Below are 112714 nucleotides of genomic sequence, written 5' to 3'. Positions count from 1 at the left end.
TGTTTGAGAACAGTCTGTGCATGGTGGAAACGAGCACTGGTTGGGGTGGGGGGCAAGACTTCTATCCTTGTTTATTACATAGAGCTGGAGTACACTGGTGTTTGCACTCTACTGTTGCTGCATTGGCTGTTTTGGCGAAGTTGGTTCACTCTCCCGGGTACAACATGAGACCCACTATTTCACCTGGAATTCTAATCTACGGCTTATGGCCTGGGAAAGTTTGAAGGATTGGGATCATTTTGAAACACCCTCCAAAATAAGGTCCTCCTCATCTGGATCCACCTGAATGATTGTCCCCCTAATGATCACATCTGCATACAATTCTTTATATACTGTAGTCACAAAAGGGCTTTTTCAACTGAGTCCCTGTAGTTTAGCCACCCATGCACCATAGGCTGTAACTAATTAGGCTATTTATGACTGATAAAATTCCACAGGGGATGCAACGATATGACAATGTTCTGAAAGTAGATAGTTGATAGAGCACACACTTAATCAAGTGCAAGGGGAGCCAGTTCTGTGAGAGGGGAAAGTTTCCTCAAAAGCTGGTATGCACTGGACAGGATCTGTGACATAGCCATGTGCAGGACAGGTACAGTACAGTTCTAGCTAGCATAGTAAATAGCACAGTGGCCGAGAGCAGACTGGGGGCGATCGTTGGGTGGCAAACGCATATGTAGACAGCATTCCACAGGTGGCCCTGGGAGTCACCTGCACAGCCATCATGTATGGTGTCTTTCCCTGGTGGCCATGATTCTTAATAGTGGACACAGAATGACTTTTGTGTTGTATAAGGGGCTTTCAAATGAAACTGGGTCACTAGTAATGATTTTATTAACTCAAAAATGTAGTTATACACAGTACACAAACTCAAAAATAGTCGCCAAAACTGTTGGCACATTTATTCCACTGTGACACTAGCCGGTTGATTCCATCCTTGAAGAAGCTAGTAGGCTGCTGTCAGATCCAGACCTGGACCCAGTCACACACTTTGTCGTCCGTTGCATATCGATGTCCGCGATTAGCTTGTTTTAGAGGTCCAAACACATGAAAATCACTCAGTGAAAGGTCAGGACTGTACAATGGATGTTCCAGCATTTCCCACCGAAACTGCTGCAATGTTGTCTTCACTGCAATGTCCATGTGTGGGTGGGCATTATCATGTAGGAGGATAACGCCACTGGACAACACGCATCAGCATTTTGATTTGATGGCTCGTCTAAGGTTCTGTAAAGTTGCTTGATAACACTGGGCATTGAGGGTAGTTCCTTGTTCCAGGAGCTCGACAAGCAGTGTGCCCTTGACATCATGACCTTACCAGATCTGGTGTGCACGGCCTTTGATTTCTTTGGAGGTGGTGAAGTTGCATGTTTCCATGGCTTGCTCTGATGATTGCTCTCTGGTTCAAAATAGTAACACCATGTTCCATCACCTGTGACAATATGCGAGAGAAAGCCATATTCCTCCTCAAAATTGGTGCCATTCGAGTATTGTGCTGTTCAGCAGTCAGTTGGTGGGGAACCCATTGCGCACAGATTTTTCGAAAGTTCAAGTGTTGTTGCATTACGGATACCCATTAACCGATGGATCTCATCCACGGTGATTCTGCAATTGTCCAAGACTAAAGCATTCACTTCTGCAACCATTTGCGATGTGATGACACAATGAGCCTGCCCAGGATGAGCATAGTCTTCCAGTGACTCGTGCCCCCCAAGGAATCATTTGCACCATTCCACAACACTTGAATGACACGGACTGTACTCACCATACATAGCCTTCATTCGTCGATACATTTTACGGCCTCCAACTCCCTCCACCACCAAAAGTTGAATCACTCTTTGTTGTTCCTGCTTACTCGCCTGCTTGTTTGGTAGTGGACGATAACTTGTGTGACCACTTTCTTTATGGCGTGAGACCACATTGGTGCTATGCAACATCAAATGGTGCAAATCATCTCTCTACCAATAGATGGTGCCACCACACTTGCAGTTAAGTGGTGCCATCTTAGATGTAAGGCAAAGGTAGACGCACTGACCAGGTTTCATTTTAATGAACATCATATGTGCTAGTCATGCAACAATGGCTGACTTTAGATGGTGCCTAAGGTGTAGGTGGCAGCCAGTGTGTTAGAACAGTAATTAAACAGTCTGATATAAGGGATATAAACAGATGTTTTCACAGAGTTCGATAACATTTTTGTTGTTTTGTTGCATGTCTTCATTGTGGTATGTATGTACTTTCTCTTTCATGATCTGTTTATGGCATGTACAATGCGGTAAAAGGCAGTACTAGCACATTTGTTTCTCTGCTTCTTGGTGCTATTATCTTTTCTTTATGACGAGAATGGTATTGTATGCTGCTGGCTAGGAAACTGACGGTAGTATTTCTTGGTAGAGACCATATTGAACCATCAGTCTAAGATTTGACACTCAGAGCAATTACTATTTGAAGCAAAAACAAGGTGTGCGCAATTTAAATCTATTTCCGAGAGACTAAAACAATAAAATCGTAATGGACAAAACCAATCAGTATTAGTTTGAAAGGAGACAGATACTGCTGTTTGTAACAATTAGATGTTACTGTTAACATGTTAAGGAAGAATCTTAGATCAGTCACTGCTTCTTTGATGTAGATAGTGCAGTACTGTATTTTGCTGTTCTATGTGAGTCATTTTATGTAATTGTTGTGTGGCTTATCGTAGAGAACTAGATTTCAAGAATTGTTTAGAGGCAAAGAGGCACTGTAATTTATTTTTTACCTGCTAGAACAATTTGGGTTGGACCGACCTTACTAATAGATGTGCCATATTAAACCAAGTTAGGGCTCACCTGAACTAGATTCACGAGCCAAGGGACGTATATTTCCTGTTCCTTTAAGGATGCAATAAGTGTTTGGAATTACACTGCTCACCACTAAAATTGCAACACGACGGAGATGGCAACAAATATCAGATTAGTGTGAAGCATACGATCCAAGGAGTATGAAAGATGCCAGAGTGCATTTGTCACTGTCTTACGAAATCAGTGATGTGATGCTATGGATTCTCGTAGTGTAACAACATGACCACTTGTGGTTTGAATAGCTGGTAATTTGGACAGCAGACATAATATTTTTCTGATGTAATGAGGTGGCTTATTATAGAGGTCACTGTGACATTATTTTTCTACAGGATAATACAAGACTTCACCTTTTCCATTACTGTCCTCACTTACCTTGGTACAGCAAGAATCTGACTGTAAAATAAAACTTAATTAATTAAGAAATAACTTTTATGTAATGTCACTTAATACACAAGTTGAACATTAAAACTGCTAATAGTAGGAAGGATAGAAAATAATTAAATTTTATTTATTGGACATACACAGTATAGTACAAGAAATAGTTGATTAAATTTGGGGGTACGCATGTACAAATTCCGAACACACAGCTGTAACACCTGGCGGCAACAGTGGATCTAATGCTTCTAGGCACGGAGTTGAACGGAGCTTGGATGACAGATACGGGTACATAATTTCAACTCTGTACCAGAATTAATCTATTGTATTGGTGAGCACGTGGTGCCATGCAGTCTCTTGACAAGTCTTGAAAAGATGTTTTCAGTCGTATATGTGCTGGTGTACTGAGTGGCAACATGCACTCCTATTTCATTTTTATTTAATTTTCATTATTATTGTGTTAATTTTTATTATTGTAGTAACCAAGTAATACACAAAACTGATCCACCCTTTATTCATAATCTATTAACTATAATGAAATAGCTTCTCGGGACGCCACAAGACATAGCACACTGATGTGAGATACAAACTAGAATAACTCGGAGATCAGTTGGTGCTTCTCTCCCCCTCCCCCCTCCTCCCCCTCACACACACACACACACACACACACACACACACACACACACACACACACACATACCGGATGATCAAAACGTCAGTATAAATTTGAAAACTTAATAAACCACAGAATAATGTAGATAGAGAGGTAAAAATTGACACACATGCTTGGAATGACATGGGGTTTTATTAGAACAAAAAAAAAAAGTTCACAGAATGTCCGACAGATGCTGCAGGACAGCAAAACGTCAGTGACTGCGCATGACAGTCGTGTATAAAAGGAGCTGTAATGAGAGAGAGAATCAGATGCACCAGCAGTCACAGCATGTTGACGTTACCTGAAAAGGCACTTTTAGTGAAGCTGTATTATCAGAATGGGGAATGTGCTAGTTCAGCGTTATGATCCTATCGCCATAGGAAGGGGATTCGAACGGGTAAAGGTCCGTTGACAAGTGCAGCTGTTGCGAGAATGATTTCGAAGTTCGAAGCCATGGGTTGTTTAGACGATAGACCCCGTAGTGGCCGACCGAGCACAAGGCGTAATGCTGCTGAGACAGTTCAGGAAGAAATGGAGACTGTAGTGGGTTCAACTATGCATGGAAAAGTCAGCGCTCGTGCAGTCGCACCGGCATTCCATACACTACTGTTTGGTTGGCACCGAGGCGTACCCTCCAATGCTATCTGTACAAAATCCATTGGCATCACGAACTGTTACCTGGCGATTTAGTGAAGCGGAGGGCATTTGCGGTGTGGGTGTTTCAAAATATGGCGGAAGATGACGATTGGTTGAGTAACGTCTTATGGACCGACGAAGCTCATTTAATGCTCCGAGGGTCTGTCAATGCCCACAACTGCAGAATTTGGGCTACCGAAAATCCTAGAACTGTCGTGGAAACTCCATTGCACGACAAGAAAGTCACGGTATGGTTGGATTTACCATAACTACCGTTATCGGGCCTTTTTTCTTCGAGGAAATGTGTGGTTTTGTAACTGCTACCGTGATGGGTGAGAGGTACGCCGATATGTTACAGAATCACATCATCCCCAGCCTGGCTGATAAACACCTGCTGGAACGTATGATGTTTATGCAGAATGGCACTCCACCCCATATTACTAGATGCGTGAAAGATCTCTTGCACGCATCGTTTGGTGATGATCGTGTGCTCAGCCGCCACTTTCGTCATGCTTGGCCTCCCAGGTCCCCAGACCTCAGTTCGTGTGATTATTGGCTTTGGGGTTACCTGAAGTCGCAAGTGTATCGTGATTGACCGACATCCTAGGGATGCTGAAAGACAACATCTGATGCCAATGCCTCACCATAACTCCAGACATGATTTACAGTGCTGTTCACAACATTATTGCTCGACTACAACTATTGTTGAGGAATGATGGTAGACATATTGAGCATTTCCTGTAAAGAACATCATTTTTGCTTTGTCTTACTTTGTTATGCTAATTATTGCTACTCTGATCAGATCTGTCAGACATTTTTTGAACTTTTGTATTTGTTTCGTTGTAATAAAACCCCATGTCATTCCAAGCATGTGTGTCAATTTGTACCCCTCTATCTACATTATGCTGTGATTTATTCAGTTTTCAAATTTATACTGTCTTTTTGATCACCCGGTATATAATTATGTGTGAGTTGCTATTAGACGGCTTGGTGGGCACTGTGCCATGTGCACGCCTCCCACAGGTGGCCAGAAGTGTTGATACAATTAGCAGCCGATTGAAGCTCACATGTGCTGTGACACTCATACTCATACACAGCATAATAGCAGGATACAGCACATCTCTCCCTCATGTGAAGTGGGTGCCCAGGCAGTGGAGGAGGTGCTGGTGGCCCTATGAGAAAGACATCCATCGATTCCATAGTGGTGGAACTGGTGCTGATGGTGGGGGGTGGGATGATGTCCTGAGTGGGCACCAAAGTATAGGGCTAGAACGTGCAAGGATGTGGGCTTGCCGTGGGCCTGCACAGTGACCAATGACAGTACTGAAGAGGAGGGTGCCATCACCTCAACATCAGCAGGCAGGTCCCAGTGTGGAGGAGATTGGTCTGGATCCACCAGTGGCGATGGGTGTGACGAAGATGGTTAGGCAGCTGGTGGAGGTGGCCCAGCTGAAACAGCAGGCTGCGGCAGTGGACCAGAGGCCAGAGATGGACCAGTGCATGGTGCTAGGAAGCTGGAAACCTAGGTCACCACCCTTGGAGGAGGTGCCAATTGGATGTGGATGCCTCCAAGGTAGGCAACAATGGGCTCGAGGCGGAGGGCAGTGGGGTGGGCTGCGCCCATGAACTGGTAGCTTCCGGCAGTGACTGGGGGCCCACCCAATCAAAGTGGTGAGCCACCAGTCCACCGGCCATACAAACATCACAGAGATGAAATCCCCGGTGGGAGACAAAAGTCCCTGGTATCCACTTGGGCAAGTGGTCAAATCCACGAACCGACACTGGTGATCCTGGCACAAAGTTGCCAGACAAATCTGCCAATGCCAGGTGTGGCATGGGCCGCAGAAGGTGGAAGAACGTGTGTGGCTGCTGGCTATGAAGCAACTCAGCCGGGCTCCAGTCCCTCATAGGCGTGTAGCGTTAGGTGCTCATGCTCAGAAAATGGAGAAGGGCGTCATCCAGCAGAGAATTCACAACAAACTTTTTCATTTGGGACTTGAATGTACACACTAGTTGTTCCTCCTCACCATTTGATTGAAGGGGCATATCAATTAAATGGTACAAGGCAACTCCTCAAAAAGGAAAAAAAAAATCCTCAAAAGCATGAAAATTGTGACCTCAGCTGATGTCAGCACACACAGGAGAATGTAAAGAAACTGGGAAAATGCACCCACAGCCAAGAGCCAATAGGAATTCAGGAACAGACCTGCAAAGTCTACATGACTGTGTTCCCATGGATGGCTGGGAACAGGCCAGCGGGATGTGGACACCCTGGGACCTCCCTGTTCTTGGGCATGCTGCTCACAAGCCGCAACAGAATGGACAGTTCTGACATCAATGCCTGGCCGAAAAACATGTCTCCTAGCTAACAGTTTAGTGCGTGAAACTCCCCAATGGCCCTGATGGAGAAGGTGTAGAACCTCACACTGTAATGTGGCAGGAATGACTTCTCTGGAAAAGAAGTCTTCGGTGGACAACAGCAAAACACTGTCAAAAACAGAGAGGCCATACAGTGGTTTATTGGGTCAGACCTGTTGAACAAACCGAACCGCCTGGTGGAGAACTGGGTTGACAGCAGCAGCTGCTATGCTTGAGCTCGTAAATGAGAAACCCTTGACAGTGGCCTGTGTTTCAGTATCAAGATGGAAGCAAAGCAATTATTCATGATCAGAGAAGAGATCAGGACCCATAGGAATGAGGGACACTACCTCTGCATTGGCATGTTTAGACACAGGTCAAAAATGGATTTCTTAATTGTAGCAAGACAAGAACTGCATCCAGCATTATAGGCAGTGTGCCGCGTTTTTAGGCAAGGAAGTTAAGCATGGAACAAAGGGTTTATGGTCAGTAATAAGGTGAAACTTGGAGACATAAAAAAAAAAAAAATTATGAAATTTCCTGAGAGAATAGATGACAAGAGCCTCTTTTTCCACCTAGAGTAATGCTGATGGGCCAGATTGAGAGATTTAGAGGCGAAAGCAAACAGTCATTCAGACCTGCCAGCATATTGGTGTGCTAGGACCATGCCAAGCCCATACTGTGAGGAGTCAGCCACCAAAACCATACGCTGGTCCGTAGAGAACGTAGCTAAATACGGGGCCGAGAGGAGTTTGGATTTCAACATTTGAAAAGCATGTTCGCAATCTGGGCTCCATCAGAAAGGTTCATTATTGCCTAACAAGGCATGGAATGGGTGGGCCAATGTGGCCATCCCCTGACAGGAGTTTACGGTAGTAGGCTATCTTCCCTAGGAAGGCCTGAAGCTACTTCATGGACAAGGGGCAAGGCATAGATGAAACAGTGCAGATATGCCCTGGCAGAGAGTGAACATCATCTCATGAGACCTCAATCCTCAAATAAACAGTAGAAGGTTAAAAAAAAAAAAAAAAAAAAAAGAAACTGTGATTTCATGAGGTTATGCTGTAAGCCCGTGGATTGTAAGACAGGAAACAAAGTGCACAAATTTTTCAAGTGACTGGCCACGAAGGAGCTCATGACAACAATATCATCCAGATAATTAGTCCAACCGAGGACAAGCAGTCAATTGCTCTAAAAATCAAGGGAGATGCAAATATTGATAGAGAACAAAATGTGTATCAAATCAATTTGCAACAGTGCTGGCCACCTAATATTTCCGCCAATAGTTGTTCCTGGTGTGGGAAATGATATGTATCCTCAACTGACTGTGCATTGACAGCAGTACTGAAGTCTCCACAAAAGCAAAGTTTCCCCCTTAGCTTCTGAACTACAATCAGCGGAAATGACCATTCACTAGCCACAACAGGTTGTACCACTCCTAGGGACCGAAATCTGTCAAATTCTGCTTTCACTTGATCTTTTGGGGCAAGAGGAATAGGATGCAAGTGACAATAATGAGTTTGAGCTGTGGATTTCAAAGAAACAGGAGCAGAAATATTTGTAGCACATCCTATATCTTCCAAAACAAGTCTGAAAACTTCCCACATGGTGTTCCCAATTGAGAATATGGTACCTGATCAGACAAAAAGTGAACTGCGTTGGTGGTAGTAACTCCAAATGCCTGAACTGCATCCGTCCCGAACAAATTCTCAACACTGATATCAGCTACCACTAAAAATGTAATGGAAGAAACCTATGACTTGTAAGAGGCAGATGCCATAAATTGTTCCAACAGCTAATTGTTATAACTGACCAGCTTCCATGTGACAGCTATCAACGACAGCTAACCTAAACTAACATAGGTTTGAGAAATCAGCGATGTCACTGCAGCACCTGTGTCAAACTGTAGCCAAAACACTTGGCAATAAACACTTAACTCAATAAAGAGCTTGGAAGAAGTCACTATCATTGGAGTGATGCAGTTTACAACCATGTCTATATCCTGAGCAACCTGCAGTGAACAACATATGGCGGCGATGTGGCCTTGCTTCTGGCAAGCACTGCAGGTGGTTCAGTGCTTAGGGCACTCTGAATATTTTTGCTGGACAAACCAGAAAGGACAAGATTGAAACAGAGAACACTGATGCTGGTGCTGCGGTGGTTGCGGCTGTTAAGGCTGGCCTTGGTCAGCTTGGTGATGGGCCCACATGTTTACCGCTGCTACTGATGCTTCCTTGTGTGAGCTGTCCGACATCCTAGTGGGCACATCTTCCATGCTTCAGTTTGGTCACCTGCTGCGCAAGAAACCACAAAAGAGTGTGCTATTTGCAAAACTTCAGCTAGTGGGGAAGGGGGGGGGGGGGGTGATGGTTTCAGTGGTTTCATAGAGTAGAGCCTTCTGGTGCATTTCCTTGTCCATAGGGACCGATGACCATCGCAGTCTGGTCCCTTTACCCCCACAAACCAACCAACCAACCTTGTCCATAGTTAAACAGATAATTCCACCACACACCATAGAGTCTGCATAAGTCATTATGAGCCTCAGTAATTAACTGAGACTTACAGCTAAGATCATGAAGTTCAGCTGCTCAGGCCTGTGTGACAGGTTTGGTTTCTTGCGATATTGGTGGGATTCAACTCGTGCCACTATGACGTGTTCATTTGCAGTGGTAGCTGGACAATAAACTGTACATTTGATCAAAAGTAAGAGCAGCTGGTTACTGAAAAGGGGCAACCTGACACAGTAATTGATACATCTTAGGTGGAATCCACAAGAGGAAGAAAGCTTTGCTCAAATTCGTGTTTGTCACACTGAAAGCCAAAAAATGCTGTCCGAGTCTTTTTCTATAAACTATCCAATCCTTGGGTGAATCATCATACAGAGGAAAAGTGAGTAGATGGACCAGTGGAATGGAAGTCGACAAAGTGGTCACAGTCAAAATATGCTGGTAGCACAGCATCCATGATGAATAAACCCGATGAACCCACACTTAAAGATCGCACATGCAGAAACCATTCCAAACTCGTCACCAGTCGTGTAGTAATCAAGCAATACACAAAACCAATCCAAGTCACACAAATATGGCTTTATTCATAATCTCTGAACCATGACAAAAATATCCTCTTGGGACTTCACAAGACACGGCACACTGACATGAGAGATACAAATTAGAATAACACAGAGAGAGGTCAGTCAGCGCTACTCTGTGCATACATAAGTGCAAGTCACCAGCAGATGGTGCTGCGGAGACCGTGCCGTGCTGCATCCTACTCTCACAGGAGGACTCCAGCGGGTGGCCCATGCTGATACAGTTGGCAGCCGATTCAGTTGCACATGTGCGGTGACACCACACTTGCTGCACTCACATTCACATGCCCAGGTAGCAGGACACAGCAACTATTCCATTTTTGTTGGAACAAACAGCCACCTTTCCATTCAGTTTTACATAAGAAACTTCTTGCAAGCTTAAAACTATGTGCTGGATCAAGAGTTGAACTCAGGACTCCAGGTATTTGATGGAGGTAACCTGGCCTGAATTTCAGAGATGAGATTTTTTAAAATTTCTTTGTGAGGGAAACATTAACACATGATAAAATTTGTTTTATTTTGGCAGGTGTGGTGTGGATGATGGGATTTTTATCAGATATGATCTTTCTGATTTTGCAAAAGTTAAGGCATTTTGAGCATTTTATACAGCTTAATGAATCATTTGCTAAACCTTTCAGACATTAAACAAAACAACACATATTAAAAAAGTAAATAAAATGACATCTCATAAAATTTTAAACTACCTTCCTATTCATTTTAGTCTTTTCTCTGATTTACATAGAAGACGTACTCTGAAGCTGACTGCTGCAGGGAGGTTTATCCTTATACAGGTTTGACAAAGTATTACTATGAAACATATTTATACTGTAGTAAGTGAAACTATAAATGCTGTACTTAGAAATTTGGATGTAGATTTTAGTACAGCTGGCACAAAACAGTGTCATGAGTGAAGGAAATAAGGGTTTCTCATTGCATCAAAAGATTCCATTTCATGATTATCCAAAAGATTTCAAGGCACAAGAGAGAAAACTCGCTGAGCACAATACTTCCTACTATAGTGCACTTCAGGGAATTGTGTACACTGATCATGTTGTGTGATTAAGTGTACAAAACAATTATTTATTCTTTTTGATTTGTTGATCCTAACATAAAAGAGAAAGTTGATTTCTTAAAAATATGTTACTAAGTTTATGACACATAGTAAGACACAGAATATTAGGCAAAGGCCATATGCCTGGATATTTCTCTCTCTCTCTCTCTCTCTCTCTCTCTCTCTCTCTCTCTCTCTGTGTGTGTGTGTGTGTGTGTGTGTGTGTGTTGGGGTTATAGAATCAAAGCCTGTGGTTTTTGTTTTCAGTAAATGAATTCCTAGAGATGGAGTTGGAGTTAAATACTGTTCAGTTTCAAATGAATTTGTGTTAGGAGGTAGAGCAGACAACATGAAATGTTTGTCAAGTTCCTACTGACAGGTTTCTACATGTCTCACCTGCTAGTGTGAGACATGGCTTTGTCTGTGAAAATGGTGCTCACTTCTAAAACCTCATGTTATTACTCAAATCTCACACTGCTTGAACACAGAGAGAATTTTATAAAAACATGCAACACTTAGCAGAAACACTATCACCCCATATTTCAGTTATTTAACAAGACTGAAGATGAGTAAAACAATATATCTCTGCATTTATTACATCAATCTAAAAGGAAACATGGGCTTTTAATGCTCATCTGTAGTCATGAAAGCTGTGCTGTTTTCTACTTTGGCATGCTTCAGGTATGGTACTGAGTCACAGTAAAAAGTTTATGATTAAGTCCAATAAATAAATAAGATTTTCTGTCACACACACACGCGCACAGACACACACACACACACACACACACACACACACACACACACACACACGTGCATGCATGCACACCACACTCTTAACTAGTTTCAGAAACTGAACAATTTAAAAGTCTGTTGCACATCTTATTTACATGACAAAGAGGAATTCACACTACAAATAATCTCCGCTTTTTGTAATCAATTCTTTATTTTCTCATACCACTTGAACTCTCTAAATTTTACATTTTGCATCTGTTAAACACTTTGGCATGTTCTCCTTTATTTGTCTAATTATTGGTGTTTTTTTTTACATTTTTATGTTCAAGCAGCAAACATATGTTTAATGTTTCTGAACTTTTGTATCATCAATTAGCAAAACTCTGTTTGAAGCTACAAAAGACCACAGTACACTGAAAACATCCGTTTTGAAATTAAAGTGAATGTGTAAAACTCTTACATTTGCAATCGAATGCTTATCACATTTTCAGATGAACACATTGTTATTGAAAAGACCATTTGCTGCATAAATATAAAACAGTGTGAATCACAACTTACAGGCTCAATCTTTTGCTAGTAAATGCTTTTAGTGACAAATTTGGCACTAGTAGCTCAAGGGATGGGCGTGGCTTCAAAAGGCAGACTTTCAATGCCGACCTCATTGACACCACGAATGATTCTGAAGTATCCATTTTCACCCCATTCCTCTCCCCAGCTGTTCTTCACTATCCAATACTTCTCATTAGTCTCATCATCTACACCATAGCCCACCAGCAGTACAACATGATTCGTCTCCTAAAAAGCAAGAAGGAATAGATTATGCAAGGATTATGAAATTATTTATGAAATACCAGAGCTCTAACACTATATGATGATAAACTGATTACATTTAACATAATAATTTATTTTTAGCAACTACAGCAGTACGTGATACTTTACTCACACAGGCCTTGTAAACAATAGCACAAAGATTCTTGTAATGTGGTAAGTCTATGCATCTTTATTTGGCATCCAAAACAATCCAGATGAATATGAGAATGGACACTTATAAATCATGAATGGTTGTCAACATGGTTTTGTATTTTGCTCACAAATAGACTTTCACTGTCGTGTTGTTTATTGTTCTCCCAGAAGAGGCAACAATGACTAAATAATACTTAGATTCTATGGTTAAGGACACCAAGGAAGACCAGGTACTTTACTCCAATAGTCATCAAAACATGGACGTTTTCTGTCTTGTCTTTTCATCTCGAATGAGTTAATGTCCTGCTGAGAACAGCCGGGGCCTTCTTCAACAACGAATGAAAATAGTCATGTAAATTTATTTCACAGGCCTTACTAGTAAGCTTACCCTTCAGTGTAACCATAGACCTACTGAAAACAATTATATGAGGCTGGATCAAAAAGTAATAGTTTCGTGTAAAAAAAAATAATAGTGAATATATAACAGTGGAATTAATACAGGTCATATGCTGAACTATCCTCTAAACAAACTACCATTCAACATACTCACCATGCATTTCTACACATTTGTGCCTTTGCTGAACAAAGCATCAAAACCAGTTTGGGAAAATTCATGGTTTTGTTTCTTGACCCATTATTTTAAAAATCCAGGTTTCATTGTTGATTACAAATGCTTAACACATCTGTCTCTTTGAATCACTTCATCAGCATGTCCTCACTTGGCATCTGTGCCAGCCACTGTGCAGTTCATCTGTGATAGACGTTTCTGCATTACCAGATTTCTTCATCCCATGGTGCACATTGCTCACGTACATTACAGTCCCCATATGCTTTCTTCATGGATGAGGTTAAAATCACTTTACAATCTTGGGTGAAGTAGCACAACCCTGAATATTTCCAGACTGCGTTCAATGATGGTGCAACTGTGTACAAATGCATAGTGATTATGTATTATGTTGAACTGTAATGCCGTGTAGAAGTGCACGATCTACCCCTCCAAGAGTGTCAACACAACAGTTATGAGATTGAATAGTTAAAATTTCTACCCGGCTGTACTTGTTTAGATTATTAGTGACTTTGTAAGACACCAAATGCGAATGTCCAGGTGGTTCGTAAAACAAGCACAGATGCTGCATCTCCAATATTAACTGTGTATCACAGTGGGAAGTCAATAAAATGTGTTTTTGCTATTTAGCAGTCTGATCAGTATTCAGTCACCCAACATTCAACTCCTTTGGCCATGAGAAGGACACTGGGATGAAAAGTGTGTGTTGAATTTGATGAAAAACCTAGCATTTTCACCTGTCTTATCATAACAGATTTTTCAAAAGGTTCTACATTAGTCAATAGGAATATATTTTGTAACATATGCTATCATAAATTAATGTACATTCAATATTTGGTATGTTCGACACAACTGAATCTAGTAGGGATTCATAGCCCTTCTACCAAAGAATACCACAATTTTACAGTTTGTGTAGTGCACATCTCTGCATTTCTCTGCATAAGGTAGCTGTCAGTCTTTGTACCAGGGTCATATTTTGTGGTGATCTAACGGGAAATTACTATAATTTTGATACTAAAGTATTTCCTCATAGATAACCCCATCACCTCCAAAGAGCCTGAGTTAGCTGCGCACACTACCTGCTAAAACATTGATGCATAACCTTAACAGTAATGACCCTAGAATGAGATTTTTACTCTGCAGCAGAGTGTGCGATGATATGAAACTTCCTGGCAGATTAAAACTGTGTGCTGGACCGAGACTCGAATTCGGGACCTTTGCCTGCGAAAGGCAAAGGACCCCAATTTGAGTATCGGTCTGGCACACAGTTTTAATCTGCCAGGAAGTTTCATATCAGCACACTCACCACTGCAGAGTGAAAATCTCATTCTGGAAACATCCCCGAGGCTGTGGCTAAGCCATGTCTCGCAATATCCTTTCTTTCAGGAGTGCTAGCTCTGCAAGGTTCGCAGGAGAGCTTCTGTAAAGTTTGGAAGGTAGGAAATGAGATACTGGCAGAAGTAAAGCTGTGAGGACGTGGCGTGAGTTGTGACTGGGTAGCTCAGTTAGTAGAGCACTTGTCCGCGAAAGGCAAAGGTCCCGAATTCGAGTCTCGGTCCGGCACACAGTTTTAATCTCCCAGGAAGTTTCAGTAATGAATCTATTACACCTTCCTGGGGTACATTAGATACTACTTTAGTGTCTGTACACAACTCTCTATTCAGAATAGTGGGCTACATCCTGCCTGTTAGGCAATTTTTGATCCAGATGCAAACCTAGTAAGCTATCCCAACGGTACTGAATCAGATACCCTCCAGAAGTCTAGAGAAAGTGAATCAAATTGATTTCCTCTATGCATGACATATGGAGTGTGCACTGACGAGCCTAAACATAATGATCGCTGCTCATAGTAAGACTAAATGTTGCCTGGTAGCACTGTGGGCACAAAACACAATAAGGAAACTATGTAAGTGGAGTAGACACAAATCAGCCATCATTCTTGTGATGATAAAGGCCACAAATAGGAAAATCCATTGATATAAGTGACTTTGACGAAGACCAGATTGTCATGGCCCAGTCCCTAGGAATGAGCACTTTAGAAATGGTGAAGTTGTTTGGTTGTTTTGGGGATGTGTGGAAACTGGTTGAAGAATGGTCAAACCATGGATAGATGAGAAAGTGTTGGAGATTGGTGCCTCATCACAGAATGTAGAGGTAAGTGGCAAAGTGTGTCAGATTTGATGACAGAGTACAATGGTGGTGCAGGCTCAAGTGTTACAGAGCACTGTGTTGAATGTGGGACTCTGTAGCTGTCACCCCTTAGTTGTCCCTAAGTTGACCTAATGACATGATCAATTGCAACTCCAGCAGACACGAGACCATTGAGATTGGAATGCGGATCAGTTGAAATGTTTCTGCTGGTCAGATGAATTATGATCGTTGTTACACTGGCCTATATCTGCATCTACATCTATACTCTACAAATGACCATGATGTGCATGGCGGAGGGTACATCCCACTGTACCAGTTATTAGGGTTTCTTCCTGTTCCATTCATGTATGGAGTGCAGGAAGAATGATGGCCCGTATGCCTCTGTGCATGCAGTAATTATTCGAATCTTATCTTCATGATCCCTTTGTGAGCGATACATAGGGAGTATTAGTATATTCCTAGAGTAGTCATTTAAAGCTGGTTCTTGAAACTTTGTTAATAGACTTTCTCAGAATTGTTTATATCTATCTTCAAGAGTCTTCCAGTTGAGTTCCTTCAGCAGCTATGTGATACTCTCCCACAGATTAAACAAACCTGTGACTATTTGTGCTGCCCTTATCTGTATATGTTTAATATCCCGTTAGTCCTGTCTGGGATGGGTCCCATACACTTGAGAAATATTCTAGAACTGGCCGCACAAGTGTTTTGTAAGCTATCTCCTTTGTAAATTGACAGTATTCTATCAGTAAACTGAAGTCTACCAACTGCTTCACCCATGACTGAAACTATGTGATCACTCCATTTCAGCTGGCCACTGTGGCCGAGTGGTTCTAGGCACTTCAGTCTGGAACCGCGCGACCGCTACGGTCGCAGGTTCGAATCCTGCTTCGGGCATGGATGTCTGTGACGTGTTTAGATTAGTTAGGTTTAAGTAGTTCTAAGTTCTAGGGTACTGATGACCTCAGATGTTAAGTCCCATAGTGCTCAGAGCCACTTGAACCATTTGAACTCCATTTCATATCCCTACAAAGTGTTGCATCCAGATATTTGTATGAGTTGGCCAATTCCAACAGTGACTCACTGATATTATAGTCATAGGCTGCTGCATTTTTTCTTTTGTGAAGTGCAAAATTTCACATTTCTGAACAGTTAAAGCAATTTACCAATCTCTGCACCACTTTGAAATCTTATTAAGATCTGACTCAATATTTATGCAGTTTCTTTCAGGTCATAACTGCGTCATCTACAAAAAGCCTGATTTTATTATAAATATTGTATGCAAGGCCATTAATATGCAACATGAACAGCAAAGGCCCAATGCACTTCTGTGGGGCATACTTGAAGTTACTTCTACATCTGACTAATACTCTCCATCCAAGATAACATGTTGGATCCACCTCAATCCAGTCACAAATTTCACTTGATACCCCGTATGATTGTGCTTTTGACAGTGAGTGTAGGTTTGGTACTGAGTCAAATGCTTTTTGGAAACCAAGAAATACAGGCTGATGGTTGTGTCTGGGTACATGGTAATCCAGGTACGATGCTACGGGGGACATTCACCAGGCCTTCCATGGGACCTGTGATAGTAACCAAAGGAACCATGACAACTATGGACTACATGAACACGACTATGGACCAACTAATTACCTTCATGTCTGACGTTTTCTTCAAAGGGGAAGGGATCTTTCAGCAGAATAACTATCTGTGTCACAAGACCAGAATTGTGTTATAGTGGTTTGAGGAGCATGATAATGGACTCACATTGATGTCTTAGCCAACAAATTCACCTGATTTGAACCTAGTGGGATACATCTGAGGTGCTACTGGGTGCCATCCCTGAACTAAAAAACCACTGAACAGTAATTTAAGGAAATGTTGTGACCTGTGTGTAGACATTGAGTTCCACATTCTCTGGAAAATACTCACCTTCAGGAGGACAACTATTTAATCGCCATTTGGCCATCCCAATTTAAGTTTCCCATGATTTCCCTAAATTGATCCAAGCAAGTAAATGCTGGAATGGTTTCTGTGAAAAGAGCACAGCTGATATCCTTTCATAAGCTGAGTTTGTGCTTCATTTTTAATAAGTGTGGTGTTAATGAGATGTTAAACCCTAATACTTCGTTTCTTCTCTGGAAAGCAATCCAGAATTTGTCAAACCCATGCTATGCATTATCACTGTTGTATTGTGTTCCAGTGGTGGACCAGTGAATTATTAATCAGATGGTCTAATCATTTGGTTCATGAGTGTATGTAATGATAGAGATGAGTTTTCCATGTTCAGCTGTTTTGGAACACAAGCTGATTCTACTTTAAATAAATGTGAGTGATATATGATGGTAGTTCTGTCAATAACTTCCACTTCCTTTTTTCTAGATGGTTATGATCTGTGCTTGTTTGCAAAAGACATTGGACAAAAATGTGGAAACACCAACGAAAAACACAATAAATTACCATGCCTAATTTGGTGTAGAAAAATGTTGGCATAAAAATAGCTTTCAGTCATCTCAGAATGGATAAATACAAGTCCTGTATGATTTTAAAGGGAATCTTATACCATTCTACCAGCAAAATTGTGTCAAGTTCAGGTAACGGTAGTGGAGGTGTGTAGTGGGAGTGCATCCTTCTCTTCAAATCAGTCCACAAAGACTCAATAATACTGAGGTCTAGTGACTGTGGTGGCCAGGGGAGATGTGACAATTGGTCCTTGTGCTCACAAAAGTAGTCCTGGCTAATGGAAGCTGTGGAACAGTGGCCCTGTTGTCTTGGAACACAGCATTACCATTGTGGAACAAATATCGTACCATGAGATGGACATGACAAGCCAAAGTGATCACATAATCCTTGACAGAGTATCCACGGCACCCGAGGAGTACCAAGGTATTGCTGCACAAATCATAACTGAATCCCAGCCTTATTTTATTCTTGGGACGTAAACTCAGCCTGAAGTTAGAGACAGTGTGCAAGACTCATCCTACTGAATGACTTACTTCCGTAGTTCCATAATTCAAATTTTTTGCCTTTCGCACCGTGTTCTCCTACCATGACATTTGAATCACTGACAAGTGGTTTTGATATTCCAACTCACGTTATGGAGCTCTATTTTGTGTTGTTTTCATGCTGACAAAGTTCGAAGGTGCCACATTCAGCTCAACAGTGACTTTTGTGGCTGTCATCCTCTTATTATTTGTCACAATCCTCATCAATGACCATCTGTCACAATCATTCAACACACACTTTTGGACACATTGTGACATAGTGGATGATTTTTTTCCTCTTTCCCTGTATGTGGTGTAAATTTTCGGTTTTGTGCATCTTGAAACACCAATCACATCAGCTACCTTGGCTATGGAGGCACTTGCCATGCAAGCACTAAGAGCTTGCCTATGTTCCAGTTCATTTAGGTCTAACATAAAGCACCCATAACTACACATAACACTGCTCTGACCATGACTAACACTTGCAACACATTCACAGCTGCTGTTTATGGTCAAATACAGGAGCACAACCAGCAGGCTTTGCTAGCATCTGCATTCATGTTCAAGCATTCATTTCTCTTGCTGTTTATATAATTTTGTCCAACCCTGTATGTATGTACAAGAAATGCACCATAAATTATATAAGTTACCAGCACAGGTGCAGTGCGGAGTTATGAGCTGGGATAAACTGTGATCACATCATTAGGCTAGATCTAATGCTAACCCAACTAACAGGACCAATCTATCTACTTTTTCTCAGAGACCTTCTTCCTACTGTTTTAAATAAGGTACTACTGGGGATTCATTGGTAATGTTGCTGAACATGACATAATTGCAATTCTTTCTGATGTAGAAGCGTGACACCACTGGTCACCACATGCTGAAATAATGTATTGGTAGAAGAGGACATGTTCCGTGACCACTATATCTTATCTGTATTGATTGTTTTCTGTGGGGTGCAATGATTACTGTCAAGGATGCTACTCCTGTAACAACTCTTTTCACACAAAGCTACACTATAATTGAAACACCAAGTGCACAGCCACACTTTTTTCATTTCGTCCTTCAGTATCTACACTGCTTGTTTGCACTCTAAATTAAAACAGATTTCAAAGTTTTCTACTTCTTTTTACAATTACAGCATGAATAGTGCTATAATGGAATTCACTATATCTGAACTTGTGAACCATTCTCAAACATGCAAGTACAACAGTGCCCGTCAAGCAGTTTTCAGACAAGGGTTTTCGTGCAAAGACACTGAGGTTACTGCTCCTCCCAACAAAAGTTTCACAAGTGTAGTCATTGCATCTATTTTATACTGATGGATGAGTTTTAAGAAACCTTGACACCACCAGTCTGAAGCTTCGATGCATATTTGGGCCCAAACTATGTATTTTCGGACAACCCACCTGAATAGCCATGTGTGTTAAAAGTGCTGCTTCCATGACAGGGAGGTTTGATGGCCCTAGATCGAATCTGTCTGGTGGATCAATAATGAGGGTTGATGTACAGCCCAGGCTGGATGTGGTTTTTTTAGACGGTTTCCTACATCCTACTAGGTGAATACTGGGCTGGTATCCAAGTTCTGGCTCAGTTATATGATTTGTAAACATTTAGAAAACTTCAGTCACTACACGCAGACGGTTGGGATGCACATATTCAATCTCAGATTGGGGGGGGGGGGTAATGGGGTGGCAACAAGAAGAGTGGCGGTTGCTTTTGACCATGGTCATGTGTGGACTAACTATACAAGCTAGACAGTGGTCTGCTAATGAAGTTGTTTATATGTGCATCACAGTGTTTGTGTTGTATAGTGTTCATGAATATTGTACCTCATGTTGTACTCTTACCACTGAGTGACACTTAAGTTACATTCCATGACAAAGTTACATGAACATGCACTTATGAAACTGAACAATTAATTCGTGAAGAGCTGCACCTGGTCTCACAAGAAGTGATAGGTATCTACTTCTCTATCACCAGCAGCATCATCTACATTAAAATGACTATGGAGTAAGCATGCACTGATGTAGTTCGAGAGCACTCACACAGACCAAAGTTTAAACATTCTGACAGGCAAATTGGGGAGGTGATGGAAGACCACACTGGTTCTGGTTTTCGAACAATTTGGCTGTTCAAACTCCCTTTTGAGATGGCACAATATGTGATTGTTGAAGCCTTCCAATCCCATGGCAACATAGTGGGCCACATCATGGAAAAATGGCAGATGTTCACAACATACCACATTTTAAATGATGTCTGAGTGATCAGATTGAACTGTCAAAACATGTACCATCCTGTCTGCTGATAGATGGTGCATGAGCCATCATCATGTATCATGTCCAGCAAAGACATATACAGCAAAGACATATATGCGGACAACAGGACAATGTTAGGTCTGATTGTCTCTGTTGTCATTTGTTCCAGATCCCAACTGATGACACAGCTCCCAAACTGATGGTCACTGCTTTACCCAACACCTGCGCATCAGCCATGCACAACATGGATGCGTCACTTCAGGAATCACCTGTTCTTCTGTTGGAACTTCCCCTCAGTAATGATGGAGCAAATGATACCTCACTTGCACCATCTCCTCTGATGGCAATGAGACCAACAACTCTACAGAGGTCAATGAACAGCCTGTCCACTGCAATGGACAGCAAACTAAGTATGGTGCCTACCTCTGCTTTCCTTCAGATGGGCATAAGTTCAGATGACAAATGGCCACATTCCAACAAAGAACAGAACCTCTGAAAGCAGAGGGCGCCCCAAAAACAGAAGAAGCAAAGTCAAAGCCCTCCAACAACACACTTCTTCATGTAGCATCACGGGTAGTCGACCAGATACCAGACACTGATCTCCTTTGAGCACCCTGACAATAGTGGCTGCTCTCAATGTCCCGTCTGGGGAGCATACTTTCCACCGCCCGTGATCCCACCTGATAATGACAGATTACATGGAGGGATGTTCCCCAGATCTAATCATGGTAGTGTCACCATCCTTAGCCCTTGATTGGTGTGGCAGTCACCTGCCACAAGTTTGGATCTCCTCGGCTGACGATGTTGATGATGTAGCAGATTGGGATGCTGGTTCACCTGTCGGGGTGTGCCCCATGTTGATGCCCCACCCAGCTTCCAGCCAGTGATTGCAACCACAGTGGTTGCACTGAATGTTTCAAAACAGCTGGACATCTCCGCAGGACCCTCTGTGTCATTAGGGAGATCCCATCCACTACACTACCACATTATGATGATGAATCTGGCCATCACTCAGGCTCCACATAAACTGGCAATGTTCAGAGACACCATGTACACTGCTGATGTCAACATTGCCCTTCCATGAGAAGTGATCATTACTGATTTCTATGCTCCAACTTGCTATACGGCCCACATCTCCCATGCCCCTGATAACGGTAGTGGAGTCCTGCTCCTCCTTGCATGGCTCCCCACTGAAGATGTAGTGTACCTTTCTGATGCCAGGGGTGTGGCCCTCACGCTGTTTGGTTTCTGGCTCCCAAATGTATATGCACTGTCCAGCTCCAGTCAATGTCAGAATAACACATCTTCTTTGCTGACAAAGTAAGGTCGCTTTTTTAGGGTCGCCTGGATGACATGGTTCTTGGTAGGGACTTCTACACCACACAAGGGCCTACTGATCAACACTCACGACATTTCCTGCATGCAGCCCTCTCTGTCATCATCGACCAACTTCAGTTTATCAACACATAGGTGGAGGTTCATGGCACCCATGCAGGTTTCATATACTATACGGCGCACTTGTCCAGTTGACTGTACATATCTAACACATTCCCTTGCTGGAGACACTCGACATGTCAAAATTTAGCTTCTGGCTTTTTCTGACAATGAGGCCTACATCTGCAATGTCACTCTCACTTATCAACAGGTGTGGCACAGTTGTGGACTGTGGAAATTAAACATTGCCAACCTGACTGTCCATGACTGCTGACAGATTGCTGAGGATGTGCGGGCCCTCTGTCATTGATGCCACCCCGCCTACACATCCACCCTATCCTGGTGGCTATCCTGCATGAAACTCTATGCAGGCATTGATGAGTTATGGCTAACATGTCAAGGCTTGGCGTGTGAGCACTATGGACTTTTACTACAAGATCCTACATGACTGCACTTTGATGACATTTTCTCCTTTCCATCAGGCAATAATGCATCACGCTAAAGTGCGGACCACTTCACTCACATGACATTTGGAAGGGACTCTTGTCCGGTTCTGCTCCCATTACTGTATGACTCACAAAATACTATCAATGTACCACCTCCTCATAGAACACTGGACTTGTCGTAAAGATCTCATATACAAACTCACCAATGCGGAAGGATGACGATATATTATGCAATGCACCACTGATCACGCTTTCCATTCATATTTCACCTGGCTGCTGTACGCTGCCATCCCACATCTCCCAACTTTAATTGAGGAGGCAGAGGCACTCACTGTTAACACTATATACCAGAGGACATGGTTTAAGAACTTCAGGAAGACATTATAACGATACAGCCTTCCCCAAGACTCTAATGAAGAGACTGATACCACCTTAGACACAGACAGACAGACACACACACACACACACACACACACACACACACACACACACACACACACACACACACACACACACAGTTCCTTCTTCCATGCATATATATTTAAAAAGAAAGATGATGAGACTTACCAAACAAAAGCGCTGGCAGGTCGATAGACACACAAACAAACACAAACATACACACAAAAATCTAGCTTTCGCAACCAACGGTTGCCCCGTCAGGAAAGAGGGAAGGAGAAGGGAAGACAAAAGGATATGGGTTTTAAGGGAGAGGGTAAGGAGTCATTCCAATCCCGGGAGCGGAAAGACTTACCTTAGGGGGAAAAAAGGACAGGTATACACTCGCACACACACACATATCCATCCGCATATACACAGACACAAGCAGACATTTGTAAAGGCAAAGAGTTTGGGCAGAGATGTCAGTCGGGACGGAAGTACAGAGGCAAAGATGATGTTGAAAGACAGGTGAGGTATGAGCGGCGGCAGATTGAAATTAGAAATTAGCGGAGATTGAGGCCTGGCGGATAGCGAGAAGAGAGGATATGCTGAAGGGCAAGTTCCCATCTCCGGAGTTCAGACAGGTTGGTGTTAGTGGGAAGTATCCAGATAACCCGGACGGTGTAACACTGTGCCAAGATGTGCTGGCCGTGCACCAAGGCATGTTTAGCCACAGGGTGATCCTCATTGCCAACAAACACAGTCTGCCTGTGTCCATTCATGCGAATGGACAGTTTGTTGCTGGTCATTCCCACATAGAACGCTTCACAGTGTAGGCAGGTCAGTTGGTAAATCACGTGGGTGCTTTCACACGTGGCTCTGCCTTTGATCGTGTACACCTTCCGGGTTACAGGACTGGAATAGGTGGTGGTGGGAGGGTGCATGGGACAGGTTTTACACCGAGGGCGGTTACAGGGGTAGGAGCCAGAGGGTAGGGAAGGTGGTTTGGGGATTTCATAGGGATGAACTAAGAGGTTACGAAGGTTAGGTGGACGGCGGAAAGACACTCTTGGTGGAGTGGGGAGGATTTCATGAAGGATGGATCTCATTTCAGGGCAGGATTTGAGGAAGTCGTATCCCTGCTGGAGAGTCACATTCAGAATCTGATCCAGTCCCGGAAAGTATCCTGTCACAAGTGGGGCACTTTTGGGGTTCTTCTTGTGTCGAAGGTTCTGGGTTTGAGGAGATGAGGAAGTGGCTCTGGTTATTTGCTTCTGTACCAGGTCGGGAGGGTAGTTACGGGATGCAAAAGCTGTTTTCAGGTTGTTGGTGTAATGATTCAAGGATTCCGGACTGGAGCAGATTCGTTTGCCACGAAGACCTAGGCTGTAGGGAAGGGACCGTTTGATGTGGAATGGGTGGCAGCTGTCATAATGGAGGTACTGTTGCTTGTTGGTGGGTTTGATGTGGACGGACGTGTGAAGCTGGCCATTGGACAGGTGGAGGTCAACGTCAAGGAAAGTGGCATGGGATTTAGAGTAGGACCAGGTGAATCTGATGGAACCAAAGGAGTTGAGGTTGGAGAGGAAATTCTGGAGTTCTTCTTCACTGTGAGTCCAGATCATGAAAATGTCATCAATAAATCTGTACCAAACTTTGGGTTGGCAGGCCTGGGTAACCAAGAAGGCTTCCTCTAAGCGACCCATGAATAGGTTGGCGTACGAGGGGGCCATCCTGGTACCCATGGCTGTTCCCTTTAATTGTTGGTATGTCTGGCCTTCAAAAGTGAAGAAGTTGTGGGTCAGGATGAAGCTGGCTAAGGTAATGAGGAAAGAGGTTTTAGGTAGGGCGGCAGGTGATCGGCGTGAAAGGAAGTGCTCCATCGCAGTGAGGCCCTGGACATGCGGAATATTTGTGTATAAGGAAGTGGCATCAATGGTTACAAGGATGGTTTCCGGGGGTAAGAGACTGGGTAGGGATTCCAGGCGTTCGAGAAAGTGGTTGGTGTCTTTGATGAAGGATGGGAGACTGCATGTAATGGGTTGAAGGTGTTGATCTACGTAGGCAGAGATGCGTTCTGTGGGGGCTTGGTAACCAGCTACAATGGGACGGCCGGGATGATTGGGTTTGTGAATTTTGGGAAGAAGGTAGAAGGTAGGGGTGCGGGGTGTTGGTGGGGTCAGGAGGTTGATGGAGTCAGGTGAAAGGTTTTGTAGGGGGCCTAAGGTTCTGAGGATTCCTTGAAGCTCCGCCTGGACATCAGGAATGGGATTACCATGGCAAACTTTGTAAGTAGTGTTGTCTGAAAGCTGACACAGTCCCTCAGCCACGTACTCCCGACGATCAAGTACCACAGTCGTGGAACCCTTGTCCGCCGGAAGAATGACGATGGATTGGTCAGCCTTCAGATCACGGATGGCCTGGGCTTCAGCAGTGGTGATGTTGGGAGTAGGATTAAGGTTTTTTAAGAAGGATTGAGAGGCAAGGCTGGAAGTCAGAAATTCCTGGAAGGTTAGGAGAGGGTGATTTTGAGGAAGAGGAGGTGGGTCCCGCTGTGACGGAGGACGGAACTGTTCCAGGCATGGTTCAATTTGGATAGTATCTTGGGGAGTTGGATCATTAGGAGTAGGATTAGGATCATTTTTCTTCGTGGCAAAGTGATATTTCCAGCAGAGAGTACGGGTGTAGGACAGTAAATCTTTGACAAGGGCTGTTTGGTTAAATCTGGGAGTGGGGCTGAAGGTGAGGCCTTTGGATAGGACAGAGGTTTCGGATTGGGAGAGAGGTTTGGAGGAGAGGTTAACTACTGAATTGGGGTGTTGTGGTTCCAGATTGTGTTGATTGGAATTTTGAGGTTTTGGAGGGAGTGGAGCTGGAAGTGGGAGATTGAGTAGATGGGAGAGACTAGGTTTGTGTGCAATGAGAGGAGGTTGAGGTTTGCTGGAATGGTTGTGAAGGGTGAGTGAGTTGCCTTTCCGGAGGTGGGAAACCAGGAGATTGGATAGTTTTTTAAGGTGGAGGGTGGCATGCTGTTCTAATTTGCGGTTGGCCTGTAGGAGGATGCTCTGAACAACCGGTGTGGATGTGGGAGAGGAAAGATTGAGGACTTTTATTAGGGACAGGAGTTGATGGGTGTGTTGCTTGGCTGAGTGGATGTGTAGGTGAAGGATTAGGTGGGTGAGGGCAATGGATTGTTCGGTTTGGAACTGGTATAGGGACTGATGGAAAGAAGGGTTGCAGCCAGAGATGGGAACTTTAAGTGTGAGGCCTTTGGGGGTGATGCCAAATGTCAGACAAGCCTGAGAAAATAAAATATGGGAGTGTAATCTGGCTAGGGCGAAGGCATGTTTGCGGAGGGAATGTAAATAAAACTTAATGGGGTCGTTGTGGAGGTGTTGTGAGGGTGACATGGTACTAGAAGGTGGAAAGTGGAACATGAGGCTGAAATGAAAATGAAAATAAATATAAAAATATATGGGGAGAGATAAAGGTAAAACTAGAAATCAAATGGAGATCTGGGGTGAAAAAAGGCGAAAAAGGGTTGGTTAGAGCTGGGCTATGTTGATCCTATGGTGAACTTGTGTAGGTAGATAATGATGTGCATAAAGGTTAGGTGGTTGTGTTGCCGCCAAAACACGTTAAAAGGTGGAGAAATACGGGAAAATTTCGAAAAAACTACGTGAGGATGTATTAAAAGGGTGGTTTGGTGGTGGCTGATTATGGAAATGAAGCTAAAAATTGTCTGATGAAGAAATAATGACGTTAAAACCTGTGGGAAGCGGCTAAAAATGATCGATGATGTGAGAAAAACGGAAATGGAAATAAAGCAAAAGATATTAAAACTGGCCGAAAAGGTTGTTTAATAGCTGAAAGGAACTGTTTGTGAACTGGAAACGGCGGATTTTATAGCAGCGGTAGTGTTGAAAGCGGAAAAAAATTTTTGGTTATGGTTTGGAAGTGGGTTACGTATTATTACGTATTATTGAGTATATATCGGCGGGATAAAATTGTATACTGGATTACGGTAAAAAAGGAGAAGGTGAATAGAAAGTAAAACTGATGGCAAAAACAGAAGGAGGAAATAAGAAGACAGAAAAGACTACGAGATGTAACAGTGACAATAACAATAACAAACGTGATTGTTGGGTTCAAATTAATGATATGAATATAATAGAGGGAAACATTCCACGTGGGAAAAATATATTTAAAAAGAAAGATGATGAGACTTACCAAACAAAAGCGCTGGCAGGTCGATAGACACACAAACAAACACAAACATACACACAAAAATCTAGCTTTCACAACCAACGGTTGCCTCGTCAGGAAAGAGGGAAGGAGAAGGGAAGACAAAAGGATATGGGTTTTAAGGGAGAGGGTAAGGAGTCATTCCAATCCCGGGAGCGGAAAGACTTACCTTAGGGGGAAATAAGGACAGGTATACACTCGCACACACACACATATCCATCCGCATATACACAGACACAAGCAGACATTTGTAAAGGCAAAGAGTTTGGGCAGAGATGTCAGTCGGGACGGAAGTACAGAGGCAAAGATGATGTTGAAAGACAGGTGAGGTATGAGCGGCGGCAGATTGAAATTAGAAATTAGCGGAGATTGAGGCCTGGCGGATAGCGAGAAGAGAGGATATGCTGAAGGGCAAGTTCCCATCTCCGGAGTTCAGACAGGTTGGTGTTAGTGGGAAGTATCCAGATAACCCAAAGTTTGGTACAGATTTATTGATGACATTTTCATGATCTGGACTCACAGTGAAGAAGAACTCCAGAATTTCCTCTCCAACCTCAACTCCTTTGGTTCCATCAGATTCACCTGGTCCTACTCTAAATCCCATGCCACTTTCCTTGACGTTGACCTCCACCTGTCCAATGGCCAGCTTCACACGTCTGTCCACATCAAACCCACCAACAAGCAACAGTACCTCCATTATGACAGCTGCCACCCATTCCACATCAAACGGTCCCTTCCCTACAGCCTAGGTCTTCGTGGCAAACGAATCTGCTCCAGTCCGGAATCCTTGAATCATTACACCAACAACCTGAAAACAGCTTTTGCATCCCGTAACTACCCTCCCGACCTGGTACAGAAGCAAATAACCAGAGCCACTTCCTCATCTCCTCAAACCCGGAACCTTCCACAGAAGAACCCCAAAAGTGCCCCACTTGTGACAGGATACTTTCCGGGACTGGATCAGATTCTGAATGTGACTCTCCAGCAGGGATACGACTTCCTCAAATCCTGCCCTGAAATGAGATCCATCCTTCATGAAATCCTCCCCACTCCACCAAGAGTGTCTTTCCGCCGTCCACCTAACCTTCGTAACCTCTTAGTTCATCCCTATGAAATCCCCAAACCACCTTCCCTACCCTCTGGCTCCTACCCCTGTAACCGCCCTCGGTGTAAAACCTGTCCCATGCATCCTCCAACCACCACCTATTCCAGTCCTGTAACCCGGAAGGTGTACACAATCAAAGGCAGAGCCACGTGTGAAAGCACCCACGTGATTTACCAACTGACCTGCCTACACTGTGAAGCGTTCTATGTGGGAATGACCAGCAACAATCTGTCCATTCGCATGAATGGACACAGGCAGACAGTGTTTGTTGGCAATGAGGATCACCCTGTGGCTAAACATGCCTTGGTGCACGGCCAGCACATCTTGGCACAGTGTTACACCGTCCGGGTTATCTGGATACTTCCCACTAACACCAACCTGTCTGAACTCCGGAGATGGGAACTTGCCCTTCAGCATATCCTCTCTTCTCGCTATCCGCCAGGCCTCAATCTCCGCTAATTTCTAATTTCAATCTGCCGCCACTCATACCTCACCTGTCTTTCAACATCATCTTTGCCTCTGTACTTCCGTCCCGACTGACATCTCTGCCCAAACTCTTTGCCTTTACAAATGTCTGCTTGTGTCTGTGTATATGCGGATGGATATGTGTGTGTGTGCGAGTGTATACCTGTCCTTTTTTCCCCCTAAGGTAAGTCTTTCCGCTCCCGGGATTGGAATGACTCCTTACCCTCTCCCTTAAAACCCATATCCTTTTGTCTTCCCTTCTCCTTCCCTCTTTCCTGACGAGGCAACCGTTGGTTGCGAAAGCTAGATTTTTGTGTGTATGTTTGTGTTTGTTTGTGTGTCTATCGACCTGCCAGCGCTTTTGTTTGGTAAGTCTCATCATCTTTCTTTTTAAATATATTTTTCCCACGTGGAATGTTTCCCTCTATTATATTCATATCATTAATTTGAACCCAACAATCACGTTTGTTATTGTTATTGTCACTGTTACATCTCGTAGTTTTTTCTGTCTTCTTATTTCCTCCTTCTGTTTTTGCCATCAGTTTTACTTTCTATTCACCTTCTCCTTTTTTACCGTAATCCAGTATACAATTTTATCCCGCCGATATATACTCAATAATACGTAATAATACGTAACCCACTTCCAAACCATAACCAAAAATTTTTTTCCGCTTTCAACACTACCGCTGCTATAAAATCCGCCGTTTCCAGTTCACAAACAGTTCCTTTCAGCTATTAAACAACCTTTTCGGCCAGTTTTAATATCTTTTGCTTTATTTCCATTTCCGTTTTTCTCACATCATCGATCATTTTTAGCCGCTTCCCACAGGTTTTAACGTCATTATTTCTTCATCAGACAATTTTTAGCTTCATTTCCATAATCTGCCACCACCAAACCACCCTTTTAATACATCCTCACGTAGTTTTTTCGAAATTTTCCCGTATTTCTCCACCCTTTAACGTGTTTTGGCGGCAACACAACCACCTAACCTTTATGCACATCATTATCTACCTACACAAGTTCACCGTAGGATCAACATAGCCCAGCTCTAACCAACCCTTTTTCGCCTTTTTTCACCCCAGATCTCCATTTGATTTCTAGTTTTACCTTTATCTCTCCCCATATATTTTTATATTTATTTTCATTTTCATTTCAGCCTCATGTTCCACTTTCCACCTTCTAGTACCATGTCACCCTCACAACACCTCCACAACGACCCCATTAAGTTTTATTTACATTCCCTCCGCAAACATGCCTTCGCCCTAGCCAGATTACACTCCCATATTTTATTTTCTCAGGCTTGTCTGACATTTGGCATCACCCCCAAAGGCCTCACACTTAAAGTTCCCATCTCTGGCTGCAACCCTTCTTTCCATCAGTCCCTATACCAGTTCCAAACCGAACAATCCATTGCCCTCACCCACCTAATCCTTCACCTACACATCCACTCAGCCAAGCAACACACCCATCAACTCCTGTCCCTAATAAAAGTCCTCAATCTTTCCTCTCCCACATCCACACCGGTTGTTCAGAGCATCCTCCTACAGGCCAACCGCAAATTAGAACAGCATGCCACCCTCCACCTTAAAAAACTATCCAATCTCCTGGTTTCCCACCTCCGGAAAGGCAACTCACTCACCCTTCACAACCATTCCAGCAAACCTCAACCTCCTCTCATTGCACACAAACCTAGTCTCTCCCATCTACTCAATCTCCCACTTCCAGCTCCACTCCCTCCAAAACCTCAAAATTCCAATCAACACAATCTGGAACCACAACACCCCAATTCAGTAGTTAACCTCTCCTCCAAACCTCTCTCCCAATCCGAAACCTCTGTCCTATCCAAAGGCCTCACCTTCAGCCCCACTCCCAGATTTAACCAAACAGCCCTTGTCAAAGATTTACTGTCCTACACCCGTACTCTCTGCTGGAAATATCACTTTGCCACGAAGAAAAATGATCCTAATCCTACTCCTAATGATCCAACTCCCCAAGATACTATCCAAATTGAACCATGCCTGGAACAGTTCCGTCCTCCGTCACAGCGGGACCCACCTCCTCTTCCTCAAAATCACCCTCTCCTAACCTTCCAGGAATTTCTGACTTCCAGCCTTGCCTCTCAATCCTTCTTAAAAAACCTTAATCCTACTCCCAACATCACCACTGCTGAAGCCCAGGCCATCCGTGATCTGAAGGCTGACCAATCCATCGTCATTCTTCCGGCGGACAAGGGTTCCACGACTGTGGTACTTGATCATCGGGAGTACGTGGCTGAGGGACTGTGTCAGCTTTCAGACAACACTACTTACAAAGTTTGCCATGGTAATCCCATTCCTGATGTCCAGGCGGAGCTTCAAGGAATCCTCAGAACCTTAGGCCCCCTACAAAACCTTTCACCTGACTCCATCAACCTCCTGACCCCACCAACACCCCGCACCCCTACCTTCTACCTTCTTCCCAAAATTCACAAACCCAATCATCCCGGCCGTCCCATTGTAGCTGGTTACCAAGCCCCCACAGAACGCATCTCTGCCTACGTAGATCAACACCTTCAACCCATTACATGCAGTCTCCCATCCTTCATCAAAGACACCAACCACTTTCTCGAACGCCTGGAATCCCTACCCAGTCTCTTACCCCCGGAAACCATCCTTGTAACCATTGATGCCACTTCCTTATACACAAATATTCCGCATGTCCAGGGCCTCGCTGCGATGGAGCACTTCCTTTCACGCCGATCACCTGCCGCCCTACCTAAAACCTCTTTCCTCATTACCTTAGCCAGCTTCATCCTGACCCACAACTTCTTCACTTTTGAAGGCCAGACATACCAACAATTAAAGGGAACAGCCATGGGTACCAGGATGGCCCCCTCGTACGCCAACCTATTCATGGGTCGCTTAGAGGAAGCCTTCTTGGTTACCCAGGCCTGCCAACCCAAAGTTTGGTACAGATTTATTGATGACATTTTCATGATCTGGACTCACAGTGAAGAAGAACTCCAGAATTTCCTCTCCAACCTCAACTCCTTTGGTTCCATCAGATTCACCTGGTCCTACTCTAAATCCCATGCCACTTTCCTTGACGTTGACCTCCACCTGTCCAATGGCCAGCTTCACACGTCCGTCCACATCAAACCCACCAACAAGCAACAGTACCTCCATTATGACAGCTGCCACCCATTCCACATCAAACGGTCCCTTCCCTACAGCCTAGGTCTTCGTGGCAAACGAATCTGCTCCAGTCCGGAATCCTTGAATCATTACACCAACAACCTGAAAACAGCTTTTGCATCCCGTAACTACCCTCCCGACCTGGTACAGAAGCAAATAACCAGAGCCACTTCCTCATCTCCTCAAACCCAGAACCTTCGACACAAGAAGAACCCCAAAAGTGCCCCACTTGTGACAGGATACTTTCCGGGACTGGATCAGATTCTGAATGTGACTCTCCAGCAGGGATACGACTTCCTCAAATCCTGCCCTGAAATGAGATCCATCCTTCATGAAATCCTCCCCACTCCACCAAGAGTGTCTTTCCGCCGTCCACCTAACCTTCGTAACCTCTTAGTTCATCCCTATGAAATCCCCAAACCACCTTCCCTACCCTCTGGCTCCTACCCCTGTAACCGCCCTCGGTGTAAAACCTGTCCCATGCACCCTCCCACCACCACCTATTCCAGTCCTGTAACCCGGAAGGTGTACACGATCAAAGGCAGAGCCACGTGTGAAAGCACCCACGTGATTTACCAACTGACCTGCCTACACTGTGAAGCGTTCTATGTGGGAATGACCAGCAACAAACTGTCCATTCGCATGAATGGACACAGGCAGACAGTGTTTGTTGGCAATGAGGATCACCCTGTGGCTAAACATGCCTTGGTGCACGGCCAGCACATCTTGGCACAGTGTTACACCGTCCGGGTTATCTGGATACTTCCCACTAACACCAACCTGTCTGAACTCCGGAGATGGGAACTTGCCCTTCAGCATATCCTCTCTTCTCGCTACCCGCCAGGCCTCAATCTCCGCTAATTTCTAATTTCAATCTGCCGCCGCTCATACCTCACCTGTCTTTCAACATCATCTTTGCCTCTGTACTTCCGTCCCGACTGACATCTCTGCCCAAACTCTTTGCCTTTACAAATGTCTGCTTGTGTCTGTGTATATGCGGATGGATATGTGTGTGTGTGCGAGTGTATACCTGTCCTTTTTTCCCCCTAAGGTAAGTCTTTCCGCTCCCGGGATTGGAATGACTCCTTACCCTCTCCCTTAAAACCCATATCCTTTTGTCTTCCCTTCTCCTTCCCTCTTTCCTGACGAGGCAACCGTTGGTTGCGAAAGCTAGATTTTTGTGTGTATGTTTGTGTTTGTTTGTGTGTCTATCAACCTGCCAGCGCTTTTGTTTGGTAAGTCTCATCATCTTTCTTTTTAAATATACATATTCATACATACATATATATATATATATATATATATATATATATATATATATATATATATATATATATATATATAATAAAGGGAAACATTCCACGTGGGAAAAATATATCTAAAAACAAAGATGATGTAACTTACCAAACGAAAGTGTTGGTATGTTGATAGACACACAAACAAACACAAACACATACACAAAATTCAAGCTTTCACAACCCACAGTTGCTTCATCAGGAAAGAGGGAAGGAGAGAGAAAGACGAAAGGATGTGCGTTTTAAGGGAGAGGGTAAGGAGTCATTCCAATTCCAGGAGCGGAGAGACTTACCTTAGGGGGAAAAAAGGACTCTATGTCTGCTTGTGTCTGTATATGTGCGGATGGATATGTGTATGTGTGAGAGTGTATACCTGTCCTTTTCTCCCCCTAAGGTAAGTCTTTCCGCTCCCAGGATTGGGATGACTCCTTACCCTCTCCCTTAAAACGCACATCCTTTCGTCTTTCCCTCTCCTTCCCTCTCTCCTGATGAAGCAAGCGTGGGTTGCGAAAGCTTGAATTTTGTGTGTGTGTTTGTGTGTCTATCAACATACCAACGCTTTCATATATAGTACAGTTTGCTAAAACATTTGATATTCATTGTGAAAGTACATAGAATGTTCTGGAAGGACGTATGTTATCATGATTGTCAGGGGATTGTTGTCAGCCAGCTGGGGTGGCTACGGTCGCAGGTTCTAATCCTGCCTCGGGCATGATGTGTGTGATGTCCTTAGGTTAGTTTGGTTTAAGTAATTCTAATTTCTAGGGGACTGACGACCTCAGCAGTTAAGTCACATAGTGCTCAGAGCCACTTTTGATTGTTGTCATTAACAAAATTTTGTACAGGTGCTGAGTTACATGTTTAATCAAGAAATGTTGGCATAACTGGTTGGCACCTCTAATTACCTTAACTGCAGTTGATTGGTGGGTTGACACAGAGAACATCATTATCTTGAGAAACAGCTTAAAAGTTATTACCAAGCGATGTATTTTCATTTTTTATCTATTTTATGTCATCCTCTGTAATTAATATCCTTTGCAATTACATTTCTAATTAACACTCCAATTGTTACACCACACAACGTTCCGATTTTCATAATTTAATGCCTTATTTGTAAAATTTACGTATGTAGTCGGATAAAGCACGAGATTTGTACTGCCATTGAATGTTAGTAAGCAAATTCTGACTGTAATTAAAGTTCAGATTGATTTTTAATATTTAAAACTACAGATGATACTAAAAAATTTATGTAATATGATATTGTATTTTATACCTTATTCAGCTGTAACATCAGTTTCTTTACTTTTGTAAATTTTGATTGTAACATGAAAATTGTACAAAATTAATAATGGGTTATTTTGAAATTTATTGTTAAAATTCTATATAAAGCGATTCAGCGAGGCTGCAAGTTAGTTGTTGAGTTGTTGTTTTCAGTCTGTCAAAGAGATCTGTGAAGTAAGTCAGTCAGTGTTTTTGTTAACGTGACCAATTCAGTTGTCAATAAATTTTGTGAAATTGGCAACTGTTATATTCTTTCATCAAAATGAACTCCATGCAATAGAAAGTTAAGTTAAATGTAACGATCCGAACAGAACGTTATAACATGACCACAGATGAACCTAGAAGCTCTCAAGGCGGGAGCTGCCGATAAGTTCGCAGGGTTTGACGGTCTCCTCCTCGAATGTTATGTGTTGGTACCAACTGTAAAGTTGGTACCATCTGTCGTGAACTGATGTCCCTAACAACGACGATCCCAGCCATCTTCCTTGATATTGTCATCATCCTGGTCCCTAAACCGCTTGGAGGGTCATGGATTTGTGATTACTGGCCCTTTACTCTACTCAACAGCGATATATTCATACAGCCCTTTGCTATTACAGGAATGTGATCTCACTCACCAGGTCGTGATGTGTGCCTGGTGCATTGGCATAATTTGACTTCAGTTAGGCATTTGACTGTGTCACTCACATGTTTCTGAAGACAGTCCTCCAGCACAAGGGTTCTCCGGCTCATATAGTAACAGTGGTAATGCACCTCTTCAAGAATACTCTATGGACGCCTCACCTTGTCTCTAGTGATCGAGCGCTCTGTCAAACAGGGTTTTCCATTTCCACGATACTTTACACTCTGGTTTTAGAACACCTTCTCCAGGGACTTCGCCAACATCTGGTGGGCCTATCAATGCATATGTACTACTTCTGTTATATGTTTTATGCTGATGATCTCGTTCTGTACCTACACAGCGAGGATGATGCCCACTTGGCTCTATCATGAATGACAATATATGGGGAGGCATCGGACAGTTCTCTTAACTTTTCCAAATCGCAGATTCTGCTCATTGTTGAAGGCTTACCTGAGAGATGTGTCGCTCCTATAAGTGTGGTCACCACTGTGTGCTACTTAGGTGCTTATTTTATGAACGATCTCCACAGTTTGGAGGTGACAACCAGCAGACTCTCCTCCAAATGATCTGGGTGGCCTTGTTGATCACTGACTTAGATCCCTCAACACTGTACAGCACACATGAAACGTGAGTGTCTACTGTGCTTCTCGCATCCCTCATGTGGCACGAGTGTTCCCGTTCCTGATTACCATTGCCCATTGTATGTTGATTACGATGGGATCCTTTGTCCGTACTTGGATGTTATTCAAAGTTCAATATGCCTCCCTTGCCCTCCCATGGGAGCGTGATGGGGTTGGCTTATTCCACATGCCAGACAGAGTTACATCCCTTCCTGTTAGCTGCCAAATGAAAGTCCGGGCCCATTGCCTGATGAGCCTCGCTGGACTGACTTCACATGAATATGCGTCAGTCTGTCACGTTATCGTACATTCCATTCCCCTTTTATCACTTTCGGTATTTCTTTCTGGAATTAAGTTACATCCTCCACTAATTACCACTTCCACTAATTCTCCAGATACAGATGATCCATTAAAAAAGTACTGGGCCCCTAATCCCACTGAACACAAGTTTCCCCAGATGTATGGAGAGTAGTACATACAGGCTTTCTCAAAACCAGTGTCCAATCAGCCCGTTTGTCACCATCAATGGCAAGCAGGTCAACTAGTTTCGTTTGCACTGCATCCACCTCGCTAACACACCCCTATGTTTTCACTGTGGTGTGGACGACAGAGATACCCAGTGATTCTCATGTGGTCCATCGTCTGACGTCTGGAGGCTTGCAGAGCGTATCTTGGGTTTCCTTATCTGACATACACCTGCTCAGATCACTTTCCAGACGCTTTTGTTCCAAGACGTGATTCATTACCCTGCAACAAAAGCTAACACTGTGAATTGGATACATGACCATACCTTTTTGGCCCCAACAAGAAATTGGAACTGGGTTACTGGACGCACCTTAATGATCAACACTGTAAACTTATTTGCAACCTCAGATACAAGCAGTTCTCTTCAAATTTTCTATGGAGTGCCTTTCATGATCCACCTTCCATCTGGAACGTCCAAGCTGTGAGATGCTAATGCTGACTTTGCCGTCATGATGCTAATGAACTACAAACGGAATTCCCATTAAAATATCGAAAAGACACGTTTGAATGTTCCACCATCCGAAGGTGTGAGCGACTCCTGGAATTGTGGTACATAAAAAACAAAAAAAGCCCTACACAACTCCTTTCACTTTCGTCGCTCCCCCGTGTGTCCTCTGCCTGATTTCTTTCTTTCTTACTCCCCCCCCCCCCCCCCCCCCCACCCAGTAACAGGGTAGTTGTTTTGGGTTAGGCATAGATAGGTGTCAACGCCTGAAGAGGTTCATTTCTTCTTTTTCTAAGGACACAAGTGGCGGTAGCAATTAGACACTCTTTGTGTCGTTACCCTTCTTGTCCAGGGGCGAAAAAAATAAGTATTAGCTGTGCGAGTTAGAATCGCCTCTTCCGCGACAGGGAGGTTTGTTGTCCCCATATCGAATCCGCCTGGCAGATTAACGATTAGCGTTGAACAAGACGTGCGATTATCAGCGCTTTTGATTTCAGCGAAATCGTTTGCGACCTATGTTACACCATCTCCGAAGTCATTAACCAGCTTTACATGTGTACTTGTGTGAACGTGTTACCACGAATGCCTCAGTTTGGGAAAAGAAGGTCAACAGGGTAAACTGCTGTGGAGAAACGAACCGATCGATGTTTTCCATTGACATGGAGCGTCGCATGAAGTGTACTATAAACAAAGTTTGTTTGGAACTGACTCCACCGACACGTTTTAAAAACGAAACTGCAAACATCTGCCAAAACACCAAAGACAATGAGCCTGATGACTCTTAGGACAGACTCCTGGAGCCGGCCGGTGTGGCCGAGCGGTTCTACGCGCTTCTTTCTGGAACCGTGCGACCGCTACGGTCGCAGGTTCGAATCCTGCTTCGGGCATGGATGTCTGTGACGTCCTTAGGTTAGTTACGTTTAAGTAGTTCTAAGTTCTAGGGGACTGATGACCTCGTATGTTAAGTACCATAGTGCTCAGAGCTATTTGAACCATTTGAACAGACTCCTGGTAATATTTATGAGAGAGAATATAAGTCCATCAAGTAGACTACATATTATTGGGAACATATTAATAAACCACAGAAACACAACATCTTTCAGAATCGACAACTTCAACTGAGAAAGCTAGTGGCTGCGTTTCACTTTGTAGTACAGCATCTTAAAAAACGAGTTACCTAAATAGCCATACACTTTCTAAGTTCAGTGAAAAAGTGCACAAAGAACGTGAGCGTTGTTGCCAGGGAGTCAATACATTAGCAAATGTGTCCTGTTTGTTGAAAGAGAAGCATAACAAGTGTGAGAATGCATGTCATTAATTTACAATACCCACTATACAATAATAGCAGGGCACTGAAAAGCTATAGTTAGACTCCAAATCAGGACAACTGAACAGGCTTTTAAACGCTTCGATTTCCATATGTGTTGCAATTATATGTGCTTAAAGTTTCCCTTGGTGAAACAATACGTAATTTTTAAGGCCTAATTGAGGATTGTTATACTGGAACTACACGCTGTATGGAATTAAGCACCAATTCAGTATCTAAGCGACATGAGATGATGATGTTTGGTTTGTGGGGCGCTCAACTGCGTGGTTATCAGCGCCCGTACAATGACCCAATCTTTGCTCAGTCCAATTTCGCCACTTTCCGGGATGATGATGAAATGATGAGGACAACACAAACACCCAGTCATCTCGAGGCAGGTGAAAATCCCTGACCCCGCCGGGAATCGAACCCGGGACCCCGTGCTCGGGAAGCGAGAACGCTACCGCGAGACCACGAGCGGCGGACATCTTAACGACATGCTGAGCGTTTTCGAAAAAAGAGATGAGGCACAGTATTGCAATAATGACTTGTTGGGTACTGTACTATAAAAAGACAAGAGGCACAGTATTGCAATAATGCTTTGATGGGTACTGTACTATAATGGCGCCATGAGATGCCGGCTGTTTCAGAGGCGAAGGTGTCGGCTGTTTCAGAGAAGAGTGGCACGGTAAGTGGGAATTGCCTTACGCGCATACGCAACACGAATAGTGAATTTTTGCGATAAAAAATTTGCCGTCTCAGTGTGATAAGTAGGCCAATGTTGATAGTTCAGGCTGTAGCGTCGGCGGCAACTGCAGTGTCTACAAGCTGCTGCGATTTCTACTGGCGCAAGTGCAGTACTAGTGCGTTGACGCTACAGCTTGAACTACCAACATTATATAGCTGACAGTGAGATGGTTGATGTTTACCTCAAGGACTTTGTTACTTTTGCTGAGCACACGTGTATGTGCACTGGGCACTTTCCTCTTAATGTGCTTCTCACCTCTATAACCAATCGTGGCCATGATACAGTGTAGTCCATACTTACGGCGAAGGGGTTGAATTCCCGTGTCGAGGCTGATGTTTCGACATGCTTGTAGACGCCGCTAGTGTAGGACCGGAAGTCGTCTAACACCATGAAGTCGACAACGAGAGGTCCACGCTGCACAAGTGCTTCTTGCATGAGAACCTCGTTCCCCGCACCGTAGTAGCCTGTGAAAGTAAACCACAGGGTATTGCACTGATTTCTATAATGCATGCCGCAGAAGACTCATAAGATGAAAGATGAAACATTTTACAGACTACTGATGGTGTTATTGCCACAGTATTGTTGCACAAAATGGACCGCATATAAACCAGCGGTGTAGCAATGCACATCCATTTACAGGTTGACTAATCCTCTGGCAGCAGCCATGTTTTTCGTAGATTACATGTGGGACGGACGATTAAACATTGACGCTAAGTGATACCAACATGGATTTGTTCTGTGCACCAGAGCAACTCTTACAACCTAGATCTGATATTAGATTATAGTCTACAGGTTTTGGCTATATACACTGACAGAAATGGAAAGTGTTAGACGTTCGGTGGCTGATATTTATCAAACTTCACTAAGATGTTCATTAAATAATGAGTACTAAATTATCGAACTTTCATTTCATTTAGAACTGGTGTCCATCATCATCAACGTATGAGGTGCGACCTCCATCGGCACGATTATCCTCTTGTATTCATTGCAGCATGGGAGCAAACAGCCTACGAATGTCAGCTTGAGGAATTTCTTGCATGCTTGAAACACCTACTGTGTCGCTTCACGAAGATCCTCGGCTGGCAACTTAGATGAAAGTATACATCCTCCTATCACATCTCAGACTTGTGCCAGGGGTGACGAATCAGGGCAGGCCACTCAGTTATCCATATAATCCTAAGGGCATTGGTGGTGTGCACTTGAGTAAGAGGTCTTCTGTTATCCCACTGGAATATGCAGTTAGGTATTCTGGTCAGTCATTAAGATGCTGTGTCCCTCATGCCAATGATTCGACTTTTTAGAGTTCGAAAGATGGCGATAAGCATCCTTCATCTGTAGTGATGGTTTTCTGAACTAAAACTAAGCCCACATAAGGATGAAAATTTAATCAACATGTGCTGAAGTATAAGTTTGATAGGGTACAGTCGGTGTGTCTTTGTGTAATGCTTCCGTTTTCTTCCGTGTTTTGAAATGAGAGGGTAAATGACACAGCCTATCACGAAGCAATGTATGCGTCTGATGAATGAAAGAATTAGTCACATAATTCGGCGTTTTGGAAATAAAGAGAATCAAACTGAAAAGTAAGTTTATGTTTCCATTTTTAGAGAGAGAGGGGCGATTTCATTTTTTTATGTTGTGCTATTCACCGTTGGAGCTGGTAGCAACAGAGCTTAGAAACCCCATTTTCTGTCTCTGCCCAAAGTATTTTCGATGAATTTTTGTGGCTCTAATAACTTGGTGTTTTGGTTGTGATCTTCAGTCTGAAGACTGGCTTGAAGCAGCTCTTCACACTACTTTATTCCGCACAAGACCTTTCATCTCTGAATAACTACTACAACTTACATCCAGTTGAACCTGCTCATTGATTTAGTCTTCCTCTACAGCTTTTACTCCCAGTGCTTCCCTCCAATACAAAATTGGCGATTCTTTTCATGCATCAGAGTGTCTCCTTTCAACCAATCCCTTCTTTTAGTCAAGCTGTCTCTCATATTTAGTTACTTGATCAACCCATCTAAACTTCAGCATTCTTCAGTCGTAATTGTCTTCTTGCCCGAAATACTTATCGGCGATGTCTCAGTTCCGAAGAAGGCTGCACTCCAGACAAATTGAGTTTTTAAAAACAGTATTTACATATTTGAAAAACGGACAAAATTTTGTATATATACCTTGAACCACGTGCTGTGGATTTCCTGAATTTTATGTAATTCAATGCAGTTGTTTTCTTTCACAGTTTGTCATCTTCAACCACATAGAAGTTAATGTAGAACAGTTATTTAATTCGAAAATTTACGAGTGGGCATGTTTTGGTTACGCTAACCAGTAACTAATAAGGCGGACACTCTCCCAAAACAAATCTATTTATAAGCAAACACGAATAGAAGAGCTTCTAACTTAAGATGATCATCTACTAGTTTTAGTATCTCATTTCCTTATCTGCTTCCTCCTGCATCACATTATTAATTCAACTACTCCATGTCTCAAGTTTTACTTTTGTTGATGTTCACCTTATAACCTCTTTTCAAGACAATATCGAAGCCATTCAGTTGCTCTTCCAAATATATTGTCATAGACAAACCTCAAAGTTTTTATTTCTTCACTCTAAAATTTAATATCCTCTTCAAATATCTCCTCGGTTTCTTTTATTGCTTGCAGTTTGAACAACATGGAGGATAGGCTACAACCTTGTCTCACAACCTTCTCAACCAGTGCTTAATATCTGTCGACTCTTATAACTGCAGCCTGGTTTTTGTACGAGTTGAAAATAACGTTTCACTTTCTGTATTTTATCCTTGCTACCTTCAGAATTTCAAAGAGCGTATTCCAGTCCACATTGCCAAAAGCTTTATCTAAATCTACAAATTCCATAAACGTAGGTTTGTCTGTCTTTAAATTACCTACTAAGATAAATTGTAAGGTCAGTACTGGCTAGTACGTTTCTACATTTCTCTGGAACCTATTCTGATCTTCTGCAAGGTTGGCTTCTATCATTTTTTTCATTGTTCTTTAAATAATTTGTTTCAATATTTTGCAACCATAACTTATTAAACTTTCTTGAGGTCTGCGGTCATGTGGCGTATATCTTCCTGACCAAGTGGAATAGTTTCGTCACGGCTGGCTCCCTAGGAGGTCAATAACACTCAGGGAATATAATCTTTTTCAAGACCTTTGTTTCAACTTTTGGACTTCAGCATTCTGTCAAATTCTTCTTACAGTATCATCTTTATGTTTACTTATATTTCGAGTCACTCAAATATAGAAACCTTGTTGAACATTCGTTATACAGATGTATCGTCAAAAGTGACAAAAAGCAGCTAACGAGAATGTTTAAGAGCCACAAACTGAAGAAAATTTTTTCTGGTCCAATGCTAACACTAAGAAAGTTCGTAGCGTAATTTGATAATACTTTTCAACACAGTATTAGTGACCTGTGAGTTGCAGTTTGTAATGAAGAAAGTGAGAAATTGTTTTAATGACCTATGTACTGTTAAGAGTGCAGTATGACGATTGCTTGATTATAAAATATTGATTTTTTAAATTTTGTCTATTAGTAACACAAAAATTGTACATTGACATTCTGACAAGTTCTTGTATAATGGAGACTATGAATTATAGAATAAAACAATTACTACAGACAGAAATACGTTATTTGTAGTTTCCTACGAGGAGAACAGTCTTCTGTCTTTTACTATTACCTGGAAGTAATTAATACTTCCAAGCATTTAAGATTCATCCTAACAGATAAAGCTTTGCTTGAAGCTGACAGAGGTCATTAAGCGTTGTGAAAGAAGCAAATTTTATAGCTATGCTGGAGAAAAGCGTACGAAGCACTAGATAACTACGAGAACGAATGTTTCTAGTTTCCTTTTGTGGCAACATAATCAGCGCGTTAAGGTACACGATAACTTAAGGTAGTGAAGGTTTGACATACCTCGCAGGACAAGAATTTTGCAAATGATGTGAGAGGGTGAAGTTCCAAGACTGATATTCTGAAGCAAGAACTTATACCTAGCATGCATCACTGGCTGCTTCACCCACAGACGTCGTATACGTACCTCTTCAAGGAGATAGGCATTTTAACTACGCTGTCACAATACATATATTTGTGAATGAAATTTGTCATTAATAATCCATCGAAAAACTGATAAGAGCAGTGTTATACGTATCTACAACACAAGCGAGAAAAACGACCTTTATTGCCCATTGTTAAAGCTGTCAGTGGCTCAGAGAAGAGTTCAATATGCAGCAACAAACATTTTTGATTATTTGCCTAATAACTTAAAATGGCTAACGGGTAGCAAAGCAATTTTTGAATCTAATTTAAAATCTTTCTCCTGGACAGCTCCTTCTATTCTATTGACAAATATCTACTCAAAAACTGGTATCAGAGAAGAAAAGTGGTTGCATAAGTAGGACTAAAATAATAATGTATTCATTAATGTTAACATTAATAATGTATACATATCCTGTAAACTGACTCATTTCACATCATTTCAACGAAAGTATCATTTAAATGATCTATGGAACAAGTAACTAACTAACTAGCTGCCATCTACAGAATTGGTAATAAGATATATCAGACATGGATGTTATGCGGATACCTAAGGCCCTGCTGTACGGAGAACTTCATGAGGGCAGATACCCAGCTGGAAAATCTAATGTAAGAAGGTTTTAAAAGAAATGGCGTCACTTCTTTCCAGTGGAAACTTATTTCAGACGACAGTGACTCCTTGGTGACTGGACGTGCGACACAAAATCCAGGCAGGGGCGGAATGAACTAGCCGCGAAGACAGCTAGTTGTAAAGAGACAGCAATTTTATTTCAAACACTTAGAACTTTAAGCGTGCAATGAATCAGTTCACTAGAGATGGCCGCATTCGTCACGTCCGAAGACGAACGAACTAAACCACTGTCCTTTACGAACCGGTGGAAGTCTACAAATTATTTTCTCCTTTAGTGAAATAACTTAAAAAAGGTCAGTTACTGAAACTGGCCATATATCTTAACAAAAACATTGACTTACGTACAGCATGTAGCAATGGTTTCACCGCCTTACCTCCAATATACGTGTAGTCAGAAACGTAATGCCTGCGGCAGGAGCTGTCAGTAGTACACTGTGCGTCTATTCCCTGATACGGATTACAAGACTCTTCCACGAGGCCATAGTCCTGAAAAAAAAAAAAAGAAAGTAGCGTCAGGAGCTTCATCACATTCCTTTTGTAGTAGGCGGTTCCTGATACGCTGATACGCGAGAACTGCATCAGCAGCAGATCAGAGATGCCAAAGTGTACAATATCATGGTCCTCATTTTACTTAGTTTATAGTTTAATATCGTATGAGATACTGCAGAAAATAAGGCTACAAATAATCTCATGAACAAAATTTATTCGAAGACAGTTGTTTCGGTACACTATTATTTTACTGTCACTTATTCATTCACATTCGCCGGCCGCTGTGGTCTCGCGGTTCTAGGCGCTCAGTCCGGAACCGCGCGACTCCTACGGTCGCAGGTTCGAATCCTGCCTTGGGCATGGATGTGTGCGATGTCCTTAGGTTAGTTAGGTTTAAGTAGTTCTAAGTTCTAGGGGACTGATGTCCACAGATGTTAAGTCCCATAGTGCACAGAGCCATTTGAACCATCACTCACATTCAGCCATGTGTTTTCCAGGTTGTGAGGGAAACAACAGGTGATGCTAGTGCAATAAACAATCAACACTTCGTTGTTTCCTTGCAAAGCAACGCCAATAACATTCCCCATTTCACAAAGCTGGTTGAAGTGTTTCATTTTGATTAAATAAATAACTACACAATGATTACACATCATTTATTAAGTGTTGCGTTTTTCGTGCCGGTCAGTTTAATTGTTAAGCAAAAAAATTCGATATGCTGCGCCGTTTCCGAGTTATTTAGCACTGAAGTTAGCCAGTCAGGTCGTCGTGCGTGCAAATTCAAGCATCCTGCCAGAGGCCAAATGTGTTCTTCGTTTGGTTAGCTGAAACCGAACAAGAGAGCAAATACAGAAACTAAACAGTTGATGGTAGCAGGGATCGAATTCCTGCCAAAGGTCCGAGAATCTCCTGCGTTAACCTCTACGCTAAGAGAACAACTGCCATTACTGGTACCAACGTTTATCTGCTAGTCATTTGATCAAGTTCGGAAATTGTACTGACGTAGTTTATCATTGTCGGAAATGTTTGTTTAGCTATGAATGCACATGGAAAGAGGTGCCATGGGCTCCAGCTGTCGGTTGATACACGTCTACAGAGCGCCAAGTTAAGTGTTTATGTTTTACTGTCTTTTCCTCGAGTATATTTCGAGAATTTCGTGCGTGTTTCAGTTTACGAGGTGCAAGCCCACAGTTTTTAAGTGTAAATTCGGGCAGTCTGTAGCGCAGTTTTCATTCCTTGCTAACAGTCAGCAGCGAACTCGTGGTTCACTGAGGCTTCAGCGTCCACTGGTGACACATCAGCGGAGTAGCAAGTTGCAGACTTAGGATTTATCTGTTTTTACAGTTTACTTTTTTAATTAGTGTTGCTAGGATGGGCAGGATGTGTGCATGCAGTGTGCAGACGCTGGAGGAGCTAGCCGCAGTTCGCGAACAGCTGAATGCGGCTTTGGCTACGGCCACTTACTTTCAAGCTGCTGCCTCGGGTGCTGCGGTGGCAGAAAATCTGGCGCGTCGCATTGAACGCCTCAGGTGTTGCTTGTTTCTCCCACGGGAACTGCTACCGAGGCACCTCTTAATCTACGCGACGCGGTTGATGTGCTCTTACAGGAGAGTGAGTGGCGGGTGGTAACACGTTCGCGACAAAATGGTTCAATTGGCTCTGAGCATTATGGGACTTAACATCTGAGGTCATCAGTCCCCTAGAACTTAGAACTACTTAAACCTAACTAACCTAAGGACATCACACACATCCATGCCCGACGCAGGATTCGAAGCTGCGACCGTAGCAGTCGCGCGGTTCCAGACTGAAGCGCCTAGCACCGCTCGGCCACACTGGCCGGCCACGTTCGCGTCGCTCGAGGCAGAAGGCCCCTTCACCCTGTGAGTGGACAGGTATCCGCTCCTTCAGCGGGGTGCGAGCAGACACACGAGGAGAGGGGTTTAATGGTTATAGAGCTCCAACGGTAGGCGTGTTATGGAGTCCTTTAGGCAGATCAGGGCTGGAAAGAAAGCCAATGTGCACTCACTATGTCTGCTGGAGGGGCCTCGTCTGAGATGTGGAGGTGGTTCGCGGTTGTAGAGCATGCAGAGTGCAGTCTTCTGCAAGTTGCGGCTCATGTCGGCACCAACGACGCCTGTCGCACGGGTTCTGAGGCCATCCTCAGTTCATACAGGCGGCTGGAGGCAGTGGTGATGGCTGCTGGCCTCACTCGTGAGGTGTAAGCAGATCTTGCAAATTGCAGCGTTGCTCCCAAAGTTGATCGGGCTCCTTTGGTTTGGAGCCGAGTAGAGGGTCTCGGCCAGAGGATTCGTCGATTCTGCGAAGGTCTAGACCTACGTTATTGGGTGGGGATTTTTAGGGCTCCCCTTGATAGGTCAGAGGTGCACTACACAAAGGAAGCGGATACTCGTGTAGCAGAGTTCTTGTGGAGTGCACATTAGAATTTTTTAAGCTAGGCGGTAGTTTGAGGTACTCTGGTGAACACGCGCTAGTCAATATGTAGCAAGGGAAGACGGTCTGCTTTCAGAGTAAAGACACTTTTTATCAAAAAATTGTCGAAATATTCTTAACGAAGTTTCCAAATTTATTGTCCTCCAGTAAAGTTCTGGCGCCCAAATTATTCTATGGAAAGAAAGGTGGCTGAAGCCCAAAATGGAAAGCTCTGAGATATTTAGCGAGTCGTAGAACGTATATTGGAAAGACAGATTAGAATCTGTAGGAGGGGAAGTGTTCACTGCAGTTGATAAAGATACTGTCCCTATTGACGTCGAAATTGAGCGTGACAGTGAAGTTATCTGGTCGAGCATAACAGGTCTAGGAGAAACCAATTTAATTTTTGGATGTTTTTACCGGTCACCCGGTTCTGCTGTGACAGTACTAGAGTCATTCAAAGAATGTCTATGGTCACTAGCGCGTAAATACCCAGATCCCGCATTGCTAGTTGGAGGCGACTTTAACCTGCCGATGGGATGTCTATAGATTCATTGCAGGGGTACAGACAGACAGTCATGCAAAGTACGTTTGAACACGTTTTCTGCAAACTGTCTTGAGCAGCTAGTTCGGCAGCCCACAGGCAATGGAAATATCTTAGAATTTGTAATTCTGAATAGGCCGGACCTTATCGATAACATCAATGTGGAAACAAGGATTCGCGATCATGATGTCATTGTAGCAACTACGTTTACGAAAGTTAATAAATCAGTTACGAAGGCTAGGAGAGAATTTCTGCTAGAAAGAGCAGATAAGCAGTCGCTAGCATCTCACTTACACAGTGAACTGACTTCACTTAGTTCCAGTAAGATGTACGAAGAGGAATTATGGTCAACGTTTAAGCAGATTGTAAATCGTGCTCTGGAAAATTATGTGCCTAGTAAGCGGATTAAGGACGGAAATGACCCACCATGTTTTAATAACGAGATTCGGAAACTGCTGAGGAAGCGGAGGCTGTTGCGCTCTCGGTTCAAATGAGAACGCGCAAATGATGACAAGTAAAGGCTAGTGGAGATTCGCGCGTCAGTGAAAAGAGCTTTGCGTGAAGCATACAACTACTACCACCGTCATACCTAAGCAAAAGATTTGGCAGAGAATCCGAGAACATTATGGTCCTATGCAAAATCGCTAAGTGGGTCTAATGTTTCCATCCCGTCACCTGTTGATCAATCCGGTATGACAACTGAAGATAGCAAAACGAAAGTATGAGTTCTAAATTTCACATTTAAGAAATAGTTCACGCGGGGGACTCGTACAAATATACCGTCGTCTGACCATCGAACAGACTCCCTGACGTGGACAAACAACTGAAGGAGTTTAAGACAAATAAGTTACCAGGTCCAGATGGAATACCAATTGGGTTTTTCAGAGAGTACTCTGTGGCATTGACTCCTTATTTAGCTTGTATTAATCACGAATCTCTTTCCCAGCCCAAAGTCCCAAGCGATTGCTGGAAAAAAGCGCAAGTGACTCCTGTGTTTAAGAAGAGCAAAAGAACGGACCTACAAAATTACAGATCAGTATCCTTAACATCGGTTTGTTGCAGAAATCTTGAAATATTCACAGTTCGAATATAATAAATTGTTTTTATACAGAGAAGTTCTGTCCACGAATCGGCATGGTTTTAGAAAGCAACTCTCGTGCGAAACTCAGCTTGCCTTTTTCTCACGCGATATACTCCTAACTATGGGTGAAGGGCAACAGGCAGATTCCATATTTCTCGATTTCCGGAAGCGTTAGACTCAGTGCCCCACTGCAGGCCGTTAAAGGAGGTACGAGCATATGAAACGAATTCACAGACATGTGAGTGACTCGAAGACCTCTTAAGTTATAGAAACCAGTATGTTGTCTTCGACGACGAGTGTTCATCAGAGACAAAGGTATCATCAGGTGTGCCCCGGGGAAGTGTGACATGACCGCTGTTACTCTCGTATATACATAAATGATTTGGCGGGCAGGGTGGGTAGCCATCTGCGATTGTTTGCTGATGATGCTGTGGTATACAGAAAGGTGTCGAACACGAGTGACTATAGGGGGATACAAGATGGCTTAGACAAAATTTCTAGTTGGTGTGATGAATGGCAGCTAGCTCTAAATGTACTAAATGTAAGTTAATGCGGATGAGTAGGAGAAACAAACTCGTAATGTTCGGAAACAGCATTAGTAGTGTCCTGCTTGAGACAGCAAAGCGATATGAAATGGAACGAGCATGTGACGATTGTCGTAGCAAAGGTGAATGGTGGACTTGGATTTATTGGGACAATTCTAGACAAGTATGGTTCATCTGTAAAGGAGACCGCATATAGGACGCTAGTGCGACCTGTTCTGGAGTACTGCTTCTGTGTTTGGCATCCGTAACAGGTCGAATTAGAGGAAGACATCGAAACAGTTCAGAGACGAGCTGCTCGGAATATGAAGCTGGCTGCAGAACGATTCTGTTGGCTCCAACATACATTGCGCGTAAGAACTACGAAGGTAAGATATGAGCAATTAGGGCTCATATGGAGGTATACAGAACAGTCGTTTTCCCTCGTTCTACACTCCTGGAAATTGAAATAAGAACACCGTGAATTCATTGTCCCAGGAAGGGGAAACTTTACTGACACATTCCTGGGGTCAGATACATCACATGATCACACTGACAGAACCACAGGCACATAGACACAGGCAACAGAGCATGCACAATGTCCGCACTAGTACAGTGTATATCCACCTTTCGCAGCAATGCAGGCTGCTATTCTCCCACGGAGACGATCGTAGAGATGCTGGATGTAGTCCTGTGGAACGGCTTGCCATGCCATTTCCACCTGGCGCCTCAGTTGGACCAGCGTTCGTGCTGGACGTGCAGACCGCGTCAGACGACGCTTCATCTAGTCCCAAACATGCTCAATGGGGGACAGATCCGGAGATCTTGCTGGCCAGGGTAGTTGACTTACACCTTCTAGAGCACGTTGGGTGGCACGGGATACATGCGGACGTGCATTGTCCTGTTGGAACAGCAAGTTCCCTTGCCGGTCTAGGAATGGTAGAACAATGGGTTCGATGACGGTTTGGATGTACCGTGCACTATTCAGTGTCCCCTCGACGATCACCAGTGGTGTACGGCCAGTGTAGGAGATCGCTCCCCACACCATGATGCCGGGTGTTGGCCCTGTGTGCCTCGGTCGTATGCAGTCCTGATTGTGGCGCTCACCTGCACGGCGCCAAACACGCATACGACCATCATTGGCACCAAGGCAGAAGCGACTCTCATCGCTGAAGACGACACGTCTCCATTCGTCCCTCCATTCACGCCTGTCGCGACACCACTGGAGGCGGGCTGCACGATGTTGGGGCGTGAGCGGAAGACGGCCTAACGGTGTGCGGGACCGTAGCCCAGCTTCATGGAGACGGTTGCGAATGGTCCTCGCCGATACCCCAGGAGCAACAGTGTCCCTAATTTGCTGGGAAGTGGCGGTGCGGTCCCCTACGGCACTGCGTAGGATCCTACGGTCTTGGCGTGCATCCGTGCGTCGCTGCGGTCCGGTCCCAGGTCGACGGGCACGTGCACCTTCCGCCGACCACTGGCGACAACATCGATGTACTGTGGAGACCTCACGCCCCACGTGTTGAGCAATTCGGCGGTACGTCCACCCGGCCTCCCGCATGCCCACTATACGCCCTCGCTCAAAGTCCGTCAACTGCACGTACGGTTCACGTCCACGCTGTCGCGGCATGCTACCAGTGTTAAAGACTGCGATGGAGCTCCGTATGCCACGGCAAACTGGCTGACACTGACGGCGGCGGTGCACAAATGCTGCGCAGCTAGCGCCATTCGACGGCCAACACCGCGGTTCCTGGTGTGTCCGCTGTGCCGTGCGTGTGATCATTGCTTGTACAGCCCTCTCGCAGTGTCCGGAGCAAGTATGGTGGGTCTGACACACCGGTGTCAATGTGTTCTTTTTTCCATTTCCAGGAGTGTATTTGCGAGTGGAACAGGAAAGGAAATGACTAGTAGTGGTACGGGGTACCCTCCGACAGTCGCCGTAAGATGGACTGCGGGGTATCGATGTAGACGTAGATGTAGATGGGACAATGACAAAGGTAGCCATGACACACATTTCCACAGCTGCGAACGTAATGGTTCCATAGCGCGTTTCTGGTATTCCTTCGACGAATATGCCTATATGCATTTAGAATACGGCGCGCAGGATCAAATGCACTGGAGGCCCGTGCAATTTACAACACAAGATTTCCAAACAAAGTAATTCCAAGTGCGAATACGTTTCAAGCGGTCGTTAGATAGTCAAGGGAGACCGGGAGTTTTGTTGTGAACAAAGGTGACGCTGCACAACACTACGCGTGGATTGTCCAGGTTGAAGAAAACGTTCTTGATATGGTTGTTTCAAATCCTACTACCAACTCGAGCGCCATTGGTAATTCGTCAGGAGTAAGTAAGGTTAATTCGTTGTTCTTACTGTATGTCTGAAAATTAAACATGGTGAAATGTATCCGTTTGTTTTTCGCTACACGTTTCGCACGCTGTAGTATTGGAAGTCCTACGCGACAAATACATATTTCAATAACGCCTACAGGAAGTGCGAGATTTGATGCAAGAGGATTGCCCTTCTAGGAATCAGTGTTCCCTGTGGTTCTTAAATCAATGATCGACGTTCTAAATTTCTAAGGGGAAGTGATTTAGACAGACGAGGCAAGTTTCACCAGAGAAGGGCCATTCAACTCTCAAAACAGCCACATTTGGTATGACGAAAATACGCGTAGAAGTCGTATCAGCATAAGTTTGGAGTGAACATTTGGGCAGGTATTGCAGGCGACTATTTGTTGAGTTCATTTTACTTCCTCAACGTTTAAACGGACGGACTTATTTAGTATTCCATGTAAACATCCTTCCGTTGTTTTAGAAGACGTTCCTTTGGCGGTCCGTCAGGTAATGTAGTACCACATTGACGGCGCACTCCTGAATTTTGCTGTTGCGATACAGGAGCATGGATTAGTCGAGGTGGTCCAGTTCCCTGGCGAGGTCGTTCGCCAGATATTACACCTCTCTAGATTTTTATCTGTGGGGGCATTGAAGAAAATTGTCTACGCGATTCCAGTAGACACCATCGAAGAGATTCTTGCAAGGACAATTTTAGCCTTTGATGAAATCAGGGAAGCTTTTGATTTCGGAAAACTTGCGGTCTCCATGATGCTGCGTTGCAATGCGTGCATTCATGTTGGAGGAGGTATTTATCATGTACGAATATCTATAATATCTTCTTATTTAACGTAACCAAGCATTCTACATGTATTTTACATTGCGTATATTACCGTAAGCATTTTATACTAAATTTAGAAAGTAAAATATACAATAGTAAGATAAAAAATACATACAGTTTATATTCGTACATGATAAATACTACAATAATTAGAGATACGGTAAGGTAGGATTTTAATTATGAGTGCTAGCGTCAATGGACATGGAGAACAGGGTGGAGGAGGGAGGGAAAGAGAAAAGTGATAACAGACAATTAACGAATATAGGAAAAGAGCTGACGGCGTGACTCACAGAGAAAAAAAACTGGAAGAAGATGGAAGCATTGCCTTTACTAATAATGTTTGGACGTTCGGAAGAACCCTGGAGATAGTAAAAGGTAATAGATAGATTATATAATGGTAAGACAGAGATTTAGAAACCAGGTTTTGAATTGTAAGACATTTCCAGGGGCAGATGTGGACTCTGACCACAATCTATTGGTTATGACCTGTAGATTAAAACTGAAGAAACTGCATAAAAGTGGGAATTTAAGGAGATGGGACCTGGATAAACTGAAAGAACCAGAGGTTGTACAGAGTTTCAGGGAGAGCATAAGAGAACAATTGACAGGAATGGGGGAAAGAAATACAGTAGAAGAAGAATGGGTAGCTTTGAGGGATGAAGTAGTGAAGGCAGCAGAGGATCAAGTAGGTACAAAGACGAGGGCTAGTAGAAATCCTTGGGTAGCAGAAGAAATATTGAATTTAATTGATGAAAGGAGAAAATATAAAAATGCAGTAAATGAAGCAGGCAAAAAGGAATACAAACGTCTCAAAAATGAGATCGACAGGAAGTGCAAAATGGCTAAGCAGGGATGGCTAGAGGGCAAATGTAAGGATGTAGAGGCTTATCTCACTAGGGGTAAGATAGATACTGCCTACAGGAAAATTAAAGAGACCTTTGGAGATAAGAGAACCACTTGTATGAACGTCAAGAGCTCAGATGGAAACCCAGTTCTAAGCAAAGAAGTGAAAGCAGAAAGGTGGAAGGAGTATATAGAGGGTCTATACAAGGGCGATGTACTTGAGGACAATATTATGGAAATGGAAGAGGATGTAGATGAAGATGAAATGGGAGATACGATACTGCGTGAAGAGTTTGACAGAGCACTGAAAGACCTGAGTCGAAACAAGGCCCCCGGAGTAGACAACATTCCATTGGAACTACTGACGACCTTGGGAGAGCCAGTCCTGACAAAACTCTACCATCTGGTGAGCAAGATGTATGAAACAGGCGAAATACCCTCAGACTTCAAGAAGAATATAATAATTCCAATCCCAAAGAAAGCAGGTGTTGACAGATGTGAAAATTACCGAACAATCAGTTTAATAAGCCACAGATGCAAAATACTAACACGAATTCTTTACAGACGAATGGAAAAACTAGTAGAAGCCGACCTCGGGGAAGATCAGTTTGGATTCCGTAGAAATACTGGAACACGTGAGGCAATACTGACCTTACGACTTATCTTAGAAGTCCGCCGCTCGTGGTCTCGCGGTAGCGTTCTCGCTTCCCGAGCACGGGGTCCCGGGTTCGATTCCCGGCGGGGTCAGGGATTTTCACCTGCCTCGAGATGACTGGGTGTTTGTGTTGTCTTCATCATTTCATCATCATCCAGGAAAGTGGCGCAATTGGACTGAGCAAAGATTGGGTAATTGTACGGGCGCTGATAACCACGCAGTTGAGCGCCCCACAAACCAAACATCATCATCATCTTATCTTAGAAGAAAGATTAAGGAAAGGCAAACCTACGTTTCTAGCATTTGTAGACTTAGAGAAAGCTTTTGACAATGTTGACTGGAATACTCTTTCAAATTCTAAAGGTGGCAGGGGTAAAATACAGGGAGCGAAAGGCTATTTACAATTTGTAGAGAAACCAGATGGCAGTTATAAGAGTCGAGGGACATGAAAGGGAAGCAGTGGTTGGGAAGGGAGTAAGACAGGGTTGTAGCCTCTCCCAGATGTTATTCAATCTGTATATTGAGCAAGCAGTAAAGGAAACAAAAGAAAAGTTTGGAGTAGGTATTAAAATCCATGAAGAAGAAATTAAAACTTTGAGGTTCGCCGATGACATTGTAATTCTGTCAGAGACAGCAAAGTACTTGGAAGAGCAGTTGAACGGAATGGATGGTGTCTTGAAGGGAGGATATAAGATGAACATCAACAAAAGCAAAACGAGGATAATGGAACGTAGTCGAATTAAGTCGGGTGATGCTGAGGGAATTAGATTAGGAAATGAGAAACTGAAAGTAGTAAAGGAGTTTTGCTATTTGGGGAGCAAAATAACCGATGATGGTCAAAGTAGAGAGGATATAAAATGTAGACTGGCAATGGCAAGGAAAGCGTTTCTGAAGAAGAGAAATTTGTTTACATAGAGTATAGATTTAAGTGTCAGGAAGTCATTTCTGAAAGTATTTGTATGGAGTGTAGCCATGTATGGAAGTGAAACATGGATGGTAAATAGTTTGGACAAGAAGAAAATAGAAGCTTTCGAAATGTGGTGCTACAGAAGAATGCTGAAGATTAGATGGGTAGATCACATAACTAATGAGGAAATATTGAATAGGATTGGGGAGAAGAGAAGTTTGTGGCACAACTTGACCAGAAGAAGGGATCGGTTGGTAGGACATGTTCTGAGGCATCAAGGGATCACCAATTTAGTATTGGAGGGCAGCGTGGAGGGTAAAAATCGTAGGGGGAGACCAAAAGATGAATACACTAAACAGATTCAGAAGGATGTAGGTTGCAGTAGGTACTGGGAGATGAAGAAGCTTGCACAGGATAGAGTAGCATGGAGAGCTGCATCAAACCAGTCTCAGGACTGAAGACAACAACAACAATGAGGCTAGCTTTTGCAAGGAGGACCAAGGGGTACAGAGCAGTTTAATGTTCATTTAGAGGGACAGTTCTGACAACCTTCCAACAAACGTCATGGTGACAAAGTCGAACTGGAATTAAAGTTAGAAAAAAGAGGTGTAGCTTGTGTCTTGTTTTTTTGTGTTGTTCAGTGCGTCCCTTTCTCCTTTAAGGTTCTCATATGATGTTCGTTTCTTTTCCTTAGCCACGAAAGATGTCAGAGTTCTCGAAACTAGTTGGAGTTAACTAAAAGAAAGGAAGGAAGATACAGAAACGAGACTGCACTCATAAGAACCTAAGGATATGAAAGGGAGGCAGTAGTTGAGAAGGGGAGAGATAAGATTATAGCCTATCGCCCATGTTATTCAGTCTGTACACTACAGGAAGCCAAGAAGAAATTTGGAGAGAGAAGTTCAGGGAGAAGAAATCAAAACTTTAAGACTTGCCAATGACATTGTTATTTTGTCAGGGACGACCAAGGGTTTGGAAGATTACTTGAATGGAATAGATATTGTCTTGATAAGGGGTTATATACTAATGTAACAAAAGTCATGGGATTGCGACATGCACATATACAGATGGCGGTAGTATTGCGTACACAAGCTATAATAGGGCAGCGCAGCTCTCATTTGTACTCAGGTGATTCAGGTGGAAAGGCTTCCAACGTGATTATGACCGCACGACGAGAATTAACGGACTGTGAAAGCAGAATGGTAGTTGGAGCTAGATGCATGGGATATTCCATTTCGAAAATCGTTAGGAACTTCAATATTCTGAGATTCGGAGTGACAAGAGTGTGCCGAGAATATAAAATTTTAGGCATTACCTCTCACGACGGACAACACACTGAGTGAAATACCCGCAAAAATCAATGTGGGACGTACGAAGAACGTATCCGTTAGGATACTGTGGCGAAATTTGGCGTTAGTGGCCTATGTCAGCAGACAACGAATGAGAATTATTTTGCTAACAGCAGGACATTCCCTGCAGCGCATCTCATTGGCTCGTGACCATATCAGTTGGACCCCAGATGACTGGAAAACCGTGACCTGGTCAGGTGAGTCGCGATTTCAGCTGATAAGAGGTGATGGAGGGTTCGAGTGTGGCGCAGACCCCACGAAGCCTTGGAGCCAAGATGTCAGTAAGGTACTGTGCAAGCTGGCGGTGGCTCCATAGTGATATGGGCTGTGTTTACATGGAATGCGGGTCCTCCGGTCTAACTGAAACGATCGTCGACTCGGCTACTTATAGACCATTTGCAGCCATTTATGGACTTCTCCCAAACAATGATGGAAGTTTTATGAATGACAATGAGCCTTGTCATTGCGCCATAATTGTTCGCGATTGCTTTGAACTTTTATGGGACACAATCGAGCAGTCAGTTCGTGTACAAAATCATCCACCGACTACACCTTCGCAATTTTGGACGGCTATAAACACAGCATGGCTCAATACCTCCGCAGGGGTCTTCTAATGGCCGGCCGGAGTGGCCGGCTGTTCTAGGCGCTACATTCTGGAACCGAGTGACCGCTACGGTCGCAGGTTCGAATCCTGCCTCGGGCATGGATGTGTGTGATGTCCTTAGGTTAGTTAGGTTTAATTAGTTCTAAGTTCTAGGCGACTGATGACCTCAGAAGTTAAGACGCAAAGTGCTCATAGCCATTTGAATCATTTTTTTTTTTTTGGTCTTCTAATGACTTGCTGAGTCCACGTCACGCCGGGCAAGAGAGGTTTGGGGGGGGGGGGGGGGTATGCCATGACTTTTGCCACCTGAGCGTATGGTAAATATCAACAAAAGTGAAACAAAGGTGATGGGGCGTAGTCGAATTAAATCATATGAAAGCGAGGTAATTAGTCTAGGAGATGAGACACTGAACTCAGTGGATGAGATTCACTAATTGGACAGCAACATTACTCACAATGGTGGTGGTATATGGTTATAATATAAAGACTTGCAATAGCAAGGAAAGCTTTTCTGAAAAAGATGAATATGTTAACATCGAATATAAATATAATGTTAGGAAATTGTTTCTGAAAGTATTTGTATACCGTGTTGCCTTATATGGAAATGGAATATACGGACAAGAACAACATAGCTTTTGAACTGTGGTGTTACACAAGAACGGTGAAGGAAAGATGGCTAGCTAATGTAAAGGTATCGACTGGAGAGGAAACATGACGATGCACCAAGGACTCGTTAATTTCGTAACGGAGGTGTGAGGGCAAAAATTGTAGAGGGAGTAAGAGGCTAGACCACAATAAGCGGGTTCAGATGAATGTAGGCCGCAGTAGTTAAAGAGAGGAAGAGGCTGGTGCAGGACACACTTGCATGAAGAGCTGCACCGAACCAGTCTTTGCACTGACTACCACAACAACAACGAGAACATGATTCCTTTGCTATTTCTTCATGGTGAAATTTGGATTACATTTTTTATTTCTTTGTAAACTCCGAAAAGTCAGAAGGTATTTGTAGCTTGTTTCAGATTGAAATATTGTCATTCACCTACCTTGCCGTAACGTCCTGCTATTAAGTAGCCGAATCCACCTGAGCAACCCTGGGCCAACTGTGAGCAGCTGACCGCGTCCTGCGTGGAGAAGACCGTCTGGACGGTGTTGTTGGTCTGTATACGGAGTCGAGCCTCGATCATGCCAGCCGATGCGAAGGCGTAGCAACTGCCACAACTTGCCTGGTCCCTGAGAAACGCAACGTGTACCTCACTTAGGCCAGCTGGCGTATGACATGGCAGCAGTATGCTATTTGGTTGTAGGTAGAAACCTTCCTGAGAAAGAATGTTGTAGCTATTTATGTAGAATAATAACTGGGATACATAGTGCACGAATAACGATTTAGGAATCAAATTTTAGACTACAAAGAATGTTCTTGAATGGACCTGGGCTCACGCCATATCCTACAGCATGATGAAATGAGTGTATGACGAAATGAAATGTAGAAAAGCACGACAGAAGGAGACAAAGTGAACAACGGCCTGAGCAAAAGAGTCGAGAATAGTTAAGTTGAAGAAGAGTGAAATATAAGAAGGAAATAAATAAGCCCGCATCTCGTGGTCGTGCGGTAGCGTTCTCGCTTCCCACGCCCGGATTCCCGGGTTCGATTCCCGGCGGGGTCAGGGATTTTCTCTGCCTCGTGATGGCTGGGTGTTGTGTGCTGTCTTTAGGTTAGTTAGGTTTAAGTAGTTCTAAGTTCTAGGGGACTGATGACCATAGATATTAAGTCCCATAGTGCTCAGAGCCATTTGAACTATTTTTTTTTTTGAAATAAATAATTAGGACAGCAAGATACGTTAGGTACAGCGAAAGCAGAAGAAGACACTAATGTGTTGCTTAAGGCTTTCCCGGGAAGAAAACCACAGGTGACTTAGTAAATATTTGAGCTTGTGGATGGAAGAAGAAAGTATAAGAATCTAAAGAACGAGGAATGCAGCCGCATGTGTTGATTACGAATGAAATTAAAATGAAATGCAAACCGGATAACATATAAAGAGAAAAACATGTAAAGATATTGAGAAACGTATGAAAAATCGAAGCAACACACGGGAAGATTAAACGTGAAAATGATAAGTAAAATTTATATGTATTAACCTACGTGACGCAATGGACAACAACTCTCAAATGTAGAAGAAAGAACAGACAAATGGCAGGAGTATATCAAAGACCTGTACGACGGGCAGAAACTGCCTCAAAGTTTGATAGAAGACGAGGAGGTAGTCATTAGGGAAGAAATTGGTGATCCGGTAATCTGACAGGGCACCGAGTGTTCTGACAAGTCAACAGGAGTCGATGATAAACCTTTAGAACTATTGAAATCTGCGGGCGATGTAGGAACCAAAGAGGCTATTTCAGTGAATAGCACAAATCAATCAAACGTGAGATTGACAGTCAGAAATCCGGATAAACATTGCTACAGTAGCAAATAAGGCAAGTGCGGATAAACGCGAAAGCGTCAGACGCTTAGCATGGCAAATATCACGTTTATGAACTGCTGGCCAGAATAAGTTAGGGAGGCTGATTTAGGGTTTAATATCCGGTCAACAAAGAGGTATTAGAGACAGAGCACAGGCTCGGATTGAAGAAGGAATCGACCGTGTTCTTTGAAAAGAACCATCCAAGTCTTTATCTTAGTCCATCAACAAAGGAGGTGGCTTACAAAACACTCGTTCGACCTATACTTGAGTATTGCTCATCAGTGTGGGATCCATACCAGATCGGGTTGACGGAGGAGATGGAGAAGATCCAAAGAAGAGCGGCGCGTTTCGTTACAGGGTTATTTGGTAAGCGTGATAGCGTTACGGAGATGTTTAGCAAACTCAAGTGGCAGACTCTGCAAGAGAGGAGGCGCTCTGCATCGCGGTGTAGCTTGCTGTCCAGGTTTCGAGAGGGTGCGTTTCTGGATGAGGTACCGAATATATTGCTTCCCCCTACTTATACCTCCCGAAGAGATCACGAATGTAAAATTAGAGAGATTCGAGCGCGCACGGAGGCTTTCCGGCAGTCGTTCTTCCCGCGAACCATACGTGACTGGAACAGGAAAGGGAGGTAATGAGAGTGGCACGTAAAGTGCCCTCCGCCACACACCGTTTGGTGGCTTGCGGAGTATAACTGTAGATGTAGATGTAGATGTTAAGCGGCTTAGGGAAATTACGGGTAACCCAAATCTCGATGGCCAGACGGGGAGTTTAACAGTCGACCTCCCGAATGTGAGTCCAGTGTGGTAACCACTGTGCCTTCTATTTCGGTAGGTGGCACAATAATATTCAGAAGAATAAAAAGAAAAATGGATGGCGTATTGCGCAAAAATTAGAGTTTTGGAAGGAAATTTGTAGCAGAGAATGTAATTGTATATTTAAGAGAAATCAAGATACCAGGTGGTTTATAACTGAAGTGCAGGTACTCACGGAGGTCCAGTGTCGGATATAATAATCGTATGACAGCGAAACTTAGTAGATAATCTAATGCGTTAATACAGAACAGATTTACGCTGGAAAAAAATTAGTTCGAATTTTGGTCATTACGTACAAATCTAGCGCTGTGCACTGTTCGCATGACGATAAGACATTCACGCTGTCATTCGACAAACCCTAACGTGAGTGGACTGTATGACTACTGAGAAGGGAGACAGTATGCTGCTAGTGAAACTGTTCTATGTGAACGGCAGTAATTGCAGTGCTGCTTTGAGAGAGTGTCGTCAACTGAGAGGTCCGAGGAGAGGCCCGATGCCTTTAAGTGGTTTAAAGAAGATATAATGAAATTAGAAAACATGAGTGAGCTTGGCGTGGCACCTGGAAGAGGAAGGCGTCCTGTCTCGCTGGAAGTTATTGACGAGGTTACTCGTACTGTAACTGACCATGCAGCACGTCCCCCAGGCAGTGCTAGTGCTCGTGCAGTGTCACGAGAATTATGCATCCCGTGGTCTATCATGCCATAGGCAAAATGAAGAATAGATTCCAACCAAAAACAATGGCCTGTTCCAGTAAAGATGGAAAATGATAAGAGAGGAAGAACAGATAGCGAGAAGATGGGCAGAGTATTTCAAAGATACACTAAGCACCAGCCTAGAAGATGAAGAGACAGCCGCACAGGAGGGAAGAGTGGAGCTGGAAGTAGACAATGAAACCAATGAGGCAAGAAAGCCAACACTACAAGAGGTCTCCCAGGTCGTGCACAAGTCAAAAAACAATCGAGCCGCTGGGGAAGACAGCATAATTGCTGAATTAATAAAAACTGGTGGTGAGGCTGTAATAAAGGAACTGCACACATTAATATCAGATATATGGGAAACAGAAACTATGCCAGATAATTGGAAAATTGGAATAATAGTCCCCATTTATAAGAAAGGGGACAGAACAGCATGTGAGAACTATAGAGGTGTAACACTCCTAAGTACAGCTTATAACCCACTCCTAAGTACAACTTATAAGATCTTCACAAGTATATTAAACGAAAGGATACAGAAGTGTGCAGAAGGCATTCTAGGGGAATATCAGTGTTGCTTTCGACCAGGCAGACGAACAACTGATCAAATATTTGTGATAAGACAAATGATGGAAAAGTTCTATGAATATGATATAGATCTGCATTTCCCATTCATCGATTTCAAACAAGCCTTTGACAGCATAAATCGGCAAGAACTATACAGAGTACTGAAAGAAGTTGGTATATGTGCGAAATTAATAAGACTAATCGGAATGACAATGACAGAGACAAGAGCAAAAGTAAAGGTCCTTAACAGAACAAGTGAAAGCTGTGACTTTAATAAAAGTGTGAAGTAAGGGGATAGTCTCTCCACTGTCCTATTCAATATAGCCCTGCATAGTGTAGTAAATAAAATCAACAAAAGAGACACCATATTTATGAATACTAGCCAGATATGTGCATACGCTGATGACATTGCTATAGTAGGCAAAAATACCAATACACTCCTAGAAACATACCGGGCAATGGAAACAGAAGCCTTAAAAATTGGCCTCATAGTAAATGAAAACAAAACAAAGTATATGGTAATGTCACAATCTGAGGCCAGAAGAACCCCTAAAAACCTAAACATCAATGGGAAATGCTTCAATGGAGTGTCCTCTTTTAACTACTTGGGAGCCCTAATAACAAATGATAACAGTATTGGAAAGGCTAAAGGGGAAAGAATACAAGCAGGAAAGCTGCAAATATGCAGCTTTTCAAAAATAGCCTTGTTACAAGAAAAACTAAACTGCTAATATATAATTCTCTAGTCCGCCCAGTTATCACATACGGCTCAGAGGTATGGACGTTGACAGAACACGATAAAAATGCACTAAGAAGCATTGAGCGGATAACACTACGCAAAATCTATGGGCCAATAAGGGAGGAAGAAGGCTGGAGAATAGGCTACAATGCCGAATTACAAGAGTTAATACAAGGCAGGGACATAGTAAAATTTGTGAAATCACAGCGAATACGATGGCTAGGACACTTGGAGAGAATGGCAGAGAATAGAATTCCAAAGAAAATGATGAAAGGTATGATCCATTCAGTTAGGCGAAAAGGGAGACCCAGAAGAAGATGGATCGACGAGGTAATAATGGATATCACCAAAATGCGAGTCCGGGGGTGGAAAAGAGCAGAGAAGTGTGGAGGTAGACTGTTGAAGAAGCCAAGGTTCACCAAGGGCTGTAGCGCTACTGAAGAAGAAGAATGGTCAACAGTACGGAAAGTTTTGCAGTCTATTTTACACTGGCACCTGTACAAGATCCAGACGGTGTAATAACTGAAAGCTCATGATCCTCAACAACGTTCTGAATTTTCTCTGGTTCTTGGCACCGATCGAAGTTGATGTCATATGACTGGGCAATATTCTGTGGAGTGGCGAAGCACATTTTACACTACAGGGTGAAGTGAACACACAGAACTGCCGAATTTGGGGTACTGCTTCGTCGCGCGTTGTGCACTGGGAGCCACTGCACACACCCTATGGGACTGTGTGGGGTGGACTCATAAGCGCCTTTATTCTAGGTCCGTTCTTCTCTGAAGAGAATACACCAAGAGGTGCACCGTGACCATTGCACATATCGAGACTTTGTACAGCACGTGATTCCTGCTGTGGAAGAGGGCAACTGTGTGGAAACCACTGTTTTCACGCAAGACGGGGTAACACCCAGTAAAAGATCTACCTAAGCAACATTCCACAAATGTGTTATCTCCAGAGGTTTTTCCAGATGCGTGGCCTGCAAGATCACCTCATCTGAATCGTTGTGTGTGTGTGTGTGTGTGTGTGTGTGTGTGTGTGTGTGTGAATTCCTAAGGGGCCAAACTGCCGAGGTCATCGGTCTCTAGACTTACACACTACTTAAACTAACTTATGATAAGAACAACACAAACACCCATGCCCGAGGGAGGACTCGAGTCTCCGGCGGAAGCGACCCCACAGTCCGTGACGCGGCGCTTCAAACAGCGCGGCCACTCCGCATGGCGAATAGTTGTGACTTTTGGCTCTCGTGATATCGAAAAGAACGTGTTTACCGTGGATACGCTCAGTTTCTACCTGATTGGAAGGCCAGTACTCAGGATTACATTGCTCAGATTCCACCGGAACTGCTTCGAGCAACTGTTGATCATATTGTTTAAAGGATGCAACATCTCGTCGATGTCTCCTGTGCTCATATTGAACAAACTGTGTAAGTAGCGGTTCGTATTAAAGTCAACGTTATGTCTATCTCACTTGTTTACCTTTTCTGCCCGCGACCCGTTCCTAATCCATTACATGTAGAAACGTTTCTCTAGTTCCTTTCATTCGCTGCACCAGACTTGCAGCTGATGGCGAAAACTGGAACTACTTTTTCCGATGTAAATCGGTTCCGCATTAACGCATTAGAATATCCACCAAGTTTCGCTGCCATACGACATTTGCAGCCCACACTGGACCTCCGTGAGTAGCTATACTTTAATTATAACCTTTGCGTCATTTATGGACCCAGAGAAAGCATTCGACGATGTGAACCACAATAAGCTGTTCAAAATCCTTTGAAGACTGGGGCTAAAGTATAAAGGTAGAGGAATAATCTACGATATTCATAAAAGCCCAGTGAGAGTAAAAAAAACTGGAAGGCCGAGGAAGAGAAACTTTTTTAAAGAAGGATGTAAGGAAAGGTTTCAGGTTATCGCCAGTGTTATTCAACTTGTATATCGAAGAAGTAGTAGAGGAAGAGAAAGAAATTAACGGAGAAGAAATGAAAGTTCTAAGAGAACTAGGTACCAGTGCTAAGGTTCGGAGACGGGGTAGCTGACTACGTCTGATCTAAGGAACACTTAGAAGACCAGTTGAAAGAGGTGGGCAGCCTATTTAGCGTGCATAATAACTACCTGCCTGGTTGTGACACACGAACTCACCTTACTGGAGACACGTAGTTGACGCCATCGACGTCCCTCCAGTCCCAGTGCTTGGGCAGGTAGGAGGCGCGCCGCCGCTGCTCCGCCGTCACTGGGGCAGGCTCCGGCCAGTGGCGTGCTGAGGGGCTGTGCACGAAAACGGAAGCACGTCTCACAAACTGATTCTGGTGGCAGGGAGACAAGACTGGAGAGGAATTTTCGTCTCTTAATTTATTGTTGACGTACACGACATTATGGGTATGTTTGTGTTACCAAGTTTGTTGGGGATATAATGGTAAAGTATGCAGTGTTATTCAAGTACGTCATAACAAAATCGCTTGCGGATTTGTGAACGCAATGATATGTGTGATTTGGATAGGTGATACTGTGATTACTCGAGTAAATAAAATTACATTTCATAGACTGCAGCTGGCCACATGGTTTTAAAAATCAAAACCAATAAAATAATATAAGGAAAAGGAACTTGGTACATCTCGGTCTGTTATAGGAATAAGTTAATCTAATAATTACGAGTACACATTACTACATTCCATTTACAACCAGGTAAACAGATTCCAGAAAGTTATTAATACACTCTAAGACAGAGAAAACAACACCGCACCATGAAGAAATTATCTGACTCGGAAGGAAATCGGCAAATGAGACGTCCAAGTATATACAAACAAATGATTACAGCTGCAGAAAAATTGGATGATTTATTCAAGAGAAACGGCTTAAAAATTGAGGAAGTCAATAACATGGTTACCCACCTCCAGCCCTCATGCAACCAGTTATTCGGCTGAATACTAATTGATAGAGTTGTTGGATGCCTCTTGAGGGAAATCGTGCCAAATTATGTCCAACTGCCACATTAGATCGTCAAAATTGCGAGCTGGATGGAGGGCTCCGCCCATAATGCTCCAAACGTTCTCACCTGGGGAGAGATACGGCGACCTTGCTGGCCAAGATAGGGTTTGAAAAACACGAAGACAAGCGGTAGAAACTCTTGATGTGTGCAGGCAGGGACACTCTTGCTGAAATTTAAGCTGAGGACTGTTTTCCATGACCTCTGTGCTATAAAGATTGCACAGGCGATAACGAAATGGATCTTGCTATGAAATGGAATGGCATCCGAGACCATGAACTCCTGGTTGTTGGGCTGTATGGTGGGCGACTGACAGGTTGGTTTCCCACCCTCCATACACGTCTTCGACTCCAATCTCATTGACGGGAGTAGTATTGTCTTCAGTGATTAGTCCCGCTTCGAACTGTGCACCGATGACCAGCAAATACGTGTCTGCAGACGACCTGGAGAGCAGCGGGATATCAACCTGACTGTTGTCGACCATACGGCTCGACAACCAGGAGTGACGGGCTCAGGCCCCATTTATTTTCATAGCAAGGTTCCTTTGATTGTCATCCGTGGCACCCTTACAGCACAGCGGTGCGTCGACGATATTCTATGCCCGTTTTCTTGCCATTCATGGAAAACAGTTCTCAGCTTACATTTCAGAAAGATAATCCTTGCCTGCACACGTCGTGAGTTTCTGCCGCTTGTCTCCGTGTTTGTCAAACCCTGCCTTGGCCAGAAAGGTCGCCGGATCTCTTCCCAGATGAGAATGTATGGAGCATTATGGGTGGGGCCCTCCATCGAGCTCGGAATTTTGACTATCTAATGCGGCCGTTGGACAGAATTTGGCACGATATCTCTCAGGAGGACATCCAGTTGTTATGACCTGATGAAACTACAGTCGTCCGGTCATAACTGCGGGTTCTTTGATTGCACTGGGAGATGGATGATCAGAACTACATCATCTGAAATAATTATTAATTCATTTTGTTACAAGAATGTTAAAAAGATTGACTTAATATAATCATTGACACGAATGTATTGAATATTTACAACAACCTTTGAACAACAAAACATCACTTTATGAGCACAGTTACAAACTCTTCTCTTGAAGTACAAGTTCAACAGTTACGAAAGTACAGTTCCACCTGAGACTTGAGTAAGACTGGCATCCTAACTAGAGGTCACGAAATGGGTCAGAGTGAGCCTATGGTCGATTCTATACTGACCTCTGTGCGATGGCGCTGCAGTGCTGGGAGTGTGGACTTCTCTTCAGGAGTGCCTCCAATTCGACGTTGTGGGTTGCAGCGAGCAATCACTAATGTCTGCAGTGTGACACCACGATCTTTGGACGATACCACACCAACATATCAATCAATCAGTGACAAGCCAAATAACTGCTTGCATAAGAGCCATAGGTGGTCTAACGTGTTATATTTCTGTTGAATTAATCATCCAAGTTTTCTGTAACTGTATCATTTGCTTGATGAATTCTTCTCGGGTTATCAGCCGAGTGGTGGCCTCGTCTTGTCGCAACGTTTCGATGAGTTTCGTACCCATCATCTTCGCCCGAAGATGGGTACGAAACTCATCGAAACGTCGCGACAAGACGACGCCACCACTCGGCTGATAACCCGAGAAGAATTCATCAGTGGAATACGCCGAGAAACACTGAAATCGCATGTAGTCACTTACTTGTCTGCAAACGTACGTACATCACGTCTATCGATTTCCGTTCCATTCAGATAATTCCTTCGTGGCGCGAGTTTTTTTTTTTTGTCTTAGTGTGTGTTTAATACGTTCCACCTAGGCCTCGAATTGTATTGTAACCAGCGTTGTAGCGCTGTAGCGCTGTAGCAGTCTGTCTGTGAACTGATAAAGCTGCTACTCAGTACATTTTCTCCAGATGTTTCCTTAGGATACTCAGTGGTTTTGAAACAATGTTTGATCTTACATTGTACAGTTTTGTTAATTTTGTCTCTTACACAAAAATATACCAACAAATAACTATATTTCTGGCTTTCATTCATTTTTGACAACACACACAACTACACACAAAATGAATGTAAAATTTACGTACTTCACTTTCCTACAGTATACCACCCTTACACCGTGTACAAGTCAAGGACCGCAGTCAAGAACACACGGAACACTTAGAGATGTAAACGTATCATGGATTCCGTGTTGGAATGTTGGCAATCGTTAGCAATCGACAACCCGACCCTGGTAAGCGTTGCCAAATGAACGTTACAGGCCCTGAATTACACCATACCCAGAAGGAGCTACTAATGACTGACAGTTACAGCGCGGAAGGTTGCAATGGAACGATTTGAACGAACGAGTACGTAACAGGCTTGTGAGTAATACCACGGCGTCACGGAGGTACGTGTACGTAATATCTTGTGGGAGAGAACTCTGTGGCTGATTATTTGTACGACGCGACACGAATGGCACTGCTTTGTATTGAATTATTGAAATTTTAACAAGGAGAACAGCACTGTGATTGAAACTGAACAGTTTTCTCGTTGCTATCCAAACACGTTGCTCATGGAGAAAACTCGCTTTCTGCGGTGAAATCCAATCTATGAAAAATTTAATAGGATCCATTGTGGAACGTGTTATTGTTTAGTAGGTACGACTCAGTAGCAGTGTTTTAATTGTCACGTTAAATATCGTCAAACCATACTCTACAAGAACTTCGGGAGTAGCGAACTAGCAGATTCCATACACTACCTTTGGGCTCCTCCCATGTTCATCAGGTCCTTGTATGACATGCCGTTGAACTGCTTGTACACCTTGGCTTTCCACAGATGCTGCGCCTGATTTATTTCTTTGATGAGCCGATTCTGGTCTGCAGCGGTCACCGTAAGTTCTTTCTGTTGGGAACAAAATGGCACAATTAATGACTGCCTAAGATACGTGAAATGGTGCGGCCAAAACTCGTAAGACGACCTTCAGTACACAGTACAAATAACAAAAGAGAAAAAATGCAGTTATTGGGTGATGATGTGTTAAAGAAGAGAAAAGATGAAGATAGGAAAGGCTGCCCCAGCGAGGCAGATGGGAGGGCAGCGAGATGGTACAGGAGCGACGAAGTATAGCTAAACCGATTACATGTTAAGTTATTAGTTTTAAAACTGTACAGGATTTTAGTCACCACAAAATTCTTTAACTAAAGAATTAAAATATCCTGCAAATAGCTGACGGAAAAAAATCACAACACCAAGAAGCAGTTATGCTACATAAATGAAAGTTGGTAGATGTATTCTTACATCTGAAAGATGATGTCTATAGAGATGGGCAAAGGCGTTCATCCTTGGGAACTAGTTCAATGGTGACCGCTCTTTCTTGGAAACCGTTCATTTTTACTCGTTCACCGTTCATTGTACTTGGTACATGGTTCTTATGAAAAACTGAAAATTAGTAGCATAGGTGAATGAAGATGGAAGGCGCCAAGAGGGGGCACTAGGCTCCCCCATGGAGTACAGAGTTTTTATTCATAACGGAATTCTCACACACTCGTAATTTTCGTGATTCTGCAAAACATCTCGTTTAGCCAACTGCATCGTTATGTGACTGATCGCAGTGAAATAATGTAAGCTGGCGCACGATGCATTTCGCATCGTCAGGTGTAATTTGTCTTAATACATGTTTTATTTCTTCTCCTGAACGAGCTGAAATGCATATTCCTGTCACGAAAAGGTTTAATGTTAGGGTATAAATTTCGTTAAGTTGAACGCGGAAAATATGTGCAAAATAATGGAAAATGAACAGTATAAACTTACCACGTAATCCGAGGAAATCATTTTTAACGTTTTAGTACCGGCAAACATTCTTTTCTCCGTCGTTTTAGTACATATCACTTCATTCAGGATGTACATTTGCACATGCATGTTTATAAACACTTCACAGATGTTTTTGTACGTGGTGTTGTCAAAGATGAATTTATTCGTAGTGCTAAAGATATAACTATTAAACAATTGATATATGCAAGAAATAACTTTCAATAGGTCTTTAAAATTACTGAAATAACTATGGCTTGCGAAATATGTTTGTTCATTTATCATAGATTGTATGTAAAATGAACAAACAGATGAATAACTATGGCTTGCGAAATATTTCAGTAATTTTAAAGACCTATTCTAAAGTTATTTCTTGCATATGTAAATTGTTTAATAGTTATAGCATTAGCACTACGAATAAATTCATTTTTGACAACACCATGTACAAAAACATCTGTGAAGTGTTTATAAACATGTGTGTGCAAATGTACTTCCTGAATGAAGTGACATGTACTAAAACGACGGAGAAAAGAATGTTTGCCGGTACTAAAACGTTAAAAATGATTCCTCGGATTATGTGGTAAGTTTATCCCTTTCATTTTCCACTATTTTGCACATGTTTTCCGCGTTCAAATTACGAAATTCATAACCTAACATAAAACCTTTTCGTGACAGAAATATGCATTTCACCTCATTCAGGAGAAGAAATAAAACATGTATGAAGACAAATTACACTTGACGATGGCCCCACAGGGTCCGAAATGCAACATGTCGTTAATAAAACACGAAAAAGTTGTGACTGAAGGCGTTGTTTAATTCATACCTCCAAACATGTAATAATTAGGCAGTGAAGAAATAACAAATAAGCTAATGCAAACAACTTCGAAACAATAGATGACGATTGGTAAGCGACAATGAGCAGTCGATTTTTCGTGCGCCACGCTGTACCACTGAAACAATATTGTAGGAGTTATTATATTCTTTTTACAAAATGTGACACAATACACTCGATTACGAAGCGCGGGCTTCATTCGGTTGTAGCTCGGTTTGCCTTCCATAACAATGAACATGCTCTTTTACCTTGGATCAAGAAAAGACGGAAAATGGCCACTCGTGTGTGCTGTACCGACGTCCTATGCATGTGTAATAACAAAAAACTCTTGCCTTTTCACAAGTATTTCTTCTGCTATTTATCGAAATAGTGAAGTAAGCTGCTACACCGTTTTGTTACCTGAAAAGATGTATGTAATAAATACCACGTAATTTTTATGTAATTTACGTAATTATAAAATACATTTTAATTACCGATCGTGGACGCTGAATAGAATACGGAAAGAACCAGTTCAGAGTTCAAAAAAGGTTTGAAACAGATCTAGAATGGGCGTGTGAAACGAACAACAACAACTCAATACTGAACTAACTATGAGCATTCGGCAGTGGAAATGAGACGAGTGGCCACGCGAAGAAGGACGATTCCGGCCGAGTGAGACCGAGACAGACGGGAACGGGACCGAAGCTGAACGAGACCGGTCGACGTGCCGTTCGGGAACGAGACCGACTGTTTCCCGTTCCCGGGAACTATAAGCAGAAAGCCGCGACCGAAGTGAACTATGAAAGACCATTCCTTAGAATTCGTTCCTCGCTCGTTCCGTTCATCTTGGTGAACCGTTCCTTTGGACCCGTTAGTTCGCGAACGACCCACCTCTAGATGTCTATTCAGATTTTGCGCCATTCCCATAAGACTGGCGCTAGAAGCACCACTATGAGGATGCAGATCAGGTTTGCTTCAAATACACGCTGCAACGGTCGTGAGCGTTAGTTACCTTTGAGATTGGACGTGGTGGGTTGATGTTAGTCAAGAATACCTTTAAGGCAACAAAGACGCCATTGTTAACACCTCACTGACGTAGAACAAAATCGCGTAATAGGGCTAAGAGAAGTTTCTGTGATACTAAAGAAAGACTTGGGAGGGATATAGCCAATGTACACTCCTGGAAATGGAAAAAAGAACACATTGACACCGGTGTGTCAGACCCACCATACTTGCTCCGGACACTGCGAGAGGGCTGTACAAGCAATGATCACACGCACGGCACAGCGGACACACCAGCAACCGCGGTGTTGGCCGTCGAATGGCGCTAGCTGCGCAGCATTTGTGCACCGCCGCCGTCAGTGTCAGCCAGTTTGCCGTGGCATACGGAGCTCCATCGCAGTCTTTAACACTGGTAGCATGCCGCGACAGCGTGGACGTGAACCGTATGTGCAGTTGACGGACTTTGAGCAAGGGCGTATAGTGGGCATGCGGGAGGCCGGGTGGACGTACCGCCGAATTGCTCAACACGTGGGGCGTGAGGTCTCCACAGTACATCGATGTTGTCGCCAGTGGTCGGCGGAAGGTGCACGTGCCCGTCGACCTGGGACCGGACCGCAGCGACGCACGGATGCACGCCAAGACCGTAGGATCCTACGCAGTGCCGTAGGGGACCGCACCGCCACTTCCCAGCAAATTAGGGACACTGTTGCTCCTGGGGTATCGGCGAGGACCATTCGCAACCGTCTCCATGAAGCTGGGCTACGGTCCCGCACACCGTTAGGCCATCTTCCGCTCACGCCCCAACATCGTGCAGCCCGCCTCCAGTGGTGTCGCGACAGGCGTGAATGGAGGGACGAATGGAGACGTGTCGTCTTCAGCGATGAGAGTCGCTTCTGCCTTGGTGCCAATGATGGTCGTACGCGTGTTTGGCGCCGTGCAGGTGAGCGCCACAATCAGGACTGCATACGACCGAGGCACACAGGGCCAACACCCGGCATCATGGTGTGGGGAGCGATCTCCTACACTGGCCGTACACCACTGGTGATCGTCGAGGGGACACTGAATAGTGCACGGTACATCCAAACCGTCATCGAACCCATCGTTCTACCATTCCTAGACCGGCAAGGGAACTTGATGTTCCAACAGGACAATGCACGTCCGCATGTATCCCGTGCCACCCAACGTGCTCTAGAAGGTGTAAGTCAACTACCCTGGCCAGCAAGATCTCCGGATCTGTCCCCCATTGAGCATGTTTGGGACTGGATGAAGCGTCGTCTCACGCGGTCTGCACGTCCAGCACGAACGCTGGTCCAACTGAGGCGCCAGGTGGAAATGGCATGGCAAGCCGTTCCACAGGACTACATCCAGCATCTCTACGATCGTCTCCATGGGAGAATAGCAGCCTGCATTGCTGCGAAAGGTGGATATACACTGTACTAGTGCTGACATTGTGCATGCTCTGTTGCCTGTGTCTATGTGCCTGTGGTTCTGACAGTGTGATCATGTGATGTATCTGACCCCAGGAATGTGTCAATAAAGTTTCCCCTTCCTGGGACAATGAATTCACGGTGTTCTTATTTCAATTTCCAGGAGTGTACATGATTATTGGCAGCGGTGGTCACCAGAATGTACGGTCGCAAGGACACCAATTTCCAGACGCCCACGTGGCACTCCCGGGAGGTAAGACCATCGTGTTCGGCGTTTGGCTCCGTCGCATCTTAACTGCATCTGCAGCAGCAGTTTGAGCAGTAGTTGGCACCATAGTGACACAACGAACTTTTACAAATTCGTTACTTCGAGGACAGCTGCGAGCCAGACGCCCTGTAGCGTGCATTCCGCTGACCCGAAACCACCGCCACTTGCGACTCCATTGGTATCAAGCGAGAGCTCATTGAAAGGCATGGTGAAAGTCTGTTGTATTTTCTTATGGAAGCTGATTCTGCATCGGTGCCAGTTACGGCCGTGTGTTGGTTAGCAGGGGATCAGTTGAGGGCCGGCAACCAACCTGTCTGCGTGCTAGACACACTGGGCCTACACATTGAGTTATGGTCTGAGGTGCGATTTCGTATGACAGCAAGAGCACTTTCGTGGTTATCCCAAGTACCCTGACTGCAAAACTGTACATCAGTCTGGTAATTCGACCTGCTGTGCTGCCATTCATGAACAGCATTCCAGGGGCTATTTTGTAACAGGATAATGCTCGCCCACATACCGCTGTTGTAACCCAACATGCTCTACAGTGTTGCTTTGGCCTGCTCGATCACCAGATCTGTCTCCAGTCGAGCACGTATGGGAGATCATCGGACGACAACTCCAGCATCATCCACGAACAGCATTAATCGTCCCTGCATCGACCGACCAAGTACATCAGGCATGGAACTGCAGCCCGCAAATTGGCCTCCAGCACTTGTACAGCACAGTGCAAGCACGTTTCCATGCTTGCATTCAACCTTCTGGCGGTTACACCGGTTATTAATGTACCAGCATTTACATTTTGAATGACTTATCTCGCGCATACATTAACCTGTGATCTTGCAATATTAATCATTTAAATATGACAAATGTTGATGGTGTAATGACAGCAACCAGCCACAAATTTACTTTGAGTTCCTTTATTCAAAGGAAACCGTTACCGGTTTCGAATCGTTGCGATTCATCATCAGACGGTGTACGTATGTACCAAAACATGTGGTGCGTGGTTGGAATGATCTCAGCGACAAATCTAAAGTGTACAGTGAGAACTATTACGTGTGCAACAACGAGGATGCAGTGGAAATGCATTTACATCGATTGGATGAACGTTATGGAAACAATCACTCGAAACCGACGTTTCACGACAATTAATCTATAAAAAACACAACAAATGTCAGAAAGAAAGCATGTAAACCGTCTGATGATGAATCGCAACGATTCGAAACCGGTAACGGTTTCCTTTGAATAAAGGAACTCAAAGTAAATTTGTGGCTGGTTGCTGTCATTACACCATCAACATTTGTCTTCAAAAACAGCCACGGTCTCCAACATGTCATCATATGACAAAATTGCATTTAAATATGTTTCGCAGACAAACGTATTCCCGAAATTTCGTTACTTTACATGAATTGTTTTTTCGGTATCGCCGCTTTTTCTGTCAGTGTATTACGCAGCACTTAAATATGTACAACTCTTAATATTTACAGACGCTCACAACAACAAAAAGAGTAGTAAATGTCGGAAATTGCCTAAGGCGGTTTCTAGCGTGCGCTCGTTCATGTGATTCGGAAATCAGTTACTAGATTGAGACATCGACAAGGTAACGTCATGTATTCCTGAGTGTGCTATCGTCCAGCTGAACAACTCTCTCCAACTTTATGAGAAATATAAACCGGCGTGTGTATTACACCTATATTGATTCTAACACTTTAGTTTGACTATATCATTATTAGTTTTCTTCTTCGGGTAATCATAGCAAATGTTAGCCATTACAGTATGTCAGTAAAGGGCCTTCCCTACTATTGCCCCTAGCGAAGAACACTCATTAGTGACATAAAAGCGGGACTGCTACGGTCACAGGTTCGAATCCTGCCTCGGGCATGGGTGTGTGTGATGTCCTTAGGTTAGTTAGGTTTAAGTAGTTCTAAGTTCTAGGGGACTTATGACCTAAGATGTTGAGTCCCATAGTGCTCAGAGCCATTTGAACCATTTGAAGTGACACAAAAGACGGAACCAGTTCTGTTTATTTTTGTTTCTGTACTTTAATTCATACTCGATAGCGATAAGGTGTTTCTGGTTATCTTTGGATGCATTCCGGTTGCTGTGAGCAACACTGAATTGGCGCCTACCCTACAAAGTAAGGAACTGTGTAATGGTCGACCCCAATCAACAAATCGTCGTTATCCAAGGCAATTTACCCACGGAGTTTTTTTTTTCCAAATCGAGGTACAGACGGTGGAGACTTGTCACAATCGCACGTGAAATGCCCCTCGACGACTTCGGAGATGGAATATGCCATGCGTCCTCCAGCCACGCACGATCCGGCTGCGATCGAACGCGCTGACGTCCCGCGCTCTGCGATCCTGTGCTCTCCCTTCATGATAGTCACCAGGAGGTCTGATGTCTTGGCAGTCACGTGACACGCAGAACTCTTGTATTTGTTGTGTCGGTACTGTCCGGCACATCAGCTATCTTTCACGTGTTCGTAACTACATATGTCAAATCAAACAATATGATTCCAGAGACCTTTTCAAGTCTCAAAGCATCTATGACGCATATCTGCAGACTGAAGCGACGAAAATTTGTACCAGGACTCGAACCCGGATCTGCTCACTATGCAGATGCGCTAACGACTACGCGACCATGGCACAGTGGCTTTGTACAGCTGGACGGATTACCCTGACATGCCTCCTTCCTCTATCCGAATTCCCATTCTCGTGGGCTCAGGACTGGATGGGAATTTTTATAGAGGAGGGAGGCACACGCGAGGCAATACTAACCCTATGACTTATCTTAGCAGATTGATTAAGGAAAGACAAACCTACATTTATAGCATTTGCAGATTTAAAACTTTTGACAATATTGACTGGAATACCCCTTTGAAATTCCGAAGATGGCAGGGATGATGATGATGATGATGTCCTCCTCGCCGTGTCCGGCGACAGCGACTCCGTCAGTCTTCTCTGTCCTTGTTGTGGTAGGCTCGGATGTGGCTCGCGAATCCGAATTTCGCTTTGAATATCCTGTTGCATGGAGCACAGTGAAGCTGACCAGCAGAGTTGTAAGTATACGTGTAGACAGGCTTGAGCTGAGATTTTCGGAACTCTCTTTTAGCATCCAGGTTCATTAGGCGCTTTTGCTCGAATTGTTCGATGCTCTTATGTACAGTTGATCGCCACTCCGATCGGCGCAATGCTAGCTCCTCCCAACGGTTGCTCGGGTGCCACAGGCTGCAAGGTGGCGTTTAATGGTGTCTTTGTATCGCAGGTGTTGACCACCTTTCCTCCTCTTCCCGCACGAGAGCTGCGAGTAGAACACCGCTTTAGGTAGCCTACTGTCATCCATGCGTACTATGTGACCACTCCATCTCAGTTGATGTTTCATCATTAAAGCTTCAATACCAGCCAGTTTCACGCGGCGCAAAATCTCCGTGTTTGGGACACGGTCTTCCCATTTGATGCGCAGAATTGATCTCAGACATCGAAGATAAAATTTATCTAGCTTCTTAATGTCAGCTTTGTAACAGCACCAGGTTTCCGAGGCATAGAGTAAGGTGGATAATACTACTGCTTTGTAGACTGCAATTTTTGTTTGTAGTTTGAGATAATGTGATTTCCATACTCGGTCATTAAGCTTACCGAAGGCTGAGGCTGCGCTGGCTATACGCGCTGCGATTTCCGTTGTCAGGCTGTTGTCACTTCTAATTTGGCTTCCCAGGTATTTGAACTTTGACACATTTTGCAAAGGTTTGTTATTTATCTCAATACTGGAGTCATCTGCATTAAGACCTCTAAGTGGCTGTTTGAGAACTTGCGTCTTAGTGATGCTAATGGCTAAGCCAAATCTTCTGCAGGAGGCATTTAGCAGATTTATGTAAGTCTGAAGAGTTACGCAAGAATTAGCCATCATGCATACATCATCCGCGTAGAGAATCTCTAAGATGGATAGTTTGGTTACGCGACTTTTTGTTCTGAGGCGAGAGATGTTGAAGACACTTTTGTCTGTCCTTGTGTCGAGACTAATTTGATTACAATAGGCTTTGGTCGCGTCTCTCATAACAACTGTGAAGTAAAGTGAGAAGAGTGTGGGAGCCAGAACACAGCCTTGTTTTACACCACATGTCACGGGAAACTGTTCTGAGAGCTTGTCCTCATGGCGGATTTTTGCCATCATGTTTTCATGAAACTGCCGAATCAAACTGACAATTTTGTCAGGGCACCCAGTTTTCTTTAGTATGATCCAGAGAGCTTCCCGTGGGACACGATCAAAATCTTTTTCCAGATCTACAAAGCACATGAACAAAGGCCGATGTTGCTCTAAGCTTTTCTCTTGCATTTGTTTGACAACAAATATGGCATCCACTGTGCCTCTGTTTGGGCGAAAGCCACACTGGGTCTCTGGTAGCAGTTTTTCTGCAAAGTGTGTTAACCGGGTGTTAATTATGTGGGCAAGGACTTTTCCCGCTGCTGAGAGAAGAGAAATGCCCCTGTGGGAGCTGCAGTCTGATATGTCACCCTTGCCTTTATAGATCTTGGAAATACAAGCATCTTTCCAGTCTTGTGGAATCATTTCATACTCCCAAATCCTTAAGATCAGAGCAAACAATGGTTTCTTGATGTTTGGCCCCCCATATTTATATCGCTCTGATGGCAAGTTATCTAATCCTGCTGTTTTGTCATTTTTCAGCTTAGACAGTGCTGAAATGAATTCATCGTAGGAAGGGGCATCCGCAAGTTGTTCCTCAACTGGCAGGTCTTCAAGTGTTTCTATGTATGGAATATCGGTTGTCTGATGGTCGGGATTAAGGACGTCATTAAAATGTTCCGCCCACCGAGACAGGATGTCACTCTGTTGCGTCAGCCGACAACTTTTATCTTTGTTATAGACTGGTGCTATCTTCCCAACTCTTGGACCAAAGATAGTTTTCAGGGACTCAAAGAATCTGCCCGTTTGGTGTGTGTCGGCATATAACTATATTTCATTTGCTTTATTTGCCCACCAACTGTCTTTGAGAGCACGTACCTTCACTTTCAGATTGTAATGCGCTGCTCTACGCTTGTTATCACCAGGGGTGCGAAGAGAGGTTCTGAAATCATTAAAATCATTAATTAGCTTTCTGATCTCTGGATCTGAGTCGTCAAACCAGTCCTGGTGCTTCTTCTGAGGCTTTCCCAAGACTTCTGAAGCACAGCCACGCAGTCTGCTAGCGTATGCACTCCACTGTTCATCTACAGGGGCAGATTCAGATATCAAAAGGCCATCGACACCAAATTTTTCATCCAGTTTTGCTCTCATAGCCTGATCATTGGCCAAGATTTTGCAGGACAATTTTGTTGGTATTTTGTGTGAAGCTCGGCGTGGTGCCTTCAAAGTTATCTTTAATTTGGACCTCACGTGTCGATGGTCTGTCCACCCCTGAGCGCCCCTCATTGCACGTGTGACCAGTACGTCACCAAGATCTTTTTTCCGTACTATCACATAATCCAGAAGGTGCCAGTGTTTAGATCGCGGATGCATCCATGTCGTTTTATATTTTTCAGGCAGACGAAAATATGTATTTGTCAGACAGAGTTCAAACTCGGCACATGGAGTTAGAAGATCCAAACCATTCGAGTTGCATTTTCCAATCCCATGGCGACCGAGAACTCCATTCCAAGCACTGAAATCATTCCCAACACGAGCATTAAAATCACCAAGTAACAGAAGTTTATCTGCAGAAGGAATATCCCTAAGGACATGTCGGAGGTCTTGGTAGAACTTGTTCTTTTCTTCATCCGGAGATGGCAATGTAGGTGCGTATACATTGATCAAGTGAAGATATTTCTTGGATGCTAGGTGAAGTCTGAGTGTTATTATTCTGTCACTGATACCTTTAGGGAGTTCTGTTAGTGAACATGTCAATTTATTGCGTATGGCAAAGCCTATCCCACTTTCCGCCCTTTCAGTGGATGATTTTCCACTCCAGTAATAGGTATAACCTCCGAGCGGTTCACATAACTGTCCAGAGTCACTAAGATGTGTTTCACTTATGGCGGTAATGTCGATGTCATATCTAGCCAATTCCCTTGCGATAAGTCCTGTCTTTCTCTCTGGGCACTGATTATGGTCGTTATCCTGTAAAGTACGGACGTTCCAGACTCCAATCACTAGATATTTAAGGTATCTGGTTATTTTGTTATTTTTTTGACCGCATATGTTAGTGAACAAGTGACCGCAGTTTGCCACTTGTGCTGGGTTAAGACGGGCTATGTTTAGGCCACCTTTTCTAGGGCCCTCCCTGGATTAGGGAAAGCAGAGCGATCCTAAATAGGGCTGCTTTGTCGTCTGACGAGCTGCCGAACCAGTCCTCCCGTCTCGCACGAGTACCAGAACGACCATCACCGTCTGACCGCCTAACGTGCAGAGCACCAACTAAGGTTCAGGTACACCAAACCCTTGCCTCACCATCAGTGCTCCATCGCCGCAGGACTTTCAATGCCCATAGTCCATTGAAACTTTGCCGGAGTCATCTGCGCGTGAAGGTATTTAAAGTGGACAAGCAGTTGCGCAGATGCAGATCCACTCTCTCGTCCTCTGCCTCTGGTTGGCAGTGGATCGTAGGGCCGATACAACTGGCAAGAGGCAGGGGATGCAGTGAATGGCCATATGCCACTGGAAGTATCCTGACATACGCCCTTAAGGCACATCACAGGTGCCTTGCTTCGTCGGTACAGAAGCAGGGATAAAATGCACGGAGCGAAAGCTTATCTACAACTCATTTAGGAATCGAAAGACGTAAAAGGGAAGCAGTAGTTGAGAAGAGAGTAGGCTATCAACGATGTTCTTAAACCTGTATATTGAGCAAACAGTGAAGTAACCTAGAAGATATTTAGAAAGCGAATTAAAGTTCAGAGAGGAAAAAATAAAAAGAAACTGAGGATTATCGATGACACTGACATTTTGTCAGAGCTGGAAGAGCAGTTGAACAGAATAGTTGAAGTTGTGAAAAGACATCATAAGATGAATGTTCGGATACAGTGTTTGTGGCGTGCTGCTTGATACAGCCACGTCGATTAAATATCGAGGCGTGACCGTGGGCGCCAGCAGAATCATTTCCAGGGGAGGGGACGAGGCGAGGGGGCGAGACTCTAACATTGCCATTTTTGATGTGAATGAGTTTTCCAGTTTTGAGACGTTTCATAGTACAAGAACTAAATTTTATGAGGCAAACAGATGGTTACCCACTCACTTCTAGAAGCATCTGAGAGTTATGTAACAAACTCTGCACGCCAGATTCCGAGAGGGGGGGGGGGGTTAGAGGAGGAAGGGCGAGTGCCCCTCTTATGAATGCCTGTAGGCGTAACGTTGCAAAGTGGCATGAAATGGAACGATTGGTTAAGGTCGGAAGCCGAAAGATCGATCTCGGTTTATTGAGAATTTCTAGACGAGTGTAGCTCATCTATAAAGGAGATCGCATACAGAACATTTGTGTGACCTATTGTTGAGTACTATACAGATGTTTGGGATTTCCACCAGGTCGCATTAAACGAATGCATCATCGCAGTTCACAGACGTGCTGGAAGATTTGTTATCGGAAGGCTTGATGAACGGAGATGCTCCGTAAACTTAGTCTGCGAAGGGAAGATTGAAATCAATGTTTGAGACAGATTGCTTATATTGCCGGCAATGCACAACTCGCGTAAGGACCACGAAGACGAGAGAGATAAGGGCTACTATGAAAGCACATAGATAGTCGTTTTTCGCAGTTTATTTGAGAATGGAAGCTAGCATTGGCACAAGGTAACCCTCGCCATGCACCGTATGGTGGCTTGCGGAGTATGTAGGCAGCAAAATGACTGACAATGGCGGAAGTGGAGAGGATATAAAATTCAGATTGCCGACTAGGAGGAAAAGCGTTTGAAAAAGGGAGTGTGGTTAACATTAAATGTAAAATAATGCCTTAGGAAGTCATTTCTGAAGGTACCTGTTAAGAGAGTAGCCTTGTACAGAAGTATGGACGATAAGCAGTTTAGACAAAAAGAGAACAGAAGCTACTGAAAAGTGGCGTACAGAAAAATGCCGAGAATTAAATGAGTAGCGTGAAAACAGCAAGCAGTAGTTAGGAATAGATGAAGAGACTGCGATAGGCTAGCTTGGGGAGGTGCATCAAACAGTCTTCAGACTGAAGTAGGCGACAAGAATAACATCAAATCCCATAACTATCAAATGTTTCATTTGGTTGGTTAATATTCCGTTTTGCATGTCGCCTTGATCTGGAGCTCTCGTCATTTAAAACAATCCACGTATGTTTCGAAGTAGCCTCATACCTTGAGTCCCAGGGCTGCGGCTGGCGCGGTGTGCGTCTTGGCGGCCAATTTCTCGTCTTTTTGGCCATTGAAGCAGGACCAGTGTCGCACCGTGACGTCATGGGCCCAGCCGTCGAAGGTCTGGTCGCAGTAACTGGTCACCGACGAGTCGTTATTCTAAGGAGCACACAAAATGACGGCGAAAGTAGACGTGTCACTTCACCTAGTGAGCTATCGAGCAGTTTTGTAATTTTCAACACTTACAACTTCGTAGTACGAGAAAGCGAAGTAGGAGCGGCCGTTGACAGTGACCTCGAAGCCCTGGTTGTAGATGAGTGTCCATGTGCCGATATTTCCGAATTTGTCTGTGGCTACGTTCGGATACGACAGATGTATTTTTTCTTCATTTACAATTTCTACAAAAAAAGGAAAGATGGAAAGTGTGTTAGTGAAGGCTGTGCAACAATTCGTGCTTACGTACAACAGTCAATCCTGTTTACAAAACGGATAAGGATCGAATACATGGAATTTCAGACTAATATTACTGACGGCTGTTTGTTGCAGGATCCTAAAGTATATTATTAAGCCTTAACATTATTATACTCCGGGAGGAAACAAACTTATCTCGGAGAATCACCTCGGACACAGAGTGAAACCAGTCGTGTGTGAAACATGACTTATGAATCGTTTTCCTCATGGTTGCGGTGTGAGCTTGACGTGCTGGGGTTCGGCAATGGGGTGCGGAAACTGCCTAACACAACTCAGGAGGTGACATGCAAATGTGAACACGTCCACAATTTAAAAAGAAAAATGAGATACGAAATGGAACGGTACCTATAGGATAAGCAGAATCTAGATACATCACGCAGTTTAAGTGAAATCCAGTATGTGCCATGATACAGGGTGAGACAAATAAAAGTAGCCCGGACGAGTGGATACGAATGGACCTTAATCTATGTGTATAACCACACCTTGTAACGCGCTCACCACGTGTACGCCCAGCACTTGTTCCACACCGGTTCAGAGTGTAGTGCGGGCTGTGCTAGTGTGAGTGGAGCTGTGCAAAAGGGGACGATGCTGCTCACAATGGAGCAGCGGGTGTTCGTTATGGAAAGTTACGTGAAAGTCATGGAAACCGTGTGGTGAATTGTTTGCTGAGAAGTTTAATGGTGTCAAAGTGCCAGAAAAGAGTGTCATGCAACGCTTAGTCCGAAAATGGCATCAGACGGGATCTGTTTTCGAATAACCCATAAAACATTCCGAAACGTGCCCGCACACCAGAAAATGTGCCTGCAGTTCACCAGAAAATGTTTCAGAGACATACCAAATCAACACGACCCCTTTCGCAAGAGACCTGCATATCACGTCTATCATGCGGACGAATACTCCACCTGGAGCTGCACATGCATCCCTGCCGAGTGTTTCTTTTTCACGCATTAAAACCAGCCGATGCTCCTCAGCGCCTCCAGTTTAGCGAGTGGCTGTTCACTGACAACAATAATGATTTGGAAATGGATCTGTTCTTTATGTCTGATGAAGCATGTGGGCTTTCAAAAAAATTAATGGTGGCCCTCAACTACTTACCCTCAGACTCAGAATTGAAATACTAAAAGTTTTAGCAGATTTCATTCTCTTCGGGATGGGATACGCAGTTGCCACATTACATGCCAAATACTGCAGAGTCTACAGTATACAATATGAATACACACTTGAATCGAATGGTCGAAGGTTCCTATTACTTGGCAATTGCGAATTTTGAATGTAACATAGAAATCTGTAAATGAAAGACTGCAATTATATAAAATCTGCAAGTACTTTTTTAATGACTTTAAATGATGAGTACGATAGCAGAAGTCCTTTAAGAAGGCCATTTACTACTGTAAAACACTTATTGGTGTCGATGGTCCAGCAATAAAATAAAATATAAGTGGAATAACAGGGAAACAATAGATTCCTACTTCACGTAATTAGTTATGAACAACATCATAGCTCGCGAGATATTGACTTCTAAATGCATACTACGTCTTCACTGCAGAAGCCACGGAAATCTCACAAGTGCACAAGTCGGCACTATGAAATATTTCTATCTCCCGCAGCCACGCGCAAACTGCTCAACACTCTCCAAGTCTTTCCTGCAACCGTCTGTCGCATCTTTCCGTCCAACACTCCCCCGTGTCCTGCGCGAACCGACGCTCCTCCCCACTTCCCTACGGTCTCTCCGTTGACTTCGGTAGTCGCCTACCGGAGTAACGAGCGGTGTGATGGGCTAGAGCGCTCCCGCCATGTCTCCAAGCCAACATACACTCACAAACATTTAAATAACTTGAAATTAAATAAATATTCCTACGGCTGGACCATAAACACGCTCTAACACACATTGTTAAACACATAAACAGATTAAATAAACGTATATCAAAGGAATAGAAACAAAAGTAGGCCAGTAGCCTAATGCCTCTGTGCTTTCTAAAACACAGTAAATATTTGACCAATTTCTTCATGAATAGTATATATCAGATGTAAACAAGGACATAGATGAATAAATATATTTATAAGCACGCTGCTACTGTTTTTCGTGTAACTGTGGAGTACATATGGCCTGACGCGACCTATAGTAATAGGCCACTTTGACCTCCAATAACTCGTGTACTATTCAAGTTACATGCCTATAATTCATACCAATTTAGTTTTACGCTAATAGCTTTCTAAAGACATGTCGATCGACAAAATCGGATGAATCGTTTAGATTTTGGAAATTCGTTGCTGGTTGTTACTTGTATAATTTACAGTCAGATACTAAACTTTAAACTAATAAAGATATTGAAATTCTGATTACACCATCAGAATCGTCGCGAAAATAATGGTAATGTACATGTTTCTCTTTAAGGTATCTTGATTCCTCTGGCCACTATTAATTTCTACAGGAACTGTGAAATGTCTGCCATGATGGTTTCACAAAGTGCGCCATCTTTGGCACTCCCGGCATACAAATCTCCTTCATCGACACAAAGCACAGTCCTCGACACAGCGTCATCATGGAATTCCCAGCCACTTGGTCGCCCTGGACCAAGCGCTGGGGCTATCCCTCTTGCTCCTGCTGATATTCGACACAGTGTGGTTGCTGACGAGCCTCAGCTTGCCGAGCTTCCCGTGCGGCCACTCCAGCTCCGAACTTAGAATATTTTCAGGTTGCCACAACTCGCCCGTTACCTCATAAGCATAGCTTCCATGAAACACCACTGCGTGATCGGAAGGTTGGGATTTGGTGTGCAGCGCCTGCACGCCGCAATATTGGTCCCATCTTCTTTCACCAGACGCTGACTTCGGCGCATTACGTTGCCAACATTTTGAAGCTATGTGTGACAGCAGTAACAGAGGAGGAAAAAAACCTACAGTTACTTCCAACAGGATGGAGCAACTGCCGATACAGCTGGCTGAACCTTGGAGCACGTTTACACGGTCTTAACGCCTGACAGAGTTGTCAGCAGAGGTCAGTCTGGTTGCGGTCCGAGTAGGCCACACAGGTCTCCTGATCAGCCAGTGTGCGATCACTTTGTGTGGCAGCCCTCAAGTGCAACCCTCATAGCCTTCAAGAATAGCAGCAGAACATTAAGGATGAGACGGCAGCAATTCCAGCTGTCCGACTTCGATCACCCTTCAGCAATTTTCTGACCAGGGCTCAAAACTGGTGGTCGGTGTCAACACCTACTGTAGACAGGTTAGTATTGTATTTCCTTTCCTCTGCTGGAGGAAAGTCTGACAGTACTATTTCCAAGGTGCGTTCTGCTGCTATTATTCATTCTCGTGATAAAAATTACGGTCACTTTATTACGATACATTTCATTTGTTCGGCATTTAATTCTTGATTTATTGTCTTGATTGTGTTCTCTGAATGCTGTCGTCTTGTTTTCAAATTGATTAAAACGTGACAACGCTTTTATCTGTTATTCTAATATGTGAACAGGGATTAAATTGCTCATTTGCAACCCATTTGGTAAATCATTACCACCTCTCAGAAACAAATAAAATATTACAATGAATGCAGCCAAGTAAAAATTTTTGGAGGACATATTTTCTTCTTTGCCTGTTATCTTTACTTAAAAATCGGCATAAATTTTTGTATATCCATTATAAAATACTGTATGAGAATTTGTACTGAAAAATCGTCAAACACCATAGGATTTTGAGCATTGGTAGGATACAAAGCTATTTGCTCCATTGATTCCCGAAGCTGTCAAATTTGACGCAGAGCCATAGGCTATTGTTGCGCTAGTTCGTAGTTTCTTGCGTATCCCTTACTCTCGCGCCACACGAGTCAAGTGTCGAGTGATTATTCGAACAAGTTCGATACGGCATCGAACGTTGCGGCGTACCGAGAAACCTCGAGCATGTTCGAACGCTAGTATCGTTTGCGCAGCCCTAGTAACCTGTGCTGCGTTTGGTCGCTAGCCAGTTATGCAGTGTCAGGACATTCTTGTTAGAGACACAGCAGCGTACAGTTGAGTTTTAGAGAAGGAGATTTGACAGTTGTGAATCTGAGAGAAATTATCTGGAATACCTTATTATGAAGATAAAAACTTGTTTGTACACGTATGTTACTGATTCTATTGATGGAGAAGATTTTTGGAGGAATTTTTCAAGGTAACTAACGCATGCGCAAGAATGAAATGTTTGTTTCTCAGAACTATTTATTCAAGGAAATATCTGTCCTTTAGATAACTAATAGTATTCATGATTAGTGTTAATTTTATCTCTTTGTTTTCATTATCTCACAAATAGCTCAATTGGTTTAAATTTCTGTCATTTTTGTAGTGAGTGAATTTCGTAATTGTTAGAGACTTCTTATGTCGTACAATCTTTTCCTACAATAATCGGAATTTAATTTTTAAAGAACGCTTTTCTTTAAAATAAAACCCTCCTTAATTCTTAGTAAAGTTTTAAATATTTTGTAGTGTGTGTATTGCGCCTTATGCCACACGCACCCACAGATTGTTTCTGACAAGCATAGAAAGATTTGGTAGTGAATAGATTATTTAGCTGCTGCATTTGCTGATTTCAATTTGTTTTCGTGAATGTCAGTATAACAGACACAAAATAGCCTGCTGAAGAGAAAAGTGCAGGTAGTCTTTAGCAGTTCCTTTCTCTATTTTGTGGACATTTTAAGTCAGACTTTGCACTTCATGTAATGTAACTCCCATAACGTACTTCAGTATTGAGCTTCATTTAAATACTGAGCACACAATTAGTTTCTTTTGGTGTCTTGCGGGTATATGAGCAGATGTGAATAATTCGTCAATATCTCGTATAGTCTGATTCTTTTAAAACTCGTTTGGCCCACCTGTTGGCTACGGTGCTTGTGTGTTCGCTGTGCCGTTGTCGCCTGCCAATTCTGGTGTGCTTAGTGAAGTTTAGCAGCTGTTTTCTTGTTAGTACCTCGATGTTTTCTGTTAGTCCAGTGTTCCTTCATTTTCCTGCTGAACTCTGTCTTGCATTCGTCACACCATTTTCTATCTCACTTTGGTTAACTTCTGTGAAGGATGCCAGGAAAGATCTGCTTTCAGTAGCTACATGGTAGTCATTATGACTTGCCTAATACACTGCTGGAAAAAATAAATGCAATTTCCTCGAGGACAAGTGAGGTGATAGGTAGCTCATCGTTGTTGGAGTATATGGTAACGAAGTCAGACCAAATGAGATACACAAGTCACAGTAAAGGGTGCCCAAACAGTTACATCAGTACATAGCGTACCCCTATCTGGCAGCAACGCATGCAAGTATTCTCACATGCAAACAATCATGAAAGTGCCAAATGGCATCCTGCGATAGCCTGTCCAAAGTATCTTGCGCCTTTTTTTGCAGTTCGGCGATGTTTCTCGCAGGCCCTAGACAATGAGGAAGTTCCTGCTTCATCAGTCCCATACACGTTCAATTGGCGAGTGATTTGAGCGTCTAACTGGCTAGGGCAGTTTACATAACGAAGAGCTCTTTGGGTTGCTGCAACTATATGTGGACATGTGTTGTCTTGCTGTAAAAGCACATCATCTTCCTGTTGAAGAAATGGCAAAAGCACGGTGACAACAGCCAACTTAACCCTATGAAAATACAAAAGTGACCGCGAGTTGTAAATTATGCTCTCCCCCCCTCCCCCCCCCCCCCACCATGACCCCTGTGCATCGTGGGTGAATGCACTCTGCAAGAGGCAGCTCACCATGCGCACGCCATACACATGTACTTCAATGAGTCACAACAGACTGAACATACTCTCATCAGTGAAGCCAACAGATTGTCATTCCACTCTGTAGTCGACTCTTCACGGCGCTAGACTAGCCATGTTTGGCGGTATCGTTATCTTAATTCCGTTGCATTAGGATGGTTTCTAGTGGTTCCCGATGACACGGAAGGTGTCGTATGCGCCACCAGATTTCGTCCCTGGATGATGGTCGGTTGCCCACCACTGCTCGTACAATGCATCGATCTTGACACTTCTGTGTTACGCGGACCTGTTCTGTGGGTGTGGGAATATTTCTCAGATCAGTGATAAAAACAGCGACACACCATTTACATTGTGCCCAACATGTGCAGCAATCCAGACGTCCATCCAGCTTCCCGCAAGGCCACAATGTGACTCCATTCAAGCTGGTGAAAAGTAGTATGCAATCGTCAGCAGGGCATGAATGTTTGAAATACCGTTCACCTGTAAACTCAGCACAGTTACCACCTGTAGACTAATACATGAAGGGTGCACAGAAATATGACCTCCTAAGTGCCATCTGATCGCCGATGATCGTGACTAATGAATCACTAGCGCTACAGCTACTCAATATGTACATATTTTTTATACCCTGGTGTGCCACTGAGCATAGTCCCTGAGGGTGTTGCATAAAAATGCATCCGACAGTGTATGAAGTTGTTCTAAGTGTTTCTCTAGTTGCTTGTACTTCGAAGATCTTATAGGAGAGCCTATGGGACACCTTTCCGTACATTTAGCCACAGAAAACTACTCGTCTTTTTCCGATGGCGTCTGCGAGGTTTTCTTGGTGTTGGTAGAGTTGACGATTAGGTTTGCACCATCGTCTCCCAGCATGTAGGATCCTTGTTCCATTATTTTTCGCAGGAATTTCCTTTCTTGTAATTCGAAGACTCTTATTGGAGCCTTCTTTGTTGGAGCCAGGCACTCTAAATACTTAGAGTCTAGTGTTAAGCGGCAGATGTTTCGAGGTGTACATTTTTCTTCACGTATAGTGTAGCCTATGCAGTTTGAGTTTCCTTTGTTGGAGAGCTGCCGTTTCACTGATGTCATATAAGATCCATTCTCCAAGGTACTTTACGGTTTTGGCTCTCTTAATATGCTTGCTGTCGCTGACTCTCTTCGCACTTGGGAGAACCTTAAGTTGGTAATGAATTCGATCTTTGCTATATTTATTGATAGACCTGTTCCCTCTGTTAGTAAGTGCTGTACTTGATGTCGCATAGAAGCCTCTTGCATGTCGTCGGCCAATAAGGCCAGGTGGCCAGCAAAAGCCACATATAGAATCCTTAGATTGTCTGCTTTGATCCACATCCTTAATCAGATGTTTTCTGGCAACGATCTGTTCCATTCCCTGACGATTATTTCTAGGACGAAATTAAATGATATACATGAAACACCGTCCCCTTGCCTCACCCCTTTATTGATCAGGAAACTCTCCGAGAATCGCCCTCTATATTTTGGACTTGGTGTTGTACCGGCTGACTCACACCAACCTATCGAACTTTTCGTTGAGTCCTAGTTTTTGTAATTATTCCAAAGAGAGTGGGTCTATACACGTAGGCGCAAGCGTTTTGGAAGTCTGCAAAGTTATCTATCGGCTGTATGGCTCGTTCTTGCTGTATTGGAGGATGGTCTTAAGGTTCTGCGTTTGTTCAGTACAGATATCGATGCTCTGAAACCTACTTAATCTTCTTCTAACTCATTGTCCAGCTGTCTCTTTCTAGTCGTTCTAGGATCTTGGAAAATATTTTGTATGTGACTGCAAGGAACGATACTCCTCTGTAGTTACTAGGCTCTGTTTCGCTTCCTCTTCTGTGGTTTTGGATAATGCCTGATATCTGATATATTCCAAATTTTCCCCCTTTCTATAAATAACCTATAGTTGACAGAATAACTTATGTGTAATTTCATTTAGAAACTGAAGAATTCAGTGCAAGTTTACGACGAGAACGTTTGTCAGCGTGGGAAGCTGCCCGCTGTGCCAGCGTGTACCTCGGGTAGGTCATTCAAACGTTCAGCCACTACTGTGACGCACAAAATACTAAATATCCGTCTCACAGTGAAAGCCGGTGGTCAACAACAGTAGCTGATAATTAATATCTATAAAATTCGACTAGTAGGTACCCCAAGAAGAATGGAACAGAACTGCGCGCTGCTTTCCGAGGCAACTCGAAGGGCCCTGTCGACCCACGCAGTACCCAACCGTCACCAAAACATGAATTCTGTCTTTAGGCATTTGATAAGAACAACACTACAAACTCGCCTTCTAGTCTCCCCCCTCCTCCCCCCCTCCCAGCACACAGCTGTGGCGTGCAAGAAATTGGGCATGGAAACACCTAGAATGTCTGCTGGAACAGTGGTGTCAGATTCCATTCACCGCTGAGTGCAGGAGTTATCTGACGCGCGATTATCTTCTTAGATGTGTGTGGAGGTGGGTAGGCACCAATGTATGCCTGAGGCATGTAGTTCTACGGATCCAGCAGGGATATGACTCAGTCATGTTTTGAGCCAGTATCATGTACAAATGTCGAACACCTCTCATTGCTATAAGGGTAACTTTAGTGCTTAAAAGCGTCGGGACAGGGCTTTCCAAACTATTATGTAGCCCTGCTGCCAACATATCGGTACAGGTTTCTTCTTTCCAGATGATAATATGCGACCACACTGTGACCACCTCATGAACACCTTTTCGCAGGAAGGAGAAATCAACCCAGTGGAACTGCCATTGGTATCTTCTGACACGATCCCAACTGAAGATGCCTAGGACCAGTTGAAATCTGCAGTGCCGTGTTGCAGGAAGCCTCCTCACACACTGGTTGACCTCATGAGGGTCGCTGTAGAAAATTGTTATAGACATCACCAGCAGTGTCTCGATCATATTATAGCAACATGTCAAGGAGGATGGAAGCTTGTTACTATGCACAAAGCGAAGGAAAATGGTGCTAAATATTACACAATAACAGACATTTATTTTACAGATGTGCACTTTTGCGTATTTTTACAGATTGCCTATATTTTCGTTATTGTTTTTGTCGTGGTGTCAGTCAGAGACCAGACTTTGCAACCCATTGAGGGACATGCAGGCGAGCCACGTGCAAAATCCTGCCTCCACGTACCAGAATTCTGTAGGCGTAGCACTCCTCAATAGAGCAGTGGACTACATTTCCATATGCCATTTCACAAGTTTAGAATATCATAGCCACCTACGTCACAGGAGGCGAGCTCTTGTCACGAAATAGCTGGCCAGAGTGAATGTAAATGCCTGTAGCTCAGCCGTTAGCAGCACTTGCACCGGTTCTTGTACTGGTCTTGGATTTCTGATTTCTGGTGACGCCGTGAAAGTCTCCATGCTAGCTATCGGTCCAGTGTGGAGCTGAGCAGCTTCCACCTCACCAAGCAGTGACATCGGCTAGCCGCTGGTCTGAAAGCCACCAGCTAGGCCTGATGGTTCATGGTCTTGAGCCAATGCCTTCAAGTGAAGGGCGCGCTTAGGGCACCATCGTCTGACAGTCCACCTTAGTCTGAGGGTCCTCCACTCAGCTTCACGTGCCAGTGCTCCTGACCACTTGTTTGCAACTGTCTGCAGTCCAGCATGAGCTTGTCGGCAGCCGGGTCACACCTACCTTGCACCAGACAGATCACTTCTTCTGAGGGATCACATACACCGCTGGTGAGTTGTGCTGAGACAGCACCTTACCTGGATGACCACACCACGCAGGCCGCTGTGGCCGAGCGGTTCTAGGCGCTTCCGTCTGCAACCGCGCTGCTGCTACAGTTGCAGCTTCGAATCCTGCCTCGGGCATGAATGTGTGTGATGTCTTTAGATTAGTTAGGTTTAAATAGTTCTAAGTCTAGGGAACTGATGACCTCAGATGTTAAGTCCCATAGTGGTTCGAGCCATTTGAACCATTTTTGACCACCACCGCTGTGACGCCGACATCGACATCATGCTGATTAAAGAATTTTGATACTGAATGAGCTATTCTGACTCCGCACTCGCTGTGATACTAGCAGAACGGAACCCAGGATTCATTCACACACCATTCCCGGGTAAAACGACTTCCTGGCTAATATTGGTGTCCGCATTGCCGACGCCATTATATTTTTATTTTACAGTACAATTATTTGTTTAGTTTTTTAAGACTTAGTCTTCCTGAGTATAATTTCAAACACGTTACTAATGTGTGTGTAATTATTTGTTGAGTAGTTCATGTGCGTCAAGCGAATGAAAAATTTAAAGCACCTGCGTATTAAGTGAAACCGAAACGCTGGTTTCGTAATGTATCATACAAATTACTTTAGTTTTACTCGCTTTTTAGTTCAATAAGAAGACATTTCGTTCTAGACTTGTAGCGACAGTTGTTGTAAATGCTTGAAAACGCCCAGGCCTGTGAATCCTTAGAGGAAATTGCCACTCTTCGTGAAACTTGTTAAAAGAAAAGATGTAGTATGACTGATCAAAATGTACTTGAGGTCGTCTATTCCTTCCTTTAATTTCACAGATAATTCAGAACTTAAACTGTAAAACTGCCCGTCACCTTGACCATTGGCATCAGACATCGCAAACGAAAACAGCTGTTGCACTTCCAGCGGAACTGCAGACTCAATCAACATCGGTATGCTGGTCACGAGGACAACGCAGAAAAAGCGAGTCAGCCTATACAGTGTGGGAATAGCAAAGAATCCACAATTCCAAAATTGAAACATGGATATATGGATTACTGAAGCACGAGAGCCGTTCAATAAGTACTGCAACACATTTTTTCTGAAAGCAGGTTGGTTTTATTTAGGATTCCGATACACAGTATTCTTCCCCACTCTTTTGGTTAGAAAACCCTATTTTTCAGCATAAAACTTAATGGAAGGGCCTGTACGTGCACATGGGACAAACAGATGGAAGTTGGAAGGTGCGAGGTCCAAGCTCTAGGATGGATGAGGAAGAACAGTCCAATGAAATTTTTTGAACACTACCAGCAGTGACGTCCAGTTGCGCAGCGAGGTGTTTGATTCTGATACGTGGATTACCTCAAATGAGAGTATCTGCATGTTCCAACACTGCAGTAGTCGCACCTGTGTGTGGTCGGCCAGCACCAGGGAGATCGTACAGGCTTACGCGACCTTGTTGAGATTAGGATAGACGCCTCGTCCAACGACTCACCGTGCTTTTGTTCACTGCCAGTCTCCCTAGACCTTCTGCAAGCACCTAAGAATATCTGCAATACTTTGGTTTTCCGCCAAAAGAAACGCAGTGACAGCTGTCTGCTTGGACCGCAGCTCCGTTACAGACGCCATTTGAAGGCTATGTATAGTGCTGCCACCTATTGGAACTTCGTGAAACTGTCGGGGCTGAGGCAGGAATGTTGCACGACGTCCCACAACAAATTCTGCATTTTTTCAACCGTAATTGACCGAGGAAAAAAAAGGTGTTGCATTACTTATTGAAAGCTCCTCGTAAATAATAGTGAGTGACTGTCCAACCTTTCGAGAAAAGTACGCACAGTAATTAGAGGTAAACAAGGAAGAGATGATATGCACGTAATGAGCGATGAGAGAGATTTACACGAGGAAAAGAGAACAGCAGCACGTCAGTGGACTGTACTGTAGTCGGCGGACCGTCCACAGATTTGGAAACGACTGCTAGCTAGACTGTAGTCGAGATGGTGTAAGAAGATCCCTGACAGCTCGCAGCACTGTTGCCAGCTTTCAACTGTGAAGCGCCAGTGGCTGCAGGCGAAAAGAGTAGCTGTCTTCAGAGATTGGTTTAAATGGCTCTGAGCACTATGGGACTTAACATCTATGGTCATCAGTCCCCTAGAACTTAGAACTACTTAAACCTAACCAACCTAAGGACGTCACACAACACCCAGTCATCACGAGGCAGAGAAAATCCCTGACCTCGCCGGGAATCGAACCCGGGAACCCGGGCGCGGGAATGTCTTCAGAGATGTGACAACATTGAGGTGTTGGCTTAGAGACGTTTGCATAGTCGCGTTACGTTATTTGTTGAGATAGGCCAGCGAAGCCGCCACACTCAGCCTGCTGCAACTGCCAGGGATCAAATTACGCCGTCTCAGCTATAGGGTGCGTTATTGAAAAATGCAATCGGATTCCACTCGTACATTTACTGAACACATCTGGGTTCAAAGTAATGATGTCAAGAATGTGTTATGACTAAGATGACCGCTGACGTGCATGCTAGTCTATCGATAAACCGTACTCGACCGATCGCGATCAGGAGCTGCTTCAGAGTGAGGCTGGAGCGTGCGTCTCCTGGTTTTATCACATCGAGGACGATACAGTTGTGATGTTACACTGGAGAAAAAAATTCCTACACTCCCGACATGACTAGGGCGTGACAGAAGAAAAGCGTAGGCGACGCCTGGAGCTTTCACGTTCGCCTTTCTGAAGAAGCGCCAAACGGGCCCTCCCTGACAATGGCGTCTCCCTCCGCGAAACCGTTACAGTGAACTGAGTTTGAATCTAGTGGTCAAGATTTATTTTTTCAATAGACTCGCCATTTTGGGATTCTGTTACTAATTTGCCTTGTAGAAAGCTGAAAATTATGCGGGCTTTCTCGTGCAGTAGCTCCCTATCTTGGTATGAAAATGGAACCTGAATTACCGAGAAAGTTATTTACCAAGGTGATAAGCGCCTAGCAGATTTGTCAGCTCGTTAATTACCCATGATGTTGTCCCGTGACTGCCATCATCTGATTCGTGCTCTCTCTAATAGTCTGAATCTGCACGTGTATTTTGAATTACTCAAATGTTCCATTTATTTTTTTGTCATGCTGAACGATATAGCCGTCGGAACCTCCCACGTGGGTGTTCGTATTTGTTGGAAAAATCTCTCATTTACATGCTTACCGTAAGAGGAGCAATCTACCGAGCTGCTGAAGGTGCGGGCTCCTTCATAAAATGTCCACGTGCCCAGAACTTCCCCGTAGGTACAGTTGGCTGGCGTATCAGCTTCAGCACCTGCTAGGAGCAGGACTGCCAGTATTGCGACTGTTAACGTCAACTTCATGTTTCAAGAAGACCTGTAAAACAAGAAACAACCACTCCATGATAGGGTTACTGAATTGGTTACATCAAAGTTTTGAAGTTGTGTAATTATTTCACAAAAGAACAGGACTCTTTTTTATCTTCTCTCATAGCAGTTACCACTCAAACTTGGTGTTACTATTTCAGGATATGGTGACAATTGTCCTGGAATGAGGGACGCAGCGGTGGCGACTGTGGTGGGGCGGGAGGGACATTTTACTTGTGGCCGCGCAGAAGTGTCGCATTCTTCTCATACTACTGAGCAGGGCCCAAGGCTGAGAGTAAGGGACCGTTATAGGAGCGAGACTGTGGTTTCATTGACGGGATGCCTGGTCATTTGATGAAAAATAAAGGTCAAAACAACGAGACGATTAGGCGTGACTGAACTTATTCGGCCACTTCAAGATCAGATCTTAGATGTGAATAAGACATTCTCTGCCTTAACTGGAGAATAATATTCTTTCCTCAGGTTACCATTAGCTGAGTGCCACTGGGCAGGGCTAGAAATTCTGATAGCACCAGGTTACTCGTGAGTGCGTAGAGCTCTTGACAACGGGGTTCTATGGTAAGAAGATGCCGTTCTCAGCAAGAGTATATTGCGGGCCCCTGCAGTGTTTCCGTATGGCATATCGTAAGAGTCCCTATCAAATACGAGCAGGCTCTCGAAGGCACGGTTGAAACAGCTGCTGCTAAGATGATGTCTACGTGTTCTCACACCGGGTACTCTGCATGTCACCTGATAAAGTTCATAATTTGCTTCAACAGCGTGTTTACATTCCGGATCTCGCAACAATCGACGTTGGAAACCCACTTGGACGTGTTTCTCCACTGGAGCGTTTTTAGAATCATTGTTAATTTAGTTCCATTATTCTACTTGTTTTACAAGATTAGTCTTCCAGTACCAATACGAAATCAGTTCACAGATACCTCAGCTATCAAGGCAAGGCAGCCAGCAATACCTCCTGGAGTATAGTCATGACCTTCATACAGTATAGAAGGCCCGAACATCTCCAAATTTGTTCATATGGATGTAAGGTGTAGAGTGGAGTAGGAGATGCCTCACCCAAACATAAGGAACGTATAATCTTTCTCAAACATCCGTACATGCATCTGAAGTCTTGGCAATTAAGATACCTACAAAAACTTTTAGTGCTGATGGACTGTAGAAGAGCGTTACAAAAATTGGAATATCGCAACAACTGGAGTCAAGCAAATAAAAGTGTAACAGATATCGGGAATGAAATATGGACTGCCAAACCTCTGCATCAATATAACTTAATATCCATTAATGCTAATGCTAATGCTGGGATCCAACATAACGAAACACTGAATGCTTTCCCTTCGTATTACAAAAGGCCATTTCTAGGGCCTTTCTCTACCTTAAACTGATTTACTCGTATTTCCTTTAATAATAATAAAAAAATGGTTCAAATGGCTCTGAGCACTATGGGACTTAACTGCTGTGGTCATCAGTCCCCTAGAACTTAGAACTAATGAAACCTAACTAACCTAAGGACATCACACACATCCATGCCCGAGGCAGGATTCGAACCTGCGACCGTAGCAACAGCGCGGCTCCGGACTGGAGCGCCTAGAACCGCACGACCACCGCGACCGGCTCCTTTAATAAATTAACTTACTCATTGGAAATGGTGTACAGTGTGGATATGGGTAGAGGAAGATTTTATATATAGGTTCAACCTATCACCCCTCGAAAACCACGGTTTTTTAAAATGAATCTCAACAAACGGCATACTACATCCATATTAAGATGCTCCTTGGACCTGAAAGTTATCCTATAATCTAGATAGGATAAACGCTGAGGCTGATCCGTGTTCTCCTGAGGAAGATTTTCCAAAAACTGATCTAAGTCTCATCATTCTAGAGATACGGGAAAGAGCAAGATACTTATACAAAGAATTTAGAAATTAATTCGTTGACTGTGAATTACTTTACATCAGCTGTGTTAGTCAGAGGTCTACTACTTAACAGCGACATCTGAAAATTAGTGTAGGACCGAGAACCCGCATTTCCGGCTTATTGCGAGAGGGAAGAGTACACAGATAGCCCAATTGGTCAAGGTGACCTCTTGCGATAAGCAGAAAATCCAGGTTCGAGTCCCGGTCCGGCACAAATTTTCATATTTCAGTATTAGGTAGTGGGTCTGTACCTAATACAGCACGTGTCAAGGAATTTGCAGTCACCGAACTAATTTCGAAGTACCGGGTGGTTATAATTGAAGTGCAGCTATCCACGGAGGTCCATTGTGGGCTGCAATTACCGTATGGCAGCGAAACTTGGTGGATATGCCAATGCGTTATGCAGAACCGATTCACGCCGGAAAAAATTAGTCTGGTCACCAGGTGCAAATCTGGCGCTGTACAGCGTCTCGTAGACGTCTCTGCTGCTCTTATTGAACAACTAGTGTACGTGGCGGTGAATAATAAACTCAAAATTATGCCTTTCTCACCTGTTTTACCTTTTCTACCCACGTCCCGTCCCTTAGCCAAAACACATGGATACGTTTCTAAACGTCTTTTTTCCATTCACAGCGCAAGATTTGCACCTTGTTGGCAAAACTGGCCCTAATTTTTTCCAGGGTTCATCGGTCCACGTTAACGCGTTAGAATATCTGCCAAGTTTCACTGTCGTACGGTAATTACAGCACACATTGGACTTCTGCGAGTAGTGCACTTTAATTATAATCATCCGGTATTTCGTACAGCTGTGGATCGTGCATGTAAATTATACAAAGTAGTTGGGAAACAAGGAGTCGCATTCTCCACATCAATAACTGTTTTATTACATGGAAACAATGGCTCCATGAACAAAACCATAGCTTCCTATTTGTCTTATGCAAACATGACATTACAAACTAATAATTAGTCTTGCATTTTTCAAATATCAGTTCGTGTTAAAATTACTGAAAAGAAATCCACTGATTGTCACTGCTAATATAACACCCCGTTTCAGCACACCTCTCTATTACTGTGCTTTAGGAAGCGTATTTATTGCTTTCAGTTATTGCTGAAATTTAAAAGTCTACTGCATGAGTAATTTTTTAAGACCGGCTGTATAGTTTTATTAACTGAGGTCAACAACTAAATAAATAAGCGGTAATAGTTCTGTACCGGGTAGCATTACATGATTCATACACCACAGAGTAAACTCACATACTGTACTTACGTGAGTTGGTACATCGGCTGACGATACTGCAATCGAACCACCTTCCTACACTCTGAATTTTGCCTACCGCCTTCAAACATTTTATACAAGCGGAAGGCGACAGATACACATCAATCATTTGTATGTCAGATGATAATATCAGAATGAAGCTAAGACAAATCAAGCTTAGGCTGATAAAAATCTGACTGAGAAATTGATTTTTAAGCCCTGAAGTTGCGTTATCTGTGAGGCTGCTGATTCGCATTGTTCATGCGAAATAAATTAAATACTTGCTGGAGAAATCTTTAAGTTATGCTCCAGAATTTCTATAAAACACATTTTTATGTATACTCATGACAAACCTGCTAAAATACGTATTGCTCCGTAACTAGTTTGGGCAGGCTGCCATTACCTAGCAGATTTTAAGTATTTTAAAGTGGCGTATATCACCTGTCCACTGTTTTAAACATGAATGTACATATTTAAAGCTGGGAATTATAACCGGAGATTATTACAATGCACGTATTACAATGCTTTGAAGCTGATAAGCAAGATGTAAGGACGAAAGTAACTTGCGTGTGATGTATAGTTTGATTCCCTGCCGGGTTGGGGAATTTCTCTGCCCGGGGACTGGGTGTTTGTATTGTTCTCATCATTTCATCATCATTATCATCATCATTCGTGACAGTGGCTAGATTGGACTGTGAAAAAATTGGACTGTGTAAAACTTGGGACTTCGTACGAGCGCTGATGACCGCGCAGTTGAGCGCCCCACAAACCAAACAACATTCCACGTGATGTGTCAGTGACAAGGAACATATTCGGTAAAACTTACGTCATACATAAAAAGAATCCCTACAGCGTAGTACAGGAGGTAACTGAAAGAAATGAACAATGAGACAAAAAGAAATGTCACTTTTATTCAAAGAGAATAATTACACGAAAGTCACCGCTATTCATGACTGAGCCGTGCACGGCTCGTGTTCATGTCATTTATTGTTTGTCATCTTCTATTGCGGTACTGCCGCCTCGTTTTCTTATTCCATTTACTGACGTCACTAACTTTCTGTCTTACTTGTCCGTGAGCGGCAGCAGCAGCGCGTATCGATAAGTGCACTGTCTTACCATCTCTGGAGCGACCGATAGGATTTCCGGGTCGCCGTGTGTCTGGCAGTGAGTTCGGAACACACCAGCAGTGCAGTCGGGGCGCAGCAGCAGTGAAGTCGGGGACGGAGCGCCGGTGAGGCGCGTACAGCCAGTGCTCGCCGAGCGCGACAACACACATGAAGTGTCCCACGGAGGGAGATTGGAGCGTGACGACCGTTGGTTGATCGTTCGGTTGGTCGATGTATATTTGGTCCTTTCACCTGGCATTTGGTCGGTTGGCGTGGACCAGCGAGGAAATCTCCGCGGCGCTTAGTTTGGCCGAGGCCGCTGGCGGCGTCCACGCGCGATCGGAGTGTGTGGTGCTGTTCCCATTGCTACGAGGTCCGAGACTCACCGATCCTGGTCGCCAAAGTTGGATTTTGACTTAATCTACCAGCAAGTCACGACTGTTGACATTGTGTCGTTTGAATTTCATTGTTGGCTGTTGGGACATTCCCGCAAGCAACAACGTGTGTTTTCAAGTTGGCACATTTTAGCCACCCTGCGGTGGAGTTTAACTGTACTCGGTTATTTTGAATTGAAGTGCACCAGCGGAATCTTCTGCCTTTTGGCTGTTAACGTTCTGATTACCTGCCCTGGCCATTGACGTAAATTCAGACAGTGTATTTTCCTCATCGTGTTGTCGCTGCCCAGGATGCTGTGGTTTGACAGCTCGATGTATAATTGGTTGTGGGCACCAATACTATCTACGTTGTTCCATTGAACTCCCTGTTGTGTGCTGGTCGGGTGGAGCGGAAGTTATCTTGTCGGTGCGTCTGTTGACTGTCTGTCGGTTGGGTTGTCGTCGGATTGAGAATGGTTGGGCCGACTGCCTGTCTCACCTAGGCAAGCGTTAGTGTTTGAATTCCAGGCCGACCCTAGGAAACTTCTGAGCGCCGTTTGGTGCACTGCCTTATCTTATTTGTTCTTGTTGTTGGTATTTGTATGGCTTCAACCGATTTTTAAATTAAAGTTGTTTTGCTCTTAAGGTGTCAGATTGTTTGGGCCTTCAGCCTAATTAAAGAAATGTTTTAAGGTAAGGTCTTTTGCCTTTTAAAAATTCTGATTTTGGTTTGAGTCTTAAGTTATTGGATTTCAGCCGATTTTAAATTAAAGCGGTTTTGCTTTTAAGGCATGAGATTGTATGGCGTATTCAGCCGGTTATTAAGTTCCAAAAATTAATGCTGTGTTTTTTTTAAAAAAAATTTCTTGGCTCTTGTAATGTTTGGTCAAATAAATGAAGTTGTATGTTCGAGTGTAAATGAAAGCCCCTTATTTTGTCCCCTTTCCATAATTTAAACTGCCTTTCCTGTCCTCCGGGTCTAGCAGGGCGTCTCAATGACGGTCCCCTGGACATTACAAAAGACAGGACATGATTCGCAATACGAGGTGTAATAACCTCGGATGGCAATGTGTGTGCTCTGCGACGCTCTCCCATACTGATCACAAGATTGATAAGATGGTCCTATGGTAGGGCGTTCCAAAAAATGGTTCAAATGGCTCTGAGCACTACGGGACTCGACATCTTAGGTCATAAATCCCCTAGAACTTAGAACTACTTAAACCTAACTAACCTAAGGACATCACACACACCCATGCTCGAGGCAGGATTCGAACCTGCGACCGTAGCAGTCCCGCGGTTCCGGACTGCAGCGCCAGAACCGCTAGACCACCGCGGCCGGCAGTAGGGCGTTCCATTCCTCCTCCAGCGCTGTTGAGAACTGCTGGACTTTCGTTGGTGCGTATGGACTTGCTGCAGTACGTCTCCCCAACACATCCCACATTTGCTCGATGGGATTTAATTCTGGAGAACAGATAGTCCTGGCTCAAAAATCGGTCAGTACATGACGGTACACTGTGCCAAAATGTTAGAAGAAGCAGCATACGAAAACAAACATTTTTCTGGTGCCGTATCTCGGTTCCTACTGATCACAGAGATAAGGTGTCAAGTGTTTTGGATAGCCCTTGGCCTAGCGACCACTTGTACAGAAGACGAGCATCCTACAGTACAGAGTCAAAATGTAAACATTACACACTTCCTTCAGACCAGGATAGGCCACCAAATCAGTTGGTTCTGTGACATTAGGTGTAGTAGAACCAACCGATTTGGCCAACTTGCCTGGTCTGAAGGTGTAGTGGGGAATATGAGAGAAGCCTCTACGAAGGGTGTGTACCGACTACTAAACTCTACACATCCGGGCGTTCCCTGGGCGTTTGGGTATTACCTAGACGGCTAATTCTCTCACACCAGAAGCAAACATGCGAGCAAACAAACGGTCCTCGACCAAAAATACCGGGCATGAGATTAACTGCAGAAATACGCACTCTCAGTACGGAAGCGCCATATTTGTAAGACCAGGGCTTCAGATACTCAGTGCCCACTCCACTGTAGAAAATAATATCGAAGTTATTTCAATAGAGCTGAGTAATTGTGTGGTTACCTCTGTATACAAGGCTCCTTCTGTTGCATTTTCCTTTACACCACCTAGGAACTTTCACAACAGCAAGACGTCTATAGTGATCGGTGACTTTAACAGCCATAGTCACGTGAGGGGACATTCTGAAGATAATGAAAATGGGGAAGCAATCCTCTCCTGGACTGAATCCTGCCAGTTGTCTCTTGTACATGACAGCAAGGTACCCCCTTCCTTCAACGGTGGCAGGTGGCAGCGTTGATTTAATCCTGACCTCGTGAGTGAAAACATCGTGCAGCTCTGCTCCAAATCAGTGTGCTCGCCCATACTAAAGACGCAACACAGGCCACTGCTGTATCAAGTTCTCCTAGCAATAAGGCCACAGGAGGTTACTTTCAAACGGAGATACAACTTCAAGAAAGCTGATTGGACGAAATTTTCTAGCATGTTGGACAAGGATATTAGGTCTGTGCCACCTATACCTAAAGAGTATTGGAGCTTAGTTCAAGCTGTAAAATACTGCTCTCGGGCATCAGTCCAGAGAGAGTGTAGGCCAATGTATCTGCAGGGCGTGACACCTGAAACAGCTACTCTGCTGGACGAATATTACCGGCTATATGAAGAAAATCCTTATAGCGAGGAAACTTATCTGGCTTCACAGAATACTCTCTCCTCAATCCCTGAGGCGAAGAGAGAACAGTTGATTAAACTGATGACAGCATGTGAGATGAGCAGAAGCAGCCAAAAGGCTTGGAGATTGTTACGACGTCTCAATAATGATTTCTCACAATCAAATACACATACAAATGTGAAGGCAGATCAGATTGCATACTGGGTCTTAAAAAATGGTAAACCTGACCGTAGCAGTAAAATCGGGAGACGAACCCTGGAAAGGGAGCCCGAGCAAGAGGGCACCTTTCTATCTCGACCTTTCAGTCTGAACGACCTCGACTAGGCTCTAAACAAGTGCAAAGCCGGAAAAGCACCAGGGGTAAGTGATATAAGAACTGAACAGACTAAGAACTTTGGTCCAGGCGCAAAGTGCTGGCTACTCGAACTAATGAATATTTGTATCAAGAGCTGCAATATACCTAAAGCGTGGAGGAAAGCAAAAGTTGTAGTTATACATAAGCCAGAAAAAGACCGGTATGATCCCAAAAGTTATAGACCTATCTCCCTTCTATGCTACCTGTATAAGGTGTTGGAAAGGCTGATCCTCCAAAGAGCAACAGTTATGATAGACCCATTACTGATCCCCCAACAAGCACGATTCAGACAAGGGAAGAGCTGCACAGCACAGGCGTTGAAGCTGACACAGCATTTAGAGGATGGCTTCGAAACGCGGCAGATCACAGGAGCTGTGTTTATAGCTCTCTCAGCAGCCTACTACACTGTTAACCATAGACTCTTGTTGCTGACGTTATACAAACTTATCAGGGATTATCAACTAACCTGTGTGATTAGAAATCTACTGCAGAATCGAAGATATTTTGTGGAATATCAAGGACAAAGAAGCTGCTGGAGGTAGCAGAAAAACGGGTTGCCACAGGGCAGTGTGCTGGCACCCTCTCAGTTTAATATACACACTAACGACCAGCCGTTACCAGAAGGAACACAAAGTCTCGTATATGCAGATGACCGTGTAATCAGAGCTCAAGGACATAGCTTTGAGAGCGCGGAGCAGAAGCTCAATGATGCTTTGAAAAAATTGTGTGTCTATTACAAGGACAATCAGCTGAAATCAAATCCATCAATAATCCAGACGTGCGCTTTCCACCTTAGAATCAAACAGGTTGGTAGAACCTTACAGATAGATTGGGAAGGAACATCTCTAAAACACTGCAAGACACCAATACACCTCGGGGTTACTGCAGACCGTTCTCTCACGTACAAGGAGCACTGCTTAAAGACAAAGCAAAAAGTGGCTGCCAGGAACAATGTTGTTAGGAAGCTGGCAGGAACAACATGGGGAACACAGCCAAATACAGTGCGGACATCCGCATTAGCCCTATGGTACTCTGCAGCTGAGTACGCTTGCCCAGTATGGTGCAGTTCCACACATACCAAGAAAGTTGATTTTGCTCTGAACGACCTAAAGCCCATCCACTACACGGTCATCAACCGGCACAGCAAAGACTTCTGTCTAGAAAGAGCTTTCTTCGCAGCACAGAAGCACTCGCAGACACTCAACACCAACACGAGGAGAAGAGATGGCAGGCCAGATGGCAGCATCTGGAGGAGTGGCTGATTCCACAAGAAGCTCTTCCCCCAGGCCACACACAGAAATGGTCCACACGGAAATCACTTAATCGCCTGCGTTCCTGTGTCACAAGATTGAGAAGCAACCTGCAGAGGTGGGGCTTCCATGTGGACTCTCTCAAGTGTGACTGTGGAGCTGCCGTGCAGCCATCATCACGTCTGCTACAATGCACATTACCTCCAACTGTGTGCACTATGGAAGATCTTGTAAATGCTACACAAGGTGCACTGGACGTTGCTAATTTTTGGGCATCCATTGTATAGTTAAATTAACCAATGATTGTTATATATATATATATATATATATATATATATATATATATATATATATATATACACAAATGAGTGGACATAACAGAGACTCAAACGAAGAAAGAAAGACTAAACTGGACAAGGCATACAAAATAGTGTGGAATCATTACAACAAGAAGTATATCTCACAAAAAGCCAAATTACGCCATTACGACACGGTGGTTCTCCCCGAGGCACTATATGCAGCAGAGACCACACTAATCCTAGGGCATACACGTATCAGACAATTAGAAAAAGTAGAACGGAAAATACTTAGGAAAATATTTGGCGCAACTAACAACAATGGAATATGGATCAAGAAACCTACAGAGGAACTGTACAAACATACGGAGACAATCACAGAAAAGATTAGAAAACGCAGACTACAATTCTATGGACACCTATACAAAATGCCATCACACAGGCTGACCAAACAGATCTTTGACTGGGTAAGCACTAGAAACAACAAATGGGTGGCAGAGGTAGAAAACGACCTGAACCAACTCAACTAACAGCAGACACAATAAACGACAGAATAAAATTCAGAAACATCATTAAGAAAAGAAAATTACATCAGATACAATGTGACAAACTAACAGGCATAAAATGGACCGAAGAACGCAAGCAAGATCACAGCCAGAAGATGAAAGAAATATGGGCAACCAAAAAGGCAATCAAGATGAAGCCGAAGACACAATGCCGACAAGAAGCATGGACAGAGGACCGGAAACAGAAACACAGCTAGCGAATGAGGGAAGTTTGGGCAACAAGGAAGGCAGCAAAAGGAACTGGCCATGTAGTTTAGTCCAAATGCGCTCTTTAAGGGCAAAACACCAATAATAATAATCTCTCTCTCTCTCTCTCTCTCTCTCTCTCTCTCTCTCTCTCTCTCTCTCTCTCTATATATATATATATATATATATATATATATATATATATATATATATATATGGTGACCCGTGTGGGGTTGTTGGTACCCCCATCGGGCGCCTCCCCGGGTGGCGGATAGGGGAAAGCTTCCTAGATATAGGTGGTACTGGCGAAATGAAATACCCAGGGCGGACCAAAAACCAATAAACCCAGTGGTGTCTGTTCAGCATCTGGCGGCCAGTGGTCAGCGTCTGTTCCTCTAGTTGAGGCGGCTGCACAAAATCTTCTCGAACTCAAAAATCGAGTCGTATACCTGTGGTCTCAACAGAGATCACCACAAAAACTAAAATTCAACTTGAACGAATGATGGAAAAGACGACCACAGAGTCACTACCCCAGGCACCAGTCGATAGACTGGATTCACCTGATCATCGGATTCTGGGGGATCAGGGACACCATGCGGAGAAGAATCGGAGCTTCTCAAAAACTCGTCACACTCTCAAAACGAAACGTAAAAATTTTATTGGTACAATTAATGTGAACACCCTCACTAAAACAGGCAAATTAAAGCAACTCACCAACGCAATGGGAAAATTTAACCTGAAAATCACTGCACTGCAAGAGACAAGATTCACAGATGAAGGACACTTTAACACAGAGAATTACAGGATCTACAAGGGCAAACCTGCCATAAAAGTAAGAGACAAACTACCACTTTTCGGAACAGGATTCGCCGTACACACTTCAGTACTCGACTCAGTTATTGACTTCACATCTCCCAATGAAAGAGTCTCCCTGTTATCAGTAAAATCAGCTAATAAAGCATACACTCTGATCAATGTGCACGCCCCCACAAATCACCACAATAAAATCTACCCTGAAACAGTGGACAATTTCTGGGAAACACTAGAAGAAACAACAAATAAAGTACCTAGGCACCATGTGAAAATCTTAGTAGGCGATTTTAATGCACAATTAGGAAAGGAAAAAAATTCAGAGATACCACTGGGCCCCACACCAAACACAAACGTACCAATAAGAATGGTGAAAAACTAATCGACTTCTGCAGAAACTTTGGACTTAAAATAATGAGTACCCAGTTTCAAAAACCTGCACATAAATTAACCACATGGAGATCACCCAGTCTTAGACAGGGTGATTACCAAATAGACCATGTCGCAATTTACAAAGAAAACATAAAAGAAATTCAAAACATCAGAACCCGCAAAGGTGTCTTTGAATCAGATCATCATCTTCTCCAAATAAAAACAAAATTCCAACCGAACAGAATGCTAAAAAGGCCACCCAAAAGTACCAAACCAGATCCGGAATATCTGCAACAAAACAAAGAAAAAATCATCATGCAAATTAATCAGGAAAAATCAACAGACTGGAAGAAACTAACAGAGAAAATTCAGGAAGCCCTCAAATTAGGACAACCCCCTCGCAACAGGAAACATCGCTGGTGGAATGCAACCTGTGATGAGGCAGTTGACAACCGAATAACTGCATGGAAAAAATTTAGCAGTCACAAAACTGAAGAAAACTGGGAGAACTTTCTTAAAACCCAAAAACAGACCTCAAAATAATTAGAAAAGAAAAACGGGGATATGACAACAACAGACTCTCTGAAATCCAGCAGGATTTCATCAAAAACAATACAAGAAATTTTTATAAGACTTTCAGAGACAACTTACAGGGATACCAAGCGCCTAGCTTGTGCTTCAAGAAACCCGATGGCTCTTTGGAAACCAACACGAAAAATAACTGCAAAATCTTAGCCCAGTATTTCAGTTCCCTCCTCAACTGCGAACCACCCCAAGAAAAACTTGTCTTCTCTTCTCCAGTATTCACACACCCAGACTCACATGCCCCGGATCTTGAAGAAATTATGGAGATAGTCAAGCAGTTGAAAAATAACAAAGCACCAGGAGAAGATGGGATCATTGCTGAGTTCTGGAAACTAAACGATCCTATACTTATGCAGAAATTACACCATATAATATCAGACATACGGATAACGGAGCCGATACCAGAGGACTGGAAATGCGCTCTAATTCACCCGCTACACAAAAAGGGCGACAAGACAGACATGAACAATTACAGAGGAATTTCCCTGCTCCCAGTCGCTTACAAAATCCTTTCCAAAGCGTTTTTAAACAGGATAGAATCCCAAGCAGATACACTAATTGGTGAATACCAGGCCGGATTCAGAAAAGGACGGTCATGTGCGGAACAGATCTGGTGCTTAAAGACAATATTACAAATGAAGAAATGCAGAAACACAGTAGTTACATTCATCGACTTCAGGAAAGCATATGATTCAGTGGACCGTGGGACCCTGTTTAAAATCATGGAAGAATTTGGGATCGACCGAAAGACACGAAAAATCACAGAACAGACACTTACAGGAACAACGGCCAAAGTGAAATTCATGGGCGAAGTATCAGAACCCTTCGAAATCAAATCTGGAGTCCGACAGGGGGACGGACTATCCCCAATCCTTTTCAATATTGTTCTAGAAAAGATAATCAGAGAATGGGAACCTCACGTAAAGAGTATCCAAATTGGTATCAAGAAAGAGAACCGAATTAAAGTCAAGTGCCTTGCTTTCGCTGACGATATTGCAATTATCACCAATAACAGAACAGAAGCGATTCACGCAGTGGAAAAACTACATGAAATTTCACAAAAAACCGGACTACAGATATCTTATGAAAAAACCCAATATATGGAAAGGCAGCCAGAAAATAAATCCCCTTTAATAACAAAATATGGTAAAATTGCACAAGTCTGCCATTTTAAATACCTCGGTGAAACTATACAGTCCTCAGGATTAAACCGAATTGCCAATGAACAAAGAATCACCAAGCTCCAGAAAGCCTACAAGCTAACATGGACGCATTACAACAAGAAGTGCATTTCGACAGACGCAAAATTAAGGCACTATACAACAGTGATTCTTCCACAAGCAATCTATGCAGCTGAAACAATGGCGATTGACGGTCATTCTAAAATTAAGGAAATAGAAAAGCAGGAAAGAAACATTCTCAGGAAGATTTACGGTCCAATCAACAAAAATGGCATTTGGATGAAGAGACCACAAAACGAGCTCTATAGGAAGATCAACATAGTAACAGATGAAATCAGAAAGCGCCGAGCCAAATTTTATACACACATCTACAGGATGGAAGACTCCAGAACAGCAAAGAAATTATTCAATATTATAACAAGGAGTAAATGTGGCACAGAATGGCTGAAAGAAGTCCAGAGGGATCTACAGCAGATCAACATAAAAAATCTCGAAGATCGCACCGAGTGCCGGCATAAAATCGCAAGTGTGAAGTTTGGGGAAAGAACATCGCGTCAGCCTGGTAAAAAATGGACAGAGGAACGGAAGAAGGAGCATTGTGAGAGGATGAGGAGGTTTTGGGAAGCAAAGAAGAAAAACATCCGAAGATGAAATTATGAATTCAAGTTCAATCGCTCTCCTATAGGGGAACAATCGTTATAATAATAATAATAATATATAGGGTGAGTCGCGTAACACCCCCTTTATTCCGGGTGCGATTGCACATATCGGCATGCGGTTTTCGGCGAATCATAGCGGACTATGGGCCACATACGTTGGTACATGCACAATAATCACAACGTATATATTGACCGAGACAATGAGGCAAGTACATGTTTTTTAAATGGGACGCTATACTTTTTTTACCATCATTCGAACGCTCTGGAAAGGATGCGTATAGTAATGTAAAGCATGATGTTGCTATGGTGATTCAAACTTTGCTGAAAAGAGGGCGGATGAGGATTTACGTTCGTAGCGTAGGCAGTGCATGCTGCACAGAGCACGGCAACCTGGCCTGCGGGTCGCGCGAGACGTGTTTACAGTCTGCAGCCGCTTCCGACCGCCTCGACCTTCAATCGTACAATATTTCCCAGCGTATTTTAAGCGAAGTTTGAAACACAATACCAACATGCGTTACATCATACTGTAGCAGAGAACAGTGGGAAACAAGTAGAAAAATGCTCTTGCCGAAGAAAGAAAAAGACGAATATGCTCCTTTTTAAAAGACTGTCAGAAAAGTGGAGAACTAGTTTTACCAATCCTCATTCCGCCTTCATCATCAAAAATTTTGGCATACGAATGTATTCGCGCTTTTTTGTAGTGGAAGAGAGTAACAGAGAGACAGTGACGGCTGAAGAGGGAGGAGACAGTGCCGCCGGGAGAGAAAGAGAGTATACAATGATGGTGAGAGAGTGAAAGTGGCAGTGAAAGGGAAAGAAAGATGGATGAATACAATAGCAGTGTGAGCGAAAGAGAGAGGACGTATTAATGGTCAGTGAGAGACAGTGGCAGCGAGAGAGAAAAAGAAGTGGACAGAGACAGACAAGCAGTAGGAACAAAAGAGGAAATGAAACATACGGATGAGCGGAGGCCATTAATAGGCTCCAGACTGGCGAACTTTAACACGTAGATATAGAGGAGGGCGGATTTTGGACCGAAATTTTAAACACGTGGTGTAGGGCGAAAATAAGGTGGCCTCTCAGAATTTTTGAACTGTTCGACTATGACAGAGACAGTGGAACTGGGATAGAAGGCCAAAAGGAGACAGTGCAAGTAAAAGAGGGACATATATAGACAGTGACAGTGAGAGGAAGGTGCCAAGTATGGTGGCTTAAGCACAAAAGGCAGTGGGTACAAGGAGTTAGAACGTTCTGTGTTAAAAGAGCGCGAGTATGTTCACTTGCCAAAGCTTGTGGTGAGGAAGGCGGAATGAGAGTTGAGGAAACTGGTTCACCACTTCTCCATCAGACATGAAGATATACACTATTGTTGTGCTCCGACAGGAGCATTTTTCCGCTGCTTATAATTTATGTTCAATGTAATGAGCCGGGCGGGATATCCGCGCGGTCTAGGGCTCCTTGCCACGGTTCGCGTGGCTCCCTGCGTCGGAGGTTCGAGTCCTCCCACCGACATGAATGTGTGTGTTGTCCTTCGTAAGTTAGTTTCAGTTAGATAAAGTAGTGTGTAAGCCTAGGTATCGATGATTTCAGCAGTGTGGTCCCGTAGGAACTTACCACCAAAGTAATGAGACAGTCCTGTGTTGCAGTTCGCCTGGCTGCACTTCTGACCAGTAGAACAGCAATATCGTGATGACGGCGAACAACGAACGTCAAATTGGCATGCCTGGCTATACAGATGATTACCATTTCAGAGCAACAGTGCAAATTAGGTAGGAGTGACGTCATTTACATCCACATATGTAAAAGCAGTTAGATAGGCAACCTGCAACTGGTAGCGGTTATCGTGCCCCGGGTTATACAGCGTGATACCGTGATGCTGCTACAAACTTTCAAGGGTGATGGAGGTGGGTAAATGTATTAATCTGAGGTAAGGGCACCTAGTCCGGAAACCACTGAGTCGGGAGGTATAAGCGAAAATCTTCTCAAGTTCCGCCTTAGCCACGCGCAGCGCTCACACTAAGGGCCTCAACTTCCGACCTCTGATGATGACGTACAGAAATCCCGCTGAATGTTCCATAATGGTGTCAGATAATTCGCCTGTTGACGGGTTAGTAACGGCGTATGTAACTTGATATCAGAGAGTCCGAAAACCCAAACTCTATATTACAGTAATAATGAATTCCATTGACCTGCACAAGTTTCACAAGCTGCTAAATTTACAACAACTGTTCAAAATGGGGTCCCCCAGCGTCAATGCAGGCATAAAAAGAATTCTTGCAAAGTGATTCTCTTCAGTCTCGACAAGTGTTTCGTAAACGAGACTTTGCACTTGGGTCCACAAGAAGAAGCCAGGGGGGTGAGATTAGATGAAGGTGCTGGCCACGAAACAGAACCTCATCTGCCTATCCACTTTTTAGGAAGTGTCTGATCCAGGTGTTCACGAACCCTCAGTCCAAAATGAAGTGAGGATTCACCATGTTGGAACCACATTTGTCGACGAATAACAGGTCGGGTATGTTCCAGGAACCTGGATAGAGTACCAATACATATTTTCCACTGTCAGAGGTATCAAAACGATTTTCGCTTGAAACTTTCGACTCGGTCGTCATCGGACCAGGGTCCCTTACCTCAAGTTGATACATTTAACCCTTCTCCATGATCCCTGAAATGGAGATCAGAAATGAGTTCCGTATACTAGCTTTAAGCTCGCCAACCAGTCCTGTGACGTCATCCCCGAACTCGCGATCTCTGTGAGCCCGCAGACTCGTGAGTCTCCGCCGCAGACCACTCGGTACCTGGGTCTGTTGTCGGGCTCAAATTGAATCAACGCACTCATAAGATGGTTCAAATGGCTCCGAGCACTATGGGACTCAACTGCTGTGGTCATAAGTCCCCTAGAACTTAGAACTACTTAAACCTAACTAACCTAAGGACAGCACACAACACCCAGCCATCACGAGGCAGAGAAAATCCCTGACCCCGCCGGGAATCGAACCCGGGAACCCGGGCGTGGGAAGCGAGAACGCTACCGCACGACCACGAGATGCCACTCATAAGAGAGAGCGAGTACACGAGATCGTAAGTATACCCGCGGACTCGCGGTGTTCCCGTTACATATGTAACCATTTTCTACGAAATTTCCGCCATTAAACACTAAATTACTATTCATTTATTCCACACAGTCATGATTTCGACTCTATAGCCAAGTTATGATTGAAATGTCACAAAATGTCCGACGTGTCTAAATGGCAGTATAACGACTGATCGGTTAGCAGTGTACATTGTTCTGTTTACACATACATTTACACACACAAAACTTTTTCGATGACTGCAATAAATTTATTTTAATATTTAATGTCTATCGAGAAAATGTCAAACAGTTTCCGGAAGGCTTTTGACACTGTACTACACAAGCGGCTTTAGTGAAATAGGTGTTTATGGAATATCGTCTCAGTTATGTGACTGGATTAATGACTTACTGTCAGAGAGGTCACAGTTCGTAGTAATCGACGGAAAGTAACCGAGTAAAACAGTAGTGATTTTTGGCGTTCCCCAAGGTAGTGTTATAGGCCCTTTGCTGTTCCGTATCTATATAAACGATTTGGGAGACGCTCTGAGCAGCCGTCGTAGGTTGTTTGCAGACGACGCTGTCGGTTATCGACTACTAAAGTCATCAGAAGATAAAGAAATTGGAAAACGATTGAGAAACGATATTAAATAGTGCAAAAATTGGCAGTTGACCCTAAATAACGAAAAGTGTGAGGTCATCCACATGAGTGCTAAAAGGAATTAGTTAAACTTCGGTTACACTATAAATCAATCAATCAAATCTAAAGGCTGTAAATTCAGCTAAATACCTAGGTATTACAATCCGAAGAATTTAAATTGGAAGGAACACACAGAAAATGTTGTGGGGAAGGCTAAGCAAAGACTACGTTATATTGGCAGGTCACTTAGAAAATGTAACAGACCTACTAAGGAGACTGCCTACACTACGCTTGTCCGTCCTCTTTTAGAATACTGCTGCGCGGTGTGGGGTCCTTACCAGGTAGGACTGACCTAGTACATCGAAAAAGTTCAAAGAAGGGCAGCACGTCTTGTATGATCAAGAAAACTGGGAGAGAGTGTCACTGAAATGATACAGGATTTGGACTGGACATCATTAAAACAAACACGTTTTTCGTTGCGACGGAATTCCAATCACCAACTTCCTCCTCCGAATGCGAACATATTTTGTCCCTTTCATAGGGAGAAACGATGACAACGATAAAATAAGGGAACTCAGAGCTTGTATGGAAATATACTGGTGTTCGTTCTTTCCGCGCGCCATACGAGATTGCAATAATAGAGAATTATGAAGGTGGTTTGATGAACCTTCTGCCAGGCACTTAAATGTGATTAGCAGAGTATCCACGTAGATGTAGATGTTGATGTAGATGTAGAAGTTACGTTCGCATATACACACTTTCGAGGCGTTACCGAATGTGTAACGACAGTACCAGAAAACAAAACATGACATAAGGATGAAGTGCAATTTCTAAATGGTGATTAATTATTAAAATAAATTACAAAAATGATTGATAAGCTATACAACTCGCGGTTAGCCCAAAAACACAAGTCGTCATGACCAAATGAGTACATAAATAGCCATCTTTTTGTCGCAGTGATATAAAGTGAGGTTGCTCTGTACCCAGTTTTCGTTTGACATAACTCATTTGTTTTCTTATGGTGGAGATGGAATAAACATGAATACAATCATTTTGTTTGCACTGGACAAAATTTGTATGTTTTTCGTCTGCAGTATGGACTACAGCGTGAAACTTATTCCATGTATCGCTCATCCTCTATCCTCTAATGAAACACATTGCAGTTGCGTACACTGCACAAATCAACTTTCGTGTTACACCCTCGATAGTCTTACAAAATACACATTCGTTAAAGGCCGTCTGATCCCGACAGTCGGTCATTAAGCCTTCTCGGTGCTACTTTGCAACAGCAATGTCGCGTTCTCATCTTCTGTACTAACAATAAGCCACGACTAGCCTTTCACTCCTGCATGATTCAGTAAGAGACAACGGGTCTACGAGTATGAAGCGATCGCACAGCCACAGTTTTCAGACTCCTCGTACTCGCGGAACTTCAGCGGGAGCAAAGGAAGCCGGTTAACACTGTTGTGACGTAGACACCTTGATTTGTAAAGTATGCAACCCGAACGTTAGACTCATACTCGCTCCGATTCTGATTTCTATCCTAAAAGTTTGAAACATCATCACGTAATCATCCTGTAGATCCTTGTTTGCAGTGTGACGACAGCCACACGAGCAGTAGTCGCACTACGTCTGAATCACGGCGACCATTTGTGGCTTCCGTTGACACAGAGGCTGTGGTGCACCCAATTACAACACCAGACACAGGAGTGGAACCACGTTCTCTTTGCATACGGGTCTCAGTTCAGCATCACGATGGACGTATCTGTGTGTGGAGGCTCTGACAAAGGAATTCCCCCCCCCCCTCCCTCATAGTATGGTATCCCAATGGATAGACTGTCAAAAACCGAACACAGATCGAGCATGGCAACAGAAAGGAGGTGTACTGAACCGTGAAAAAAAGAAGCAAAATGGAAACTGAGTGGTCCAGGGTTAATATATGCAACATCGAGCACAAATGAATAGCCAATGCGTCGTGATTATGAGGTGACGGTGTTGGACCGCGAACAGGAAGATCCGTGTTCAAATCTCGATGGTGCCCCGCCCCCCTTTCCTTTATTTTTTTTTTTACAAAATTATGAAACATCCGTTCGCTTAATGACGAATCTGTTCATCGAATTCACATTTGTGACTGTGTCGTGGTGTAACGTTTGTTTACAACAGCGAGGTGTAAGGGAGCAGCCTCCAGACACACGTACCTCCCATTTTCTCTACACAAGTAACACACATTATGACTCTTGTGTTCTGTTTTGGAAGTTTTGACTCTTGAATTCC

General features: G+C 43.7%; 1 protein-coding gene across 1 annotated transcript; it reads right to left on the bottom strand.

Moving 5' to 3' along the window:
- Positions 1 to 11961: 11961 nt before the first annotated feature.
- On the bottom strand, positions 11962 to 96360 carry LOC126161864 (dipeptidyl peptidase 1-like). The gene is made up of 10 exons (XM_049917984.1): positions 96304 to 96360; positions 92941 to 93113; positions 80092 to 80243; positions 79849 to 80004; positions 66989 to 67131; positions 63427 to 63552; positions 57057 to 57243; positions 43796 to 43907; positions 39043 to 39206; positions 11962 to 12530 (listed from the first exon to the last, which is right to left on the bottom strand). Exons 2-10 carry the CDS (start codon positions 93098 to 93100, stop codon positions 12348 to 12350), a joined length of 1383 nt encoding a protein of 460 aa, XP_049773941.1. The 5' UTR covers positions 93101 to 93113; positions 96304 to 96360; the 3' UTR covers positions 11962 to 12347.
- Positions 96361 to 112714: the final 16354 nt, after the last annotated feature.

The sequence above is a fragment of the Schistocerca cancellata genome, chromosome 1, assembly GCF_023864275.1.
Source record: "Schistocerca cancellata isolate TAMUIC-IGC-003103 chromosome 1, iqSchCanc2.1, whole genome shotgun sequence".
Classification (NCBI taxonomy): domain Eukaryota; kingdom Metazoa; phylum Arthropoda; class Insecta; order Orthoptera; family Acrididae; genus Schistocerca; species Schistocerca cancellata.
This window is presented reverse-complemented; position numbering and strand designations above follow the sequence as displayed.

Bases quoted from the DNA above. Each gene is read 5' to 3' on its own strand.
- LOC126161864 (XM_049917984.1), bottom strand. From the start codon at position 93,100: ATGAAGTTGACGTTAACAGTCGCAATACTGGCAGTCCTGCTCCTAGCA. The intron at 80,005-80,091 runs GTAAGTGTTGAA...TGTGCTCCTTAG, and splicing joins CTTTCTCGTACTACGAAGTT to AATAACGACTCGTCGGTGAC. The intron at 39,207-43,795 runs GTAAGGCGGTGA...TTACTTTCACAG, and splicing joins TGACTACACGTATATTGGAG to GCTACTACGGTGCGGGGAAC.